Raw genomic sequence first — 137,991 nt, 5'->3', positions numbered from 1 at the left:
TGGGGACTCACTGGGCTCAGCAGCTCAGGCACAAGCTGCTTTCATCTCCAGACGAGGTGCCAGTGCCTGAGCTTGGGCTGGAGCTGCCCCTGAAAAGCATCTGCAAGAGCTGGAGAAAGCAGCTGGGGTGGGGAGATGTGTTTGCAGAGAGAGGTGGGAGAGAGCAGCGGAGGGTGAGTGATGGGGGAAGGACGTGGGGAATGCGGCTCCTGAGCTCGGGGCTGGGCTGGGATGTGGGATCCTGGCTCTGAGGGGAACGTTGCGGGGTCTGTGGGGGTCCAGGGACCTCCAGCCACCCCCAGATGGGTGTTTGCAGAGCAGCTGCAGAGTTTTGGCCCCGACTCATTCAGGTTTTCTCCCGCTCTGACGGTCTCTTGGGTCTGGATGTGGATCCAAGGAGCAGGATCCTCCAAGCTGGCAGGGAAATGATGATGGAGAAGGAGCTGAAGTGGGAGAAAGAGCAAAAACGTCCCCAAGTCGGTGCCATCAAGTCAGTGTCAAAATGATGGATGACTGAAAGGAATCAGTGCAAGCAAGCCCCGAGGAAAGGAAAGGGATGGGCAAAGGAATGAATGAAGTGTCAGCGAAGGGCAAGGAGCAGAAGGCACGAAATGTGCGGGCAAGGGAAGGAACGGGTGCAGAAAGGGCTGGTGCAGGCAAGAGAGAAACGCGAGGGCAGCGGCGGCAAAAGCGAGAGGTGCCCGAGGTGGTTTCGAACCCTTGACCTCGAGCGTTTGAGTCGGGTGCTCTGCCGGCTGCGCTAGCCGGGAGGCGCTCGGCTGCCCTCTGCCGGCCGCACAAGGCCTCGATCGCACGACGCCCCGCCTTCGCTTTGGCACCTTTTGCTGCCTTTTCACCCCTTTTTGCTTCCTTTTCACCCCTCTTTGATTCCTTTTCACCCCTTTTTGCTTCGTTTTGCACCTTTTTGGTTCCTTTTCACCCCTTTTTGCTTCATTTCTGCACCTTTTTGCTGCCTTTTCTCTCATTTTTTGTTCGTTTTTTGCAGATTTGGTTCCTTTTCATCCCTTTTTGCTTCATTTCTGCACCTTTTTGCTTCCTTTTCACCCCTCTTTGATTCCTTTTCACCCCTTTTTTCTTCGTTTTTGCACCTTTTTGGTTCCTTTTCACCCCTTTTTGCTTCATTTCTGCACCTTTTTGCTTCCTTTTCACCCCTTTTTGGTTCGTTTTTGCACCTTTTTGGCTCCTTTTCACCCCTTTTTGGTTCCTTTTTACTGCTTTTTGGTTCGTTTTGGACCTTTTTGCCTCCTTTTTACCCATTTCTGGTTCATTTTTGCACCTTTTTGGTTCCTTTTCACCCCTTTTTGGTTCGTTTTTGCACCTTTTTGGTTCCTTTTCAGCCCTTTTTTCTTCGTTTTTGCAGCTTTTTGGTTCCTTTTCACCCCTTTTTAGGTTCGTTTTTGCAGCTTTTTGGTTCCTTTTCAGCCCTTTTTGGCAAAGTGCCCCTTTGCAGGCACGGGCACAGACACGTCTGTGATGGACACACGGCCCTGCCCTGGGCCATGGCGGAGCAGCACAGGGAGCCCGGGGCACGGAGGGGACCCTGCGTGGCCGTCCCTGGGCTGGGCTGGGGCGGGAGCTCAGAGGCAGCCAGGAACAGTCTGTGCCCCGGGCCCTGGGCTCCCGTCACAGACCCGAGCAGACGGCTCCGGCGTCCTCTTTGTGCCCGCAGTCGTGCCGCCCCCAGGGCCCGGCCGGGCGGTCCCAGAGAGCGGCTTCGGCCCCTTTTACCCTGGCAAACCACCCCCACGGCCTCGGCCATGCCTCGGCGCGGCCTCAGCCGGGGAGGCGCTGCAGAGGCTCAGCTGGGCCTCGTGCCCCTGGCACCGCAGCCCTCGCAGCCCCACGGGGCCCGGCCCTCGCTCGGCCGTGGCCGGGTTGGAGGCCGTCTCTGCCTCTCCGCACCGCAGCTGCCGACACGCCACACGGGCCTCCGCCACGGCCCACTGCTCAGACAGGACTCTGCCCCACGGCTCCTGATGGAAGAGCTCCGCTCGCCCGGCGCACCGGCTCCCTCCCCCCACCAGCCGCAGGGACCCGGAGCCGGCGGGGCCTGGGCAGTCGTGGAATCACCCAGCATGGACTCACACAACCCTTTGGGCTGGCGCCAAAAGCCCCTCAAGCTGCTGCTGGGCTTGGCAGGGTGAGGGCAGGGCTGGGACTGCACCAGCTTCAAGGCCTTTTCCAGCCTAAGCCGCTGGTTCTCTGCTGGAGATGGGCCCTGGCAGCCAGTGTCCCTGGCAGGGAGCAGAGCTGACGAGTCACTTTGGGTTTTTTTCTCCCCAAAAAAGCCAATTTAGGGGGGTTTCTCCCCAAAATTAGGTCACTTAGAGTTTTTTTCTCCCCCCAAATGAGGTCAATTTGGATTTTTCTCCCCAAAATGAGGTCGGTTTGGAGGTTTTCTCCCCAAAAAGAAGCCAGTTTAGGGGTTTTTCTCCCCAAAATGAGGTCAATCTGGATGCTCTTCCCCAAAATGAGGTTGGTTTGGGGATTGTTTTCTCCCCCAAATCAGCTCTATCGGGATTTTTCTCCCCAAAAGGATGTTGCTTTGGGGCTTTTCTCCCCAAAATGAAGCCAGTTTGTTCTTTTTCTCCCCCAAACGAGGTCAGTTTGGGGCTTTTCTCCCCAGAGCAAGGTCAGTTCATGTTTTTTCTCCCCCAAACGAGGTCACTTTGGGTTTCCCACCCCCCCTCCAGCCCCTCCCCGGCTACCTCGGAGCCTCCTCAGCGTGTCCTTCAGGATGCTGCTGCGCCAGGAGCTGGGACCCACTCGCTCTTCTGCCTCAGCTGCAGCCCCAGGCAGCTGCAAACTCACTTTCTCACACCTGGGGGAGGGGAAACCAGCCCCAAAATAACCCCAAAACAACCCTAAACAGCCTCAAAACAGCTCCAAAACAACTGATTTTTATTTCTCCCCCTTTCCTTTTCCCCCTTTTCCTTCCCCCTTTCCCTTTCCCCCTTTTCCTTCTCCCTTTCCCCCTTTCCCTTCCCCCTTTTCCTGCCCCCTTTCCCCCTTTTCCTTCTCCCTTTTCCTTCCCCCCTTTCCCTTTCCCCCCTTTCCTTTCCCCTTTTCCCCCTTTCCCTTTCCCCCTTTTCCTTTCCCTCTTTTCCCTTCCCCCCCTTTTCCCTGCAGAGGCCACATACCTGCTGACCGTGCTCCTCACATCCTGAGGGAAGGAAAGGGGAGAAAGAGGCTCATCAGGAGCTTCAGTCCTCAAACCATCATCCCCCCACGACCCACAAACACCCCCTGACCCATCCCTCTCCTGAGACCCCAGCCCAGCTGCTCCCTCTAAGCTCAGTTTTGGGCTGTTTACTCCCTTTTTTGTCCTCCAATTTGCCCTCCAAAGGCAGTGACTGGGATGAATCCACACACCAGCTGCTGGCTCTTCTCCTCTTGCCCCTCTGTCGAGGTCTCCAGGAGCTTGGTGCCATTTTTGCTCTGTCTCTTCTCAATCTCATTTCTCAGGTCTTCCAGCTGCAGAAAGGAGAGAGGGAGGGAGGCTCAGGTCCTGCTGGGAGAGCTGCCTGCTGCCCCCAGACCCTCAGCCCCAGCTCCCAGGGCTCAGCTGCTTCTGTCCTGAGGTGCCAAGGAAGGAGCAGCGAGATGGGCAACACCACGAGGAACATCTCCCCCAGGAGATCACCCACCAACCCCAATCCCTGACGGTTTTCCTCATGTTCACAGAGAAACCTGAGCCTGGGCGGGAAAGAACATCAACAAACCCAACTCAGTGGCAGAAAGCACCAGGGGTTTGGCTGGAAAGAGCCTGAGAAAAGCTCCAGAGGCCACGTGGATGTGGTTTGGGGGCAGAAAGGAGTGATATTGCTGCACTCACCAGCTCTGGAGCAGCACAAAGCAACTGAAAAGGGATCTAAATGACCCAAAAGCCAGTGCCCAGGGATGGCAGAGGTCAGAGAGGTCAGCACCTACCAGATCCTCCAGTTTTCTGCACCCCAGGGCTGGTCCTTCCCTCACAGACCTTCTCTCCCTCTCTCTCTTTCTCCCTCTCAGATATCCACCCTGGTTCCTCCCTCAGAGAACCAACAGAACCTGTTGTTTTATCCCTTTGATGGGGCCAAAACCTTCCCTTCCTGTTCCTCCCCAGCCAGGGACAGAGCTGAGCCTAGGAGGTGTCTCCTGGGCAGGGGGAGGTAGTGGCAGCTTTGCCTGGAGCAGCATCACGTTTCTCCCTTCAGCTCCTGACTTTTCCCCTTCTTTGGGGGCTCTGAATTTGCTGCTTTTTGTCCTTTATTTCCCCCCCTTTCAGGCACAAGCCATCAGCTTGGAATGGGATGCAGGACACCCGAACGTGGGTGAGAAGCTCTTGAGGGGTCTGTAAAAGACCCTCAGGGCACCAGAACGTGGGTGAGAAGCTCTTGAGGGGTCTGTAAAAGACCCTCAGGGCACCAGAACGTGGGTGAGAAGCTCGAGGGGTCTGTAAAAGACTCTCAGGGCACCTTTTTGTTCTTTTTTGACCTTGTTGTGGTTCCTAGGAGACAAGAAATGTCTTTCCCAGGGACGTGTGGCCTGAGGGGAGGGGGCTGGCAGTCCCCTGGGGACTCACTGGGCTCAGCAGCTCAGGCACAAGCTGCTTTCATCTCCAGACGAGGTGCCAGTGCCTGAGCTTGGGCTGGAGCTGCCCCTGAAAAGCATCTGCAAGAGCTGGAGAAAGCAGCTGGGGTGGGGAGATGTGTTTGCAGAGAGAGGTGGGAGAGAGCAGCGGAGGGTGAGTGATGGGGGAAGGACGTGGGGAATGCGGCTCCTGAGCTCGGGGCTGGGCTGGGATGTGGGATCCTGGCTCTGAGGGGAACGTTGCGGGGTCTGTGGGGGTCCAGGGACCTCCAGCCACCCCCAGATGGGTGTTTGCAGAGCAGCTGCAGAGTTTTGGCCCCGACTCATTCAGGTTTTCTCCCGCTCTGACGGTCTCTTGGGTCTGGATGTGGATCCAAGGAGCAGGATCCTCCAAGCTGGCAGGGAAATGATGATGGAGAAGGAGCTGAAGTGGGAGAAAGAGCAAAAACGTCCCCAAGTCGGTGCCATCAAGTCAGTGTCAAAATGATGGATGACTGAAAGGAATCAGTGCAAGCAAGCCCCGAGGAAAGGAAAGGGATGGGCAAAGGAATGAATGAAGTGTCAGCGAAGGGCAAGGAGCAGAAGGCACGAAATGTGCGGGCAAGGGAAGGAACGGGTGCAGAAAGGGCTGGTGCAGGCAAGAGAGAAACGCGAGGGCAGCGGCGGCAAAAGCGAGAGGTGCCCGAGGTGGTTTCGAACCCTTGACCTCGAGCGTTTGAGTCGGGTGCTCTGCCGGCTGCGCTAGCCGGGAGGCGCTCGGCTGCCCTCTGCCGGCCGCACAAGGCCTCGATCGCACGACGCCCCGCCTTCGCTTTGGCACCTTTTGCTGCCTTTTCACCCCTTTTTGCTTCCTTTTCACCCCTCTTTGATTCCTTTTCACCCCTTTTTGCTTCGTTTTGCACCTTTTTGGTTCCTTTTCACCCCTTTTTGCTTCATTTCTGCACCTTTTTGCTGCCTTTTCTCTCATTTTTTGTTCGTTTTTTGCAGATTTGGTTCCTTTTCATCCCTTTTTGCTTCATTTCTGCACCTTTTTGCTTCCTTTTCACCCCTCTTTGATTCCTTTTCACCCCTTTTTTCTTCGTTTTTGCACCTTTTTGGTTCCTTTTCACCCCTTTTTGCTTCATTTCTGCACCTTTTTGCTTCCTTTTCACCCCTTTTTGGTTCGTTTTTGCACCTTTTTGGCTCCTTTTCACCCCTTTTTGGTTCCTTTTTACTGCTTTTTGGTTCGTTTTGGACCTTTTTGCCTCCTTTTTACCCATTTCTGGTTCATTTTTGCACCTTTTTGGTTCCTTTTCACCCCTTTTTGGTTCGTTTTTGCACCTTTTTGGTTCCTTTTCAGCCCTTTTTTCTTCGTTTTTGCAGCTTTTTGGTTCCTTTTCACCCCTTTTTAGGTTCGTTTTTGCAGCTTTTTGGTTCCTTTTCAGCCCTTTTTGGCAAAGTGCCCCTTTGCAGGCACGGGCACAGACACGTCTGTGATGGACACACGGCCCTGCCCTGGGCCATGGCGGAGCAGCACAGGGAGCCCGGGGCACGGAGGGGACCCTGCGTGGCCGTCCCTGGGCTGGGCTGGGGCGGGAGCTCAGAGGCAGCCAGGAACAGTCTGTGCCCCGGGCCCTGGGCTCCCGTCACAGACCCGAGCAGACGGCTCCGGCGTCCTCTTTGTGCCCGCAGTCGTGCCGCCCCCAGGGCCCGGCCGGGCGGTCCCAGAGAGCGGCTTCGGCCCCTTTTACCCTGGCAAACCACCCCCACGGCCTCGGCCATGCCTCGGCGCGGCCTCAGCCGGGGAGGCGCTGCAGAGGCTCAGCTGGGCCTCGTGCCCCTGGCACCGCAGCCCTCGCAGCCCCACGGGGCCCGGCCCTCGCTCGGCCGTGGCCGGGTTGGAGGCCGTCTCTGCCTCTCCGCACCGCAGCTGCCGACACGCCACACGGGCCTCCGCCACGGCCCACTGCTCAGACAGGACTCTGCCCCACGGCTCCTGATGGAAGAGCTCCGCTCGCCCGGCGCACCGGCTCCCTCCCCCCACCAGCCGCAGGGACCCGGAGCCGGCGGGGCCTGGGCAGTCGTGGAATCACCCAGCATGGACTCACACAACCCTTTGGGCTGGCGCCAAAAGCCCCTCAAGCTGCTGCTGGGCTTGGCAGGGTGAGGGCAGGGCTGGGACTGCACCAGCTTCAAGGCCTTTTCCAGCCTAAGCCGCTGGTTCTCTGCTGGAGATGGGCCCTGGCAGCCAGTGTCCCTGGCAGGGAGCAGAGCTGACGAGTCACTTTGGGTTTTTTTCTCCCCAAAAAAGCCAATTTAGGGGGGTTTCTCCCCAAAATTAGGTCACTTAGAGTTTTTTTCTCCCCCCAAATGAGGTCAATTTGGATTTTTCTCCCCAAAATGAGGTCGGTTTGGAGGTTTTCTCCCCAAAAAGAAGCCAGTTTAGGGGTTTTTCTCCCCAAAATGAGGTCAATCTGGATGCTCTTCCCCAAAATGAGGTTGGTTTGGGGATTGTTTTCTCCCCCAAATCAGCTCTATCGGGATTTTTCTCCCCAAAAGGATGTTGCTTTGGGGCTTTTCTCCCCAAAATGAAGCCAGTTTGTTCTTTTTCTCCCCCAAACGAGGTCAGTTTGGGGCTTTTCTCCCCAGAGCAAGGTCAGTTCATGTTTTTTCTCCCCCAAACGAGGTCACTTTGGGTTTCCCACCCCCCCTCCAGCCCCTCCCCGGCTACCTCGGAGCCTCCTCAGCGTGTCCTTCAGGATGCTGCTGCGCCAGGAGCTGGGACCCACTCGCTCTTCTGCCTCAGCTGCAGCCCCAGGCAGCTGCAAACTCACTTTCTCACACCTGGGGGAGGGGAAACCAGCCCCAAAATAACCCCAAAACAACCCTAAACAGCCTCAAAACAGCTCCAAAACAACTGATTTTTATTTCTCCCCCTTTCCTTTTCCCCCTTTTCCTTCCCCCTTTCCCTTTCCCCCTTTTCCTTCTCCCTTTCCCCCTTTCCCTTCCCCCTTTTCCTGCCCCCTTTCCCCCTTTTCCTTCTCCCTTTTCCTTCCCCCCTTTCCCTTTCCCCCCTTTCCTTTCCCCTTTTCCCCCTTTCCCTTTCCCCCTTTTCCTTTCCCTCTTTTCCCTTCCCCCCCTTTTCCCTGCAGAGGCCACATACCTGCTGACCGTGCTCCTCACATCCTGAGGGAAGGAAAGGGGAGAAAGAGGCTCATCAGGAGCTTCAGTCCTCAAACCATCATCCCCCCACGACCCACAAACACCCCCTGACCCATCCCTCTCCTGAGACCCCAGCCCAGCTGCTCCCTCTAAGCTCAGTTTTGGGCTGTTTACTCCCTTTTTTGTCCTCCAATTTGCCCTCCAAAGGCAGTGACTGGGATGAATCCACACACCAGCTGCTGGCTCTTCTCCTCTTGCCCCTCTGTCGAGGTCTCCAGGAGCTTGGTGCCATTTTTGCTCTGTCTCTTCTCAATCTCATTTCTCAGGTCTTCCAGCTGCAGAAAGGAGAGAGGGAGGGAGGCTCAGGTCCTGCTGGGAGAGCTGCCTGCTGCCCCCAGACCCTCAGCCCCAGCTCCCAGGGCTCAGCTGCTTCTGTCCTGAGGTGCCAAGGAAGGAGCAGCGAGATGGGCAACACCACGAGGAACATCTCCCCCAGGAGATCACCCACCAACCCCAATCCCTGACGGTTTTCCTCATGTTCACAGAGAAACCTGAGCCTGGGCGGGAAAGAACATCAACAAACCCAACTCAGTGGCAGAAAGCACCAGGGGTTTGGCTGGAAAGAGCCTGAGAAAAGCTCCAGAGGCCACGTGGATGTGGTTTGGGGGCAGAAAGGAGTGATATTGCTGCACTCACCAGCTCTGGAGCAGCACAAAGCAACTGAAAAGGGATCTAAATGACCCAAAAGCCAGTGCCCAGGGATGGCAGAGGTCAGAGAGGTCAGCACCTACCAGATCCTCCAGTTTTCTGCACCCCAGGGCTGGTCCTTCCCTCACAGACCTTCTCTCCCTCTCTCTCTTTCTCCCTCTCAGATATCCACCCTGGTTCCTCCCTCAGAGAACCAACAGAACCTGTTGTTTTATCCCTTTGATGGGGCCAAAACCTTCCCTTCCTGTTCCTCCCCAGCCAGGGACAGAGCTGAGCCTAGGAGGTGTCTCCTGGGCAGGGGGAGGTGGTGGCAGCTTTGCCTGGAGCAGCATCACGTTTCTCCCTTCAGCTCCTGACTTTTCCCCTTCTTTGGGGGCTCTGAATTTGCTGCTTTTTGTCCTTTATTTCCCCCCCTTTCAGGCACAAGCCATCAGCTTGGAATGGGATGCAGGACACCCGAACGTGGGTGAGAAGCTCTTGAGGGGTCTGTAAAAGACCCTCAGGGCACCAGAACGTGGGTGAGAAGCTCTTGAGGGGTCTGTAAAAGACCCTCAGGGCACCAGAACGTGGGTGAGAAGCTCGAGGGGTCTGTAAAAGACTCTCAGGGCACCTTTTTGTTCTTTTTTGACCTTGTTGTGGTTCCTAGGAGACAAGAAATGTCTTTCCCAGGGACGTGTGGCCTGAGGGGAGGGGGCTGGCAGTCCCCTGGGGACTCACTGGGCTCAGCAGCTCAGGCACAAGCTGCTTTCATCTCCAGACGAGGTGCCAGTGCCTGAGCTTGGGCTGGAGCTGCCCCTGAAAAGCATCTGCAAGAGCTGGAGAAAGCAGCTGGGGTGGGGAGATGTGTTTGCAGAGAGAGGTGGGAGAGAGCAGCGGAGGGTGAGTGATGGGGGAAGGACGTGGGGAATGCGGCTCCTGAGCTCGGGGCTGGGCTGGGATGTGGGATCCTGGCTCTGAGGGGAACGTTGCGGGGTCTGTGGGGGTCCAGGGACCTCCAGCCACCCCCAGATGGGTGTTTGCAGAGCAGCTGCAGAGTTTTGGCCCCGACTCATTCAGGTTTTCTCCCGCTCTGACGGTCTCTTGGGTCTGGATGTGGATCCAAGGAGCAGGATCCTCCAAGCTGGCAGGGAAATGATGATGGAGAAGGAGCTGAAGTGGGAGAAAGAGCAAAAACGTCCCCAAGTCGGTGCCATCAAGTCAGTGTCAAAATGATGGATGACTGAAAGGAATCAGTGCAAGCAAGCCCCGAGGAAAGGAAAGGGATGGGCAAAGGAATGAATGAAGTGTCAGCGAAGGGCAAGGAGCAGAAGGCACGAAATGTGCGGGCAAGGGAAGGAACGGGTGCAGAAAGGGCTGGTGCAGGCAAGAGAGAAACGCGAGGGCAGCGGCGGCAAAAGCGAGAGGTGCCCGAGGTGGTTTCGAACCCTTGACCTCGAGCGTTTGAGTCGGGTGCTCTGCCGGCTGCGCTAGCCGGGAGGCGCTCGGCTGCCCTCTGCCGGCCGCACAAGGCCTCGATCGCACGACGCCCCGCCTTCGCTTTGGCACCTTTTGCTGCCTTTTCACCCCTTTTTGCTTCGTTTTTGCACCTTTTTGGCTCCTTTTTACCCATTTTTCGTTCAGTTTTGCAATACTTTTGCTCTTTTTCACACATTTTTTGTTCATTTTTTGCACCTTTTTGGTTCCTTTTCACCTCTTTTTGGTTCGTTTTTGCACCTTTTTGGCTCCTTTTTACCCATTTTTCGTTCATTTTTGCACTATTTTTGCTCTTTTTCACCCCTTTTTAGTTCGTTTTTGCAGCTTTTTGGTTCCTTTTCACCCCTTTTTGCTTCGTTTTTGCACCTTTTTGGTTCCTTTTCACCCCTTTTTGGTTCCTTTTCACCCCTTGCTGGTTCGTTTTTGCACCTTTTTGGCTCCTTTTTACCCCTTTCTGGTTCGTTTTTGCACCTTTTTGTCTCCTTTTCACCCCTTTTTGGTTCCTTTTTACTGCTTTTTGGTTCGTTTTGGACATTTTTGGCTCCTTTTTACCCATTTCTGGTTCATTTTTGCACCTTTTTGGTTCCTTTTCACCCCTTTTTGGTTCGTTTTTGCACCTTTTTGGCTCCTTTTCACCCCTTTTTGGTTCGTTTTTGCACCTTTTTGGCACCTTTTCACCCCTTTTTGGTTCCTTTTTACTGCTTTTTGGTTCGTTTTGGACCTTTTTGGCTCCTTTTTACCCATTTCTGGTTCATTTTTGTACTTTTTTGGTTCCTTTTCACCCCTTTTTGGTTCGTTTTTGCAGCTTTTTGGTTCCTTTTCAGCCCTTTTTTCTTCGTTTTGCACTTTTTTGGTTCTTTTTTACCCATTTTTCCTTCATTTTTACATTATTTTTGTGCTTTCTCACCCCTTTTAGTTCGTTTTGGCAGCTTTTTGGTTCCTTTTCACTCATTTTTTGTTCATTTCTTGCAGATTTGGTTCCTTTTCACCCGTTTGGTTCGTTTTTGCACCTTTTTTGTTCCTTTTCACCCCTTTATGGTTCCTTTTCACCCCTTTTTGGTTCGTTTTTGCACCTTTTTGGCTCCTTTTAACCCCTTTTTGGTTCCTTTTTACTGCTTTTTGGTTCGTTTTTGCACCTTTTTGGCTCCTTTTTACCCATTTTTGGTTCTTTTTTTCGCTATTTTTTTTCTTTTTCACCCCTTTTCAGTTCATTTTTGCAGCTTTTTGCTTCCTTTTCACTCATTTTTGGTTCGTTTTTTGCAGATTTGGTTCCTTTTCACCCCTTTTTGGTTCGTTTTTGCACCTTTTTGGTTCCTTTTCACCCCTTTTTGGTTCCTTTTCACCCTTTTTTGGTTTATTTTTGCACCTATTTGGCTCCTTTTTACCCATTTTTGGTTCATTTTTACTGCTTTTTGGTTCTCTTTCACCCCTTTTTGGCTCCTTTTTACCCATTTTTGCTTAATTTCTGCACCTTTTTGGTTCTTTTTCACCCCTTTTTGGTTCCTTTTTACTGCTTTTTGGTTTGTTTTTGCAGCTTTTTGGCTCCTTTTTACCCCTTTTTGATTCCTTTTTACCCCTTTTTGGTTCGTTTTTGCACCTTTTTGGTTCTTTTTCACCCCTTTTTGGTTCGTTTTTGCACCTTTTTTATTCCTTTTCTCTCATTTTTTGTTCGTATTTTGCAGATTTGGTTCCTTTTCACCCCTTTTTGCTTCATTTCTGCACCTTTTTGGTTCTTTTTCACTCCTTTTTGGTTCCTTTTCACCCCTTTTTGGTTCGTTTTTGCACCTTTTTGGCTCCTTTTCACCCCTTTTTGGTTTCTTTTTACTGCTTTCTGGTTCGTTTTGGACCTTTTTGGCTCCTTTTTACCCATTTCTGGTTCATTTTTGCACCTTTTTGGTTCTTTTTCACCCCTTTTTGGTTCCTTTTCACCCCTTTTTGGTTCGTTTTTGCAGCTTTTTGGTTCCTTTTCAGTCGTTTTTGGTTTGTTTTTTGCAGATTTGGCTCCTTTTCACCCCTTTTTGGTTCATTTTTGCACCTTTTTGGCTGCTTTTCACCCCTTTTTGGTTCCTTTTTACTGCTTTTTGGTTTGTTTTTGCACTTGTTTGGCTCTTTTTTACCCATTTTTCGTTCATTTTTGCACCTTGTTGGTTCCTTTTCACCCCTTTTTGGTTCGTTTTTACAGCTTTTTGGTTCCTTTTCAGCCCTTTTTGGCAAAGTGCCCCTTTGCAGGCACGGGCACAGACACGTCTGTGATGGACACACGGCCCTGCCCTGGGCCATGGCGGAGCAGCACAGGGAGCCCGGGGCACGGAGGGGACCCTGCGTGGCCGTCCCTGGGCTGGGCTGGGGCGGGAGCTCAGAGGCAGCCAGGAACAGTCTGTGCCCCGGGCCCTGGGCTCCCGTCACAGACCCGAGCAGACGGCTCCGGCGTCCTCTTTGTGCCCGCAGTCGTGCCGCCCCCAGGGCCCGGCCGGGCGGTCCCAGAGAGCGGCTTCGGCCCCTTTTACCCTGGCAAACCACCCCCACGGCCTCGGCCATGCCTCGGCGCGGCCTCAGCCGGGGAGGCGCTGCAGAGGCTCAGCTGGGCCTCGTGCCCCTGGCACCGCAGCCCTCGCAGCCCCACGGGGCCCGGCCCTCGCTCGGCCGTGGCCGGGTTGGAGGCCGTCTCTGCCTCTCCGCACCGCAGCTGCCGACACGTCACACGGGCCTCCGCCACGGCCCACTGCTCAGACAGGACTCTGCCCCACGGCTCCTGATGGAAGAGCTCCGCTCGCCCGGCGCACCGGCTCCCTCCCCCCACCAGCCGCAGGGACCCGGAGCCGGCGGGGCCTGGGCAGTCGTGGAATCACCCAGCATGGACTCACACAACCCTTTGGGCTGGCGCCAAAAGCCCCTCAAGCTGCTGCTGGGCTTGGCAGGGTGAGGGCAGGGCTGGGACTGCACCAGCTTCAAGGCCTTTTCCAGCCTAAGCCGTTGGTTCTCTGCTGGAGATGGGCCCTGGCAGCCAGTGTCCCTGGCAGGGAGCAGAGCTGACGAGTCAGCCCCAGCAGAAAGCACAGGTTTGGGGCTGGTGCTCACCAGAAGCCGCAGCCTGGCTCTGTGCCTCACCCCCTGCTCTGCTGCTGCTGCTGGGGGCAGTCAGGCATCCTGTGGGGCTGAGATCATGCCTGGGGCTATTTCTGTGTTGCTGGGACAGGGCTGTCTGCAGCCAGAGGGGTGGTTTGAGCCCCACAGCCCTGTCCCGCACCCAGCGCCCCGGGGGACATCAGAGGAGCCTGAGCCTGGAGGTGGCCCTTGGGGCTGCCCTGGGGGACAGGGACAATGTCTCTCTGCAGCCCTCAGGGCTTCTGCAGGGGGAAGTGCAGCCTGGGCCTGCCCCGTGTCCACTGCCTTGGGCTGCTGTCTCGCCAGGAGACAAAGGAGCGAATCCAGGGTTTGCCAGCCCTCACCTGAGCAGACGACAGCAGCAGCATCCTCATGGGAGCACGGGGAGGCCCCCAGTACGGTCACTGGGCACTGTCCCAGGTGGGCTTCAGTCCCACTGCAGTGGAACAAGTCTCTCCAGATGGGGCCCGTTCCTCTCCCAAAACTCCCTCCTCTGGGAAGGGACACGGCAAAGCCACAGCCCAGGCGGCCACAGAGGTCGTGGGCGTCGGAGAGGTGCCAGCGGGAGGCACAGAGGCTGCCCCAGGTCCCCTGCACGTGCAGCTCCACCCTCCCCTCGCACGTCGTGCTGCCGTTCACCAGCCTGAACCCTGCAAGCACAGAGACAGAGAACAATGGAAGGGGATGGACTTCTGCTCTGGCTCCTTCAGGAGCTGGGGAGAGGCCAAATGCAGGGTAGCTGCCATCCTCCTCCTCCACCTCTTCATCACACACAGTGCCCCACTGTCCCTCGTGTTCCACCTCCACTCTCCCAGCTCAGCGGCTGCCGCCATTCACCAGCGTCAACTCTGCAGCCCCTGAAACGCCAACACGGGGCTGGTCAGGAGAGCACCGAGCTCCAGACTACAGCTCTGGGGTCCCCCCTGCCCAGGTAGAGGTAAAGGCACCTGAGGGACAGCCCTCCCCATCCTGGGCTGTCCCTGGGGCAGTCTGGGGGTCCCTTTTCTCCCCAGCTCTGCAGAGGGTTGAGGCTGCCCAGCAGCAGACCTGCTGTACCATTCACAGCCTCACAGCCTGCAGCACATCCCCACTATTCAATCCCCCCTTTCCCATGTCTCCCCTCTCTCCTCCCCAGCACAGCAACCCCTGTATGGCTCTGTGCTCCAGCCCCACACCTCCCTCTCCCACCCACACAGGCACAGCATTCACTCCCTTGAGCACCTTCTGCCCCTCGTCCCAGCGGCACCCGTGAAGAAACCGAATTGCCAGAGGTATCCCGATGAGCACGCTGGTGCCCACTGGCCCTGGGCTGTGGGACAAGGGAGCCAGCACTTACCCCTGCACAGCTGCAGCCCGAGGAGCAGCCACAGCACCCGAGGCCACAGGAGTCCCTCCGTGCCCATCCTGAGCCTCCTGCCCCTGGGCACAGCCCTGCTGCTCCCCACTCCCCGGCACGGCTCCCACACCCTCGTGGGGCTGCTGCTGATGGGAGGGTGAGATCTCTGAGAGATGCCAACGCAGCTGCAGGAGCCAATCCAAGCAGCAGCACCTTTTGAGGTGTGATCAGGAGCTCTCTCCCCTCTGACACAGCTCAGCCCGCCAGTGAGCTTCTCCAGTGCCCTTCATGCCCATATATGAGGGACACCACGGTCCCAATGCGGGTGCCACGGCTGCTGCCATGGGGCAGAGCTATGGGCCAAGGCAGGCGCAGAGAGGAGATGGGTCTCCAGGCCCTCAACTGGGTGCACTGGGAGCACTGGGAGTGCTGAGCATCCCCAGGGCTACACTCATCAGAGAACCCACGAGGGCACTGTCCAGCAGCCCCCGAGCTGTGGGGCTGCTCTGGCTCTGTGTCGGGGTGGGCAGGGAACAGCCCCTGCCCTGCTGCAGCCCCTGTGGGACAGCCCTGGGCTGGGGGCAGAGCTGCAGCCCCGGCCTGCAGGAACATCCCTCCTGGAGAGCCTCAGGACAGGGCCCCGGCAGGAGCCGCGCTGGGACACGTCCCCAGCCCGGCAGCAGGAGAGGCCCCAGCGTGTCCCCAGCTGTCCCCGTGTCCCCCAGGGGCCGTTGTTCCCTGCAGGCAGATGCATCGGGAGCTGCAGCTGCAGCTGCACAAACCGCAGCCCCCGCGGCCTCGCAGCACTCGCTGCGCTTCCCCCACAGCGCCTGGCCAGGAAGCCTGAGGTTTCCTCCTGGCACCCAGCCCAGGCACAGCCCCGCGGGGCCCCGACACACCCCCAGCCCCACTGCTCCTGCCGGGGCTGCTCCTTCGGCCTCGCAGAGACGCCAATCGCAGCTCCTGGCCCCTGGGACGGCCTCGCTGCACACGGATGCTCCACACTGAGCCCCACAGCCATGGGGGGCACTGCAGGGATGTCACCTCACACCCACATACAGGCACCCCTGACATATTGTTCTCACTTTCTCACTCCCTTCTGCTGCAGCAACTTCTTCCCCTTCTCCAGTCCGTTCATGACAGAGGCCTTACCTCCATCACTCACTGGCCAGGCCTTGGGCAGCAGCGGGTCCATCCCAGAGCCAACTGGCCTGGCCCTGCCAGATACAGGGGAAGCTCCTGGCAGCTCTTTGTTTAAAGCAGCCACCCCTGGAGCCCCCCACTGCCAAACCTGCCCACACAAACCCACTGCATCCCGTTCCAACAGAGAGATGCTGTGAGCGAGCCAGCTCTGAGGAAGCCTCGCACTCGCTGCTCGATGGGCTGCAGCTGGGACAGAGCAGGTTCAGGCCTGAGCTGCAGGGAGAGGAACCCAAACATTTCCAGAGCAACACTGTAAGCACAGACACCACCAGCAGCAGCAGGAATGACACATATCCTGAGAAAGACAGTTTAACAGAGAAAAGCAAAGGCTGTGTGAGGCAGCAAAGGGGAACAACAACATTTCCTTCTCTCCTTCCCTTTGACTCCTGCTGCCCAGCCCCTTTGTGGGAAGAAGGGCCTCAGGATGCCCTGCAGCTGCTTTGGAAGACAAATGACTCAATGACTTCTCCTTCTTCCTCTGGGCTTGTGTTGCTGAGCAGGGCACCCCAGGGCATGGAATCCCCCTGGGGTCAGCTTGGGGCAGCTCTTCTGGCTTTGTCCCCTGCCAAGCTCTGGCCCAGCCCCAGCAGATTCCCCAGAGGCTGTGCTGCCATTCAGCGGGACCTTGACCAGCAGGAGAGTTGGGCAGAGAGGAACCTCATGAGGTTGAACAAGGACAAGTGCAGAGTCCTGCAGCTGGGGAGGAACAACCCCCTGCACCAGGACAGGCTCAGGGTGATCTGCTGGAGAGCAGCTCTACAGAGAGAGACCTGGGAGTGCTGGTTGATAAACTGAACATGAGCCAGCAACGTGCCCTCGTGGGCAAGAAGCCAATGGCAGCCTGCGGGCATCTAGAGTATGGACAGCACATTGAGGGAGGTTCTGCTCCCCCTCTCATCTGCAGGTGTCCAGCTCTGGGCTCCACAGCTCCAGAGAGACAGGGAACTGCTGAAGAGAGGCCAGTGAAGGGCCACCAAGGTGATCAGGGGACTGTAGCGTCTTCCTTACGAGGAAAGGCTGCGGGACCTGGGGCTGTTTAGTCTGGAGGAGAATGAGGGGGTGAGGGAGCCCTGGCCCAGGGAGGGTGTGGAGACTCCTTCCTTGGAGCTCTTCAGAACTCACCTGGACACTGTTCCCATGTGACCTGATCTCGGTGGGAACTGTTTCTGCAGGGGGGTTGGGCTGGATGATCTCTACAGGTCCCTTCCAACCCCACCATGCTGTGATTCTCTGATACTCATTGAATTACAGACGGTCTCATGAGCTACAAAATACATCTTTATTAAAACCAGAAACAGACTTGAATCCACAAGCAGTATCTGCCCTTCCCCCCCAGCACGCCCGGCTTCCACACACCCCCCAGCTTCTGTGCCCCCCTCTCCCCATCTGTAAAGCCAGAGGGGCACCAGGAGCCAGCCGGGGCGCTGAGAGTTCTCCCCTGTGGGCAGCGGAAGCCCAAGAGGCCACGTGCTCCATGTTCTCGGTGCAGGCGACAGTGAGCAGCACGGGCAAGGACACAGAATGGAGCTGGATGCCTGAGCCGTGAGCAGGAGCTGCAGGCCCCAGGAGAGGCGACAGATGCTGCGCTGGTTCTCCACTGGGCCGTTCCTGGAGCACACACCCAAGGCCACGAAGCCCCCGAGCAGCAGGTAGCCTGCGGGAGAGCAGAAGCATGGGGCAGGCAGCGCCCGCCGGGCTCAGCTGGGCTGACAGGAGCTGCTGAGCTGCACCCGCAGCGCTGCAGGGAAACCTGACGCCGGAGCCCACATCTCTCAGAGCACCAGGGCAGCGGCTGCGGCAGCCACGGGGGCAGCAAGCCCCGGCTGTTCCGGCAGCACCTTGCAGCTCCAGGAGGAGACACACGCAGTGCAGAAACAGCCAGTCCAAAGGGCTCGGTGCCTACCTAGGAGGTACTGCCTGTAGGCTGCAGATCTCCTGCAGCATCTTGAAGATCAGCTGCCGCAGGCTCTGTGAGAAACACCACCCTCGGAACAGCAACAAGGACCCGGCACTTTCCTGGCAGAGGAGATGGCAAGTTGAGGACAGGCAGTGGGCAGCTGTGGCTACCTGCCTCCAGCTGCTGAGCCCTTGCCCTGCAGAGCCAACAGGCATTGCCCACGCAGCCCTCCTTGTCCCCAGCTCACAGGGTGAAGGAGGTGACACCTCCTCAGCCTGTCCCCACAGAACAGCAACAGGCCAAGGAAGTAAAGCAGGAACAGCTTAGGGTCAAAGCCTGGACAGACGGTGTGTGTCCAGGCACCGAGGAACCCCGGCACAGTGCCGTCTGGGTTGAGCTCCATCCTGCCACATGGCCAGAGGGACAGGGAAGGGAGAGAACCTGCCACAAGTGCCCCAGATTCCCCTGCTTTCTATCCCGTGGGCAAACACAAGCTTCTGTGAAAAGCTGCTGCAAGTATCCCCTGTGGGCTTTAGGAGGAGCTTCCATTTAAACATAAGGAACATATTTCCCTGTTAATGTGAGGGAGCCCTGGCCCAGGCTGCCCAGGCTGGGTGTGGAGGCTCCTTCTCGGCAGGTTTCCAAACCCACCTGCACATGTTCCTGTGCCCCCAACCAAGCAGAACCTGCTTTAGCATGGGGCTGGGCTGAAAGATCTCTAAAGGTTCCTGACAAGCCCCATCATTCTGTGACTCTGTGGGGGGCAGCCAGGCCCTGCCTCCAGCTGCCACAGTCATGGCCGGACGTGGCCTTCCCTGCAGAGCCCCCACAGCCCAACACAGCCACATCACTTCACAGGCATCACACAGTCACAGGATCACTTCAGCTGGGAGAGACCTTTCAGCTATTGGAGTGCAGCCTCTGTCCCAGCCCCATCACCCACCAGCCCATTTCCCTCAGTGCAACACCCACCCGGCTCTGAAACCCCTCCAGGGACAGTGACTCCAGCAGCTCCCTGGGCAGATGTTCCAAGGCCTGACAGCCCTGTCAGCAAAGAAATTCCTCCTCACATCCAGCCTGAACCTCCCCTGGTGCAACTTGAGGCTGTTTCCTCTTGTTCTATCGCTTGTTACCAGGCAGAACAGACTGACTCCCACCTCGCTACAGCTTCAAGTAGTTGTAGAGAGCGAGAAGGTCTCCCCTGACCCTTCTTTTCTCCAGGCTAAACAGCTCCAGACCTCTCAGCCATTCCTCATCTGAGATGTGCTCCAAATCCTTTCCTGGCTTGGTAGCTGCCTCTGGATCCTCTCCAGCACCTCAGTGTCCTTCTTGTAGAGAGCGGCCCTGAACTGAGCACAGTATTGGAGGTGCAGCCTCACCAAAGCCGAGTCCAGGGCACTGATCAGCTCCCTGCTCCTGTTGACAGCACTGTTCCTGATCCAGGCCAGGATGCCCTTGGCCTTCTTGCCCATCCTGGATGACTGAACACATCCAGCTGGGAAGCTGAAGCTCATTAGTGATGCTTCAGCAGCAGGATTTGGGTTAAAATTGGGCTTTCTGGGAAGAATGAAGCATTTCTCACACCAGCCACAGCCGTGCTCTCTGTGCCCTTGCCCATTCACACCAGCTGCCCTGAAACACAACAAAGGCTGAAAAGTAAAGAATGCCTTTGGGGATGGGTCTCACCTGTTTTCATTTCTTTTTCCTTCTTGGAGATCTTGCCTGTCTCTTCCATGCATTTGAGTATCAAGGAGAGTTACTGACTCACCCACAGCCAGATCGACGCCTGCGCTTCCTCGAGTGGCTGCGGAAAGCTCGTCGAGGCAGCCGCGCTCTGGGGGTATTTCACTGTCTTGGCGCTCCCCGTCCAGGCGCTGGCTTTCGAGTTTCCCTGTATCGGAGTACCATCCTTCTGAAAATGAGAGACATTCTGATGCTTTATGACCGCATTTATCACATTTGTGACATGTACCTTCAAAACTTCCCCTTTTACATTTCAAGCATTGTTTTTTGCAGTGCCCCTTATCCCCACAGTTGAAATACCCAGATCTCATTGGTTTACGATCTCCCTTTCCTTGAATACCTATTGATTTTAATGCTATTGCCATTGCCTGTGCTTGTGTTTCTTTAGTATTTGTTATTAGTTTTGGGCTGCAGGTGGAGCTTTCATCAGAAAAATGCTTTTCCACTGTATGAAGCCCTTCTATTATAGCTTGATGTGCTTTTGCATACGCATCTCTGACCGATTTTTTACTGGATCCTTTACCGAGATGCTGCATTTGTATCAATAGCTCTCTCATAGTTTTTTTTTGATCATGAAGTTGTTTTTGTAAGTCAAGGTTATTTATGGACAGATAAAGTTGTGATGGGCCAGGTTGCACCTCCTTGTCCACATCCATGGGGAGTGGTACTTGGGCAGGATCTAGTGGTGCAGGACCCACTGGGGTAGAATAAGGTGGCAACGGAGCAGTGGGCGACACCCTAACTCCTGGCACCTTTGTTGCATTCTGCTCAGGAGTTGTTACAGGAACATCCTTTACATCAGTGGGCACCCAGGGTCCAGGCTCTATTTTCTCTCCTCCCCAGAATTCTCTTTCACTTTTACTGATTGGGTAGGAAGAGGGGGCTCTGGCAGGCCGGGGATCAGTTTTTCAGTCACTCCCTCCTTTTCTTCCCCTGCTGATCAGATAGCACATACTACAGCTGCACTTATCTGAGCTTCCCCCTGCATTTCTTCTATCATGCGTCTCACAATTTTCCATGTAGATGAAAGTTTAACACTGTCTTTGTTCCCATTTGTTACAGAGTTCCAAAGTGCATGACCAATTTGATCCCAAATTCCCAGATCATAGAGCTGGTCGGGTTTACTTAATAACTCCTTGCACCGACACCACACTAGTAGGGCTGCAAGGTCATCCTCCAGTAGCTCAGTTTCAGTCTTTTTTGCTAGCTGGAGCAGGCTGAACTGTGCAACTTTTGCAGCTGCTTTCCTGTGGCACCTACCTCCAATCCCGGGAGCTTGGCTTGCTCAACTCCCATTGAAAATACAGGTTGCAATTAGAAGTTACGCCACTGCCTCTGGGACCTTTAATAAAACAGGTATGCACACCCAACCTACAGGGATACATAGATCCCAGTGCAGTCTATCAGTCAGCACCATGCCACCGTAACAGCTGCTTTCTTGTGGGAGCTATCTCTAATCCCGCGCACTTGGACTGCTCAGCTCCCATTGAAAAAATACATGCTGGCGGTAGAAGTTATACCACTGAGTATGAGAGCTACAAGAAAGCAGGAAGGCAGACCTCAGACTAACCTGGTATGTAGGTCCCCATGTAGTCTATCAGCCAGCACTGTGTCACATTTGCAGGTGCTTTCCTGTGGGAGCTATCTCCAATCCCTCTCACTTGGACTCCTCAGCTCCCATTGAAAAAATACAGGCCCTCTGTGAAGTTGTACCACTGCATATGGGAGCTGCAGGAAGACAGGAAAGCAAACCCCACCTACAGTAGTAAGTAGGTCCCCATGTAGTCTATCAGTCAGCAGTCTGTCACATTTGCACCTGCTTGTCTTAAGGAGCTATCTCCAATCCGACTCACCTGGACTGCTCAGCTCCCATTGAAAAAATACAAGCTGTCGGTAGAAGTTATGCCACTGCATATGGGAGCTACAAGAAAGCAGGAAGGCAGACCCCAGCTACAGTATTATGTAGGTCCCAATGGAGTCTATCAGCCAGCACTGTGTCAGATTTGCAGCTGCTTTCCTGTGGGAGCTATCTGCCATCCCACTCACTTGGACTGCTCATCTCCCTTTGAAAAAAATACATATCCTCTGTTAAGTTATACCACTGCGTATGGGAGCTACAAGAAAGCATGAAGGCAGACCCCAGCTACAGTAGTAAGTAGGTCCCCATGCAGTCTATCAGCCAGCACGGTGTCACATTTGCAGCTGCGTTCCTGTGGGAGCTATCTGTAATCTCACTCACTTGGCTTCTCATCTCCCATTGAAGATACAACTGTTGGTAGAAGTTATACCACTGTGTATGGGAGCTACGAGAAAGCAGGATGGAAGACCTCAACATCTCCCCATCTTTTTTTAAATAATGTTCTTATGCTTCTTTTAATACTCTTAAGCAGAACACAGCAAACAAGTAAAACCACCACAATCACAACTAAGATGCGTAGGCTTTCTTTATTCAATACTTGGAGCCATCTAGTGGTTGTTCCAAATAAATCTGTCAACCATTTCTCAAAAAACCCTCCATCGTCTTCTTGAAGTTTGAGAACACTGTCTTTCAACTGCTGGATACTAATATATATCGACTGTGAGTGATCTGACACAGTCATACACACATGCCTTCAAAATCCTCACAACCACGACCATGAGCTAAAAGCAAAAAATCTATAGCAGCTCTATTTTGCAAAGTTGCATGTGTAATACTATCACCATCACATTAGCATTTCTGACAAAGCTTTACTAGTAGCATTAGATTGTTTTGCAAGCCAGCAGCCAAGCTTGTCCAAAAGTCCCAGTGCTTTCCCTGTTGTGATGCCTGGTGCCAACAAAGCAGCAGTAAATTTCTTTTCTACATGTCAAAATGCAAGCTTATGGTCACACTGAGGAGAAAATGCATGTATGCTACCCTTAACTCGAATTTTGTATAACAGCCTGTGCTGGAAAATCACAGACATGTTTGGAGCTAAGAGTGTAAGTCGTCCTAAACTACAAGGGCCCCCAGTAATATGTGATGGAATAGCAGGCCAAGCTCTGTCTCCACAGATAAAAATATGCCTGATGGTAATTTTAAAGGAACGTTGCTAGATTTTGACATCTTTTCTGAAGTAAAGTTACACCACACACTTGCATTTCTACATATAGGGTGCCTTGAAGTAACATCCCAGGCCTTAGACTGATTTCTTCCGGCATAATTAAATCTGACACACCAAACCATCTTTACAGATCCTAAAAGCTCAAGCTCCTGTGGTTCCAAACCTGTTGCAGGTAAATAAGGGGTCCAACCATCCCAATTATTAACGATTTCTGCCCTAGCAAACATCCCTCTGTATCTCTTAGGAACAGGCCAATTATCCACTGGCACTCCTATAAACAAGTAGAAAATGGATTTCTTAGGTCAGTAGTAGCCAGGCATATGGTATCTTGCCCAGTTACATTTGCAAGCGTGACCCAGACATTTTGTTTAGGGAGAGAAACAAAAGCAGGATCATCTGACTTCTGTCCAGCTACGATAGCCACAACCATTAACAAACTGCTGAACATCCACCAAATCCACTTGTTCATTGTCATGGTTAGTAAGCCTACAACAAAGCTAAACATCAGATTGATTAACGTGATTGTTATCACAGTTTTCTGCATCTCACCCTTTTGCGCCATCTCTTCTGTTGTCGTTCCCAATTCTCTTCTGATACCCACCATCTATGAAGTATTGCAACTACCAAACCACACTCACCTCCAGTTATTCTGTTACTATTAATGTTAAATGCTCGTGATACAGCTGGTATAATATAAGCCACTAACAAGCCTGCTCATCTAGATCCTAAATCTTCTATACACAAATAATTTTCCCAAAGCCGTTGTCATCTCAAAGTTCTTGATACTTGGCCTTGCACGGTATTTGATCTTTGGCCAAGATTAATGAACTGCATCAAAAGTGCTTTGGGATCAAAACACATAGAAGCTTGTTCACAACGTTCACACAACCAATGTTTTTCTCGATCAGTATGACTGACTGCTCTCCACCAACTATTCTTACATTTATTACACCAGACTTTTATCCACAGTTGGCATAGTCCGTTGTGATGAGGACAAATAGTCTGTAATTGATGCTGTTTTTCTGCTGTAAAATGTCCAATGTTGCTAACTGTTGCTACAAAGGCATTCACATCAGGGAGAAGGGGGATCGCCTTCTCTGCTTCTGGGCTGATTCACTTCAACCACGGAACCAGTGTCTTTACAATTCGGAATGTCTGTCTTTGTAGGGCTCCGAAGTGAAGATGTTGAAGTGCTTCAGGATCTGGTTGTAGTGGATTGATTAATGGTTTTACCCATTTAGCTGGGACCCACTTGGGTCATTCATCACCTGTAACGACACAAGCATATCCCCTTCCCCAAGTTAACAACATCATTGGTCCTTCCCAATTATTTGTAATGGGAGAAAAGACAGATACCTCTACTCTACTCTCTGTTCAGTCCTTTGAATTAGTTGCAAAATGACGGAATATGGGTTGAACCGAGCTCTCAGTTCTCAGGTTTAGCCAATGAAGTATAGAAAGTGTTTTATGAACAATGACATGGGGGACATCTCCCCCTCTTTTTGCAAAATAGCAAAATAACGTTTGAGCACTTGCTTTAGCTGCTTTTCAAGAATTACCACAAATTGGGAAACCATCTTTACCATATACAAAAATTGTGCAAGGTCCTGAATATGCAGTTTATTGATAGGCTCAAGACAGCTTTGGAGGCAGCAACAAATTTGGAACCAGATGCAAAATCAGCAATAGGAAAAGATTTAGCATTTATAAATGCTAATATAAAATGTCAACAAAACATTGCCACATTACCTGCTGGATCTTCACTCAGTCAGATGGCAGAGGCCTGCTCCTGAATCCCGAAAATTATGGAAGAAGAAGAAAAGGCAAAGATGTATGCACAAACACAAGCACAGGCAATGGCAACAGCATTAAAATCAATAGGTATTCAAGGAAAGGGAGATTTTAAACCGATGAGATCTGGGTATTTCAACTGTGGGGATAAGGGGCACTGCAAAAAACAATGCTCAAAATGTAAAAGGGGAAGTTTTGAAGGTACATGTCACAAATGTGATAAATATGGTCATAAAGCATCAGAATGTCTCTCGTTTTCAGAAGGATGATACTCCGATACAGGGAAACTCGAAAGCCAGCGCCTGGACGGGGAGCACCAAGACAGTGAAATACCCCCAGAGAGCGGCTGCCTCGACGAGCTTTCCGCAGCCACTCGAGGAAGCGCAGGCGTCGATCTGGCTGTGGGTGAGTCAGTAACTCTCCTTGATACTAAAGTACACACAATTCCATCTACCTGCACTGGGCCTCTCAGCCATGGACTGTCAGCGCTCCTCCTGAGGCGCTCATCCATGTCTAAACAAGAACTATTTGTTGTTCCAGGAGTCATTGATGCAGACTATCAGGGTACCATTGGTATCATAGTGTATACTTTAACTCCTCCAACAACCATCACTCAAGGAAGCTGTATAGCTCAATTGGTTCCATTTAAGGCTCAAGTACCTCGATCAATTAACAAAGAGTGAGGTACTCAGGGATTCGGATCCACAGGCTTTCCTATGGTAGCCTTTGCACAATCTATGACTAAAGAAAAACCTCTTTGAGAGGTTAGCATTCACAGACCTGGTGCTCATGTTTTGCGACACTAAAAGATGTTACTTGATTCTGGATCTGATGTCACTATTGTCCCTCGTAAAGAATGGCCATCACACTGGTTTGTGAAACAATCACAGGCATTGGGGGAGCATCTCCCACCCAGATCAGTACTGAGTTTGTGACAATCAGAGACTGTAAAGAGAACCTGCAAGCACACGTAAAACCACATGTGCTTAACACTACTATCTGGATTTGAGGACGAGATGTCCTTGCACAATGGGGCTGCCGACTTATAACACCTTTTTAGCAGCAGCCATTGATGTAAGCTTCTCCCGACCCACTTTAAAATTAACTTTGCTCACTACCCAACCAGTGTGGGTGGATCAGTGGCCGTTACCTCAAGAGAAGCTTGCCCATCTGAAACCCTTGTCGCAGAACAAGTTACAGCAGGACATTTAGGACCATCTAACAGTCCATGGAATAGTCCTGTATTTACCATTCAGAAAAAATCTGGAAAATGGCGTTTGCTACGGGATTTGCGAGCAGTAAATGCAGTTATGCAGGACATGGGAAGTCTTCAACCAGGAATCCCAACTCCAACAATGCTACCCACAGAATGGGATGTTTTGATCATTGATTTGAAAGACTGGTTTTTTACTATTCCATTACATCCTGCAGATTACGAGAGATTTGCTTTCACTGTGCCATCTGTTAATCAACAAACTCCTGCAAAAAGGTATCAATGGGTTGTTTTGCCACAGGGCATGAAAAGTTCACCTACAATCTGTCAATGGTATGCAGACCTGGCCCTTGAACCATGGCAAAAGAGCCACCCTAATGTGATTTTGTATCACTATATGGATTATGTATTGATATGTCAGAAAGAATCCATAACAGAGAATTTAATAATTCTTTGATTAAACAACTGCAACTATGGGGCCTGGTGATTGCACCTGAAAAAGTTCAGGGACAAGCCCCCTGGAAATATTTGGGCATGACTATTACTAGTTCCTGCATCTATCCTCAAAAGCTTGCTCTCACAGAGACTGTCAATACACTCAGAGATGTACAAAAATTAGTGGGAGATATTCAATGGATAAGAAACACCTGTGGAATTACCAATGAGGATATGAAACCACTTTTTGAACTGCTTCACAGAGGAACGGGACCAAATGATTCTCGGTCTTTAACACCCCAGGCAAAAGTAGCACTTTCTCAGATTGCTGATAAAATTGCTTGTAATGTATGTTACCGAATAGACCCGCAACTGCCAGCTAATATTTATGTCTATAACACTGACAAAGAAGTCAGTGGTATTATTACTCAGTGGGATTCTCATGCAAGGGACTCATTACGCATTTTAGAATGGGTCTTTCTTTCAAGTAACCCAAAAGTCACAGTTTTGCCCAAACATGAAGCTATAGCCTCATTACTAATAAAGGCACAAGAGCGATTGTATCTGGAAAAGGGGCTGACACAATTATTTTGCCAATTAATCTTGATATCATTCAACATTGGTGTCAAATCAGTATTTCTTTTGCATTAGCCACACACGGAATGATATTAGTTAATCATTATCTGAAACATCCGTTATTTAAAACTCGTTTGCAATTGGAACCACAACCTGTATTAACAAACACGCCAGTAGATGGCGGGACAGTCTTTACTGATGCAAGCAGCAAAACCAGGAAAGCAGGCTATGCCTGGCGAGACAATGGGGAATGGCATCACGAAACCTTTAAATTAGAAGGTTCAGTGCAAGTTCTCGAATTAAAAGGAGTTGTTATGGGCTTACAGTATTGGAATAATGAACCAATTACTTTGGTCTGTGATTCATTACATGTAGTAGGTGTCGTGCAGCGTATTCATAGATCTTTGCTGGGTCATGTTAATAACAGCTTGTTGTTTCAGGTCATGCTAACATTATGGAATACCTTACAAAACCATCTGATGCCATTGTTTGTTACTCATATACACAGTCATACTACCCTTCCAGGACCATTGGTAGAAGGAAATGCTTATATTGATCAGGTTGTATCTGCTGTAACCACGGTTTCTCCACTCACCCCCTTACAGCAAGAGCACAGGTCTCATGCATTTTTTCATCAGTCATCGTCAGGCTTGCGAAAACAGTTTTCTATTACAAAATCAGAAGCTCGAGCCATAATTGCTGCGTGTCCACACTGTGCACCCCGAGGTCTCCAACCATGACAAGGGTGGCAATCTGATGTTACTGAATTTTCACCTTTTGGAAAATTAAAATACGTTCATGTGTCTGTTGATACCTGTTCACAAGCTGTATGGGCTACACCTTTAGCCTCTGTAACAGCAAAAGCAGTGAAACCACACTGGACTCAGGCCATTGGGGCTATGGGATGTCCTGATGAAATTAAGACAGACAATGGATTGGCATATACCAGTAAAGCTCTAGCTCAATTTTGTGAAATGTGGGGAATTAATCACTCTACTGGTATTCTCTAGAATAGCACTGGTCAAGCTATTGTTGAGTGTACTCATCAGCTGCTCAAACGTTATTTTGCTATTTTGAAAAAGAGAGGGAGATGTCCCCCCATGTCATTGTTCATAAAACACTTTCTATACTTCATTGGCTAAACCCGAGAACTGAGAGTTCGGTTCAACCCATATTCCGCCATTTTGCAACTAATTCAAAGGACTGAACAGAGAGTAGAGTAGAGGTATCTGTCTTTTCTCCCATTACAAATAATTGGGAAGGACCAATGATGTTGTTAACTTGGGGAAGGGGATATGCTTGTGTCGTTACAGGTGATGAACGACCCAAGTGGGTCCCAGCTAAATGGGTAAAACCATTAATCAATCCACTACAACCAGATCCTGAAGCACTTCAACATCTTCACTTCGGAGCCCTACAAAGACAGACATTCCGAATTGTAAAGACACTGGTTCCGTGGTTGAAGTTAATCAGCCCAGAAGCAGAGAAGGCGATCCCCCTTCTCCCTGATGTGAACGCCTTTGTAGCAAGTTAGCAACATTGGACATTTTACAGCAGAAAAACAGCATCAATTACAGACTATTTGTCCTCATCACAACGGACTATGCCAACTGTGGATAAAAGTCTGGTGTAATAAATGTAAGAATAGTTGGTGGAGAGCAGTCAGTCATACTGATCGAGAAAAACATTGGTTGTGTGAACGTTGTGAACAAGCTTCTATGTGTTTTGATCCCGAAGCACTTTTGATGCAGTTCATTAATCTTGGCCAAAGATCAAATACCGTGCAAGGCCAAGTATCAAGAACTTTGAGATGACAACGGCTTTGGGAAAATGATTTGTGTATAGAAGATTTAGGATCTAGATGAGCAGGCTTGTTAGTGGCTTATATTATACCAGCTGTATCACGAGCATTTAACATTAATAGTAACAGAATAACTGGAGGTGAGTGTGGCTTGGTAGTTGCAATACTTCATAGATGGTGGGTATCAGAAGAGAATTGGGAACGACAACAGAAGAGATGGCGCAAAAGGGTGAGATGCAGAAAACTGTGATAACAATCACGTTAATCAATCTGATGTTTAGCTTTGTTGTAGGCTTACTAACCATGACAATGAACAAGTGGATTTGGTGGATGTTCAGCAGTTTGTTAATGGTTGTGGCTATCGTAGCTGGACAGAAGTCAGATGATCCTGCTTTTGTTTCTCTCCCTAAACAAAATGTCTGGGTCACGCTTGCAAATGTAACTGGGCAAGATACCATATGCCTGGCTACTACTGACCCAAGAAATCCATTTTCTACTTGTTTATAGGAGTGCCAGTGGATAATTGGCCTGTTCCTAAGAGATACAGAGGGATGTTTGCTAGGGCAGAAATTGTTAACAATTGGGATGGTTGGACCCCTTATTTACTGTAGGCACAGATGTAGCTTGGACCAGCCAGCTTGAATAAAGATGGTAGGGATAAGCTAATGCAGCTGGCAAGCTACTTCAGAAACAGGTGCTGCAAGTTACTCAGTTGGGCCCTGGGTGATCTCATGGGTAGAAGCAGCATATAAGGAGGTAGCTAGCAAAGGAAGGGTGGCTTTGAGTCAACTCTGGTGGTTGTACTATGTTGCCCATGTATGTCTCTTCATGTGCATTACTTAGACTCTCTACGTCTTTGAGTGAATATTGCCTGCACTAGTACAACAATTTACCTACAACAGGTCTGGAACCACAACAGATTGAGCTTTTAGGATCTGTAAAGATGGTTTGGTGTGTCAGATTTAATTATGCCAGAAGAAATCAGTCTAAGGCCTGGGATGTTACTTCAAGGCACGCTATATATAGAAATGCAAGTGTGTGGTGTAACTTGGAGCTGACGCACATCAGCTTGGTGTCTGGTCATTCCCATTTCGTGCAACAAAAAAGAAGAAGAAGAACCCCTGCACAAAGAAAATGGAACCCTGAAGTGGGGTCTGCCTTCCTGCTTTCTTGTAGCTCCCATATGTGGTGGTATAACTTCTACCGACAGCATGCATTTTTTCAATGGGAGATGAGCAGTCTAAGTGAGTGGGATTGGACATAGCTCCCAAAGGAAAGCAGCTGCAAATGTGACACTGTTCTGGCTGAAAGACTACATGGGGACGTACATACCACTATAGGTGGGGTCTGCCTTCCTGCTTTCTTGTAGCTCCCATATGCGGTGTATAACTTTTGCCGGCAGATGTATTTTTTTCAGTGGGAGCTGAGCAGTCCAAGTGTGGGAGTTTGGAGATAGCTCCCACAGGAAAGCAGCTGCAAAGGTGGCACAGTGCAAGCTGATAGACTACAATGGGACCTATGTGCCACTGTAGTTGGGGTCTGCCTTCCTGCTTTCTTGTAGCTCTCAGACGCAGTGGCGTAACTTCTATTGCCAGCATGTATTTTTTCAATGGGAGCTGAGCAGTCCAAGTGAGTGGGATTGGAGATAGCTCCCACAGGAAAGCAGCTGCAATTGTTACACAGTGCTGGCTGATGGACTAAATGAGGACCTACGTACCACTGTAGTTGGGGTCAGCGTACCTGCTTTCTTGTAGTGCCCAGAAGCAGTGGCGTAACTTCTACCAGCAGCATGTACTTTTTTTGATGGGAGCTGAGCAGCACAAGTGAGTGGGATTGGAGATAGCTCCCACACACAGGAAAAAAGTGTTAAAGGTGGCACAGTGCAAGTTGAAAGACTACAATAGGACCTACGCACCACTGTAGCTGGGGTCTGCCTTCCTGCTTTCTTGTAGCTCCCATACATAGTGGTATAACTTCTACCAGCAACATGTATTTTTTCAATGAGAGCTGAGCAGTCCAAGTGAGTGGGATTGGAGATAGCTCCAAAACGAAAGCAGCTGCAAATATGACACAGTGCTGGCTGATAGACTACATAGGGAACTACGTACCACTGTAGCTGGGGTCTGCCTTCCTGCTCTGTTGTAGCTCCCATACACAGTGGTATAACTTCTACCGCCAGCATGTGTTTTTTAATGGGAGGTGAGCAGTCCAAGTGAGTGGGATTGGAGATAGCTCCCACAGGAAAGCAGCTGCAAATGTGACACAGTGCTGGCTGATAGACTACACGGGGACCTACTTACTACTGTAGTTGGGGTCTGCCTTCCTGCTTTCTTGTAGTGCCCAGACACAGTGGCATAACTTCTACCAATAGCATGTATTTTTTCAATGGGAGCTGAGCAGGCCAAGTAAATGGGATTAAAGATAGCTCCCACAGGAAAACAGTGTCAAAGATGGCACCGTGCAAGTTGATAGACTACAATGGGACCTACGTACCACTGTAGCTGGGATCTGCCTTCCTGCTTTCTTGTAGCTCCCATACGCTGTGGTATAACTTAACCGACAACATGTATTTTTTCAGTGGGAGCTGAGCAGTCCAAGTGAGTGGGATTGGAGACAGCTCCCAAAAGAAAGCAGCTGCAAAGGTGACACAGTGCTGGCTGATAGACTACAATGAGACCTATGTACCACTGTAGGTGTGTCCTGGTTTGAGCCAGGATAGAGTTAATTCCCGTGAGGAACCAGGAAAGGGCACAGCTTGAACAGCTGACGCAGGCTGGCCAGCAGGTATTCAATACCATCCTATCATCATGCCCAGTGTATAGGTGGGGGCTGGCTGGAAGAAGCTCTCTTCTGAGGTCGTGGGCTTTTGGTTGCCTGTGCAGAGTGGTTGCTTAGATTGGGTCCCAGGTGGTGAGCAACTGCCTCACTCACCAGTTTTCTTTGTAATATCCCCTTGTCTTTGTTATAGTTGTTACTCTTCAATTTTCCCCAGTAAATTTTTCTTATTTCAACTTATGTGGGCTCTTTTACTCTTTTTTCCTCCCTCTCCGATCCCCTCCGCATTCCGTCGAGAGGGGGAGGAGTCGCTGTTTTCTTCCCCTTTGCTCCAGCTGGGCAAAACCACAACATTTATTGGCCCCCAACGTGGGGCCCATGAGTTTGAAATAGGACAGAGTGGGTTTAAACAAACTCCTTGTGTACACTCCTGACACTAGCTGATTGCTGATCACAATGTTGATATGCTCGTATGGTGGTATTACATGTCCTCTTATCTGCATCATGTATGGCCTGTGACAGTGTTTCTCATCGGTGGAAGGTGTATGAAAATTCTCATGCTACTGCACTGGATGGGATTGGCTTATGGTATGATTTTGTCGTGGGTTATTAAGTTGGGTTGGAATGTGTACATGGCTTTTCTGTCTCTTCCACATTTTCTCCTAGAACTTAATAATGGCACTCAATTTATGGGAAAAGCTGATGTGTAATTCCTCCCACTATGTCACTTACCCTCACTTCTTCAAGGTGCTTCTAATGGATTCTAACAATAACACTTGGAATGTTCTAATTACCATGTCTGTATTATTTTCCCTTGTTTTCACCTCTTCTTGGATTGTAAATTTTTTTTGAGCTGTGAGGAGAGGCATACAGAATATGGGCAGGTGTCCAGGGAGCTTTTTACCTGTAAAGATTTGGAGAACACAGGAACCCATTCCTAACTCAGCTGTGCCAGAACCAGTTGCTGTTCCAACTTCAGCAGTGGATGTTGCAGTTGCAGCTGTGAACACTCATACCCAGACTGCTGATACCGTTGCTGTTACCACTGTGGACACTCATACCCAGACTGTTTGCAAATTCCCCCTCCCACCACAGCTCTGGTTTAGTTTCCTCTCATTCCCTGATCATCTCTCTGCTGCCTGCAGCTATTCCTCCTGGGAGGTGCCTTCCTGTGCCATGTCTTTGACAGTGGTCCCAGAGCCCATCCCCACCTCTGTGCACTCACCTTGGCCCTACAGAAACCTGCCTGTTGTCAGGGCACTGCCTGAGCCCACGCTCCTGTGTGCAGTGAGAAAGGGTAGCTGGGAAGAACCTGGATGGGTCCAGCATATGTGATGCTGGTGCTTGTCCGTAGGCAGAGGAGAGGCTGAAAGCACACTCAGGAGGTTTGTGGAAGACCTACTGATGACTCAAAATTATGGTTCAGGAGACTCAGTGACTTGTCAAATTAAGAACACCCTGTATCATTTATCCCTTCCCTCTCCTCACGAGTAGGAAACTGAACACAAAGCCTCACAGAATCCCAGGATGGTAGGGGCTGGAAGGGCCCTGCAGAGCTCATCCAGCCCCAGCCCCAGTTCCCTCCATCGGGGGCACAGCAACGTGTCCAAGGTGGGTTTGGAAACCTCCCAAGAAGGAGCCACCACAGCCTCCCTGGGCAGCCTGGGCCAGGGCTCCCTCACCTCAGCACCAAAGGAGTTATTCCTTATATTTAAATGGAACTTTTTGTGTTCCAGCTTCTGTGTTCCATCTGGAGACAACAGAAAAAAAGTGTGGCCCCATCTTCTTGACATGCACCTTTTAAATACCTGGAACTGTTAATGGGATCCCCCTCAGTCTCCTCTTCTCCAGGCTGAAGAGCCTCAGGTTGCACAGCCTTTCCTCATAAGGAATATGCTCCATTCCCCTCAGCATCCCCCCACTGCCAGCAGGGACAGCAACCAGCAAGGGGGCAGGGTGAGAAGAGAGAGCCTGGGCTGAGAGGGGAGGGCTGGGCTCCTGGGCTGGCCCTGCAGAGAGCCAGGGCTTGCTGGTGGCCAGGAGCTGCTGCTGGGGCACTGAAGCACAGCCCTCACATCATCCCTGCTCAGGGACAGCAGGAGCCCTGTGCCCCAGGGCAGTGTGGCCATGCCAGCCCCACGATTCTGGATGCCTTGGGTCACACAAGACACAGCAGCTTTGCCAGCAAGCTTACCAAAGCACCCTGAGATCTGCCTGAGAAGAGGCAGGACATGAGCAGGAAAGTGGATTTCTGAAGGGCATCAGGAACAGCTGTGATCAGGTCCCAAGCCCTGGGAGGACCAACCAGGGAAAAGCAGAGACACATCTGCTCCTCTCCAACAGCAAAGACATGGCTTAAGGCCATGGAAATCAGAGAGAGCTTTGGCTGTGGGGACCACAACACAGCAGGGTTCCAGATCCTGAAAGGAGAGAGGAAGGGAAGCAGCAGATCCTGAACTTCAGGAGAGCACTCAGCTTCTGCAGCACAACGGCAACAGTGATGCTGTGGGAAGCAGCTGTGAGGTGAGGAAGAGAAGCAGCCTGTCAGAGGATAGCTGTGGACAGAAGAATGAAGCCCACCATGAACTGCTCTTACTCTTTTGCTGCTGCATCAAGTCCTTGAGGTGACAAAGAGCCTGGAGAGCTGGACAGTTTGTGTCTTCCTTGGAAACCATGACAAGGAGGACACATCCTAGCATCTGTCCCAGGACAGATCTGGATGTCTCTATAGCAAACAGGGTCATAGATGTCCTTTGGAGAGCTGTGTGAGGCCTGGGTGAAGGAGGCAGGAGAGCAGAAGGGCAGAGGGCAGGCAGCTGGTACCAAAGCCCTGAGGTGAAAAGGATGCCCAGGGCTGGACCCAAGGCCAGACAGGGCTTTAAAGGTCAAAAAACCCATAAATCTCTCAATCTGGTATCATTTCCTCTATTTGGAAAGAGCTGTTTTGTTACTTCCAACTACTTCCATATACTTTTTTTCCTTCTTCCTTTTTTTTTTTTTGCCTTCTTTTCATTTTCACTGCTCACTTCTGCTCAGGTCTGTCCTACTAGTACCAACGATCCCAGAATCCAGATCATGGCATTGCATTACCTTTAGCTGCAGTGCTCTGCTTGGTTTGACTCTCCATTCCAGAGGCTGAGCTGGCTTGATCCTGCTGTAGTCAATCCACAGAGTTATGCCTTCGAATTTTTCTGCAGTGTATGTTGTGAGCAGCTTTTGGAAAGGTCCCTTTCATTTCTCTATCAGAAGCTCATCATTCCAAGCCCAAAATGTCTTCAAAAGGCAGCGATGGCCTTTCCTAAGGGAATCAAAAGCTGTTTCAATTCCGTCTCCCCTTTTACAGAAACACCCCCAGGGAACACAGGTACCTGGTAAGGCATCTACCACCTCATAGGGACTGATTTGCTTATGCAATCAGCCAGCACTGTGCCGCCTTCCCGGCAGCTTTCCTGTGGGAGCTGTCTCCAGATGTGTGTCTTGCCTACTCTGGCTCCTGTTGCTCAGAGACATGCCGCTGCATCTGGGAGCTACAAGGAAGCCCACAGGCAGATCACGCCTGCACTTTTAGGTGGGTCCCCGCGTAGCCTATGAGCCAGCACTGTGCCGCCTTCCCAGCAGCTTTCCTGCGGGAGCTGCCTCCAGATTCGTGCATTTTGCCTGCTGGGCTCCTATTGAAAACACAGGCTGCTGCTGCTGAGCGACACGCTCTGCCCCTGGGAGCTCCAGCAAAGCCCGCAGGCAGCCCTCGGCTGCACGGTGCCTGCACGGTGCCTCGCCTACAGGCTGCCGGTGTTCCCGGCCGGGGCTGGGGCAGCGCGGCGGCCGCGGGGCTGCTGCCGGAGCCGGGTTGCGGCTGCTCGCAACCGGCCGTATTGACGCTAATAGCCGCGCCGCACAGGGCAGCGAGCTGCCGGCCGGCGCCGGGGGGTTTCTGTGGCGGCTGCAGCCCTCTCCCCGGCTCTGCCCGGACAGGGGGGCACCGCTGAACCCCCGGGGCACGAATTCACTGACCGGTGCGGATTAGGGGAGGCTGGAAAGTAGTTGTGCAAAGATTCTCCCCGATCATCTTCCTGCTGTCAGAGCTTTTCTTCACTCGGATTCCCGAGTCCCAAACTCACCCAGGTTAAAAAGGGGATCTCATTTAGTCAACTATAGACTCAAAAGTAAGAATAAGAGTGAAGGGTGGTTCATCCATAATTTTGGAGAAAGTAGGAGGATTAACTAGATCATGAAAAACCCTTTTGTCAAGAAGACAGAGCTGCAGAACAGCCCAGGTGGGAGAGCAGCAGAACAGGCAAGCACTAAACTCATACTCCCCTTGTCCCTCTTAGAGATGGGCACAAATACATTGGGATGGCCAAGTGCCTTCTGACCTCCTGCACAGTAGTTTGGGGATTGTCAGGGTGCCCACTTGGCTCTTTCCCTCATAGGTAGGAGGGGAAGAGGCAACGTGGGGCAGGAACAGGCTGCTCATGGCCCTGCAGAGATCCCAGTGCTGCTGACCCGGGCTTTCAAGTTTGGTGTGTGCAAAACAAACACACTGTGCAAAGCTGGAAGCCCTAAGGGCTCAGGGACTCAGGCTACCATCCCAATTACATCCCCACGCAGGATTTTAACAGAGGGAAGCAGGGCTCCAGCCACAGCCACCCTTCTCCAGCAGAGAGTGATTTTCCTGCCATAGAGGGTTACAGCAAATCCCTCACTTTACACCTGCTTCAAACCCAGCTACAGGCTGCCTGGGGGTGCTTTCTTGTTTAATTAAACTGAAGCTTGGAGCTCCCCTCTGCAGAGATCACATCTACTCCCAGAGATGCAATTCACCCCCTGTGCACAGAAATGCTCCTCACAGCACTAGGAACAAGGTGAACCTGCAGAATGGTGCCATTGGGGCTGGCAGCACTCATCACAGAGAAACTGCTGCCCCAGGGTGAAAAGTCCTCAACACCCCTGATCCCACACAGCTCTGGGAGGATTCAGGCTCCCTGCTCTCCCCCTCCCATGCTTTCAGGAAGGTGCAAGCACCCCAGCAAGGCAACACTCATCAAACACAGCCCTAAAACTCCTATATAGCCCAAACTGCTTCCCTGCCCTCCAGTCCCAGGCTTCAGAGACCTCAAGCCCCACTGCTGAGCCCCTCAAGCCTAAGCCCCCAGCCAGGAAGAACAGGAGTACTGGGAACATATCCAACACCACCTGCTCATCTCAGATAACCCCCAGAGCTACTTTACCAGTTGTACATGAGCAGAGCTGGCACCTGAGGTATTTGCTAGAGGTAAATATTGACACGAGGTACCTCAGATAAGCACAGCTGGGCAGCTGAAGTAGCAAGCTGAGGGGTTTTTTTTAATCCTCTTCTGCTCCCCCACACAGTCCTGCTGAAGTGCAGCTTTTCTCTGCTGCAACTCTGTCCTTTTATTGAAAACCTATTCTGCTTGTCCAGCTGAGATTAGTTTGCTGCTGCTGGAGCTCAGGTGGCTTCTGCCTGTCCCTGGTGTGGGCAGACCCCATGGCCAGAGCCACAGGGATTAGTGTTGTGCAGCAAGCAATACATTCCTGAGATGTGTGAGATTCGTTTGAGGATTAAAGTTGTGGAGGCAAATCACAGATTTGTTTAGGTTGGAAAAGACCTTGAAGATCGTTGAGTCCAGCCATTAGAGCAACACATACACATGTAGCTTTAGGTGTTCAAGAAATAATGCTTAAGAAATAGGATGAGAAAAAATCCCAGCATGGTGGGGGCTGGAAAGGCCCTGCAGAGCTCATCCAGCCCCTGCTCAAGCAGGTTCCTCTCCATCAGGGGCACAGCAACGTGTCCAGGTGGGGTTGGAAACGTCCTGAGAAGGAGCCTCCACACCCTCCCTGGGCAGCCTGGGCCAGGGCTCCCTCACCTCAGCACCAAAGGACTTGCTCCTTGTGTTTAAGTGGAACTCTTTTTGTTCCAGGTTTTGTCCATTAGCTCTTGTCCTGTCACTGGACACTACAGAACAAATGTCACCTCATCCTCTTGACCTTTTAAATGCTTGTAAGTGTTGCTGAGATCCTCTCTCAGCCCTCTCTTCCCCAGGCTGAACAGCCCCAGGGCCCACAGCCTTTCCCCCTCAGCATCTTGGTGGCCCTGCACTGGCCTCTCTGCAGCAGTTCCCTGTCCCTCTGGAGCTGGGGAGCCCAGAACTGGACACAGGACTCCAGATGAGGCCTCAGCAGGGCAGAGCAGAGGGGAAGGAGAACCTCCCTTGACCTGCTGCCCACACTCTGCTGGATGCCCCCAGGCTGCCATTGGCTTCTTGGCCATGAGGGCACGTTGCTGCTCACGTTTCTTTGCTGCCCACCAGCACTGCCAGGTCTCTCTCCTGGAGCTGCTCTCCAGCAGGCCACCCCCAGCCTGTGCTGGTGCAGGGGGTTGTTCTTTCCCAGCTGCAGGACTCTGCCCTTGTCCTGGTTGAACCTCAGCAGGTTCCTCTGTGCCCAACTCTGTCTGCCCAGCTCTCACTGAATGGCAGCACAGCCTCTGGGGAATCAGCCAGTGCTCCCAGTTTGGTGCCAGCAGGGAACTTGCTGAGGGTCCCTCTGTCCCCTCATCCAGGTGGTTGATGAAGTTGTTGAACAAGACTGGCCCCAGAACCCATCCCTGTGGAACTCCACTGGCCACAGGCCTCCAACTCCATTCTGTGCCATTGATCCCCACCCTCTGGGCTCTGTCATTCAGCCAGGGCCTCACATTGTGCCAGGGGAGGTTTAGATTACATATTAGGAAAAAATTCTTCACCAAAACAGTTGTCAAACCTTGGAACAGGCTGCCCAGTGAGTCAGGTAGAGTCCCCATCCCTGGAGGGATCCCCAAGCCATGGGGTGAGGGACGTGGTTTAGCAGTGGACATGGCAGTGCTGGGGGAACTGTTGGACAAACTGAATGTTTTCCTGGTTCAGCCTGTCCTGGGATACAGAAAAACCTGGGAAGGATGAAGACACACTGTGAACAGACATGGAGCTGAAGTGCTGGACCTGGGAGGTTCGCACTGAGGAGAACTGGATGCAATGGGAAGTGCACTGGTTTTCCACTGGCCACAGGCTTTCAGACCCCACCTTTGTGGCAGCACCAATAGGTGTGGGGGGTCTCAGCCTGGGCTTTGTGGTGCTGACTCCCTTTCTATGCCCTCCTCCCTCCATCCCTCACACTGAAGCCATTTTCCAAAGCTGATGCCCAAGTCCCACCTCGGATACGAGCTCCCCCCCCCCACTCCTGAGCTTTGCTTCAGCCCTGCTGGCTTAGAGTAAAGCTGTTACTCCGAGGCAATTAATCTCATCCTAATGCAATTTTCCCCCATCAGCAGCCCAAAGCCTCTGGGAGTGCTCTGCTCACCCCAGGCCTCTGCCATGCAGGAGGAAGGAGGTGTGAAAACAGCTGTGAAGTGTCATGATCTCTCCCCCTTTCCCCTCTGCCAGCACAGGGCTGAAACAGCCCCAGCAGCCCTTCCCTGCAGAGCCCAGGCCACCTAATGACTAAGCTGGGAGTATTTTTGGTTGCTCTTAATAATGCAGCAGTACTCACTGCATCAGAGTCTGGCTGTAATTATAGGGCAAGTGTCATTTGTCATCACTGTCATCTCTGGGATGCAGCTCCACAGCAGCTGATGCTAAAGCCCCTTTCACATTCCTAGGGGGGCATTTCTGGGGTTTGCTGTGGGATCCCTCAAGAAAATCCAATTTTACACAGAGTCCCAGCATGGCGGGGGTGGGAAGGGCCCTGCAGAGCTCATCCAGCCCCTGTTAAAGCAGGTTCCCCTCCATCAGGGGCACAGCAACGTGTCCAGGTGGGGTTGGAAACCTCTCGAGAAGGAGCCTCCACACCCTCCCTGGGCAGCCTGGGCCAGGGCTCTCTCACAACAAAGTTTGTCCTTTTACACCTCTGATCAACTCACAGCTGCCCCAGCGTGGGAGAGGCACAGTTTGATTTGTCTCAGTAATAAAAAGTGTGTTTTGTTTGGTACCAGAGCTTCTTCCAGTGCAATGCAGGCAGGGCAATGGAGCAGGTCCCCCTCACCCACCCACCATCCTCATGCCATGAGCCTGTGTGTCTCATCTGAGGTCCTTGGCTGAGACATGCCATGGTGAGTACTCCATGGAGATGGGTGGCATCAGCATACTCTGGTCTCAGCTCCTGGTGATTGACCTGGCAGCCTGGGCATGGAGCAGGGCCTTGGGCTTGAAGATATGTATGAGCTCACCCTTGGAAGGTTCAGCACTGGAGAAGCATTGGGCCCATCCTTCATCTGCATGTCACAGTCAAGCCAAGCAGACTGGAGAGAGGCCAGTGCAGGGCTCCCAGGACACTGAGGGGATGGAACATGTGTGTGAGGAGGAAAGGCTGCAGCCCTGGGGCTGTTCAGCCTGGAGAAGAGAAGCCTGAGAGGGGCCCTTATCAACATGGGTGTGGAGAGGATGGGGCCAGTGTTTGTTGTGTGGTGGCCAGTGCCAGGACAAGGGGTCACAGGCACAGGCTGGAGCACAGGAAGCTCCAGTGGCACAGGAGGAGCAAGTCCTTTGGTGCTGAGGTGAGGGAGCCCTGGCCCAGGCTGCCCAGGGAGGGTGTGGAGGCTCCTTCTCAGGAGGTTTCCAACCCCACCTGGACACGTTGCTGTGCCCCTGATGGAGGGAACCTGCTTGAGCAGGGGCTGGATGAGCTCTGCAGGGCCCTTCCCACCCCCATCACTCTGGGATTCTGAGATTTTTCCAGTTAGTGAGGTGGGAATCCCAGCAGCAATGGCAACAAGTTGCTATGAAAATCGTTTCAAGGATGTAAAATATCTGGGGTTTACTAAACAGCTGCAGAGCCTGGAAACCTCCCCATGCTGCTCTTCACCCTTCCTGCAATAATTATGGAGAGGAGAAAATAAGTACCCCCTCCTTCTCCTCTACCACCTTGCAAACACAGCACACCCTTATCCAGGTCATGCCTCTCCTTTGCTCCCTTTGTGTGTGTATTTACATCTATAAAGCTCATTAGAATATGCTGATTCCAAGAAAGGGAAAAAATAGCACTTGCCATTGGCATGGCTGAGTGGGATGTGCACATCCTCCTGAGTACAGGGAGGGGAGATGCACCCCAGGAGCTGGGCTGCTGACATGGCACTGGCCTGGGTCCCTGCACATGGGATGGACCAAATCTCTGCAGAGGAGGAGGCTGAGGGGAGACATCATCACTCTCTGCAACTCCCTGTAAAAGAGGTTGTAGTGAGGTGGGGGTCAGTCTCCACTCCAACAATGAATGATAGGGCAAGAGGAATCAGCCTCAAGTTGCCCCAGGGAAGGTTGAGGTTGAGGTTGGAGCTGAGGCAGAACTGTTTCCCTGAGAGGGGTGTCAGCCCCTGTGCCAGGCTGCCCAGGGAGCTGGGGGAGTGCCCAGCCCTGGAGGGATCCCAAAGCCCTGGAGCCAAGGTGCTGAGGGCCCTGGGTCAGTGGTGGGCTGGGCAGGGTGAGGGGAGGGCTGGGACTCCATGGGCTTAAAGGGCTTTTCCAGTTAAAATGCTTTTCTGGTTCCTCCTCTGTGTTCCTGTAACAGGTAACAGGGCCCAGGCTCTGTGCCCAGGACTCCCTGCCCTTGCCCCTCTCACTGTGCCCTGCACACCCCTGTGACTCCCCTGTACAGCCATGGGATGGGGACAGGGGGCTCTGGCCCCTGCATCAGCCAGAGTCCCTCCCCCAGGGGATTTAACCCTTGGCATCTGTGTCACTGCCAGCCACAGGTGAGCAGGAAGAGATTCCTGCAGAGTGGCAGCAGGAGGGAGCCCTGTGGCAGCCAGACCCTCACTCACTGCCCATCCGAACCAGGGCAGCTCCAGGGCCATCTGCAGCACAGTGGGATGGGCACTGAGCAGATGGCCGGTGGAGCAGAGATGCCAGGCAGCATGGCCAAGTCCAGGCAGGCCTGAGGAAGAGGAGATGTGGCACAGTTGCCCAGGCACAGCATCCCAGAGAAGCCCTGCTGCTCAGGAACTTGCTCCTTCGTTGCTCCTTAGTGCACAAATGTTTATTTACACTTGCACAGGACTAAACCAGAGATCTGAGAGTCTGGTGCCTCCTGGGATCTGGGGAATCCTACAGAGGATGGAGGTTGTGCTCCAGCAGCAGCTGGGCCAGGATGGAGCAGGTGGTGGTCAGTAGCCAAATGCCAAGGGATGGGATCCAACTGTGAGCTCTCAGGCCACCTCCCCTGCTCCTCAGCTCCCTTTCCTCCTGTTTCCCTGCTGCAGGGATTGCACAGGCACTGCTTCCATCATACCCTTCCTTATCTCTGCCTCCTGGGACAGAAAACAGGGAAACATGATAAAGCTCTTTCACAGGGGAGCTTATCAGGCTCTGGAAAGAATATCAGCATCATGTCTGCTGGGAGAGAGCAGCCTTGGCCTGTGTCATCAGCACAGTGGGGGCTGCTCCTGGCACAGCCCCCCCTCCATGTAGCCCCAGCACAGCACCCACTGGGGTCTGAGAAGAGGCACAGGAGGGTGACATTTGCTTGTGATGTGTTTTTGTGTTGCACCTGCAGGAAGGACCAATGGGCTGGTGCCTGGTTCACTTCAGGGCTGTTCACTATCATATGGTTTCCCACTAAAATGAGTTGCTCTGATGCTAATTAGCTTTGACCCATCTGGGCTGACACTCTCTGATCTTTGAGGTTCAATGGCACTGAGATTGTAGGGGGGTAGGTGAGTGGGGCAGCTGTGAGGCAAGAGAGCTAAAGCCCAAAGCAAGCTGGAGTGGTCAGTTTGCCCTTGTTGGCACCAGTGTGTTGGTGGAGACAAGAACAACCCACGCTGGCATGGTGTTTGGAACTGCCTTGGGGCCAGGAGAAGGTGGGAACCATTGACATGTCCTATGGGGTTGTGTCTGTGAGTGTTGCCTTTCCTGTTCCAGTGGAAGGATGCAAACGATCTCTCCAGCAGCACCTCGAAACATCACATGGTGAGAACCACAGCTCTGAATCATGCAGCTCTCCAGGCTTCTTCAAAGGAGACAAAATTCCCACTCCCAGACACCCCATAAACTGTCCCCTTTTGCCATCCCACAGTAACAGTGCAACTAAGAGTTGAAAAGCAGTGAGAAGCGCTGAGCCTGCAGCAGGTGGTGCCAGGGGAGATGCCAGGATCCCTGACTGCAAAGTGTCCCTGAATGCCAAGACAGGCTGTGCCCTGTGTGTAGCACAGCAGGGTAAAGGCAACCCTGGGTGCAGCCCCCTACTCCTGTGGGCACCATCAGAGGCTTTAAGCTGCTGAAGAAGTACTCAGGGATGGCTGGGCAGAGCTGGAGCTGCTGCTGGGGCTGCTCCTGCTGTGCCCCAGCCTGGTCAGGGACCTCAGCTGCCTTCCCCTCTGTCACAGCCTGCAGCACCCAATCTCAGCCCTCCTGGTAAAACAGCTAAGCTTAGTGGCAGATGCTTGTGGGAGCTCTGGAGCCTCCTCCTCACTGCTGGTGTCAGGGCATCCCAGCACAGACCCTCCTTTAACACTCCCCACCCATGAGCCCAGGAATGGGGATATTCCCCTGGTAGTTCAGCACTGGGGGGTCTCTGCATGACCTGCCCAGTCACAGGGATTGACAGACCCAAACCTCATCCCTAGGGTGCCACAAACTCCCCTGGTCTTGGACAGGCTGGGCTGGGGGAGGCTGGGCTGGGCTGGCACCTCTGGGGCAGCCCTGCAGCAGGTGAGTGCAGGAGCTGTGTTGTAGGGCTGGGGAAGCAGGTGGCACAAAGCAGGGCTGGGGCTGGGGTCAAGCCCAGGGCAGTGGTGGGCAGTGTCCTTCCCAGCCACATTACTCCCCCTTTGTCACCTCCTGGAAGTCCAGGGAGGCTCAGTCACTCCATGTGCCCATCATGGCTCCTCAGGGCTTTACATCAGCCAAGTGCACCCTCATTCTTCCCTAAACAGCTGATGTGGTGGGCCTTGTGTCTTAGACCCCCAGCAGGACCCAGAAGCTTCCTCAGCTCCTTCCTCAGGACCATTATTCTTACAGATCATGAGAAAACCAAACCATCCTGGCACTGTCCTCAGGTGGCACTGAGCAGAGGGCGGGGAGAGGGCCAAGTGCTACCCCCTCCTGCCCTGGGCAGCTTTTGCTCTCTGAGAGCACAACATTCTTGGCTTTTTTCATTAAGTGAGCATCGATTTGGGTTTTTTTCCCCTGGGTTTTCAGATGGAGCATGGATGGGGCTTGATCTATGGGGCTTTTCTGTAGGAATTGCACCTCAGGTGCCCAGCAGCCCCAGCACTCCTCCATGTGCCTGCCCTCTGCATATCGTGGCTTTGGGGGGGGAGGGGTGTTTCCTTCTTTTTAACCAAAATAGCAGCTGCAGCATCCCATTGTCTTATTTTAGGGGACAATTCACAGCACACCGCGAAGCTCATGGGAAGTGCTGACTGCCAGCAAACACCGCGGGGCTGCCAGGGAGCAGATGCCCCACGGGCATCCCTGCCCCACGGACATCCCTGCCCCACGGACACCCCTGTCCCACGGGCATCCCTGCCCCACGGACATCCCTGTCCCACGGACACCCATGTCCCACGGGCACCCCTGTCCCACGGGTATCCCTGCCCCACGGACACCCCTGTCCCATGGACACCCATGTCCCACGGACACCTCTGTCCCACGGGCATCCCTGTCCCACTGACACCCCTGTCCCACGGACACCCCTGTCCCACGGACACTCCTGCCCCACGGGCATCCCTGTCCCACTGACACCCCTGTCCCACGGACACCCCTGTCCCATGGACACCTCTGTCCCATGGGCATCCCTGTCCCACGGGCACCCCTGTCCCACGGACACCCCTGTCCCAAGGACATCCCTGCCCCAAGGGCATCCCTGTCCCACGGACACCCCTGTCCCACGGACACCCCTGTCCCACGGGCATCCCTGTCCCACTGACACCCCTGTCCCACGGGCATCCCTGCCCCACGGGCACCCCTGTCCCACGGGCATCCCTGTCCCACGGGCATCCCTGCCCCACGGACACCCCTGCCCCACTGACACCCCTGCCCCACGGGCATCCCTGTCCCACTGACACCCCTGTCCCACGGGCATCCCTGCCCCACGGGCACCCCTGTCCCACGGGCATCCCTGTCCCACGGGCACCCCTGTCCCACTGACACCCCTGTCCCATGGGCATCCCTGTCCCACGGGCACCCCTGTCCCACGGACACCCCTGTCCCACTGACACCCCTGTCCCACGGGCATCCCTGCCCCACGGGCACCCCTGTCCCACGGGCATCCCTGCCCCACGGACACCCCTGCCCCACGGACACCCCTGTCCCACGGGCACCACTGTCACACCGACATCCCTGTCCCACGGGCACCCCTGTCCCACGGGCATCCCTACCCCACGGGCACCCATGTCCCACGGACACCCCTGTCCCAGGGACATCCCTGTCCCACGGACACGCCTGTCCCACGGACACCCCTGTCCCACGGGCATCCCTGCCCTGTCCCGCCGGTACCGACTCCGGCCGCGCTGCCCGGGGCTGCGAGCGGGCTCCTGCCGGGCTCATCCGGCGCGGCACAGGGGTGCGCAGCAACGAGATGCTGTTGGAACCTGACACGGCTCCGAGCGCCTCAAACCCCCGGGGCGCCGGAAAGCAGAGAGGGGAGGTGTCTGGGGGGATGTCAGGGCATGCCAGGGGGTGCTGGAGGGATGCTGGGGGCTTGCCCGGTGGATGATGGAGGGGTCCGGGGAGGGATGCCAGGGGGTGCCAAGTGACGCCAGGGGATACTGAGGGGTTACTGGGGCCGTGCCGAGGCGATGTCGGGGGGATGCCGAGGGATGCCAGGGGATGCCGGAGGGATGCTGAGGCCGTGTCAGGGATGCCAAGGGATGCCAGGTGGCACCGGGGCGTGCCAGAGGGATGCCGAGGAGCGCCGGGACCACGCCGAGGGATGCTGAGGGATGCCGGGGAAGGCCGGAGAAGATACCCGGCGCCGGGCCCGCTCCAAGCTCCCCCTGCCCGGCGGGCGGCCTCGGACTACATTTCCCATGGCCGCCGCGGCCGGGGGCGGTGCGGGGCGGCGCGGGGCGGCGCGGAGCGGGGCGGGGGGCGCGGAGCGCGGCGGGGCCCCGCGCAGGCGGAGGCGCGGAGCCGCGCAAGGGCGGCGGGCCCGGCTCGGCCCGGCTCGGCTCGGCTCGGCGCGTCCCGGGAGGGGCTGCGGGAGGGGCGGCCCGGGCCACCGGCACCCCCGGCCCCCGCTGCCCGCCCGCCCTTCCCGGGGGCGACCGCGCCGCCGCCACCATGAAGAAGCAATTCAACCGCATGCGCCAGCTCGCCAACCAGACCGTGGGCAGGTAGGGATGGGCACGGGCCCTGCCCGCCCCCAGCACCATCCAGCACCTTCTCAGCATCCTGCCCGCCCCGCAGCCCCGATCCTGCATCCTGCCCCCCAGCCTGCCCCACCGCCCCAGCCCACTCCCTGCCTGCCCCACACCGTGTGGGCTCGCTTGCCTGAGCCCTGCTTGCCCCACTACCCCAATCCCACACCTTGCCCGTGCCCTGCCTATTCCCTGCCACCCCACTGCCCCCGACGGCTCCCTGCTCCCCTACCTGCCCCACTGCTCCTGATCCTATACCTTGCCTGCACCCTGCTTGCCCCACTGCCGCTGCCCCCTGCCATCCCCTGCCCACTACGTGGCTGCTTCCCACTAGTCCGTCTGCTCCTTCCTCCTGCCCCTGCCCGTGCCCACATGCTGCCCACCCTGCTGCCTCTGCTCCCCAGCTCGCCACCTGCCTGCCCCACTGCCTGTGCTCCCAGGCCCCCTCCTCCCTGTGTGCCCCTGCCCCACTGCCTTCACCCTGCCTGCTCCATGCCTTCACCCTGCCCACTCCCTGCCCCACTGCCCACTGCCCACACCTCCCTCCCATCGCTTCCCATCCCCACCTGTACCTGCCCCTTAACCCCTGCCTGCCCCCTGCCCTCACTCTGCCCCACTGCCCCTGCCAGTTCCTCATGCCCCAGGGCTGGGACACGCAGACACCCGCTCTCCAGGCTCTCCAGCCCTGATGCTGTGCCTGATACTGTGGGATGCCCCACGGACTTGCTCCCCCCAGCACCCAGGGGTGGCCCAGGCTAGCTGTGGGGCAGGGGCAGGCAGGGTGCAGAGGGGCACATGGGGTTGCAGGGATGCAGTCGAGGCACAGGCAGGCCCAGGGCTTGGTGGTGGCTGTTGTGTAATTCCTGGAGATTTTGCAGTTGGGGGGGGGGGGTGGGAGGGGATTTATTTCTTTCCTCTTCCCAGTGCTGCTCTGGGGCACTGGCACGGGCATGGCTGTGACATCGGGCTCAGCATCCCCTCCTGGAGCTGAGGCCTTGGCCTTCCCTTGGCATCCCCCATGGCCCCCTCGCTGTGTGTCCTGGGAGGATGGGGGTCACTCCCTGGCTCTGGGCCCTCTGCCAGCGTGGGGATGGTCGGTGGCTTCAGCCCAGGGGATGTGTGGACCAGGACAGAGGCTGAGGTGGCTGCAGGGCCTGGCCTGGGGCTGTGGTGGCAATGGGAGCATGGAGTGGGGATGTGGTGTGGGAACATGATGAGGGATCAGGGTGAGGGAGCCCAGAGAGGGAACATGGAGCAGGAGCACAGGGCAGCAACATAGAGCAGGAAAGCAGTGTGGGAATCTGCTGAGGGACTGTGGTGCAGGTGCACTGAACAGGATCATGGTGTGGGGATGCTGTGGGACTGGGAGTGGGCTGCAGGGATGTGGTGTGGGATCACTGAACAGGATCATGGTGTGGGGATGCTGTGGGACTGGGAGTGGGCTGCAGGGATGTGGTGTGGGATCACTGAACAGGATCATGGTGTGGGGATGCTGTGGGACTGGGAGTGGGCTGCAGGGATGTGGTGTGGGATCACTGAACAGGATCATGGTGTGGGGATGCTGTGGGACTGGGAGTGGGCTGCAGGGATGTGGTGTGGGATCACTGAACAGGATCATGGTGTGGGGATGCTGTGGGACTGGGAGTGGGCTGCAGGGATGTGGTGTGGGATCACTGAACAGGATCATGGTGTGGGGATGCTGTGGGACTGGGAGTGGGCTGCAGGGATGTGGTGTGGGATCACTGAACAGGATCATGGTGTGGGGATGCTGTGGGACTGGGAGTGGGCTGCAGGGATGTGGTGTGGGATCACTGAACAGGATCATGGTGTGGGGATGCTGTGGGACTGGGAGTGGGCTGCAGGGATGTGGTGTGGGATCACTGAGCAGGATCATGGTGTGGGGATGCTGTGGGACTGGGAGTGGGCTGCAGGGATGTGGTGTGGGATCACTGAGCAGGATCATGGTGTGGGGATGCTGTGGGACTGGGAGTGGGCTGCAGGGATGTGGTGTGGGATCACTGAACAGGATCATGGTGTGGGGATGCTGTGGGACTGGGAGTGGGCTGCAGGGATGTGGTGTGGGATCACTGAGCAGGATCATGGTGTGGGGATGCTGTGGGACTGGGAGTGGGCTGCAGGGATGTGGTGTGGGATCACTGAGCAGGATCATGGTGTGGGGATGCTGTGGGACTGGGAGTGGGCTGCAGGGATGTGGTGTGGGATCATTGAGCAGGATCATGGTGTGGGGATGCTGTGGGACTGGGAGTGGGCTGCAGGGATGTGGTGTGGGATCACTGAACAGGATCATGGTGTGGGGATGCTGTGGGACTGGGAGTGGGCTGCAGGGATGTGGTGTGGGATCACTGAACAGGATCATGGTGTGGGGATGCTGTGGGACTGGGAGTGGGCTGCAGGGATGTGGTGTGGGATCACTGAACAGGATCATGGTGTGGGGATGCTGTGGGACTGGGAGTGGGCTGCAGGGATGTGGTGTGGGATCACTGAACAGGATCATGGTGTGGGGATGCTGTGGGACTGGGAGTGGGCTGCAGGGATGTGGTGTGGGATCACTGAACAGGATCATGGTGTGGGGATGCTGTGGGACTGGGAGTGGGCTGCAGGGATGTGGTGTGGGATCATTGAGCAGGATCATGGTGTGGGGATGCTGTGGGACTGGGAGTGGGCTGCAGGGATGTGGTGTGGGATCACTGAACAGGATCATGGTGTGGGGATGCTGTGGGACTGGGAGTGGGCTGCAGGGATGTGATGTGGGATCACTGAGCAGGATCATGGTGTGGGAATGCTGTGGGACTGGGAGTGGGCTGCAGGGATGTGGTGTGGGATCACTGAACAGGATCATGGTGTGGGGATGCTGTGGGACTGGGAGTGGGCTGCAGGGATGTGGTGTGGGATCACTGAACAGGATCATGGTGTGGGGATGCTGTGGGACTGGGAGTGGGCTGCAGGGATGTGGTGTGGGATCACTGAACAGGATCATGGTGTGGGGATGCTGTGGGACTGGGAGTGGGCTGCAGGGATGTGGTGTGGGATCACTGAACAGGATCATGGTGTGGGGATGCTGTGGGACTGGGAGTGGGCTGCAGGGATGTGGTGTGGGATCACTGAACAGGATCATGGTGTGGGGATGCTGTGGGACTGGGAGTGGGCTGCAGGGATGTGATGTGGGATCACTGAGCAGGATCATGGTGTGGGAATGCTGTGGGACTGGGAGTGGGCTGCAGGGATGTGGTGTGGGATCACTGGACAGGATCATGGTGTGGGAATGCTGTGGGACTGGGAGTGGGCTGCAGGGATGTGGTGTGGGATCACTGAACAGGATCATGGTGTGGGGATGCTGTGGGACTGGGAGTGGGCTGCAGGGATGTGGTGTGGGATCATTGAGCAGGATCATGGTGTGGGGATGCTGTGGGACTGGGAGTGGGCTGCAGGGATGTGGTGTGGGATCACTGAACAGGATCATGGTGTGGGAATGCTGTGGGACTGGGAGTGGGCTGCAGGAATGTGGTGTGGGATCATTGAGCAGGATCATGGTGTGGGAATGCTATGGGACTGGGAGTGGGCTGCAGGGGGTTGCTGCTGGAGCACGATGTGGGGCTGTGTTGGGGGAGCGAGCACAGTATGGGGAGACAGTGCAGGAGTGGTGTGTGGGGGCTCTGGCAGGAACATGCTGTGGGAAGGAGGAACAGGAATCCCATCCAGGAGTGCAGTGTGGGGATGTGCTGTGGGAACCCGGTGCAGGACTGTGGTACAGGAATGTGGTGCAAGAACGTGGGAGTGTGGGACAGGAGAGAGGTGCAGGAACATGGTGAGGGAACAGAGTGTGGGACAGGAGTGAGGTGTGGGAGCACAGTGTGGGAATGACAGGAATGCAGTGTGGGAACATGGTGCAGGAGCACTGGGAGCTTCCCTCTGGGCAGCAGCAGGAGGTTGTTTTGGCAGCAGAGCCTTTGATTTTCCCCTCACATGTGTGCTGAGCTGTGTTTGCTCCCCAGCTGCATTGAGGGGGTTTGTCACATCTCCCACCCATGGCTGCAGGATGCAGGGGGATGGATGTCCCCAGGCCCTGGGACCACCTGTGTATGGGAGATGTGAGTTGAGCACCACACACAACCCCACCTGCAGAATGGTGCTGGGACATGGGGAGCATCCCCCTCCCTACACCCACAGAGCGGGGCCATGCAGGGCTCCTTACAGTGCCAGACACAGGTGGGGGCAATGGGATGGCAGCCATGGGCCCAAAGCCACAGAGCCCCTAATTCTCTTGGGACCTCAGGGCTCTGCTGGTACCCACAGAACTGCCCATGCTGCCAGGCTCCTCAGAATGGGGTTACTGGGGGGGGCATGGCCCCTCTTTGCCAAGTGCTGGGATGGGGCTGAAGCCACTGCAGGGCTCAGCGGGAGCTCAGTGACCCTTCTCTTCCTTGGGCCAGCCATGTTGGTCCCCATCTTGAGCAGGGGCTGATGTTTTATCCCTCTTCCTCATTGCCCAGCCCTGAGCACTCTCTCAGGAATGAGGACTGGGAGACCCCTGAGGACCGAGACCCTTGTGGGAATGAGGACTGAGGTGGCAATGGGGAACAAGAGATGGAAACAGGGAATAAGAGGTGGAAATAGGAAATAGTACAAGGAAATGGGGAAGAGTAAGTAGAAATAAAGAATAAGAGATGGAAACAGGGAACAATAAAGGGAAATAGGGAAGAATAGATGGAAATAAGGAATAATTAATAGCAATGAGGAATAATTAATGGAAATAAGGAATAATAATAGAAACTTGATGTTCTGTGTGCCTGAGAAGAGGCTCACTGGGGTATGTGGTCCAAAACCCTTCAGGATCTGAGGATTGTCCTCTCCTGCTCATCACCAAACCCCCATGAACCACCATCACCCTGTAGTGCCAGCACCCCTGGGCCCAGGGCTGGATGCTGCCCCACGGAGGTTGTCCCTTCAGGGTAGATGAAGACAGTTGACTTGTGGCAGTGGCAGTGGTGTCACCCAGCAGGACCTGTCCCAGAAGACCTACTGCTGCAGAGTGGCTGTGCTCCCCCCTCCCTCTGACTGTGGGGCTGGGATGGGGGGACATGACAGATGACAGCAGTGACATGTCCCCAGTCACCCTGAGGGATGAGGGAGGGAGGCACAAGGGGGGTCCCAGCCCTGAGTGGCTTTTCCTGCTTTTGGAAGTGTTCTTGGCTTAAAGAAAGGAAGAAAAAGTGCAGCTGAAGGGAAAAAGACATCTGTGGGTCTGTCAGCAGTACCAGGACAAGGGCAGGGACAGGCAGGGACAAGGACAGGAACAGCTCCTTAACCCTGTGAGGTGGCCACATCTGGCAGTCAAGCAGGGGAGCAAGTGGCCATCTGCAGGGACAGGACTCTGCACAGAGAGTGGGGATGCTGGGATCAGGGTCAGGGTAAGGATCATGGTCAGGGTCAGGTGAGGATGCTGAGTGCATTTCCTAATCTTTCCAAATCAAGTCTTCTGCTCCATTTCCCAGGGGCTGTCATGCCCTGAGCACGGGATTGGTTTGGTTTGGTTTGGTTTGGTTTGGTTTGGTTTGGTTGCTTACTTCAGTCTGCTTTGGCTTGGTTTGGTTTGGTTCTACTTGTTTCTATTTGGTTTGATGTGGTTTGGTTCTGTTGGTTTGCTTTGCCTTGCTTTGCTTTGGTTCTGTTTGGTTTGGTTTGGTTCTGTTTTGGTTTATATTGTTTTACTTGATGTATTTTACTGAGGTCATTTCACTAGATAGAAGGAACTGGGCAAATTGCAGCCAAACAGCAAACATTTGGCATTAAAATAGATAGCCCTTATGTAGCCTCTAGTAATACATGTTAAGCATTTCTCTTGAACTTCAGGATAATGACAGGGGAGGATGAACACACTAACAATGTCAGAAAGGCTTAGGAGTCAGCATCCAAGCAATTTCTAGTAATGCTACTGTACTTTTCAGGCTCTAAGCAGCACAGAATTTCTGCTCATCCCACAGTTGATACCTGACCTTCAGGAGAATCCCTGTGCCCAGTCTGCAAGGGGCCATAATATTCCTCTCCATGGGGTAGAAAAAGAAAAGAGGAGCCAATAAGTGTCTGTAAAACATATTGAGGGTGTTAAATTTGCAGTTGTTTAGCCCTTTGCTTGGTGACTGAGCCAGTGGAACCTTGTGCCCTCACTTTGAGGACATGAGATGATGGGCACAAGTGTCTGGATTTTCCAGAATCATCTCAAAATGGGGTTTTTTTTTCCATCGGGGATAAATCAGGTGCTGCAGCCGTGCAGAGCAGCCTGGCAGGCGCTGGGGCACACGGGGAGGATGGCATCAGCTTAAAAGGAGGGGTCCGCTTGTGTCCTTCTGGTCCTTTCCGAGCACCCCGAGGTGCATCCCTTATCCCTGAGCTGGACATCACTTCCATAGCTCTTCTTTCCCAAGCACCAGGACGTCTGCACCGAAACACAAACCCTTGAAACCCCGAGATTTTCCTCTCTGGGCAGCAAGAATGTGCTGCAAGGTTGCGGGGGGGGGAGGAGAGAGATTTACTCTGCATGTAGGAAACAAGGGCGGAGGGAATACAGGCACCACCTGGGATTTTTCCCGACGGCATTTGCAGGAGGCAACAACAAGCTTTAAATAGCCGAGTTCCTCCTCTGCACTCCGGGGTGCTGGTGGTTGGCCACCAGCAGCCCCCTGCCCCCCCTTTCACTCCCGGCTGCTGCCGGCAGCTCCCCCCGCAGCCCGCCGGTATTTTTATCCTCCTCCTGGCTCAGCAGCAGCTCTGACAACCTGAAATATCGATGGAGAGAGCTGAAGACTTCGTCCCCGTGGCAAACAGCCTCAGGAGCCTGAGCTTTGCAGGGTCTGCTCCGTGATTTTCAGGTCGGGACCGAGCCAGGGCAGGATGCGGCCCCGGGGTGCATTTCCCTCTGTGCCGATGCAGAGAGCTCGCAGCCGGGGAAGGGGCTGGAGATGAGGAGAAGAGGCTTTTCTGCCTCTGAAATCTGTCCCCCATTTTGCTTTGATCCCTTTGTTTTTCCCAGCGGTGAGCAGAAGGATGGAGGAAAGCAGGGACCAGCCTTCCCTTCCCCCATGTCACCTCTTTTTTTCCAGCCTGGCACGGGGCCGGCTGGGTGGGCAGCGCTGGGCTTGGGGCACGGGGAGGGTCTGTCCGCAGCCCCCCGGGGCAGGACCAGCCTGGGATGCGCTGGAGGAGGCGCCGGCGGGGCCGTCGCGCCGCGTCTCGCTGGATGTTGCAGCTCGGACTCGTCTCCCCGGGGGGGTTTCAGCAGCGCTTTGAACATCTAAATATTTGATGTTTCTCTTCTTGACCGCTAAAGAGGCACCGGGAGGAGTGGGGAGCTCCGTTTGGCCTCGGCTGGTTCGTGGGTACGAGTCCCCGGGCTGGGCTCTTGGGGGCTTCCCCCTTCCCTCTGGCACACAGGATCGGTGCTCAGCTCCTTCCCCGAGTTGGGTGGTTGGAGCTCACCTCACCAACATCACCCCTGAGCTCTGGGGGCTCCGGGACCTCAAATCTCCCCGCGGGTACCAGCGCCCAGGGGAGGGATGCGGCACCAGGGGAGGGATGCGGCAGGACCGGGATGGGGCCGGGCACCGACCCCGAGGCCGCCCGGGATGGCGAGACAGACCCGTCCGTGGGAGTTAACGGCCTCGGACGGGTTTTTCGTCCCTCCCTCTGCCTGCGCTCAGCGCTGAGGCTATTTTTAGGCTGGAGCGAAGAGAAATCAAGAGAGCCGCCGGCGTCGGTAATGAGACAGTGCTGAAACATTTCGAGGCGTGCTGCAGCGAGGATGTGGCTGGAAGGGGCGTTTGGGGCAGGAGGTGTGGCCAAGGAGCTGCCGGGGGCATCACGGACACGCTCTGCCTCCGGAGACGCGTCCTCGCCCCTGCCCGGTGCGCCGGGAGCAGCGCTGCCGGCAGCGATGGCTTCTCCCTTCAGAGAGAACTGCCCCGAAATCCCTGCCCTGCTCTCGGTTTTGTCATCTCAGGGTCAAATTCAAGGCCATAGGCTCCTTGTCGTGGGTGATTTGAGCGTCGGAGCAGGGCGGGGATGCGGGATGGGCGTGGGGAGGGAGGATCCAGCCCCATGGAGATGTCAGGAGATGCTCCAGGGAAGCACCGGCTTTGCTCCCGGGGTCGAGGCGCTGCAAGCTCATGTAGTATTTATTCGGTAATCCACTTCATCTGTTTGATTGGTGTCGATTTCTGCTGGCAGCATTTAGTTTTTGCTGAAGTGAGGATTTCCCAGGGTGGAAATCTGGAGGGGAAGGGAATGAGTGGGCGTTGATTTACCAAGAGGGGTGTGAGCCCCTGTGCCAGGCTGCCCAGGGAGCTGGGGGAGTGCCCAGCCCTGCAGGGATCCCAAAGCCCTGGAGCTGAGGTGCTGAGGGCTGTGGGTCAGTGCTGGGCTCAGCAGGGTGAGGGCAGGGCTGGGACTGCAGCAGCATCAAGGGCTTTTCCAATCATAATGATTTGCCTAAAGGAAAGACAAAGCACTGAGAGCCACAGGGTGTGGGCAGGTTTTAAGGCACAAAGTGTTGGGGGACTAGGAACTAACTAGGGAAATTGGGTGTCCCTGCCCTCCTCTTTTGGGTGCTGTTGGTTGCTTGAGGTCACTTTGCATGGGTGACAACCACCATCTCTGGCTCCCCAGGGGAGACACAGGGATGGAAATACCCATGTGAAAATGAAGGGGTGAAAAGAATTGCCCAAAGCTGATATGGCTGAAACTGGTGCAGGGAGGAGATGCTTTGGTGATGCCACCAGTTGCCTGTTCTGATGGTGGGGCCATGGGGTGCTGCAGTTGTTCCTGGGTGTGATGTTGGTGCCTGTGTGATGTTCACCCACATACCTCCCACCTCTGGTTCCTCCAGGATGCTGAACACACCCTGAGCCAGGGCAGGGGAGCAGGGAGGGGCCCTTCTGTCCGTGCCCATGGACATTTGCTGCTCCCTTCCCCAGCTGTGCTAATCCTGCAGCATTTCCAACCCTGTCCACAAACAACAGAAGCGAGTGGCAGAGGCAGAGAGAAGCTGAGCATCACCACCCTTCACAGCCATGACATTGTCTTAGGGGCATTTCTTTCTTTCTTTTAAACAAAAACAAATAGGCTTGGGGAAATTTTAATGTCCTTTTTAAGACTGACTTAAATCAGACACTGAGACAACTTTGATACCAGATTTAATGCAGTGAATTCACACTATTAAAACGTGGACTCTCTCAAGTCCAGCTCTGCCAGTGCTTATTTCCTCCTTTCTTCTTTATTTCCCCTCTTCATCTTTCCTCTTTATTTCCTTAGTTTCTCTTTTCCTCCTTTCCTCTTTGTTTCCCTTTTCTTCTTTCTTCTTGATTTCCTTATTTCCTCTTTTTCAACGCTTCACTCAGTCTCTCAGTGCTGAGAAAGCAGCTTTGGAAGCAGAAAGCAGCCAGGCTTTAAAGCCTGAGGCTATAAAGGTACTTTTTTTTCTAAGGATGAGAACACTGGGCTTTCCTTTACTTGTTAATGAACCTTTAGCAACTAATTAGCTAAGCCACAGCTCTGCCCAAGCGCCTTGTGACAGAGGTTGTTTTCCAAAGAGAGACGATGTGCTCAAGTGGTTAAAAAAGCCACCCTGAGAAAGTGAATAAATGATGCAGAGTGTGATGGTTTAAATAAGGCTGAGCAGCTCGGAGTGGGTTTGTGGGCAGAGCTGCTGTGGGGCTGGGATTCCAGCTGTGGGTTTGTGTCTCTGCGGGAGCAGAGAGGGAGGATGCCGCGGGCTCCGGGGATGACGATGCCCCGGGGGCTCAGTTGTGCTGCTGGGCTGTGTCCTTGAAGTCTGCAGCGCTGAGGGTCTGCAACTGCTTTGACACCTCCCTGTGTGGCTCTGCCGGCATCCTGAGGGGGATGCAGCTTGTCTTGCTGGGGAGAAGGGCTAAATAAGGGGGAGGTCAGGGCAGGATGCTCTGTCCTTTGCTCCATTCTCCTAAAGGAGATGAGGCAATAAGAAGAGTGTGGGCAGCAAATCGAGGGAGATTCTCCTTCCACTCTGCTCTGCCCTGCTGAGGCCTCATCTGGAGTCCTGTGTCCAGTTCTGGGCTCCCCAGCTCCAGAGGGACAGGGAACTGCTGCAGAGAGGCCAGTGCAGGGCCACCAAGATGATCAGGGGGCTGGAGCATCTTCCTTCTAAGCAAAGGCTGTGGGACCTGGGGCTGTTCAGTCTGGAGGAGACTGAGGGGGGAGCTCATTAACAGTTACAAATATCTCAGTGGTGGGTGTCAGGAGGTTGGGGCATCCTAGCAACAGGAAGCATCAGGTAATGGGATGAAACTGGAATACAAAAAACCCATTTAAACATGAGAAAAAATTGTGTCAGTATTGGAGTGAGGGAGCCCTGGGCCAGGCTGCCCAGGGAGGGTGTGGAGGCTCCTTCCTTGGAGCTCTTCAAGACCCACCTGGACACGTTCCTGTGTGACCTGATCTAGGTGGGAGCTGCTTCTGCAGGGGGTTGGGCTGGATGAGCTCTAAAGGTCCCTTCCAACCCCACCATTCTGTGATTCTGTGATTCTAATTGGTGGGAGCAGAGAGCCTGAGATCACTCTCTGCATCCTAGTGGCAAAGCAGGTTTGGCTGGGCCTGGTACTGTGGGGTGCAGCCCTGGCACTGCCACCTCTGTCAAACCCTTCAGTAACACTTCATGCTCTTTCTTGTCTTACAGGGCTGAGAAGACAGAGGTTTTGAGTGAAGATCTCCTGCAGGTGAGGTCTTCTGCAGCTGGGCCCATGGGTGCCTGTGGATACCCACACAACCACCTGTGGGTGCTGGATGCCCGGCTGCTCCGTGCTGGTGTCCTGTGGCAGCTGTGAGGAGGAGGAAGAGGGGGTTGGGAGCATGGGAAGCATCATTATCTCCCTCTCAGCTTGTTCCCAGCCTGGTTTCCAGGTCAGCTGGAATTGGATCCGACCTCACCTCCCAAGGGACAGAGACCTGATACAGCTGGACAGATTGCGGGCGCCGCATCGCCCCTCTCTGCTGTGAAACCTGCCCTGGGCATGGGCCATGTGCCAGCAGGGCACAGCCCCAGAGCTGAGGGGCTGGTCATGGGCCATGTGCCAGCAGGGCACAGCCCCAGAGCTGAGGGGCTGGCCATGGGCCGTGTGCCAGCAGGGCACAGCCCCAGAGCTGAGGGGCTGGCCATGGGCCGTGTGCCAGCAGGGCACAGCCCCAGAGCTGAGGGGCTGGCCATGAGCCATGTGCCAGCAGGGCACAGCCCCAGAGCTGAGGGGCTGGCCATGGGCCGTGTGCCAGCAGGGCACAGCCCCAGAGCTGAAGGGCTGGCCATGGGCCGTGTGCCAGCAGGGCACAGCCCCAGAGCTGAAGGGCTGGCCATGGGCCGTGTGCCAGCAGGGCACAGCCCCAGAGCTGAGGGGCTGGCCATGGGCCGTGTGCCAGCAGGGCACAGCCCCAGAGCTGAAGGGCTGGCCATGGGCCGTGTGCCAGCAGGGCACAGCCCCAGAGCTGAGGGGCTGGCCAAAAAACCTCCCATGGTTCCTCAGAGAGTCAGCTGCGATGCTCAGGTCACGGTCTCTCAGGGACATCTCCTCTGGGGGCCTGTTGCTTCTGGAGCAGGGAGTCCTGCACATCCTGGCTTAGGAGGATGTGCCTTCACAAATCCATCACTGAATTCATGAGGTTTCTAACTGACACATTCTCTGAACCTGTGGCTCAGGTGCCAATGGGTGAAGCAGCTGCTCAGCTGCCAGGGCGATGCTCAGCTGCCAGGGAAGTGCTCAGCCACAGCCTCCACCACAGCCTGGGTATCCTCTGCCATCCTTGGCTGCTGCTGGAGCTGCTTCAAACCCTGGTTTGGGGGAAAGCTGATGAATTTACACCTTCCAGCTCAGAGGTTTTGTCTGTGCCAGGTAGTGGATTTTGCAGAAGCAGCCAGAGAACCACCGTGTGAGGGTGCTGGTGGCAGGAGGCAGTGACTTGCAGGTGACAGTGGCTTCAGAGGGACTTTTGGCTCTTTCTGGCTGTGTCCTGCCTTCCTGTGCCTCTTGTTTGGCCCTAATGGCTCTGCTGCCCTGTGGCAGGGACATGGCCCAGTGGAACAGAGCACAGGGGAGTGAGCACTCCCAGCCACCAACTGCCAGAGGGAACATCAGCAATGAACCTTTATTCTTTCTGTTTTCATTTATAGCATTTATTAACAGTCAGAAGTACCCAAAGGGTCAGTGTCAGGAGGATGGGGATACTGTTTTCTGTGGTGGCCAGTGCCAGGACAAGGGGTCACAGGCACAGGCTGGAGCACACAAAGCTCCAGTGGCACAGAGGAGCAAGTCCTTTGGTGCTGAGGTGAGGGAGCCCTGGCCCAGGCTGCCCAGGGAGGGTGTGGAGGCTCCTGCTCAGGAGGTTTCCACCCCCACCTGGACACGTTGCTGTGCCCCTGATGGAGGGAACCTGCTTGAGCAGGTGCTGGATGAGCTCTGCAGGGCCCTTCCACCCCCACCACTCTGGGTTTCTGCCCTGCTTAAAGGTCAGGATGGGGCAGCATCACCCTGAAGAAACTCCCTCCCAAGTGAAGCAACACTGCCCTGGCCCTGGGTTGGGTGCTGGGAGGTTTCAACCCATAGAGCAGCACAGGCAAGATGTCCCAGTGATGGGCAGCACTGCACCTGCAGGTGGAGAAGCGCCTGGAGCTGGTGAAGCAGGTCTCCCACAGCACCCACAAGAAGCTGACAGCATGTCTGCAGGGCCAGCAGGGCCTGGACGCCGACAAGCGCTCGGTGAGGCCCAGGCAGGGCTCTGGGGGGGGTGCTGGGGGAGCTGTGGGGCAGCACCAGGGACAACTGTCCCTTCCTCTGCAGAAGAAGCTGCCGCTGACGACGCTGGCACAGTGCCTGATGGAGGGCTCAGCCGTGCTGGGCGACGACTCCCTGCTGGGGTAAGGAGGGGCAGGGGCTCCTCAGGCTGCTGGGAACTGCTGCAGCCCCTGAGCTGTGAGGCCTGAGAAGGGGGTGGGGGGCTGCAGTGGTGATGCTGCGATGTTCCTGTGCTCTCAGTAGTGCAGGGGGTTCATTTATCCTCCTCCTTGTGATGACTTGGGGTGCTTTAGTCATGCAGAACACACTGGCAGCCAGAGATCTCTCTGTTAAAAAGGTCTGTTCAATTTCAGATGTCACTGGTAGTACAGGGAATTAGATTTTCCTGACAGCTGCCATCCTCCCACCAGCTCTCTGCCAAGGAAGGGATGCCCTGCACCACTGCCAAGAGCCCCAGGGCTCTATGTGCCCATTGCTCATCCCTGGGGCTCTATGTGCCCATCACCCACCTCTGGGGTTCTGTGTGCTCATTGCTCATCCCTGGGGCTCTATGTGCCCATCACCCACCCCTGGGGCTCTATGTGCTCATTGCTCATCCCTGGGGCTCTGTGTGCCCATCACCCACCCCTGGGGCTCTATGTGCCCATTGCTCATCCCTGGGGCTCTATGTGCCCATCACCCACCCCTGGGGCTCTATGTGCCCATTGCTCATCCCTGGGGCTCTATGTGCCCATCACCCACCCCTGGGGCTCTGTGTGCCCATTGCTCATCCCTGGGGCTCTATGTGCCCATTGCTCACCCCTGGGGCTCTGTGTGCCCATTGCTCATCCCTGGGGCTCTAAGTGCCCATTGCTCAACCCAAGGGGTCTATGTGCCCATCACCCACCCCTGGGGCTCTCTGTGCCCATTGCTCATCCCTGGGGCATTATGTGCCCATCACTCAGCCCCTGGGGCTCTATGTGCCCATTGCTCAACCCAAGGGGTCTATGTGCCCATCACCCAGCCCCAGGGACTGTAAGTGCCCATCACCCATCCCTGTGAGGCAGGTGGTTGGTCATCCTGCCTCAGCCCTGTAGTGCCCAGCATTATTGTACCCTTGCAGGAAGATGCTGTGGCTGTGTGGGGAGGCAGAGGACAAACTGGCACAGGAGCTGATCCACTTCGAGCTGCAGGTGGAGAGGGATGTGATCGAGCCCCTGTTTGTGCTGGCTGAGGTGAGTGATGGGCAGGGATGGTGTGGGCTCAGGGGGCTCCTTGAGGTGTTACCAGGCTGGGGAGGGGCAGGATTCCACCATCTCCTTAGTGCCACATCTGGTTCCTGACCCCTGCAAGGGACCTTTCCCCGTGGAGCTGCCTTCACTGCTCTCCTTCCTGAAGGCAGAGGCATTAACACATATTTCTGACCCATTTTCCCAGCCCCAAACCCATAAAGCCCACACCATCATTGTTCAGGGAGCATTTTTTCCCTCCTCCTCTTCCCTCCTGCTGCCAGCTTTGTTCTTCAGTTTAACCCAGTGGCTTTCCCCCCTCCCCCTCCCATCATTTTTACATCCAGAGACACATCCTGGGCTTGGCTCTGATTTCATTTTCCTCAGCAGAAACAAGATGTGGATCAGTGGTGAGCCTGGCAGTGGGAGGTTAGTGGTTGGGCTTGATGGCCTTAAAGGTCTCTTCCAACCAAAATGAGTCTGTGGTGCTGAGCTTTATGCCCTGCCCGTGGCTGAGGCTCTCAGCCATTACTAAACCCTTTGGCAAATGGTGCCAGGGTGTGGGAGCTTCACACCACTGTCCCCAAAAGCCCTTTCCCTGCCTCCCAGCAGCTCCCCAGGGCAGGAAGCTTTGGATGCTCCTGTGGGGGCTGGCAGGGGTTGACACTGCCCAGGAGGCACGGGGGGGAGGGCTGAGCTGTGCCATCTCCCTGCTGATGTTAAACAAAGGAGCTGCAGCCTTTCCCACCTGGCTTGTGCCAGCCCAGGCTGATGGTGCCATGGCCAAGCATGAGCTGCCCCCACACTTGGCTGAGGGGGTTCAACCTCCTGCCCTCCCCCTGTGCTGCTACAGGTGGAGATCCCAAATATCCAGAAGCAGAGGAAGCACTTGGCAAAGCTGGTGCTGGACATGGACTCCTCCAGGACACGGTAGGGAACGGCTTCAGAGGCACTGGGTGAAAAACAAAACCTCCCAAGTGATGGGCAGTGCTGAGGGAGAGGAGGGGGCACATCCCTGAGCCCTGGCACCGTGGCTGCTGGGGGAGAGGAGGGGGCACATCCCTGAGCCCTGGCACCATGGCTGCTGAGGGAGAGGAGGGGGCACATCCCTGAGCCCTGGCACCATGGCTGCTGGGGGAGAGGAGGGGGCACATCCCTGAGCCCTGGCACCATGGCTGCTGGGGGAGAGGAGGGGGCACATCCCTGAGCCGTGGCACCGTGGCTGCTGGAGAAGGGGAGGGGGCACATCCCTGAGCTCTGGCACCATGGCTGCTGGGGAAGGGGAAGGGGCACATCCCTGAGCCCTGGCACCATGGCTGCTGGGGGAGAGGAGGGGGCACATCCCTGAGCCCTGGCACCGTGGCTGCTGGAGAAGGGGAAGGGGCACATCCCTGAGCCCTGGCACCATGGCTGCTGGAGAGGAGGAGGGGGCACATCCCTGAGCCCTGGCACCATGGCTGCTGTAGAAGGGGAGGGGGCACATCCCTGAGCTCTGGCACCATGGCTGCTGGAGAGGAGGAGGGGGCACATCCCTGAGCTCTGGCACCGTGGCTGCTGGAGAGGAGGAGGGGGCACATCCCTGAGCCCTGGCACCATGGCTGCTGGGGAAGGGGAAGGGGCACATCCCTGAGCCCTGGCACCATGGCTGCTGGGGGAGAGGAGGGGGCACATCCCTGAGCCCTGGCACCATGGCTGCTGGGGAAGGGGCACATCCCTGAGCCCTGGCACCATGGCTGCTGGGGGAGAGGAGGGGGCACATCCCTGAGCCCTGGCACCATGGCTGCTGGGGGAGAGGAGGGGGCACATCCCTGAGCCGTGGCACCATGGCTGCTGGAGAAGGGGAGGGGGCACATCCCTGAGCCCTGGCACCATGGCTGCTGGGGAAGGGGAAGGGGCACATCCCTGAGCCCTGGCACCGTGGCTGCTGGGGGAGAGGAGGGGGCACATCCCTGAGCCCTGGCACCATGGCTGCTGGGGGAGAGGAGGGGGCACATCCCTGAGCCCTGGCACCATGGCTGCTGGGGGAGAGGAGGGGGCACATCCCTGAGCCGTGGCACCATGGCTGCTGGAGAAGGGGAAGGGGCACATCCCTGAGCCGTGGCACCATGGCTGCTGGAGAAGGGGAGGGGGCACATCCCTGACCTCTGGCACCATGGCTGCTGGGGAAGGGGAAGGGGCACATCCCTGAGCCCTGGCACCATGGCTGCTGGGGGAGAGGAGGGGGCACATCCCTGAGCCCTGGCACCGTGGCTGCTGGAGAAGGGGAAGGGGCACATCCCTGAGCCCTGGCACCATGGCTGCTGGAGAGGAGGAGGGGGCACATCCCTGAGCCCTGGCACCATGGCTGCTGGAGAAGGGGAGGGGGCACATCCCTGAGCCCTGGCACCATGGCTGCTGGAGAAGGGGAAGGGGCACATCCCTGAGCCCTGGCACCATGTCTGCTGGAGAAGGGGAGGGGGCACATCCCTGAGCCCTGGCACCATGGCTGCTGTAGAAGGGGAGGGGGCACATCCCTGAGCTCTGGCACCATGGCTGCTGGAGAGGAGGAGGGGGCACATCCCTGAGCCCTGGCACCATGGCTGCTGGAGAGGAGGAGGGGGCACATCCCTGAGCTCTGGCACCATGGCTGCTGGAGAGGAGGAGGGGGCACATCCCTGAGCTCTGGCACCATGGCTGCTGGAGAGGAGGAGGGGGCACATCCCTGAGCTCTGGCACCGTGGCTGCTGGAGAGGAGGAGGGGGCACATCCCTGAGCCCTGGCACCATGGCTGCTGGGGAAGGGGAAGGGGCACATCCCTGAGCCCTGGCACCATGGCTGCTGGGGGAGAGGAGGGGGCACATCCCTGAGCCCTGGCACCATGGCTGCTGGGGGAGAGGAGGGGGCACATCCCTGAGCCCTGGCACCATGGCTGCTGGGGGAGAGGAGGGGGCACATCCCTGAGCCCTGGCACCATGGCTGCTGGGGAAGGGGCACATCCCTGAGCCCTGGCACCATGGCTGCTGGGGGAGAGGAGGGGGCACATCCCTGAGCCCTGGCACCATGGCTGCTGGAGATGAGAAGTCTTGACTGTGTCACCATGTGCCTTGAGGTCAAGCTCTGCAAGGAGCTGTCTGCTCCTGTCTGCAGAAGCCACGAGTCCCTTTCCCTTGCCCAGCCTCTGCAGACAAGAGTGGGTTTTACTGTCACAAATATCGAGGTTTTTTCCCCCTTTTCCCTGTCTGGGTGTGTTGTGGTGAGTGCTGGCAGAGCCTGGTGCTGCTGCTGCTGTGGGGTAGCACCGGGCTGTGGCTGCAGGACGTCCCTGGGGATCCTCCTGTGTCCCACACGTTGCACTTTGGCTGTTCCCTGGGGCTGCTGAGTTGGCCAAGTCCTGCCCATCCCCAGTGCCCTGGGGAGGGGTTTGGGATGTGTCTGCAGTCCCCAGTGTCACCCATCACCTTCCTCTCTCCTCCCACTGGGATGAGGCTCATTCTGCTGCTGCAAACAGCGGTTTCATTGGAGCCCAGCGCGTGCAGCCCCCGCGCAGCCTGGGCATGTTCAGGATTGGGCCTGACCCGTGGTGCTCAGCCCTGGGGGCTGTGGTAGGCCTGGCTGAGGGGAGTCCCTGGCACCCAGTCACTGCTCTGTGTGGGTGCCGTGTCCCCTTGCCAGCTCTGGGCTCTCTCCACAGGTGGCAGCAGGCGGTGAAGTCCTCGGGTCTGGCTGGCAACCTGCAGCCCTCCGGCGCCAAGGCTGACGCGCTGCGGGAGGAGATGGAGGAGGCAGCCAACAGAGTGGAGATCTGCAGGGTACCTGGGCATCACTCCCTGCTGGGGGGGTACTTTGGCATCCTGGGCACCATGGAGAACCTGCAGCCCCTCCTCTTACCCCATTCTTCACCTTCTTCTTCTTCTTACCCCGTTGCCCATGATAGACGCCCCTCCGCTTGCCCCCCGTGCCCAAAGGCAGCCCAGAGGCAGAGGGTGATGCAGGATGTCCCCAGTTCCTCTGTTCCCATCCTCCCTATGCCACTGGAGCCTGAGAGCATCCCCATCCCAGGGGCCTCATCCTGGCAGGAGCTGGTGAGCTCAGCACTGGGGGCACCCAGCCCTGGGACAGAGGCTGCAGGAAGCGCCAGCACTGCCAAGCCCATGTGTGCCACACAGCCACTTCAGCCAAAACCACCCCAGGGGGGCACAACCCACCCTGCTGGGAGCGTGGGATGGGGTTGTAACAGCTCCACAGGTCCTGAGAGAAGAGGCAACTGAGAGGAGATATCATCACTCTCTATAACTACCTGAAAGGGGGTTGTGATGAGGTGGGAGTTGTTCTCTTCTCTCCAATAATGAATGACAGAACAGGAGAAAACGGGCTCCAGTTGCCCCAGGGGAGGTTGAGGCTGGAGCTGAAGCAGAACTGTTTCCCTGAGAGGGGTGTCAGCCCCTGTGCCAGGCTGCCCAGGGAGCTGGGGGAGTGCCCAGCCCTGGAGGGATCCCAAAGCCGTGGGGCTGAGGTGCTGAGGGATGTGGGTCAGTGCTGGGCTGGGACTTGGACCATGATTCTGGTGGTGCCTCTGGGTAAGGGAGGGACACTGCTGCCAGAGCTTCATCACAGGTTTCAGTCATGAAACTCATGGCTTTAAATTCCTCCAGGCAGAGGGTACAAAGGGCTGGGTGAAGCTCGTGCTGTAGGTTTTAGATATGAGCTGGGGGTGTGTCTCAAATCCTGACTCTTTTCTCCAGGGGCACAACTGGAACCCATGTAGCCTCTGAAATCCAGTCCCAAACTCATGTCATCTCCCCCCATGTCAGAGTATTGCAGCCCCACATGCCCAGTGGGCCCGAGTACCCACCGTACTGGTGGTGGATGTTGCAACTGGGACATGCTCACAGTGGTTTAAAGCCCTGCTGCTGCTTTCCCCTGCCTGGCTTTTCCAAGGGGATTCTCAGGAGCAGTCTGGGAAGCATCACACTCCATATTGTGAGTGTGAGAACAGAGACACATGTCCCAGTGCTGAGAGGCTCGCTGGAATTCAGAGCCAGAAGCTCCCAATGCCCCATGGGGCTGCTCTGGGCCAAGCAGTGGGGATGCTGCTATGTGTGGCAATTAGCCCTTTGGTTAATGAGGCACCTGCAGGCAAGCCCAGAGTTCCCTTTGTCCTGATTTGTGTGCTCCAGCCAGCTGGGATTTGCAGCTTTGGGCTGACAGGTTCTTTCCAAGTAAATCCCCCTCCTGAGAGTTGGTTGTGAGGCGCTGGGTAACTGTGGGCTCTGGAAGGAGGAGAGTGAACACAATCCCCTGCCATGCTGAGGGTGTCCAACACCTCCAGCACATCCCCAGAGGGTCCTGCAATGTGCCACGCTGCAGGCTGCCTCCTGGGGTGGCCCCTCTGAGGGGCCCATCACCGTGGCATCACGGTGGCACGAATGGGCTGGCAACTGATTCTCTGCTCCCCACAGGACCAGCTCTCAGCTGACATGTACAGCTTTGTGGCCAAAGAAGTAGACTATGCAAACTATTTTCAAACTGTAAGTGCTCCCCCATCCCTTTGGGACCCCTCCAGTGTCAGCCCCAGTGAGGGGTGGCAGCGATGCCATCTCTCTCTCCACCCCTCGCTCCCTGCAGCTGATCGAGGTGCAGGCAGAGTACCATCGCAAGTCCTTGGCCCTTCTGCAGAACGTGCTGCCTCAGATCAAAGCCCAGCAGGGTAAGTGCCCAAAGGCTATGTGCCACTGGGGGCTCTGCCTCAAGCCACAGCTGTGTGGGGCTTGTGGGAGTGAGGGAGCCCTGGACCAGGCTGCCCAGGGAGGGTGTGGAGGCTCCTTCTCTGGAGGTTTCCAACCCCAGCTGGACACGTTGCTGTGCCCCCGATGGAGGGGAACCTGCTTGAGCAGGGGGTTGGGCTGGGTCAGCTCTGCAGGGCCCTTCCCACCCCCACCACTCTGGGGTTCCATGGGGCTTTGCCATGGCATGGCCTGGGTGTGGGTTTGTGGCTCAGCACCTCCCCTGCTCACCCCATCCACATCTCACCAGCCCTGGCACTGGGGAGAGCATCACATCCCCATCCCTCTCCGTGGCAGTGGCAGGATCTGGGGGAGAATCCACCTGAATATCCCCACTGGGAGCTTGGAACCCAACGCCAGGGAGGGTCTTGGGCCATCTCTCCACATCCATCAGCCTCTGCAGGAGCTGGGCTGGAGCCCAAGGCTGGAGCATGCCCTGTGCCATGGCCCCAGAACACTGCCCTCCCTGGGGCAGGCCTGGGGCTGCTGCCCTCACTGCAGCCAGTCCAGGCTGTCATCTCTACCTCATTGTTTTTCCCTCTATCCCACAAAACATTCCTGCCTCAAACCATGATGGAAGGAGGAGGAATTCATTGCAATGGTTTGCCTGGGATTGCTCCCCTGGGGAAACATCACCTGGCTCCTTTGAAATGCCCTGTGTGATGCTTGGAAAACCTTTTGGTTTGGATTTCACCTTTAAAAAGCACTTCCCAGGCCACCCAGGACAGAGCTGCAGGGTCCCATTCCCACCCAGAGGGAATGTTTTACTGCCAGCACCCTGTGCTCCGGGGGCTGGTTGGGGCAGGGCTGGGACAGACCTGGCACCGTGCCCACCCCCTCCCCTCAGCCCTCTGCCCCTCACAGAGGCCTGGATGGAGAAGCCGTCCTTTGGGAAGCCCCTGGAGGAGCACTTGGCTGTCAGCGGGCGGGAGATCGCCTTCCCCCTGGAGGCCTGTGTGACCATGCTGCTGGAGTGTGGCATGCAGGAGGAGGTGGGTCCCACATCCCACCACCCACCGCTGGGCACGGGGGAAGATCCTTCAGCAACATCCCAACCAACTGCAGAGCTGGGCACAGAGGAACCTGCTGGGGGGCACCAAGGCAAGGGCAGAGTCCTGCAGCTGGGGAGGAACAAGCCCCTGCAGCAGCACAGGCTGGGGTGGCCTGCTGGAGAGCAGCTCCAGGAGAGAGACCTGGCAGTGCTGGTGGGCAGCAAAGAAACGTGAGCAGCAACATGCCCTCGTGGGCAAGAGCCAATGGCAGCCTGGGGGCATCCAGCAGAGTGTGGGCAGCAGGTCGAGGGAGGTTCTGCTCCCCCTCTGCTCTGCCCTGCTGAGGCCTCATCTGGAGTCCTGTGTCCAGTTCTGGGCTCCCCAGCTCCAGAGGGAGAGGGAACTGCTGGAGAGAGGCCAGTGCAGGGACACCAAGATGATCAGGGTACTGGAGCATCTTCCTTCTGAGGAAAGGCTACGGGACCTGGGGCTGTTCAGCCTGGAGGAGGGAAGGCTGAGAGGGGCCCTTATCAATGCTGACCAATCCCTAAAGGGTGGGTGTCAGGAGGATGGGGCCAGTGTTTGTTGTGTGGTGGCCAGTGCCAGGACAAGGGGTCACAGGCACAAGCTGGAGCACACAAAGCTCCAGTGGCACAGAGGAGCAAGTCCTTTGGTGCTGAGGTGAGGGAGCCCTGGCCCAGGCTGCCCAGGGAGGGTGTGGAGGCTCCTTCTCAGGAGGTTTCCAACCCCAGCTGGACACGTTGCTGTGCCCCTGATGGAGGAACCTGCTTGAGCAGGGGCTTGGGCTGGATGGGATCTGCAGGGCCCTTCCAGCCCCCACTGCTCAGGGATTCTGTGATTCCATGACCCTATAAAGGAGTCCTGTGTGCCCCTGAGGCAGGGACAAGGCCCCAACGCTTGTCCAACACTTTCTATGTCCTCTGTGAAGGGTCTCTTCCGAGTGGCTCCCTCAGCCTCCAAGCTGAAGAAGCTGAAGGCAGCCCTGGACTGCTGTGTGGTGGATGTGCAGGAATACTCAGCTGACCCACACGCCATCGCAGGTACAGGCTGCAGGGCACAGGGTGCTGGGGCACAGGGTGGCCTGTCAGTGCCAGCCATGGGCACCCAGAGGTGTCATCTGTGGTGTGAAGGCTGATTGGAGGTCAGTGGTGTGGCCCATGTCCCCTCTGTGCTGCAGGAGCCCTCAAGTCCTACCTGCGAGAGCTGCCCGAGCCCCTCATGACCTTTGAGCTGTATGAGGAGTGGATTCAGGCCTCCAAGTGAGTCTGGGGCATCCCCACCTGGCAGGGGCAGTGGCATGGGAAGAACTGTTTCCCTGAGAGGGGTGTGAGCCCCTGTGCCAGGCTGCCCAGGGAGCTGGGGCAGTGCCCAGCCCTGCAGGGATCCCAAAGCCGTGGAGCTGAGGTGCTGAGGGCTGTGGGTCAGTGCTGGGCTGGGCAGGGCGAGGGCAGGGCTGGCACTGCAGCAGCTTCAAGGGCTTTTCCAACCAAAACGATTCTCTGAGGCACCTGAGGGAGGAGGCTGCAGTTTGGAAAGGGCTGTTTGCTGTTATTTCGCTCTCAAAGCAAACACATCCCTGGAACACAAACCTCAGGGTGCTGCACAGAGGTGGGAGAGAAGCAGCAACCCCCTGCTGCTGAAAGGTTTCCTTCTCGTTGTTTGGGGGACTCATCTACTTACATAATATATCATCAGCAGCCCAAGGGCCTGGTGGGGTTCCCAAGAGCAGGGCTGATGGGGTCAGCAGCCCTGGGGTGGGCTTGGGATGTGGGTGACCCTCTGACCCTCCTCCCTGCAGCATCCCGGAGCAGGAGAAGCGGCTTCAGGCTCTCTGGGGTGCCTGCGAGAAGCTGCCCAAAGCCAACTACAACAACATCAGGTGAGGCTGAGGCCCACAGGGCCATGGAGGGACAGGGAGGCCATGGCACCTACCCAGCCTGGGCTCTGCTTTTCAGGTACCTGATTAAATTCCTGGCCAAGCTGACCGAGTACCAGGACACCAACAAAATGACACCAAGCAACGTGGCCATCGTGCTGGGGCCCAACCTCTTGTGGCCACAGGCAGATGGGTGAGGCAGCGGGGTGAAGGCTGGGGATGGTAACTGGAGGAGGTGGGAAGGAGGTCCAGAGCCAAAATCCTGCAAGGAATAAGATTGGGCTGCCCTGGGGTTGCTGAGCTGCTGCCCGACACCTTGCAGGAACATGACGGAGATGATGACGACCGTCTCGCTGCAGATCGTGGGCATCATCGAGCCGCTCATCCAGCACGCAGACTGGTTCTTCCCTGGAGGTAGGCTGTGTCCTGCCCTACCCTGGGGGCTTCCTGGACCCTCCTTGGGGAGAAGATGCTGAGCTCTCCCATTTCTACTTGGGGCTTGGGCAAGCTTCATGACAGCAGTGAGCCCACCCTAGCCACCCTGCACACTGCTGCCCTACCAACACCCCCCGTCCCACCCCTCACTGAGGACACGCATCCTGACATACACCCCCCTCTAATCCTTCTCCTCCCACTGCCCACCCCAGATATTGAATTCAACGTGACAGGCAACTATGGCAGCCCCATGCACATCAACCACAATGCCAACTACAGCTCCATGCCCTCCCCTGACATGGAGCAGGGCGAGCGGCGGCAGCATGACCCGGCGCGGCGGCCCCTCAGCGTGGCCACTGACAACATGATGCTGGAGTTCTACAAGAAGGATGGGTAAGGTCTTGGCCTTGCCAGGGTTTGGGGAGAGGGAAGTGGTGGCATTGCCACTGCCCTGCTGGGGGTGGGGATGGAGGTTGGGTGGTCCTGGAGGGGTGGGGGAATCCCCAGCTCTCCGTGCTGGAGGTGCTCAGGGGTTCAACCCTTGCCCTCAGCTCGCTGGAGATGGGAGTGGGGTGGCCCTTGGCAGGGCAGGGGTCCAGTGCCCTGGTGTCACCAGGGTCTGTGGGTTCTGCTCCAGGGGGAAGCTCCCTGTTCCCAGCCTGTGCATCCCCCCTGTGCCACCTTACAGGGAGAGCAGCCAGTCAGAGTGGCTACAGCAATATCACCCCTCCCCCCATCATCTCCAAAACTCAACCAAAGGGCTCTGTCTGTCTCCAAAAAACAACCCCAGGGCTTTTCCTGTCTCCAAAAAACATCTCAAGTTCTCCCCATCACTGGCATAGTCTGGTCCCCACCATGCCCCTGCTGCCCCCTCTCCCACAGCCCCCTGAGCTCACAGTCCCCCTCCCAAGCAGAGGGCTGTCCCCCTGGGCACTGGAGAGTTTTAGAGAGGTTCTGCACTAATAATCACGTGTTTCTGCCCAATGCAGCCTTAGGAAAATCCAAAGGTACCGTGTCCTTGTCAGGGAGGGTGCTGGGTGGGTGCTGCTGCTTGGGGAGGGAGAGGTGGTCGGTGGGTGACCCGAGTGTGTCCCACTGCCACCCCTGTCCTGCTGCCACGGACCTTCATTCCCAGCAGCTGCCTGGTGGAAGAGGCGTTTTTGGGGCCCGGGTCCCCTCCTGCCGGAGGGTGCTGAGTGTCTGTCTGTGTCCCCCCCAGCATGGGCGTCAGGGTGATGGACACCTCGTGGGTGGCTCGCCGAGGCACCTCGGGGCCGCGCAAAGCCGCGTCCGCCCCGCCTCCCGCGCTGCCCCCCGAGCTCCCCGTCACCCCCCACTCGCCCATTCCCGAGCAGTCGCCGGATATTTCAGCCACCCCTTCCCCACCTCCACCCACCTTCGGCTTCCCCCCGGCAGCTGAACGGACAAGGTAAGGCCACCGCACTCCCCCGCTCCGTGTCCCTGTCCCGGGGGTACCACCGGGTGCGGATCCCGCAGCGGAGCGGCCGCGGGGGGCAGCCGGAGCGGATGCTCGGCATCCCGGGGGTAACGGCAGCGGCCCCGGGGGACAGCGGGAGGGGATGCTCGGCATCCCGGGGGTAACGGCAGCGGCCCCGGGGGACAGGAGGGGGATGCTCAGCATCCCGGGGGTAACGGCAGCAGCCCCGGGGGACAGCGGGAGGGGATGCTCGGCATCCCGGGGGTAACGGCAGCAGCCCCGGGGGACAGCGGGAGGGGATGCTCAGCATCCCGGGGGTAGTGGGAGCGGCCCCGGGGGGCAGCAGGAGGGGATGCTCAGCATCCCGGGGGTAACGGCAGCAGCCCCGGGGGACAGGAGGGGATGCTCAGCATCCCGGGGGTAACGGCAGCGGCCCCGGGGGACAGGAGGGGATGCTCAGCATCCCGGGGGTAACGGCAGCGGCCCCGGGGGGCAGCGGGAGGGGATGCTCGGCATCCTGGGGTTAACGGCAGCGGCCCCGGGGGACAGGAGGGGATGCTCGGCATCCCGGGGGTAACGGCAGCGGCCCCGGGGGGCAGCGGGAGGGGATGCCCAGCATCCCGGCGGTAGTGGGAGCGTCCCCGGGGGGCAGCGGGAGCGGATGCTCGGCATGCCGGGGGTAGTGGGAGCGGCCCCGGGGGGCAGCAGGAGGGGATGCTCGGCATCCCGGGGGTAACGGCAGCAGCCCCGGGGGACAGGAGGGGATGCTCAGCATCCCGGGGGTAACGGCAGCGGCCCTGGGGGGCAGCGGGAGGGGATGCTCAGCATCCCCGGGGGTAACGGCAGCGGCCCCGGGGGGCAGAGGAAGCACCCACCACGGGGTCCCTGATCTGCGGGGAAGGGTCCCTGCCTGTCTGGAGCGAGTTTGGGGCTGGAGGTGGGAGGAGAAGCCGGACCCCGCGTCCCCCGGACCCTTCCTCTGCCCCAGGGCTGCGGATCGGTTCAATTTGCACGGGATAAATGGGAAAAAGGACCAAAATTCCCCTTCTGTGTCCCGGGCTATAGCCATGGGGAGCGGGCAGCCCCCGGTGGGTCGGATCATTATGCGGTGGGACGAAATGGGGGGAGGTGAGCTCAGCGGGGACTCCAGGGCCGCTGCCCCGCCACCCCTCCCCAGCGCTTCTGCTCTTCGATCATTTTTCCCTCGGGTTTGGGTTTTTTCCCCTGTTTCTGGGCGCTGTGCAGAGGGGGGACGTGGCCGCTGCCCACTCGAACAGCGGCTCGGGACCCCACCGGCTCCTGCCTCCGGCCCCATCGCCGGGCTGCAGCCGGAGCCTTTCCCCGCACCCATCCTTCTCCTCGCCGCTCACCCTGGCGCCGAGCCTCGCTCCCTCCGCCGCTCCCTCACCCCGCCACTGCCCCCCTCAACTCCCTCCACCCCGCTCCTCCCCGGGGCGGCCGCGGGGACACGGCCCGGGGGGCGGGAAAGGGGGGCTGCAGCCTCGCACCCACTGCCCCGGCGGGTCCCGCGGAGCGGCTGGGACTGAGGGGCGGCTGCCGGGGCGGGGAGGGGTCACTCTGGGACGTTCCCGGACCCCGGCCCAGCCAGGGAGCTGCGACCCGCCGCGCCTGGCGGGTGCGGGAGGGGGTGCTGGTGCGGAATGACCCGAGGGCTCTGCCTTCCTCTGCCCTCGGCTTCTTGTTTTAATGATCCGCTTTATTTTTCTTCTATTTAATGATTTCCTTGGTTATTAAATGTTTGTTTTATTTTTGTGTTTTCCCGTACTTTCGTTTGATTTTTGTCTTTTTTGCCGATTTCCTACTCTGTTTTTCATTTGCGTTTATTATTTGGTTTCTGTTTAAAACCATTTTCTCTTCCCTTATATTATTTGTATTTTTTATTTGGACGTTCCCATCATTCTGATTTTATTTCTTTGTAACATTTCTCATCCTTTTCATTTGCTTCCATTCTTACTTTTCCTTTCTCACCCGGTTTGGTTTTGGTTCTCCTCTCCCTTTTATTTTGGGCTCATTTCTTTCCCCCTTTCCCTCCTCCTCCCACCTCACCAGCACTTTAAAGCCCAAGGAGCCCCCCCCCGGTCCGCCCGCCACCCCCGCCGAGCAGAGCCCGCACGCCCCGCGCAAAGGTAGGAGCGGTGCGGAGGCTGGTGGGGGGTGGGGGTCCCGCTCGCGGTGACCCCCCCGCGCCCTGACCTCCCTCCCTCCCCGCCTCCCTCCCCCCCCCTCCCCCCCGTCTCTCTCGCAGTGGCCAAGAAGCTGGCGCCCATCTCTCCGCGGGCGGCCGCGGGGGAGCCGGGGGGAGGGCAGCCGTCCCCCGCCAGCCTCTCCCCCACGCCCCCCAGCACTCCCTCCCCGTACGGCCCCGCCGCCCCCCCGGGGCCCGGCCCGCCCGCCGCCCAGACCCCCCCCGCGCCTCCGCCGCCGCCCCCTTTCCTGCCGTCCCCCGCCAGCGCCGCCCCCAAGGGCCGCCCCCCCGCCAAGGGCCGGCCGCGGCCCGCGCTGCCACCCCCCCCGCAGCCGCCCCTGGCCGCCCCCGGCCTCCCCCCGCCCCCCGAGCTGCCCCGCCGGGACGCCGCGGGCCCCGGGGACAGAACGCCGACAGGTAACGGTGGGCGGGGAGGGGGGCTCGGGGAAGGGGGCGGGGGCTCGGCTGGTGTGTCCCTGGGCTTGGTGGTGGCCCCGGGAAGGTGGGGACATCCGTGAGCTGGTGGCGCTGGCCCCGGGAGGGTGACGATGTCCCAGGAAGGTGGTGGTATTCCCAGGAGGGTGACAATGTCCTTGGGAAGGTGGAACTGTCACTAGGGAGGTGTCGGTGTCCCTTGCAGGGAGATGGTGTCCCCAGGAAGGTGTTGGTGTCCCCAGGAAGGTGTTGGTGTCCCTGGGAGGGAGGTGGTGTCCCCAGGAAGGTGACAGTGTGTGTAGGAAGGTGACAATCTCCCTGGGAGGTGGAACTGTCACTGGGGAGGTGTCAGTGTCCCTTGCAGGGAGATGGTGTCCCCAGGAAGGTGACAGAGTACTCAAGAAGGTGGTAGTGACCCTGGGAAGGTGGAACTGTCACTGGGGAGGTGGCAGAGTCCTCGGGGAGAGGGTGATGTCCCCATGAGGGTGACAGTCCCTGCGAGCACCACGAGCCTGTGCTCTGCTTCCTGCGGCTCTGACCTCCCGCTCTCGAGCTGCTGTCGGGGTTGCGGTGTGTCCCGCGCCCGTGGCTGCAGCAGTGCGGGCTGCGCTGGCCGAGAGGCTCAGCCGGGGGCTGCGCTGGCCGAGAGGCTCAGTCGGGGGCTGCGCTGCCGCTGGAGACACCGGGGGCCGCAGAGGCCGGGGCCGGGCGGGGGTGAGCCCCCCACGCTGCCTGCGGGGAGCGGGGGATGCGGAGCAGGGGGGGCAGCGCGGGCGGCAGCGAGCCCCTGGGCACTCTGTGGAGCCGGGACTCGGCCGTCCCCGGGCGAGCAACCTGGCACGGCACCCTGCACGGCACATGGCACCGCGTGGCACTGCCGCGCCCGTGGCTCCGCGCCCCGTCCCGGTGCAGCCGCTGCCGCGGGGACTCGGTGTCACGGGCTGGGGCGGTGGCACAGGGCAGGGAGCGGCTCCCGCTGCCCCCGTCCCCATCTCCGTGCCCTCCCGCAGGTCTGCTCCGTTTTGAGGTCCCTCCCCTCCACGTCCCCCCAGACGCCGCCCTGGGCCGGGACGTGCAGGCGGCACCGCAGAGACTCCCGGGCGCCCGGCCGGAGGAGGAGGAGGAGGATTCGGAGAGCACGGCGCTATGACGGTGTCCCCCGTCCCGCAGCTCGCCCTCGCGGCCCCCGGGGCCAGCGGCACGGCGGGCCCCGCACCCCGGGTTGGGTGGCAAAGTGCCCGCTCTGGGGCCAGTCGCTCTTCTTTCTTTCGTTTTTTTTTCGCCTTATCCAGACTTTGCCTTTCAACCGGGTGCTGCGGCCCCTCCCCGCAGCCCCTCACCCTCCCGCTGCACCCACAGCCCCGGGACAACGTCGCCCCCTGCTCCGTGCCCCAGCGCTGGGTGCCACCGGTTACGGCCGCGGGGCCGCGGGCTCGCCGGCGCTTCGCAGCGGGGTTTCCAGCCTTTGGCTTTCTTCCCCCCTCCGCTTGTTGGCCGGAGCGGGACGGGGCCGGACCAGCAATAACCCGGGGCCGTGGCCAAGCCGCGTGTCCCTCGGCCCCGTTGTCCCCGGAGCGGGGGGGGTGTGGGGATGGGGGGGTGGGGGTGGCTTTGGTCGTGCATGCGAAGACAAATTAACCTTTTATCATTCCCAGAGAGACGAGAGAGAGAGATATATATATATATCGGCAGATATATATATGATATATTTGTATATATAGAGAGACACTATAGAGAGATTCGTTTTATCGGAGCCGTTCCCGCCCTCCCGTGTGCGGGGGCGGGGGGCTGGGGGCTGCGGCAATGGCAGCGCTTCGTCCCTGCTCCCGCCGAGCCCCCCGCCCCAGGCGGGTGTGGGGGTCCCGGCACCCCGAAGGATCAATAAACCCTCTGCCACCGCTGGGAAGACGCGGGGTCGGTCACTGCCCGCCGGCAGCGGCGGGGGGGCGAGCAGGGGGAGTGGCGAGGGATGGGAGGGGGGCTGATCCCTCGGGAGGGGGCGGGGAGGACACAATCCCAGACTCCCGACCTGCATTTGGTGGATCCCAGCCCACGTAGGTGCCGGCTGGTGGATCCGGGACAAGGGGCTGTGGGAGGGCGCTTGGCTGCAGGAGATGGGCTTTGATGAGGGTTGCGGGTGATAAAAGGAGGGGGGGCTGTTTTCTGCGGGCTGTGATGTCCCCAGGAGGGTGACAGTCCCCAGGGACAGTCCCCACGAGCCTGTGCTGCCGTTCCTGTTGCTCTGACCTCCCGATCTCGGGGTGCTGTTGGGGTTGTGGTGTCCCCCCCGCCCCCGTGGCTGCAGCAGTGGGATCAGTCGGGGGCTGCTTTGGCACTGGAGACACCGGGTCGTGGCCCCGTGAGATGGGGCAGCGTCACGCGTGAGGGAATCCCAGCCTGGATTCTGGGCTGGTTTGGGGGGGGGATCCCAGCCCGAGCTGGTGCCACGGATGGGTTCAGGACCGGGGATCCCGGAGGGCTCTTAGCAGCAAGAAACGGGGTGATGGGGGGTCATATCGAGAGTCGGGAGCTGTTCCACGGGGGCCGTCGCGGTCTCACGGGCGTGGGGGGCTCCAGCCCCGGGGTGGGCAGCACCCGAGCAGCGTGTGTACAGAAGGGCTGCGTGGCACCCAGGGCTCCCCACAGCCGGGACCTCACAGGGCAGGGCATGGAGAGGTATGTCCGGGGAGCGTGGGGGGCTCCGGGCTGTCCCGCCTGCGGCAGGGGCGGGTGCTGGGGGGGGGGGGGGGGTCTCACCCCCTCCCAGCTGCAGCTGGGGGGCGCAGAGCCGCGGTGGCAGCACTCACGGGAGCTGTGGGGAACCTGCCATGCCCACGGCTGCTGCTCGCCTGGGTGGCACACGACACTCACGTTTGTCCCCGGCTGCAAAGTGAAGTCACCGCCAGGGCCTTTGCCTGGAGCGGCCCTGCAGCAAGAGATTGGCTCCTCCACCTCCATCTCCACTTCAACACAAACCTACTTCTGTCTCCTCCACTTCTACCTTCCTCCCTGTCTCCTCGATCCCGTCCACCTCCCCTCATCCATCCTGTCTCCTCCCCTCTGATCCCACCTCTATCTCTGGATCTACCTCCACCACCCTCTTCCACTCCTCCACCTTCACCCTCACCCCTCCTCCCGCTGCGGCTGCCCCGTTTCTCCAGCCATCTCCTTCTCCTGCCCAGTGGGCACAGCCCCCCATACCACGACTCTCGGTGCTGTGTTCCCCCCGACCCCTCCAGCCCCGCGCCACTGCCAGCCCGATCCCCTGACCCCCACCTGCCCCTTCCCCATGCCCTGCGAGACCAGCGCTGCTGGGACACGAAGCTCTCCCCGCCCCCCACGCACCGCACCGGGCTCCTTTCACGTCTTTAATAGAAACCGACGGAGGGGGGTGGGCAGTGAGGGGGGGCTGCAGGCCCCGCGTACAAAAGCTGGCTGGAGGAACCGCGTATTGCATAGACCGGGGGTGGGGACCCCGCCCCCTGAACAGTCGCCTTTTAGCAAACAAAAAGCGTCTCTGAATAAAACTCTCCTGGTTCAATAAATACTCTGGCTCTGTAGAGCTGGTGGAGCCGGGGAGAGGGGATCACACCTGCCCCCCACCCCTGGGAGAGGGCCTGGGGGGTGAGTAGGATCTCACCCAGCGGGTTGGCATGACCCCGGGTTGGGGTGTCCCTGTTTGGAAGCCCCCAAGTCAGGATCTGTTTGGGGGTCTCCAGCTCACAATGCCCCTTTTGAGGACCCTTTTGGGAGCCTCCGGTTCAGGACACCCCCGCCCCTCCCATTTGGGAGCCTCTCATCGGGGTACCCTGCTTTGAGATCCCTCTGGGTTGAGGAGCCCTGATTTGGGAGGACCCAGTTTGGGCTGCCTCGTGCTTGGGGGTACCTGAATGTCTGCAGTGGGGGGCTGCCCCGGCTGAGACCCCAGGTCGGGATGCTCCCGGTGCAGGATAATCCTGTTTTGCTCCCTCTGTGTTCGGGATACCTGGTTGAGGAGTCCTTTAGGCTGAGACCCCTGTCCCGGAGCCGCTGGTGGGAGCCGCCCAGGGGGTGCAGCCCACGAGCCGTGGCTCAGAAGCTGGACTCGGGCACGGCCCTGGGGACCAGCGAGCCCCCGGGCTGCCGGCCCCGCTGCAAGGTGGCCACGGACGGACCCCGGGCGAATATTAAGGGAGGGCCCCCCACGCCCCTGCCCAGGGAGGCCGAGCGCCGCAGGGCCGCGGGGGGTCGCAGGCAGCCCGGAGCAGGGGAGGGCCGTGCTGCCGGGACCCCCGCGTCCCGCTCCGGCGCCGCCCCGCTGCGGCCAGGGCTGCTCTGGCTTCTGGGGGGCGGCCGCAGGGAGCCGTCGGCGCCGGCGCTGGCCGCTCGCCGCAGCGCGGGCAGGCGCGGGGGGTGGCGGGGGGCTCCCGGCCCCTCCTGGGGACTCGCCGGGGCAGGGTCGGCGCCGCTCTCCCCGCCCGTGCCGAGCGGCAGCGGGGCCCGGCGAGTGCCGCGGGGCCGGAGCCCCGACTCCGGGGGGGGTCCTGGCTCACCCCGCTCCCGGCCCGCGACGGACCCACGCGGGGACGCGTCCCGAGGGGATCCCGCGACGGGCGACACCTCGACGCTGCGGCCCCGGAGTCCCCGCACGGTGGGACGGGCCTCGAACCCACCTGCGGCAGAGAACGGAGCCGTGGCGGGGCAGGGACCGCAGCCTCAGCGCGGGGGGACACGAGGGAGGGTCAGTGTCACCTTTCTCCGGAGCGTCGTCAGGGCCGTCGGAGCGGGGAGAAACCGTGGCCCTTGTGCCCAGCAGGGACAGCCAGTGGGGCGGGGGCGCGGCGGGGTCTGCGGGGGAGGGGAAACGGGCGGGGTGAGGGGCGGCTGCGGTCGGGGGGGACACCCCGAGTGCCGGGGGTCTCACCGCCGGGGGAGCGCCGGCGCTGGTAGAAGAGGATGTAGGCGCTGGCGGTGCCGACCGCAGCCTCCCGCAGCCCCCGCACGCGGCTGTCGTCGTAGCTGTACCAGCGGCCGTCCAGCGCGTTGCAGCAGTAGGCTGCGGGGGCGGTGAGAGGGGGCCGGGCTCTGCCCTGCCCGCCCCCTACAGCCCCCGCTGCTGCTGGGGGGCACGTCCCGGGGCCAGGCTGCTCTGCCTGTCCCGCACCCCCCAGCAAATCCCCCCCACCCCTGCATTCTGACCCATAGCATATCCCCCCGCAGTGCCCCTCAACCCCATATGGTGTCCCCCACGCCATGCCCCATAGCACATCTCTCTGTGTCCCCCTCACCCCACACTTTGCCCGTATCATCCCACACACCTTGTGCCATGGCACACCCCTGCAGTGCCTCCAACCGCATGTCCCGCCTCTCAACCATTCCCCGTGGCACACCCTTGTAGTGCCCACAATCCCATATTGTGCCCCTCAACCCCATACCATGCCCCATGGCACACCCCATATTGTGCCCCCCAACCCCACATCATGCCCCATGGCACCCCCCCCTGCCCTCACCGGTGTAGTGTCCGCCCTGCATGCTGCCGTGGTGGTTGCAGACGGCGTACAGGTCGTACAGGCAGTCTTGGGGGCAGCTTGGGGGTGGGCAGGGGGGAGGCTGCCCGGTTGCCCATTGCTCCCCTAGCTGCCCCCCGGCCCGGCCCCGCTGTGCCACGTGAGGGGCCATGTCCAGCCCCCGCAGTGGGAACCTGACCAGCGTGGTGAGTTTGTGCCGCTGCTCAGCCACCTGCCGGAAGCGCTTGAGGTGGATGATGAGGATGTCGGGCAGCGTCCAGAGGCTGAGCTTCACCGTGCCCTGCTGTGGCACCTCGCAGTGCGGGCAGCGCCAGGCATCGTCTGGGGCCAGCTGCAGACACCATGTGCCTCGGCCACCTCCCTCCCCAGCACTCCCCTGCCACCCCCAACCCCCTCCCCACCCCGTCATCGCCCACTCTGCCACGGGGAGAGCTGGGCCCTGGCATCAGCTCTGTGGGGTGAGGTGGGCAGGGTGCCTGGTACCTGCTCCTCCTTGGTGTAGAGCTGGAAGCAGTCGTCCAGCGTGCAGCTGTGCTGCTGCCCGTGTGCTTCCTGCTGCAGCCGCACGCTCTCGGCATCCTGCACCAGCTCCTCCTGCAGGCTGCCGAAAAGGCTGCAGATGGGGGGCAGGGAGGGTGACCTAGGTGTTATCCTCCCCACCCTGTGCCCCCTCAGCTGCCTCAGGGTGTGAAGGACTCACTGTTCTTTGGTGCTCAGGTCCCACTCCACTGTCAGCTTGACGTGGGGAGGGCCGCCCGCCCCGCTCAGCTGCAGAGCCCTGTGGGAGGATGAGGCGAGATCTGAGACCACAGAGTCACAGAATCATTCTGGTTGGAAAAGCCCTTGAAGCTCCTGGAGTCCCAACCCTGCCCTCACCCTGCCAAGCCCAGCTCCACGGCTTTGAGATTCCTTCAGGGCTGAGGACTCTCCCAGCTCCCTGGGCAGCCTGGCACAGGGGCTGACACCCCTCTCAGGGAAACAGTTCTTCATTTTTGAGATGCCCCCAAAGCCCCTGTCCCTGTGGGCCACCCCCCTGCCAGTCTGTGGTGGGGACAGCCAAGTGCTCAGGGAGTAGGGTGGCCACCCACAGTGGCATCACTGGCCAAGGGCCACCTTTGGCTACCCAAAGAGACACCACAGTCACACACAGGGACAGCACAGTCAGCACAGGGACAGTGTGAGCAGCCGTGGGGGCAGCCCTGGTGAGAAGGGGACACCCTGGGGACAACGCTGTGCCTGCAGCCCCCTTACCTGTCAACGGCAGGGTGGCACAGGGGGTGAGGGTCCTGTGGGCACAGGTAGGTGCTGGGGCCTGAGCCCCCAGCCAGGCAGATGCGGAAGAGGCCTCTGGTGCCCTGCAAGGGCAGAGGGGTTGCGGGGGCTTCAGGGCCAGAGGACATTATAGCCAAGCATGGGGACACTATGGCCACCCTGGGAGACACCATGGTCATCCACAGCTCCATTACAGCCACCCATGGAGACACCATGGTCACTTATCGGGACATCTTGGCCACCCATGTCTCCACCACAGCCACCCATGGGGACACCACGGCTACCTAAGGCAACACCATGACTACCTATGGAGACACCACAGCCACCCATGGGGATGCCACGGCTACCTAAGGCAACACCATGACTACCTATGGAGACACCACAGCCACCCATGGGGATGCCACGGCTACCTAAGGCAACACCATGGCCACCCACAAAGACACCAGAGCCACCCATGGGGACGCCACGGCTATCTATGGCAACACCATGACTACCTATGGGGACGCCACGGCCACCCATGGGGACAGTTCCACCGCATCCCCCCCAGTTCCCCCGCGTGTGCGGCGGCAGCAGCCCCGCGGCCGGGGCGTCGCTCACCTGCGGCGGCAGCTCGGCGCGCAGCAGGGCCCGCAGCGGGGCCAGGACGCTGCGCTGCAGCCGCTCCCAGGACGCGCCGCGCTCCTCCCGCAGCAGCAGCGGCGGCCCGAACCTGCGGGCGGGCAGGGGCTGAGGGCGGGCGCGGGGCGCGCGGCGGCGCGGGCGGCACGGCGGGTACCTGGCGAGGCGGGCGCCGGCGCGGGCGGCGTGGCACAGCAGCAGCAGCAGGCGGGCGGCCCCGCGGGGGAGGCTCTCGGACGAGCGGGCGGCGGGCGGCGGGCGCGGGCGGGGCGGCGGCAGGGGAGGCCGGCAGGCTGCGCGGGCACGGCAATGCGGGGCACGGCGCTGCGGGGCACGGCAATGCGGGGCACGGCAATGTGGGGCACGGCGCTCGGTACCCCCGCCGCAGCCCCGCAGCACACCCACCGCGGCCCGGGGTCAGTAATGGCACAGCGCGCCCGGCTCAAACCAATCGCAGCAGGGCACGCGTGCTCCCAGCCAATCACACGTGACGGAATGCAAGGCTCCCACCAATCAGAGCAGAGCATGCCAGTCTCCAACCAATCACAGCGGAGCACAAGTGCTTCCAACCAATCGTGGGGAAAGGGAAAGCAAGGCCCCACCAATCAGAGCAGAGCATGCTTGCCTCCAACCAATCAGAGCAGAGCATGCCTGTATCCAACCAATCACGGCAAAGCACACCTGCTTCGAACCAATCATGGGGAAAAGGAAAGCAAGGCCCCACCAATCAGAGCAGAGCATGCTTGTCTCCAACCAATCACAGCGGAGCACAAGTGCTTCCAACCAATCGTGGGGAAAGGGAAAGCAAGGCTCCCACCAATCAGAGCAGAGCATGCTTGCCTCCAACCAATCAGAGCAGAGCATGCCTGTCTCCAACCAATCAGAGCAGAGTATGCCTGTCTCCAACCAATCACAGCAGAGCATGCCTGTCTCCAACCAATCAGAGCAGAGTATGCCTGTCTCCAACCAATCACAGCAGAGCATGCCTGTCTCCAACCAATCAGAGCAGAGCATGCCTGTCTCCAACCAATCAGAGCAGAGTATGCCTGTCTCCAACCAATCACAGCAGAGCATGCCTGTCTCCAACCAATCAGAGCAGAGCATGCCTGTCTCCAACCAATCACAGCAAAGCATGTCTGTCTCCAACCAATCACGGCAAAGCACACCTGCTTCCAACCAATCATGGGGAAAAGGAAAGGGAAAGTAGGGCTCCCACCAATCAGAGCACAGCATGCCTGACTCCAACCAATTGCAGCAGGGCACGTCTGCCTCCAACCAATCATAGGGTGAAGGCTCCCACCAATCAGAGCACAGCACACCTGCCGCTGACCAACCTCAGTGCCAGAACATTCAGCAATCACAGCAGGGAGAACACAACTGCCACCAATCCCAGCACAGGCCTCCCGGGAGCAGCCGCCTCTGCCCAACCCCAGCTGACAAGACATTGCTTCCCAGCCAACCCTGACCAATCGGGACGGCGCAGGCGGCTGGCACCAGCCAATGGGGGGCAGGGGGCGGTACCTGTGCGGCGGGTGGGGGGCGGGGGCTGGAAAGCGTAGAGGGGACCCCCCTGTCCCGCGGCTGACAGCGCCTCGGCATCGCCCAGCGAGCGCAGCAGCCCCTGCGGGGACACTTCGGCCAGCACCACCTGTGGGCACGTGCCCTCAGTGCCCCATGAGCCACCTCCTGGCCCCACGCCCACCCCTCGGCCAGGTCCACCCATGGGCACGTGCCCTCAGTGCCCCATGAGCCACCTCCTGGCCCCATGCCCAGCCTTTGGCCAGGTCCACCCATGGGCACGTGCCCTCAGTGCCCCATGAGCCACCTCCTGGCCCCACGCCCACCCTTTGGCCAGGTCCACCCATGGGCACGTGGCCCTCAGTGCCCCCAGGTAGCCTGCTGACCCCACACCCACCCCTTGGCCAGGACCACCTGTGGGCAAGTGGCCCTCAGTGTCCCCAGGCCACGTCCCGACCCCATGCCCACCCCTTGGCCAGAACCACCCATGGGCACATGGCTCTCCGTGTCCCACAAGCCACTTGGCACCCCTCTACCCCCCGTTACCTGCTCCGGGGGGACACATCCCTCCTGCGCCACCATCGCCCGCAGCTCGGCCACGGTGCCCCGCAGCGGCACGGCCAGGCCCACGCGCAGGAACCGCCGGTGCTCGCGTTGCAGCACCAGGGTGACGTTGAGGGCCCTGGGGACACGGCGGAGGGGACACGGGCACAATCCCCTCCTCAGCCAGCCGCTGCCACCCGGCCCTGTGCCACATAGACCCGACCCCCTCCCGTGGTCAGCGGTGACCCCAAACCGCGCCGCTGCCCGGCGCTGGCGGCCGTGCCGCTCATAGTGCCCGTGGGTGCTGGCTCACCTGGTCTGGCGCAGTGGGATGGGCAGTGAGATGCACAGGAAGGGGTCGAAGGTGTTGCTCTGCTTCAGGCAGTGTGGGCACGTCAGGGAAGACCTGTGCGAAACAGCAAGGCCACATCACCAGCGTGGGGATGGCACCCTGGTGCCCACCCTGGGGATGCAGCACCCACACACTGGTACTGCACCCGGGTACTGCACCCTGGGGGCCACAGTCTGGGTGTTGCACTCCTGGTACCACATCCCAAGTACCACACGCTGGGTACCACATCCTGGGTACCACACCCTGGGTACCACACCCTGGGTGCTACATCCCAGGTACTGCATTCTGGGTGCCACGCTTTGGGTACTGCATCCTGAGACCACATCCTAGGTACCACATCCCTGGTACTGCGACTCAGGCACCACATCCCAGGTACCACAGACCCAGAGGGGCTGAACTGAGGCATGAATGGAAGGATGGATGGATGGATGGACGGATGGATGGATGGAGGAATGAATGAATGGATGAATGAATGGATGGACGGATGGAGCCTCTCTACAGGACTGAGCCCTCCCCAGCTCATCCCCTCCCTGAGCTCACAGTCTGACCAGCACTGCCTAGGGCTCACAGGAGGGCTGAGGCTGTGGCTGGGCAGGATTGGACCCCCCTGCTTACCTGTACTGTGCCTGGAAGTGGCTCTGCACAAAGCTCTGCTCACTGGGGTGCTGGGGGGGTGGCAGGGAGTTGTTGGTGCCACTGCTCTCATCCTCTCCGGGCTGAGGGGCAAGAGGCAAATGGGTGAGGAAGTGTCTTAGGGAGCTGAGTCCAGCTCTGGTGTCTCCAAGGCACAGGATGGGCTGAAGGTGATGCTGAAGCTGCCTCTCCCAGCTGTGCCCTCCAGGCTGCTCCTTGTGCCTTCTCATGGGGAAACTTTGGGATATGTCCCATCCCAGCAGCTCCAGCATCCAGAGCTTCTGGATACTGAGTTGGAGTGAAAAAGTTCTTCCTCATCTCTAATCTCAACCTCTACTGGTGCAACGAGCCCGTTTCCTCTTGTCCTATCAGTTACCTGGGAGCAGAGACTGACCCCCAGCTCCCTGCAGCCTCCTGTCAGGGAGTGTGAGAGAGTGCTGCTGGCTGCCCTCAGCCTCCTCTTCTCCAGGCTCAGCACCCCCATTCCCTAAGCCCCTCCCCAGCCCCTTGTGCTCCAGCCCCTTCCCCAGCTCTGTGCCCGGCTCTGGCCACGCTGCAGCCCCTCAGTGTCCCTGTGGCAGTGAGTGAGGGGCCCAGCACTGAGCACAGCCCTCGAGGCTCTTAACCAATGTTCATTTACCAGGGTACTCTAAAGGAACTGGTACTGCCCCCAAAGCCATGGCCCTCCCCAGGGTCCAGCACGGCTCCTGCTGCCACCCCAGTGCTGATCCCAGCCAGGATGCCCTTGGCCTTCTTTTCCCCCTGGGCATACTGCTGGCTCCTGTTCAGCTGCTGTCCATCAACACCCCCAAGGCTGTTTCTGCTGCACAGCTTTCCAGCCCCTCTCCCAGCGGCCCAGCTACCCTGCCCAGCCCCACAGCACTTGTCAGTCAGCCAAACCACATCACCTGCATCCCCATCCCATACTGGGGGCAGGGGGGCAACTCCAGCCTCTCCCTCCCTGGAGATTTCTGCTTCCCCAGTCCCAGACCTGGCCCAGCCACCCCTGGCAAGGGCCATCCCACCTCCTCAGGGACAGTGGTCTGCTGGGCAGGGGAGGGGGCACCCAGGTCCTCGTGTAAACGGTCCAGTAGCCAGAGCAGGAACTCAAGGGCATCGTGCTGAGAGTTACCCCGAAACTGTGAACTGTGCTTGGAGACGATGTTCTGGAAGAGACAGGCAAGGAGGACACTGAGCCCAAACCACCCTGAGCCCACGGCCACGCTGAGCCCACACCACCCTGAGCCCATGGCCACGCTGAGCCCACACCACCCTGAGCCCACGGCCACGCTGCCCAGCAGGGACAAAGGGCTGGTTCCTTAGAACCCATTACAAAACCCCATCCCTGCAACAGTGTCTGCCCTCGTCCTGCCTCTGCCCTGGGGATGGCAGAGAGAAGGGGCACCAGCACAGCCCAGGGACATGCATCATTGTGGTGTCCCAGCTTGCTGCAGGGCAGTGCCCTGGGTACACTGGCCCAGGCTCAGCCCCCAGTACAGTGCTGCTGGGATCAGCACAGCCCCTGCCCTCCCCATCCCCCACAGCAGCCCAGGGCCATCCCGTGCCTCAGTTTCCGCTGCCTGCCAGTGCCAGTACAGCCACCTGAGATCCTGGGAGAGCCAAGGGCTGCTCATACAGTCCTGCTCACGTATGGCCCGTGGGCAGGGGGTTGCCAGTCCCTGAGCAACCTTCCACATCCCAAATCCAGATGCTCATCCTGCTACAGCCTGGCCCTCGGAGCCCTTCCACCAACGAGGAGCCCGAGGAGGGGACCAGAGATGTCCCTGACGGAGCCCTGTGCCCCGGAGGGCAGTGCTGGAGAGGGGTTTCAGCCCAGGAATCGGGCCAGGAGCAGCCACGGAGCTGCTGAAACCCCTGTGATGCTGAAGGGGGAATCGCTGAGCCGGGCTGTGCCGTGCTGCAACAGGCACCTGGCGAAGTCGAACTGCGGGAGCAGCCGGTCGGTCACAGAACCAGGTCCCTGCTGAGCTGTCCCTGAGAGCGGGGGCTCGAAGCAGCGCCCAGTGCCCCTCATCCCGCCCCTGTGCTCAGCCCGGGTGCGTGCTCACGCCGCGCCGGCATGCGCCCGCAGGGATGCGACCCGCACACAGGGATGCGACCCGCACACAGGGATGTGACCCGCACACAGGGATGGGGCCCGAAGCCACCGAGCTGGGCTCCCAGGCCCCATCCCGCCGCGCCCCACAGCCCCGAGGAGCCGGCGGCTCCAGGCGAGGGCTGAGCGCAGGGCGGCGGGCGGGCGCTGGGAGCGGGGGGATGCTGCGGACGGGGCGGGCGGGGCTCGTACCTTGAACTCGGCGGAGAGCTGCGGGGTGTAGTCGCGGGTCCAGAGGGCTCGGACCAGCGCCGCCAGCCGGTGCGTGACCTCGGCGCGGGCCCCGCGCGCGCGGTAGCGGCCCAGCGCCAGCAGCTCGGCCAGCGGCGCCGTGTGGCTCAGGCACTGCACCACCGCGTTCATGAAGCAGCTGTTGCCGTGGTTCCGCAGCCCCTGCGCGCCCGGCGGCCGCTCCCCCGCCCCGCTCCCGCTCCCCTCCGCCGCCGCTGCCCCGGGCCGCCGCCGCTCCCCGCCGGGGCCGCCCCCTCGGAACCCGCCCTCGTCGTCCTCGGGCGCGGCGCGGCGGCCGCCTCGGCCCCCGGCCAGACGGGCCCATGTGCGGAGCAGCCGCCCGGCCAGGCCGCCCAGGGAGCGCAGCGCCCGCCGCCGCCGCCCGCCCGCCGCCCGCCGCCGCGCCGGGCTGCCCCCGCCGCCGCCGCCGCCCCGCCGCCGCCCCGCCGCGCTCATGGCCCCCGCCGCCCGCCGCCCGCCGCCGGCCCCGCCGGCCCCGGCCCCGCCGCGGCGCGCATGGCCCCGGGCGGGCGCTGAGCGCTGGCTGCCGCCGGTGCCGGTGCCGGTGCCGCTGCGGGGGCCGCAGGGGCCGGGCGGCGGGTTTTGTGCGCGGCCGGCTCCTCCCCCGGCCGGGCCGGCAGCGGGAGCGAAGGGAGCCGGGAGGAGGGGAAGGAGGAGGAGGAGGAGGAGGAGAGGGAGCGGGGCGCGGGTGGAGAGATGCTGCTGTCGCTGGCGGCACGGGCGGCCCAGCCCCGGCACCCCCAGCAGCCCCCCGGGGCTTTCTCAGGAGTCCCAGCCATCTGCCCCCCCTGCAGCATCACCCGCAGCATCACCCCAGGGATCCCTGCCCGCTGCCCTCGGAACTGCCGGGGTACCCCAGCCCACCGCCCCCTCACAGCCCCAGGGCTTTGTCCAAGCCATGTCCTCCCGGCATCTCCCCAGCCCCCAGCATCCCCCCGGCGCTTTCCCTGAGTCGCAGCCGTGCCGTGCTGGCCTCAGCATCAGTCCATGGTCAGCATCGTCATCATGGTCAGCCGCCTCCCTCCTGCCAAGTCTGGGTGCTCTTAGCTGGGACAGTCCTCAGCTGGCCACCCACCGCGCGGAGGTTTTGGGACCCAATGAGGTTCCCTTCACGCAGAGCGACAGAACAGGGGTTGCCAAACCAGTGCTGGCGGACCCCCGAGGCTTTGGACACCTCCTGCCTGCCCCACAGCTGCTGGCACCATGTGGGTGCTCAGCTGGGGTCCTGCAGAGCCACGGGGATCAGCGCCCAAGTCCCCTGCAGCTGGGGGCTGTTGGGCTCCCCATCCCTGCAAACACCTCCAAGTTCAGGGCTTTGACTCTCAGACTGTCTCTGCCTCCACAGTCAAACTCATTCCTCGGTGTCCTTCCAGCCAGAGATCTGTGAAATCCACCTTTACAAAGGCAGTTTGTCAAATGCTCTTTTTGAAGGGTATCCTTACAATCAGCTGCCTTTCCCTACATGCAGCCCAAAAGGTTCCAAGAGCTCTCTGGGGCTCCTGGCTTCTCCCTGGTGCTGCTCACGGCACAGTCCTGCTGCAGACCCCGTGCAGACCCCAAGGAGGTGGGAACTGGAACCCACTGGAGCATCTGCAGGAGGGTTGGGGGATTTTTTTTCCTCCCTTCTGAATTATTTACCACCGGCACGTTTTGCTTCCTTCAGTGAGGGAAGAACAATTTATCAAATCTGGAAAGCTCCTGGCTCCTTGAAAAGAAAAGCACTTGTTGTTTCTCTGCAGTCGGCTTTGGCTGGACACTCGAGGCCAAAACCTGAGAGGGAACCTGAGCAGGGCTTAGCACTGAGTTAAGTGGAACCAGAAATGCAAAGCAACTTGATAATGAAAGCAAGGCAAAACAGAAAGCACAACAAAGAGGGGCAGAAAGTCAGTGAGGCAGGAGCCAGCCTGAGAGAGTCTGATCAGAACCCAGCGCTTGTTGGAAGGGGGTGAGTGGAGAATGAGACCTGGTGAGCTGAGGAAACAGTCTAAAATGTGAGAGTGAAACAGCATCATGTTCACAAAGGCCAGAGCTGCCTGATTCAGACAAAACTAGACCATGGAAGTGGCTCCCCTGGGGTCCCCAGAGACCTGCAACAAGGGGCAGCAGCCAAACAGCACCAAAGGTCTCTCCGGTTCCCTGCTGCCCAGTGCACAGCACAGGGGTGGGCACAAAGGCACAGCACAGGAGTGGGCACAGTGAACAGCACAGGGGTGGGCACAAAGGCACAGCACAGGAGTGGGCACAGTGCACAGCACACATGAGCCAATAGCTATGAATTCAGGTTCTCCTCTGGCAGTGCCATCCCCAGCCCTGGGGCACTGGTGTCCGGGAGATAACGGCACCTTATCCCAATCCAAAGCAACTCCCCTACTGAATCGTGCACTAGGAGCACTCTCCCTGCTGAGCTTCCTCTCTGCAACATCCCATTTGCCATCTTCCCTCTTCTGCAAATCGTTCACCTCCTTATTCAGGCTGAATGAGCCGTCTCTGGGTGCTTTGGTGCTGGCTCGTGGCAGCATTTTCTCCCTAAAAATGCCTTTTTTTGGTACCTTGTGGCTGCCTCCAGCTTCTGCCCTTCAAGCTGCTGTGTCCTGTGTGCCAGCCTTAGACTTTGGAGCAAATTTGAGATGGGGAAAATCTAAATGTCAAGTGCAAAGAGAAGAGGAAAGCCACGTGTCACTGGCATAGAAAACTCCTTGTTGTTGTGGCACGAGGTGTGGCGGTGCCTCAGAGCCCGGCTGGCTGGGATGAGCTCAAACACACGGCTGGTTTGGGCTTGATTTGGGAGATGTGCTGGTGGGACAGTGTTAGAAACATCTCTGGCTGGGCAAGAGTCTCTGCAGCAGGGAGGCCCTTGGGTGTTAGGATGAGCACAAGAAGAAAAGATCCTGAATAGATCTGAGCTGAGCTGGTTCAGGCCCAGCAGAAATCCATTCTCATGCTGCCAAATCACAGTAATCATACAAAAAAAGAGAAATCTTTGTATGTGCTCACTGGGCTTTGCCACAGGACAATGCTTTCTTTCTTTAAGCCTCTCCCTCTGTTCTGGCCCAGGCTGGAACATCTGTGCAGCAGAGTGGAAACACGTTTCATCAGCCCCATCGCTGCCAGGGCTTGTGCCCTGTGGGCAGGTGAGGGTGGGCTGGGGGGGACAAGGTGGGTCTGGGAGAATCAGTGTGGGAAACCTGCTGCCCTCTCACTGCCCACCTCTCTGCCCATGTTACTGCCAGCCCAACTGCCCTCACTGTTATAGAACCAGAGAATCATTTCGGTTGGAAAAGCCCTTGAAGCTGCTGCAGCCCCAGCCCTGCCCTCACCCTGCCCAGCCCAGCACTGACCCACAGCCTCAGCACCTCAGCTCCAGGGCTTTGGGATCCCTCCAGGGCTGGGCACTGCCCCAGCTCCCTGGGCAGCCTGGCACAGGGGCTCACACCCCTCTCAGGGAAACAGTTCTGCCTCAGCTCCAGCCTCAACCTCCCCTGGGGCAGTCCTCCTCTAGTCCTGTCACTCACTATTTGGGAGCAGAGACTGACCCCCAGCTCACTGCAGCCTCCTGACAGGGAGCTGCAGAGAGGGCTCCTGTCTCCCCTCAGGCTCCTCTTCTCCAGGCTCAACACCCCCATTCCCTCAGCCCCTCCCCAGCCCCTTGTGCTCCAGCCCCTTCCCCAGCTCTGTGCCCGGCTCTGGCCATGCTGCAGCCCCTCAGTGTCCCTGTGGCAGTGAGTGAGGGGCCCAGCACTGAGCACAGCCCTGGAGCTGCAGCCTCCCCGGGGCCCAGCACAGGCCCCACTGCCCCCCAAGCCCTGGGCAGCTCGATGGGGTGATGTTGGTGCAGGGCTTTGCAGACTTGGCTAATGGCAAGTGCTTTCTTCCTGCAAGTGAGGGCAATGGAAACCTGCAGTGGGCTTTAAGTGCCTCTTTCAGTGTGAAGCAAAGCTGTGATGCTGCTCTGCTGGCAGAACAGGGCTGTCATCTGGCCTTGTCCCTATTGGGAGGACAGGTACAGAGGCACCAGCAATCCCTTGTCTAATGGTGGTGTTCCATTTATTGGCTGAGGGCAGAAAGAGCTTCCCCCTGCAGAAAGCACCTCTCCACTGAAATTAAACTCCAGACAGCAAACTAAGGCATGTAGTGCCCCCGTTAGAGATGGGGGCTGCCTCTTCTTGGAGTATGTTTGAGGAGGAGCAGTGCCAAGGCAGGTAAATGCAGCTTTTCCAGGGCTCTCTCATTGTGCTGATGAATAGAGATGAACACGCTCCAGTGGCTTCCAACATGAAAAGCCAGAGATGACCCTGAGCTGCAGGAGCCTCCCCAGCTTGTTTGCAGCAATTCTGCTTTGGTTTTTAATGCATATGTATGGTCCTTGGCTGCTTCACTGAGCAGGTGCCTCGGGGCTGTTTGCACCTTTTATCCCCTCTGAAGTAAGATGATGGGATCTGTGTGGTTGGTACTGAAACTGGGGGAGGGAGGGAGGGGAGAGCCAGGTCCTGACACACACCAGCTGCACACGTGTGGGGCAACAGCCTGGGGCTCTGCTGGGTGTCAGGGCCTGGTGGGGAACTCAGAGGAGTCAGAGGGTAACCAGCATCACCCCTTGGGTATCTGCAGGAAACAGAAACACAACTCACAGAGCTACAGACATGAAACTTCATGTTTGCTCAACCAGGAACTGGCCATCACAGAACAAACATTGGCCCCATCCTCTCCACACCCACCCTTTAGGGACTGATCAGCATTGAGAAGGGCCCCCTGAGCTCAACCTTCTCTTCTCCAGGCTGAACAGCCCCAGGTCCCACAGCCTTTCCTCCTCACACATGTTCCATCCCCTCAGCATCTTGGTGGCCCTGCCCTGGCCTGTCTCCAGAAGGCAGTGTAAGGGAGGTCAACCATGGTGCCATCCTGCCCTGGCCTCTTCTCCTGCTGCTGGGAATCCAGCTGGATGCAGGGGCAAAGATGTCAGTGACAGTGTGTGAATGTGCCTTCTGCCAGGGATGCCACTTTGTTTTGCCAACATGACACAGCTCCCTTTGGTCTGTCCCACTGCCAGGACAAGGGGTCACAGGCACAGGCTGGAGCACAGGAAGCTCCAGTGGCACAGAGGAGCAAGTCCTTTGGTGCTGAGGTGAGGGAGCCCTGGCCCAGGCTGCCCAGGGAGGGTGTGGAGGCTCCTTCTCAGGAGGTTTCCAACCCCAGCTGGACACGTTGCTGTGCCCCTGATGGAGGAACCTGCTGTAGCAGGGGGTTGAGCTGCATGAGCTCTGCAGGGCCCTTCCCACCCTCAGCATTCAGGGGTTCTGTGAAGTGGGGGGCACTAGAGCTCCCCAGTGCTTATGGTAACAGTGCACTCATTAGGGCTGGTGCTGTTTTCCAGGGTTACAGATCTCCATTCCTAATGGGGCTCTTCCTCATGACTGATGGCATCATGATGGACACAGTCATGCCATAAAATACAGCGTGGCTGCTGTCAGGTAAATCCAGGATGGGGAAGTCTGGGACTGTTTGCCAAACACACTCTGTTCTGGCAGGCCAGCAGCACAGGTTGCTCTGCAGCTCTGCTTCTGCCTGTTACTCATGTAGGTCACATCCATTTGTAGAGCCCCAGGGGCTCCCTGGGGACTCAGCAGTGCTGCTGAGGAGTGTGGCTGGCTCTCAGCTGTGGAAGCTGTGCAGGGAGGGCAAAGCCGTGCAGGGAAGCAGCCCATGGGCACAGCTGGGCACTGCTGGGAAAGCGGAGGAGCTGCTGGCACTTGGCACAGCCACAGGGCCCATCGGCCACATGCACCCACAGACTGAGTCACCCAGTGCCTGCAGCCACAGCTGCTGCTGTGACCAGCTCCATGTCCCACATGGCACTGGGCAGTGCCACATCACCTCCCCACAGCAGCAGCCATGGATGGCACAGCTCAGAGTGGGCACCACGGCAGGGGCTAAGGCAGCAAATCCTGCAGGCTGTGCCACAGACAGGGAGAGGCTGTGCCATGGACAGGGAGATGCTGTGCCAGGGATCAGGGAGAGGTTGTGACATGGACAGGGAGAGGTTTTGCCATAGACAGAGAGAGGCTGTGCCAGGGACAGGGAGATGCTGTGATATGGACGGGGAGATGCTGTGCCAGGGAGATGCTGTGCCATAGACAGGGACATGCTGTGCCAGGGACAGGGAGAGGCTGTGCCATAAACAGGGAGAGGCTGTGCCATAGACAGGGAGATGCTGCGCCAGGGACAGGGAGATGCTGTGCCAGGGAGAGGGAGAGGCTGTGCCATAGACGGGGACATGCTGTGCCATAGACAGGGAGAGGCTGTGCCAGGGACAGGGAGATGGTGTGATATGGACAGGGAGATGCTGTGCCAGGGAGATGCTGTGCCATAGACACAGAGATGCTGTGCCATAGACAGGGAGAGGCTGTGCCAGGGACAGGGAGATGGTGTGATATGGACAGGGAGATGCTGTGCCAGGGAGATGCTGTGCCATAGACACAGAGATGCTGTGCCATAGACAGGGAGAGGCTGTGACAGGGAGAGGGTGTGCCATAGACAGGGAGAGGCTGTGCCAGGGAGAGGGTGTGCCATAGACAGGGAGAGGCTGTGCCATGGACAGGGAGATGGTGTGATATGGACAGGGAGATGCTGTGCCAGGGAGATGCTGTGCCAGGGACAGGGAGATGCTGTGCCATAGATAGGGACATGCTGTGCCATAGACAGGGAGAGGCTGTGCCATAGACAGGGAGATGCTGTGTTGCTGCTACACCACCCAGTACCTTGGCAGTGCCCTACAGCATCAGGGCTTTGCTGGAGCAAGGGAGCTCTGCCCTGTCCATGCTTACAATTTGGGCTGGTTTCAACAACATGCTGCTGCTTCCCACTGAAAACAAAGATGGGCAGGATGAGACTTCTGCCAAGAAGTCTCAGTTTTCAAGTCTGTGTCTGCAGACACAGGGCCTGGGCAATTGTCAAACCTGCTGGAGAGTTTCTTGCTGCTTAGCATCAGGCCTTGCCTCCAAAGAGAAAGAGCAAGGAATGACTTAATTCCTTTGCTAAAGACTATGAATAAGAGCAGAACTCTTTCAGCCAGACAAATATGACTTGCATAGTGTTCAATGGGCAACAGAGGTGCAGACACCCTCTGAGCCAATTCCAAAGGGTCTGCCCTTGCTGTGCTACGAGCACTAAACACTTCCAGCGGCATATAAAGAGTACTGAGCTGTCAGACATTAAATCCCTGTCCTCCATTTGCCTGCCAGAACAGCTAATGCTATCACTGCAGGTGTGACAGCACCCATCTGACCCTGCCTTTAGCTCATCATCTTAACTACAACATCTCTAAGTCTTAACATGAAGGAATGCAATGTTCTGTAACCATTTAATTCTTGACAGAACCCTCACAGCCCTTTAGTGCCTGCACAAGAAAGATTCCCTTCAGTGGCAGCACTTTGTGGCTGGCTGCCTACACTCCTCTTCAAACCAACAGCATCTGGAGAGTTCCTGGTTTTAATCCTGGAGATAGATCAGGGGCCACAGAGCCAGACTAGATACACATTTCATGCCCATTTGGAGGCTGTTTGAAACAAAAGGCAACTGCCCAGGAGTTTGAGTGTGTCCAGCTGGAAACAGCCAGGCAGGTTGAGAAATGACTGCACTCTCTCTCTTGAAAACCAGGCTCCTGAGGAGTTTTAAATTGGACACTGCAAATGAAGGAGCCCTGACATCCTTGTGTTCCTTTGAGAGCACAGATTGAGGAGCTTGACTCCAAGGCACTTCCCAGTTACATGTTTGAGTGGAAGCTGAGGGTTTTTTCCTTAACCAGGACCACACAAATGAAAATGAACACAGAATACTGGATGAACACAATAAGTTATTAATAAATATATACCTGAGAACACAAAAAGAGCAACTCCTCTGACAGTACAAGAGTTTGGAAACAACCTCAGCTATAAAGGAAAAGGTCAGGAAGGGCTGGGGAGTGAAGCAGCAGCTGTTAGTGCAGGGCTGGGTATCCCCAGATCAGGATGGCACCATCTTCACTCACGCTGACAATGAATTTGTTGCCAGGGCAGATCTTGAGGCGGGTGATGCTGCCACCGTGGCCCTGCCCAATGTGAGTCACCATCCCCTCGGTGTAGTTCCAGAGCTTCACCAGTTGGTCATCACCACCTGCACAGGGCACAAGGGGGAGCAGAGGAGGATGTGGAGCTCTGTGGCTGGTGGTGCTGCATCAGAGCTGGGGAGTGCTTGGGTGTTCCCTTCATCGGGGAAGGGTGGGACATTATGGCAAAAATGGCTTCTGTTCAGCTGAAGGAGAGCCAGTGTCCAGAGAGTGCTCAGGCCCTGCAGCAGCAGCTCACAGGGAGCTATGGCAGCAATGGGTCCCAGCAGCAGACAGGGCCTTTGTTTGAAAAGCCCTTTAAGCCATGGTGGTTACTGGGGACCACTGGGCATGTGGGGCTGCCATGCTCTGCCATGGGACTGGATTTCAGAGGCTACATGGGTTCTAGTTGTGCCCCTGGAGAAAAGAGCCAGGATTGAGACACCCCAGCTCCAGCTCATATCTAAAACCTACAGCACGAGCTTCACCCAGCCCTTTGCACCCTCTGCCTGGAGGAATTTAAAGCCACGAGTTTCATGACTGAAACCTGTGATGAAGCTCTGGCAGCAGTGTCCCTCCCTTACCCAGAGGCACCACCAGAATCATCAAATCACTGAATCATTTTGGTTGGAAAAGCCCTTGAAGCTGCTGCAGTCCCAGCCCTGCCCTCACCCTGCCCAGCCCAGCACTGACCCACAGCCCTCAGCACCTCAGCTCCATGGCTTTGGGATCCCTCCAGGGCTGGGCACTGCCCCAGCTCCCTGGGCAGCCTGGCACAGGGGCTCACACCCCTCTCAGGGAAACAGTTCTGCCCCAGCTCCAGCCTCAACCTCCCCTGGGGCAGCTTGGGCCCATTTCCTCTTGTCCTGTCACTTGTTACCTGGGAGCAGAGACTGACCCCCAGCTCCCTGCAGCCTCCTGTCAGGGAGTGTCAGAGAGGGCTCCTGAGGCTCAACACCCCCATTCCCTCAGCCCCTCCCCAAGCTCTGTGCCCGGCTCTGGCCACGCTGCAGCCCCTCAGTGTCCCTGTGGCAGTGAGTGAGGGGCCCAGCACTGAACACAGCCCTCGAGGCTCTTAACCAGTGTTCATTTACCAGGGTACTCTAAAGGAACTGGTACTGCCCCCAAAGCCATGGCTTTTAACCACAGCTGACAAATGCAGCACCATGGCTCCTCTGTGCTCACACTGGGCTCCCAGAAGGGATGTCATGATGGTGTGGAACATGTGAGCCTGAGGCTGGATGGAGCCCAGAGTCATTCCTGCTTGGAAATCAAGAGTCCCAGGCTGCTGGAGCAGGGCACTTGAACAAATCATGCAAGTGCATGTGAACACCACTGAACTACAGCAGGAGCAGGGCAAGGTGAAAGCCTGTACTCCCTTGGAGACAAGGAAACCTGCTCTTCACCTTTACATCTTGCAAGACTGAGCTGTAGTATCTTGAAGTCTGAACCACAAGCTTTTTCCAAGTACTCTTCCTCAGTGATGCATTTCATCTTCCCCTTTAGTTGACTTCTCCTTTTAGTTTTTTCTCTCTTTACTGAGATCTTTGGTTCATTGCCTTGTTTTTCCCAGTTTTACTGGGACCTCCTCTGTTCTAGTTTCTCCCCCACTCACCTGTGGCAAAGTGTGTCCCATCTGATGTGATGTCCATCCCGTTGATGGAACCTGATGTGGACCCTTCCACTTCTCTGATGACAGAGCCATCAAACACTTCCCAGTAGCCAATCTAGAGAGAGCAGAGAGGAGGGCTCAGTCCTACATGGAGAGCACACAGATTCCAGCACTGCCCTGTAGCACAAACTTCTGTGGAGGTTCAAGAGCTTCATCACCTAACAAGCTCCTGCAGCTTTGCTTACCTTTGCAGCTTTTCTGTCTGTCCCACTGGTGATTATCTGGAACTCTTCTGGATGGTAACACACACATTTGAAGATGGCATTGCCCCGAAACATTTGTTTACTTACATAACGCCTGCAAAACGTCCCCAAAAGAGAACAGAGCAACAGGGTCAGAAGCCACATTTGTCAGCCTGAACTTCCCCTGCCTGGGCTATGCATCACATCTCCCTTTCTAACTGGATGTTTTCAGGTCTTGGTCTGAGTTCAGGGCTTCATGAAGCTTGTTAGGGTCAGCAGCTCTGCTCCCCATCACAGCTGCCTTGTAGGACTTTTGCTCTGCTGTCATATGAAATGAACTCTTTCAGTCCTGAACGCTTCCCGAGTGCTGTTCACTATGCAAAGCTTCCCTTACCCTTACCTGCAGATCTGCAACAGCTCAGCAAGAGTCACAAACTGCTGGAAAATGGAGCCAGTGGGAAACTTAGGAAATCACCTGCTCCACCCCCTTGGCCAAGAGAACCACCTGAGACAAATGTTTGTCTAAACTGCTCTGTAAAGTTTCTAGCATTGGACTAGAAACTAGGACTAGAAGCTCCATTCCCTGATCTGATTGTTCATTCTAGTGTGTTTGTATGTATATTTTCATTTCTTAATGCTCCTTTCCCCCTCCTCCTCACTATGTGGTGTCCTAGACAGGGCACAGTGACCCACAGACATCACCAGCACCTCAAGTGCCTGGCATTACTTCTCTATGTCCTCACACAATATCCCAGACGATGCAGCTTCCATCAAGGCTGGCTGTGACACACTCCTGGTCATCCTTCTTGATCTTAATGCAGGACACAGTAGCTCTGTGCACCTTCAGAACTTCCCTCAGCTTCTGAGTCTTCTCATTGATCTCCCAGACTCTCATCTGAAAATCAGCAACAAACATCTGCTCTTGAACCACATGATCCTGACTTTTCTTAGGAGGATGCCTAAGGCCTTCCCAAACTCTTCCCTGGTAACACATCCAGAGACTGAGCCTCCATGGGCTGTCTCCGTTTTCTTGGGGGTCATTCATGCAGCTGACTCCTACAACTGTGAGCTCTTGAGAGTGTAATTGACTTGGTTCAGGAATTCCTGGCCATTAAGCCCAGTCCTTGTTTCTGCCACGTTCCCAGTCTCCCATCTTTCAGTTGATTCAGCTCTCAATCAAAAAACAAGCATCTAGTCTATGACACCTTTCCAGTGGTGTTTAAAGATCAAAGACAGGGCTTCTGAAATGGAATCTAAAAAAGCTACCTGCTATTTGTGCTACACAGAGTGCCAGGAAGTAAATACAAACCTGCTCTTTAGATCTTTGTTGTGAACTATGTGCCTGAAAGCACCTCTTTCCCAATGGTGGTAACAGCAAAAACCTTTCAGCTTTGAGGACCTGATCCTTCATATTTGCCTTTACTGTCCCACCTGGGCCAAACCTCATGGTATCTGTTAGTTTTGCCATTCTGCCAAGGTCAAATCTTAGTGAAACTGTAGAAATGGACACATGGGCATCAAAACCAGAGAGCTGTGGTTCCAGCTGCCACAACACCGAGTCACCTACAGGGTCTGCAGGGCCAGCTCTCACTTGCTAAATGATCAGAGCATCCAGATCCTTCAGCAGCCCTGACAGCCCCAGCTCTCAGATGATTGATTTGGAGAGAACCATTAGTGTTTCTGAACACTTTTTTGTGTGTTCCAAATGAATACTGGGAGTGCTCCCCTGCAGTTCTCCTTCCTGCCTAACCAACCTTTAGCTTTAATTCTGTCTCAGCTGCCTTTTCCAATTCAGAGATCAGCTAACCAGAGCCTGTGCCATTCTGTGTCTGTTAACACAGGACCTAGGTCCTGTCTTCTGCATTCTCTAGTGTGAATCATCCAAGGTACTTAATTGTCCTTTTATCAGTGAAGGGTTGAAGGCAGCTCATCAGCTATGAGGTCTTTGTGCAGTGAGACAAGGCAGTGCTGGCTGTGCCTGCTCTACAGCACAGCTGAGGTTTGGAGAGTTTCAGAGAGATGAGGACATTGGCCTGAGACTTGGGGTAGTGATCAGTGGTGCCGAGTCAAGCTGGAGGCCTGTGGCCAGTTTGGTTTCACAGGGGTTGGTTCTGGGGCAAATCTGATTAAATATCTTCATCAACCACTGGATGAGGGGACAGAGGGACCCCCAGAAAGTTCCCTGATTACACCAAACTGGGAGCACTGGCTGATTCACCAGAGGCTGTGCTGCCAGTCAGTGAGATCTGGACAGTGTGGGAGTTGGGCACGGAGGAACCTCCTGAGGTTCACCAAGGCAAGGGCAGAGTCCTGCACCTGGGGAGGAACAACCCCCTGCAGCAGCACAGGCTGGGGGTGACCTGCTGGAGAGCAGCTCCAGGAGAGAGACCTGGCAGTGCTGGTGGGCAGCAAAGAAACGTGAGCAGCAACGTGCCCTCGTGGGCAAGAAGCCAATAGCAGCCTGGGGGCATCAAGAAGAGTGTGGGCAGCAGGTCAAGGGAGGTTCTCCTTCCCCTGTGCTCTGCCCTGCTGAGGCCTCATCTGGAGTCCTGTGTCCAGTTCTGGGCTCCCCAGCTCCAGAGGGACAGGGAACTGCTGCAGAGAGGCCAGTGCAGGGCCACCAAGATGATCAGGGGATGGAACATGTGTGTGAGGAGGAAAAGCTGTGAGACCTGGGGGTGTTCAGCCTGGAGAAGAGAAGCCTGAGAGGGGCCCTTATCAACATGGGTGTGGAGAGGATGGGGCCAGTGTTTGTTGTGTGGTGACCAGTGCCAGGACAAGGGGTAACAGGCACAGGCTGGAGCACAGGAAGCTCCAGTGGCACAGAGGAGCAAGTCCTTTGGTGCTGAGGTGAGGGAGCCCTGGCCCAGGCTGCCCAGGGAGGGTGTGGAGGCTCCTTCTCAGGAGGTTTCCAACCCCACCTGGACATGTTGCTGTGCCCCTGATGGAGGGGAACCTGCTTGAGCAGGGGGTTGGGCTGGATGAGCTCTGCAGGGCCCTTCTCACACCCAGCATTCTGGGACTTGGAAGCCCCAAGTTCAATTCCTCAGTCTTCAAGACTCCCCATGCCATCTCCAGCACAGCACACTGAACACTGTGCACGAAGCAAGCACAAAGAGGTTACATCACAGTCAGCAAGCCACATACAATCCAAAGTGTGGTTCTGAGTGCTTGCCAGAAAAGGAAGTCTAAAGCAAGGTAGCTAACTTTCCTGCATTTAAATTATTTAAGCATGAAGTGAGGACTGTCACTCTTACAGAAAAGAGCCACTGCTCTGTGAAGTGCATGGAGCAGACAAAGTACATGGCACTGGTTTCCTGTGGTGGGAAAAAAATCTTGAACTGCACAGGTATGATGCCTATAACATGTGTCCATGATTGTATTAGGAACCGAGCTATTTCTAGGGTCTTTTATTAACATCATAACCTAAAGCTGACAGTATCATCCCAGAAAATTAGGAAGACACCCCATAGCCACTGTAGTGATCAAAAGGGAGTTTGGGCAGGACTGGGACTTCTAGAGCAATGCCAGAAAGATAATCGTACAGAGCAGTTAGATGGAGGCTTGCAAACAATGACTCGTGCAGATAAGCCAAATACAGGGCAGAGACAAATGAACACAAAGGATTATGAACACATTTGGTGTTAGGAGGATTTCCAACACTCTCATGCTGGAAGAAATCTGAGCATTGTTTTACATGATGCCCTCTGAGAGCAAGAGGTTTGCACATCTCCATAGCTAATAGCTTCAAGCCCCGTCCTTTGCTTAGGAGAAAGCGAGGAATAGCTCACTTCCTGCCCAGGCACTGGCAGAGGATTCTCTGCAGGCTGTGTGATGAGAGCAGGGAGCTGTCCTGGGCTGTGCAGCAGCACTTACCTGCCCCTCTTCCCCTCCGCTGAGGAGGCGGCGGCCGTCGGCGGTGGCAGCGATGGCCGTCACCCCCCTGCTGTGTGCGTTCTCCACCACGAACATGGGCTTCCCGTCCTCGGGCAGGAAGGCACGAATCCTCCCGTCACTCCACGCTGGGGGCAGAAACCAACACATTACCCAGGTGCACACACCTGCCTCCTGCTGTTGGCTCTCTCTCCTTTCCGAATGAACTCCTTGTTTGAACGGGGTTCCTGTCACATCTCCAGTTGACCAGGGTTTGTGTGGAGCTGAGGAAGGGGCTGTAATGGAAGCTCCTGGAAGTTGTTCACACTTTCCCCATCTCTAAGTCAAACCCACCTCTGGGACTGAGCCAATTGGGCACCTTTGATATCACCTTTTAAAAGAAGCCATAGGAGAAGAGTCATCCTTTCTTTCTGGGAAGGTGGTGGGATGACAGAGAAGCAACCATGCAGACCCCAAGGTCAGTGAGGGAAGGGAGGAGGAGGAGGTTTGCAGGAGGTTTTGCAGACCCCCTGCATCCTGTGGTGAGATGGGGGCTGTCCCTCTAAAACCCACAGAGGGTGATGAAGCTGAGCTACTCTGGCAGTTCATAGAGGACCCCAGGCCTGGGGTGGTGACTGTGCCCCAAGGGGCTGTGACTCTGTGAGGGGACAGCATTGCAGCAGAAGGTGGTGGCCTCCATCCACAAGCTTCTTAGTGATCTTTTCTCCTCCCATCCTATGGAGGGGGGTGTGGGGAGGTGAGTGGTTGTGTGGGGGCTTTGTTGCCCAGTGGGCTTAAACTATGACACCAATGTACACATCAAAACCACTGTTCTGCAGACAAGCTCACAGAGCTCTAGTCCCCAGTAAACAGCAGAACTTAATCCCAATTCTGCCTGTGGGCAAATCAGTTTGGTAACAATGGGGGGACTGTGTTGCTCCTCTGTAAGCAACTTGCATCTGGTGCTGGGCAGCAGAGTTCTGCCCAAGATGCTCTACATACAACACAGATTAAGCTGTTGCATACAAGAAGGTTAATATTTTAGAACTGGGTCTTTTGAATACGACTGAAGCACATTCTGAATGGCTGGAATTCACATCCAAAGTGAGGTTTCCAAACTTGGCTTTCCACCTCACCAGAACTCCAGCACCAGCTGACTAGTGGCTGTGAGCAAAGTTCATTGGACCAGCTGCAAGCAAAGAGGCCTTTGGGTCAAGCAATGAACTGAATTTAAACCCATTCCCAATCTAATCCTCTCTTCATTCTGTCATATTGATGTTTATTGAACTTGGTAAGACTTGAAGCAGGTCTTTGGAACGACCATTACCTGAAATAATGCTGCTGCCATCCCTCGTCACCTCTATGGCATGGCAGGTCACATTGGGGACAACGATTTTTAGGAGCTCCCTGTTTTCTGGGGTGTGCCACACTCGAATGTCATTTTTGCTGCAGGTGACAAACAAGTCAGAAGTTCCCCTGGAGAATTCAGAGAGGGATAATGAGGAAGGGCATGCAGAAAATGCTTCTTTCTTAGTCAGTACTTTAATTCTCCTCTGAAGCTTTGCTGTCTCTAACGTGCAACTGTCATCTTCCCAACAGGGATCCCCATGGCCAAGACAAAAGCCTTTTTCATAGCATCACCTTTCTCACATAAAACCCCCCTGGCCTGGTTTCTACCTAAAGATTCATTTTAAGGAGTGTTGAAAGCAAAACTCAAGGGATTATTTCTGCTATTTGGAAGTTGTGACATTTCTTTCCCATATCCAACCTCCAAACACCTTCAGGTGTTGTATATAGCAGACACAGCAGCGGGTGCAGAGGTGCTGATTGCCCAGGTTTAACAGCAGGGACTGACAGCAGCCTCCCATTGGAAAGAGGTCATTTCTTATCTCACTTGCCGGATGATTCCTATTCAACGTCCCTAACGGCAACAGAAACAAAGGCAGAAGCCGCTTTGGAACATCCTTGTTGTCCACGTTTGAATAAAAACTGAGACCTGCAGCATTTCAGCAGCTGTGGGACTGAATGCTTTGAAATAAGCTCTGAGCCATACCTCCTGGGGACAGCACAGAAAGGGAAATCTAGAAAGGTACCACAAGCTTTTGTCCAACATCACCATCAATGCCCGGAAAGATGAACCTGGACAGAGGAAACTGGCACAGCAAATGTGTGGCCCCTTTCAAGCCCAGCTTGGGCAGGTGATTTATAAAGCAGGGTAACAGCAGCAATTGAAGTGCTCTGAAATGATACAGAACAGGGAAATTGAGCCTGTATTTCCCAATTGGTGATATATTCTGTTCAGGGCAGTTAGCTGAAAAGTTCACACATATATGTGAGGATGGAGCTCAGTTGTCCTTACAACCACCACTAACTCCAGCCCATCCAGACAGCTCAGGGCCACACACGTGCCAGTCAGGTGTATCAGCACCATAAAGCTCCAAATGATTTGCTTATTATATTAGAAAGGATGTGGATTTCTCAGGCTGGTGACAAACAGGGAGGAAGGCACCTTGCACTGGGCACTGCTGTATCCTGATGAGATTTGACCCTCTGTGTCAGGAAGCAATGCAACAGTGATATGCCAAAAATACAAACTTTCCTTGGGATCCAGCTCCCATTCTCTCTTTGAAGAGGAAACAACCGATCCATTGTGGGAACTTAAATAGCATCATGATCCTGCTATAGAGGAACCTCCTTGTTTGCTGTCTGTTCACAAGACAAAAGCAGCCAGAAGATGCTTCAGTACAATTATAGCATCATTCTGTTTGGAAAAGCCCTTGAAGCTGCTGCAGTCCCAGCCCTGCCCTCACCCTGCCCAGCCCAGCACTAACCCAGGGCCCTCATAACCTCAGCTCCATGGCTTTGGGATCCCTGCAGGGCTGGGCACTGCCCCAGCTCCCTGGGCAGCCTGGCACAGGGGCTCACACCCCTCTCAGGGAAACAGTTCTGCCTCAGCTCCAATCTCAGCCTCCCTGGGTTGAGGTGGTTTCCTCTTGTCCTATCACTCACTATTTGGGAGCAGCTCACTGCAGTTAGGGAGTGTGAGAGAGGGCTCCCATCTGCCCTCAGGCTCCTCTTCTCCAGGCTGAATCCCCCGATTCCCTCAGCCCCTCCCCAGCCCCTTGTGCTCCAGCCCCTTCCCCAGCTCTGTGCCCGGCTCTGGCCACGCTGCAGCCCCTCAGTGTCCCTGTGGCAGTGAGTGAGGGGCCCAGCACTGACACAGCCCTGGAGCTGCAGCCTCCCCAGGGCCCTGCACAGGGGACAGTCCCTGCCCTGCTCCTGCTGCCACCCCACTGCTGATCCCAGCCAGGCTGCCCTTTGCCTTCCTGCCCCCCTGGGCACGCTGCTGGCTCCTGTTCAGCCACTGGCACCATCCCCCCCAGGCCCTTTCCCTGCAGCAGTTTCCAGCCCCTCTGCCCCAGCCTGGAGCGGGGCCTGGGCTTGGGGTGGTCCAAAGGCAGGACCCAGCACTTGCCCTTGTTAAACCTCACCCCACTACCCTCAGCCCATGGCTCCAGCCTGGCCAGGGCCCTCTGCAGACCCTTCCTGCCCTCAAGTTGATCTACATTCCCACACAGCTTTGTGTCATCAGCAAACTGAGGTGCACTCAATCCCCTCACCCAGATCATTGATGAAGATGTTAAACACACCAGGCCTGAACACTGAGCTCTGGGGAACAACTGGATTTAGCTCCATTCCCAGGCCCAGGCATCCAGCATCACAACCCAAGAATTTAATATAACCTCCCATATTGTCAAACTTGCAGTTGTAAGTGAGGCTGAGAGACCCAAAAAGCCTCTTTGAACAGACCAATTGGGTTTCAGGTGACGTTCCAGGCAGGCAGAGAAGCAGATACTTCTACAATCTCTGACTGCCTCAGGGCAGACTAAAGCCAGAGTTCCCATCTCTGGCAGCCTAAGAGGCCCAAGTGCCACAGCACCAGCCCTAGGAGTTGTCATCACTGCTGTTATCCAAACAGAAACCACTTCTTTGGAATTGTCTCTGCAGATTGATGACTTTTTCCAGTTCTCAAACTGAACTGCTGCCCTCTGCTTTCAGCAGCAGCTCGCTCTCAGCCCTGCCTTTCACTGGCAGTAGAAATCATCCCACAGGGATGTTACCAGGCATTAGGTTCCTGTTGGTTAAAAGGTGTTTACCCAGGTATCACCACTTCTACTGGCAGCTCACTCAACCTTTAGCAACCAAAAGCATCCCAGGCAGCCCTACTCACGAAGGGAAAACGATGTCGTGGACAGCTTCGCTGTGGCTGGTGCTGAGCAGCTCCTCTGTGAACTCAGCAAAGTCAACTTGATAAATCTGGCACTTGTTTGTCCCTACAAAGAACTGGTGGCCCTGACCTCTACATGTCAAGGAAGTGACAGCACCTTCAACTTGCATTTTCCTGGTAAGAGAAAGCAGAGGTTTGGCCTGACAGTCACCTCAATGTATGTATTCCCCAGCTTCCCTTTCCCAACGATTTTACAGCCGTGACTTTCCCTGCTTCCTCAAAAAGCTCCACACTAGGCTGTGACAATAAGCAAGAACGTGGCTGGGACTAACACTTCATTCCCAGGAGCAGGTTAATTCTTCACCTTGCTGGTCCCACCTGCCAGGCCTTGCAAAGGCAGTGCTTTGGAGCCTTTGTTTTCTGGAGCAGGGCTGAGGTAACGGCATCTTTGCTGATCTTCTTCCTCAAGGGCACCTCAATAGTTGAGAATACTTCCAGCCACTTTAGATGGTCTGGGAATAATTTAAACTGTACAAAGCTAAGCTTGCAGAACTGTGTGCTTAATCTGGCTACTTAAGCAATGTAAAATGAATAGCTGCAAGCCCAGATTTCAAATCACAGACAGGGAAGCCATGCTTGTGGCTTTCTGTTTTGTACACAGACAAAAGCTTTGCACCTGCTCCAGCACTTCTAGGCACTGACACAGAAAACTAGCAGTGCCCTCTTTTACAGCCCCCTGTCCTCCTATAAACACATTTTTGGATGGCAAATACTACTGTTTCTCAGCTGGCCCAGATAAGCATAAGTTTACTGACTTCAATAGACCTGTCTCGCCAGGCAGCAGTTTAGGTTTTGACTCCTAATGCCACCAAGGAAACAAAAGCCACTTAAAATGAACAATGAGCTGGGCAATTCAGTGCTGTGCAGAGCCTGCAGTAGCTTCAGTACTGGAACCACACTGCAGGATTGAAAACCTCAGCTTTCTTTGGGTTATGCCTTCAGGTAGAGCTGATTGCTTCTCATCAGGTGACACTTGGGGGAGGTGTCACCTCTGCCCTCCCCATTCTCCCATCTACAAACTCACTTCATTACTTTGTAGCTGGAGCTTTTACAGAGAGCTACGATCCCTTCTCCAGTGCCAACTATCACCTCTCCTGACTTCAGCAAAAGCAAAGCTGTGACTCCCTAGGAGACAATGGGATTAAAACACAATTGGATGGCAGCAGAGACTCTTTATTGCTGCACAACAGAGTCTCTGTCGTGCTTCAGTCACTCAAAGATGGATTTCTCAGTATTCTTTGGCTGACCTAGGCTAAAGGGGGGCTCTCTAGAGGGAGACAGGAGGAAAGAGTTATTAATTACAGGTCTAAAGGAACTCCTGCTGTGTGAGGAGCAAGTAAATAGCACCATCATGAATCCTTCAGAGCAGCTGGGATCACATGTAAGCCTACATATCCTCATCTCATCCCAGCAAGCAATACACTCACTTTGTATTAGTGCCTCCACTTTTCCTTCCACAGTTTCTTCACCTATCAGGCATGAAAAGAACAGCATAAAACTCATCCTAAGGGTCCTTTCCTACAGCTGCTTTTAGGACAGATCCTCTGTCCCCCAGGCCTCTCTCCCTGTCTGAGAGATGCAATCCCATCTCCCACCTATTAGTAATAAAAGACATTTGTCACAGAAAAGCTTTGAAATTTAGTCAGCTCATCACCACCATGAGCTTCTGCTGTTTACTAAGATGAGTAGATCAACAGGAGGTCAGCCATGAGAGAAAAGAGAAATGGTTTTCCCTAGATAAAGTACCAGACTCCAGCAAAAAACCCAACTGAAACCATCAAACAAACCTTAGCCTTGCCACAAATTGTTAACTATAAGAAAAGTCAGTCCCTGCTCCAGTTCTGCTCCCTGTGAAGGGATATTACTCTGTACACAAGGCAACAGATTCTTGACAATCTGACAGACCTGAAAATAGGCTGCAAAAGAGGTGAAACTACTTTAAATCTTGATACCCTTACTCAGAAAAACACCCTTACTAGCTTGGGGGAACACAGTGCATGAGTGAAATGGAAAGGGAAGAAAAAAGATAAAGGAGCTTTATGCCATCAGAAACTGGACTGAAAACTAAGCCCTGTCAGGAGGCAAGTGCAGATGAGAGGCACAGGCCAGCTGGTAGCAGCTCCAGACCCCTGTGGCCTGTAAGGAGGCTTGTGAGCTTAACATTTTGCAGCATTTGCCCCTACCCAGGTGAATAAGCAGCAGTGCCAACTGTTGGGATAGCACCACCAGTTTCACAACAGCAGGATTGGTTTTCTTTAGGCCTGAGGTCATAGAGCCATTATGTGAGAAGAACAATTTCTTTTGGGGGGAGGGAAAGAAAACAGCTCAAGCATTTAGTGTTCTGAAAGCATGAAGAAGTGAATTCTCAAAGAATAATAACTAAGTGGCAAGTCAAAATAATTCTGCATTTGTTCTTTGGGAAGAAATCCCTGTCAAAGGCTTGGCTTGTGGTTTTTGAACAAATACAGGTGTCAGCACTCTATGACAAAGTCTGACACCTAAGCAGCACCACCCAGCATTCCTGTTCCTTCCAAGCATTCATCTGCTCCAACCCCAGTAAATGTTCAGGATGTTAAAAGGATGAAAGCCAGAAAGTGTTGACTTTCTATATGGAAAGGACTGAAGCTCTAAGGGAGGTGAGAGAGGAACTGAAGACAGAAGAGGAAACAAAATCTGAGGTCTTTAGAGATGGGAAGGATGTTGCAAAAGCCACAGACAAGGTCTGGAAAAGTTACTTTGGTTCAATTATCCACCCAAGTAGAAGCAATTGATTGTTTTTAAAGTCTTGCTTATATTATATGAAATAAAATCCCTAAAAGAACAATGGCCATACGGGTAACTGGGCTCTCCAGTGCTGGCATTCTGAGCAGCCTCACACCCCCTGTACAGCAGCTTGAGGACTATTTAACTTCAGAATCAGATAAATGCTGATTGCAGGAAAAACACCAACATCAGTCCTGATTTCTTCATCAGTCTGTCTCCAGCAGCAGCATATCCCCAGCCTCCTGCAATATCAGGACTGATCACTGAACAACACAGCCTCCGGAGAGGGATTTGCTGCTGTGCTAACACAGCACTGCCAGGCAGCAAGCCAGGCTTCCTGCAAATATTCTCAGCAAAAGCCCAAGAACAAAGGGATTCTTTTAAATTAGAAATAGGAGCCACAAGCAGAACTGTTTCTGAACAATGTTTTGAAAAGTTTCCTATGAGGTGCTGGCAGCATTTTGTGAGTCCTCTGTTATCACAAGCCCAATGACTGTCTTTTGATCTGCTGTGTTGCCTGTTTCCCTGTAACAGGCTTCCACATCAAATGCTCCCTGGGTTTAGCATTATGGCAGTGGAGGCATTAGAAATCAAACCTAGGACTAGGTAGTTTATCTGATTACAGCTCCCTGCTACCTGCTAGTAAACTAGAGCTGTTGCAGCACTGCCAAGACTGCTTGGATTTTTGTAGGTATTCCCTTCAGTTCTTTGACTTGAGAGGGAAGGAGGGAAACAGGTATTATGAAGACAGGGAAACAAAACAACCTTAAGGTAGCCAGGCTCTTAAAATCCTCAGAGTTTGATTTGGAACTGAACTTGACAGTTGTGCTTCTGTCTTGTCCAGACTGCTGTTGAATGACCACAAGTGAACAGACAGCTTTCTAAGCCACACTTGTTATCGGTGAAGTCGAGCAGTTCACGTTCCTGATGCAATGAACCTTCCAATTTAGTGACAGACCTTTTGTAGATGAAATGCAGAGTCTGCTGTAAGAGGCTAAAAATATCACCACTCTCCATTTACTTCTTACAAAAAGAAACCACTGCTTTGAAGTATGCTTATAAATAAAAATCCAGCCTGCCATTCCCTTCCCTGCAGGGATATTTGCTCTTTCCTCCCCTGATCAGATCTCTACCAAGTGCTTGAGTGCCCTATCAACTCTGCCAGCACACCTCTTTCAAAGAGTTTTTGAGGGTGTTTTTTTTTTACAATGCAAATCTTGCCAACTATTTCTGCAGATGCATTTGCAAAGGCACATCCCACTTTGGATCCAAATGGGTGCCTTATGGCTCCTCAAGCCTAAAACAGGGATAACATGGAGTTTTGGGCTTTATTCCAATAGTTATAGATGTTACAGAAACAGTCTTCAACTTCATTTCATGTAGATGGGAAACAAGTTGCTTCAGTGAGCTTTCAGTGCCACTCCAAAACAGAAACAAAGTAATCTTCAGATCAGGTCTACATAATAAACACATTCTTATATATCTAAAGGCAAAGTTCCTTTAAGGTTGACCCAACTTATTTTCAATAAACCTTTTCACCTCCCCCACGCAGTGTCTAAACTCTTTCTGTAAAGATCCACTCTTTGTGGGGTGCCTGTGGATTCCAGGCTTGGAGTTTGGTGATCTGGCTGCCTCATAATTCCTGGTGAGCAAGGTCTGCAGAGACAATGTTGGCTCACGAATACACGTCATTTCAGGTGGAATTGCAACCAAGGGATGAAAACAGTTCCAGGGGAGGGAGGCCGGGACAGTCCCACTGCTGGAGGCTGTTGGACCAGCCTCCCTGCCAGGGGACAGGGCAGTGCCTGGGGAGGGAAGGCAGGGCATGGCCCAAAAAGGCACTGTTTGGAGCAGTGCTGTGACCTTGAGGCAGCACAGCTCGCTTCTGAAACAAGCTGTGTTGGCAGCTCTGCTTTGCAGGGCTGGAGAGGTGAGGATTCTTGTGACGAGCACCACTACAGGGTACATTTTGAAGAAAGACACAAAAGATGTCTTCTGAAACACACACACAGCTCTGCAGGGAGGAATACAAATCAGCACTTCTCCTAGGGTTAGCAGTAGGATGCACTAAATCACGTAGAAACAAGGATGCAAACACTTTTGTTTTCATAAATGCTGTGGGTTTGACTTGAAAAACATCTGCAAAATACCTCTCCTGGCGTTACAGCCTCTGCTCCAATTGGCAATCTCTGCCAGAAACCATCAGATCCTCAGCCAAGACTTGTTGACAGTCTAGTGACAAGGTATTATTTGTGTGCAGAGATGTGCAATGGGTGGGTGGGACAGGAATCACAATACGCAGCTAGGGAGAGAGAAATGGAAAGCATGAAAGTGGATCTGACAGTAGCTGGAGAGAAAAATGTCCTGGTACCTCCTCATTTACTGTGACAATACAAGTGTTCCCTGTTTTGGGGATTTGGAGACTGTACTGGGAAGAGTGAGGGAAGGGAGCAGAGAGGAGGCAAGCAAGAGGAGAAGGAGTGACACTGTTGAGCATGTATCTGACTGAAAAGCCTGTCTTAAGCAACAGGGTAAAGGAGGAGATTGGAGGGGCTACTTGTCACTCCTGCCCAGTGTGAATGTCCTTGTTCCTCTCTCTTCTCCCCAGATGCCCAGTGGAATATCTTCAGTAGCTGCCATGACATATCATGATAACAATGATTGATGACAATCAACCAAAGTTGAAGGCAGATTCATGCCCACCAACTCAGGCCTCACCCCCAAGGCTGTCAGGCAGCTGTGATGAGATCCACCTCTGGATCTCCTCTCCTTAGTGTCTTGTCAGGCTTTTGCATAGCCAAAGGCCCTGTTTTTCTTCACCTTTTCACGATCAGCAGCAATGCCAGCTGAAGCACAGGGTGCTCCAAAGGTTTCTGGCCCAAACTGAGGTTCCTATGCATCAGCCTCACAGAATCCCAGAATGGTGGGGGTTGGATTCACAGGCTGCCCAGGGAGGCTGTGGAGGCTCTTTCTCCAGAGGTTTCCAACCCCACCTGGACACGTTGCTGTGCCCCTGATGGAGGGGAACCTGCTTTAGTAGGGGTTGGGCTGGATGAGCTCTGCAGGGCCCTTCCAGCCCCCACCATTCTTAGATTCTGTGGAAGTTCATGAGGTTTGGAGAAACAAGTCCATAGAAGCTTTTTCTTTGGGGTTTACTGCTGAAGTTTTCTTGCAGTTCCTGTTAGTGTTGTGTTTACTCTCAGACAAGATCTGCTGCTTCCGAGGACACCTTCCCTGTGGCATCCCTCACAGTGCATTTGGTACTTCCATCTGCATTGCTTCTCTGGCTGCTCACTGATGTTTGTTCATCGTTGCTCATAGAATCACAAAATACATCCAATCTTCTGCACAGAAGATTTTCAGGGAACTGTTTGAATCACTTTCGTGTCATGCCCTCCCCTGGGTATAATCTGAGAAGCTAAAAGAAGCTTTTTCTATCAACAAATAAAGAGAAATCAAGAGCAAGTGCACTGGCTGGTACTGACAGTTTATCACCACACCTCCCTGTGTGCAGAGTTCCTGTAAAGGCCAAAAGCTCCTTATTCAGCAAGAGACTCCTGTCTCAAAATCCTCATACTAGGACTCACGAGTCCCAGTTATGGACAAAACAGCAAAGTTAAAAGAACTTTGGGATTATGGAGTCAAGGACTCAGACATTCAAAAGCAATTAAATCAAAGTACCCTGTGCAACCTTGTTTTGTCCCAGTTGTGCATACACAGTACAATAAACTCTGGAGTTAGATGATCCATACAACCTGTTCATTAATACCTCTGCCTCAGCAGTGGCAGAATGACAATTTCAGAAAGATGACCTCTGAAAGGAAGGGAGAGGAATGGCACATGGAACAAACACAAACAAATCAAGGGGGTTAGGGTTTTTTTAAGAGCAACTGTAGTGGTTTGAAGTTTTTCCAAAATCCTCTTCCTGTGGCAAACAGTGACCTTGAAAAACTTCAGCCCAGACAATGTAACAAATCTGTAAGATGTGAATGTAGCCCCTCACAGCAGTGTGGGAAAAGCCTCAAACAAGCACTTCCTGGAAACATCCTCTGCCTCACTCCAGCTAATATCTCCCTAAAACCCCTCCCAACTCAAGAACTACTCCATTTCTGTGCTTCTATTTAACTTTTTCTGACTCTTACCACGTTTAGTGTGAGAGGGAGCCTATGGCCTGACACATGAGGTTCAGGTAAACCTCAAATTTCGAGCCAAATGCAGCTGAATAAAGCCAATGGTCTCAGACTCAGGATCAAGACTGAGACACTCACAAAGAAGTAACAGCCCAGCAAAGGGGTGAGTCTGTGGATCAGCTTCATAGTGGTTCTCCTGGACTTTGCCCTACTTTCAGTTACTAACAGAGAGGAGGATAAGGAATAAATTCAAGTCACAGAGCTGCTACTCACTAAGATAAACTTCTTCTTCTGGGGACCAAAGTCAGTCATCATCTTGCTGTTTGTGTTCACCTTCAGGATATCACCACTTGATGTGCCAACATAAAAATAAGTGTCATCATCTGTTATCTATAGGAAAGCACAAAAAAAAGAAGAGAGATCATAGTCCAGAGAGTGAAACACTTGTGTTAGGCCTAGCACTAGGCTGTATTTCAGTCTACTGCCAAGATATTAGGGGATATAGCTGTTTTCACCCTGTTCCACCTAAAGACCCACAAAATTGCTGAAGGCCAGACATTTTCAACCAAATCTAGACAATACTTTGGAGCAAAAGTGGGATTCTCTGGGTGCTAGAGCCTGTGACCAAAATGCATGCTACTTCTCTTCAGAAGCCTTGAAAACATTCTCTCCAAGGCTAAAGAAATCATGGGAGACAGTTCTGGGCTCCCCAGCTCAAGAGGGACAGGAAACTGCTGGAGAGGGTCCAGCACAGGGCTGAGGGGATGGAACATGCCTGTGAGGAGGAAAGGCTGCAGCCCCTGGGGCTGTTCAGCCTGGAGACGGGAAGGCTGAGGGAGGATCTCATTGATAGTTACAAATATCTAAATGGTGGGTGTCAGGAGGTTGGGGCAGCACTTCTGTCTGTTGTATCCAGTGACAGGACAAGGGGTGATGGGATGAAGCAGGAACACAAACAGTTCCATTTAAACATAAGGAAAAACAGTTTCAGTGAGGGAGCCCTGGCCCAGGCTGCCCAGGGAGGGTGTGGAGGCTCCTTCTCAGGAGGTTTCCAACCCCACCTGGACACGTTCCTGTGTGACCTGATCTAGGTGAGACCTGCTTTGGCAGGGAGGTTGGACTGGATGATCTCTAAAGGTCCCTTCCAACCCCCACCATTCTGTGATTCTGTGAGACCTTCTGCCCTGAGCCAACACTTGGTAACCTCAGTGTGTTCTGCAGTTGCAGCTGGCATTTTTAGCACCATAGTAAAAGTTTGGGGGGGGGGGGGGTTCTCTAGTGTGTAGACAGTTTCCCAGTTTAGCCAACTCATTTTGGCTAAAACTCACCTTAGCACACATGGCCACTCTTCTCAGTTTCCCTGTCTGGCACTCAGCTTGGTGGATTTTCCTATTGGTCACATCCAGCTCCCATACTCGAACGGTCCCACTGAAAGAACAAATAGAGTGGGATTAAATCCATCTATGCAGAAACATCCATGTTGTTTTCACTACCATAAGGATTTAAAAGCCTTTACAAGGTTACATTATTCTGAAGTTTTAATGAAGAGGAAAAAAAAAACCCAGAGAGGACAGAAGTCTCTGCCTTTCCTGCTGTCTCTTACAGTAATTTTTTCCACATAAATAAATTCTTGAAGATTCAGCAAGAACAGAGACAAGGAGCACAGAGGATGTAACAACCTTGGCACTTCCTTTCCCAAAGAAATATGCACTGTGCAAATCCTAGCTCCTAGAATGAGAGATAAACAGGATGGGACATTTTCCAGCACAATGTCATTGGCAGCATAGGAAGCGATACAAAATCCTCATGCACAGCCACAGCATCTAACAGAGGGTTACAGTTGCAAAGACCAGCACTCCTCACTGCTACTGCAGCCAAGAGCATCCAAAGCCTTCCCCAGTTTGAAGGAAGGTGCAGATCCTCAACACACTGAAATGTCAAGAGAGCTGCCTCAAATTGGTGCAAAATGTGACTTTTGGTACCAACTTTTGTTAGGAGATAGTGAACAACTGTACACCAGGTGTGGTGAGGATAGGAGATGATCCAATGGCCTGCGAGATATCATTGTTTCCACATTAATTTACCCATTGTTCAGAGCCACTCATTGACTGCTTTTCTTGTGTAAACACTGGCAACTTGATGTTTTAAAGGCTGTATGGGGAATGCTGAGTACAAACCACTGCTATTAGGGGCAGAACTGACCCATGTGGGTCCCCGGGTGCTGCTTTGAAAGCATCTTGTTTCATATAGATCAAGTAAAAATGCCTTAAAGGGACAAACTGACGAGTACTGATGGGCCCATTCCAGTACTGATGGGCCCATTCCGAGTGAAAAGAAAAACCACTAGCACATGGTTGCTTGAGTTTCTTTGTATCTAAGTAAAGGCTCTTTATTAAAGGAAATAGGTCTGTGGGTTCTTTCCCTCCTTTCTTTTCATAGAATCAGGAATAACAGAATGGTGGGAGTAGGAAGGGACTTTTAGAGATCATCCAGTCCAATCCCTCTGCCAAAGCAGGTCCCACCTAGATCAGGTCACACAGGACCAGGTGGGTTTGGAAACCTCTTGAGAAGGAGCCTCCACACCCTCTCTGGGCAGCCTGGGCCAGGGCTCCCTCACTGAAACACTGACACAGTTTGTCCTTATGTTTAAACGGAACTTTTTGTGTTCCAGCTTCATCCCATTACCCTGTTGCTGGATACAACAGAAAAAGGTGCTGCCCCAATCTCCTGACACCCACCGTTTATATACTTATAAATATTAAGGAGCTACCCCCTCAGTCTCCTCTTCTCCAGACTAAACAGCCCCAGGTCCCGCAGCCTTTCCTCAGAATGAAGATGCTCCAGTCCCCTGATCATCTTGGTGTCCCTGCACTGGCCTCTCTCCAGCAGTTCCCTGTCCCTCTGGAGCTGGGGAGCCCAGAACTGGACACAGGACTCCAGATGAGGCCTCAGCAGGGCAGAGCAGAGAGGGAGCAGAACCTCCCTCGACCTGCTGCCCACACTCTGCTGGATGCCCCCAGGCTGCCATTGGCCTTATTGCCCACGAGGGCACATTGCTGCTCTCGTTCAGTTTATTATCAATCAGGTTTTTCTTTAGGCAAACCTTACTTTCCAGCAGTGACAAAGAGCTGGTCACTGCAGCTGGAGCTCAGCAGGATGGTGGTGCTGCCTGTGCTGCATGGTGAGGCTGGGCTCCCACAGATAGCCTCTCTCATGCCAACGTCCCACACAACCAGCCTGCCGGAAAAGGAGAGGCTTGAGACAGCGTGGCTTTTGGACATTGCTTAAGAACAAATGACTGAAAACCAAAAGAAAGAGGGAACCTATTTTCCATCATTCTGTTCCCACCAGGATCTGCAAGAGCAGTCACTCTGTGGAGGTTTCAGCCTCATCACAGTGATGTGGAACTGCAGCTTCTGTGCCCTGCTCCTAAGGCAGGAGATGTGTTTGTTAGATTCCTTCTGCCAGGCAAGACACAAAGATCTTGGCACCCTCATAAAATCTGATTGAAAATGACTTCTTATTTCACTCTTACTTGTCTGTGTGTCAAAGCAAGCCCTAAGTGACATTTGTACTTCCTCAGGGCAGTGCATGAAAGCAGCCAATTGTGCAGGCTTCACAAGGCTCCTGGGCAATAACACCAGCTTAAGAATCAGCTGCTCCTTTCATTTTTCCCCATTCCCCTCTGCCCACAGTACCTGCCCAGCTTCCCAAGGACAGAGCTGGGCCACGGAAGTGAGGTACTAAGCAGGGGAGAGTCAGACTGCCACAGGAGGGAAGAGGGAGCACTTCTCAAGAAGCAGAAACCCTTACCTGCCATCATCCTGCCCTCCCAGTGATGCCAGATAAAGGTTGGTTGGAGAAAAAGCTAGTCCTTCAATTTTGCCTCTATGAAGTGCCAGCCGGGCAAGTAACTCCTTGCTCTGGAAATCCCACAGAATGATGGCTGCCTGAGAAGCAAAGCAGAGGGGTCAAAGCCAGAGCATCAGATGGAACATGCAGGATTAGCTATGAAATATTTCTCTGGCAGGAAAGCTGTCAGAGCCCAGCCCAAGGTCAGCTTCTATCCAGCCCAGGGCTCACCTGACACAAGACCACTTCAGATTAGGTGCTGTAAGAAGCATTATTCCAGTTCAGCTGTTGGGTGGCTTCATTTCAGAGTCAGAATTTACTCTGAGACACTGGGTATTTGGCTTAGATTGGAAAATACTGAAAATGTCAATCCTCAGTCCCTTCCAGGTGTCTCAGGGTCTTTTCAATTAGGCAAAATTTAAACAATAAAGAACTTCAGAGGTCTGAAAATGCAAGTAGGTACCTGTCAAGGGCTTTTGAAAGCTCTGGAACTCAGCTACCATTTTGAATACCACATCATTTATTAATTAACATCTAATGAGATTTAGGCTGCCATATGTGCACAGCAGGTTGGATAAAAAGGAGCAACAGACCCTTCAATCTAGTTATCCCAATCCTAGAGGGAAAGCTTAATACCTTACAAATACATAAAGGCATGTCCAGCAATGGACCAGCCACCATTTCCCATTTCTGCAGCATCCCCCTCCCTTGCAGGCATTTATTCTCCATCAAAAGAAAACATGACCTAAATAAAGGTGTTCCCACTGCTGGCAAGCCAACCCCAGCTTCTTTGGTGAATATTATGCAGTTAAACATGGAGCACTATCCACCTTGGAGCTCATGGAAGTGACTTGTCCAGAGGCAACATACACCCCGTCCCTGGAGATGACGACGCAGGAGACGTTGTTGGTGTGGCCATGCAAGAAACTCCGTCTCTTACTATCCAGCTCTTGAATAACCACGGTACATCCCAGGGCATAGAGAATATGCTTCGTATCAGGGTGGCACATGAGGCCACAGGGAATATGCCCTGTAAGAAAAGGGAGCAAAAGATCTGCTGGCTGTTAACACTTCTGGGGGCTATGGGCAAGTTGTCCTCCCCAGCCTGAAGCACAGTGCCCAAAGCAGGCTGAGCTCTCCCCAACACCTCCACGCCAGTAGCCTCTCCAAGAGTAATGTGCTTCTTCCCCAAGGTTTGGCTCATGAGAAGGGCAGCTTGCGAGTTCTCCCAAAGAGTTGTTCAGCAGAACAACCTCCTGCAAAACTCTAGGGCCACCTTTACATATTTCAGACCACGCTGTGTCCTACAGCTACTGGGAGATTAAACTGAGCCCATCAGCACAGAGAGCTCCCCAGGAGCACCGACAGATTTGTAGAGGCCATGTCACTCATCCATGTGGCCATCACTTGCCTCAAAATAGCTGCAAAGCCACAAATCACCTGAGAAGGCAGTGGGCACCTAGCCCCCGTCCCTGGGTCACAGGGGTGTTTGTGACAGTATTTTGTGCAGCCTGAGTTGGGTTTATATTGAAATGAAACATCTCTCATTCTAGTGAGCTGGGTGACTAGAAACCAAAAAATAAATATCTGCCTATTCCATCAAACTTTTCCTGCTCTTAACTTTGCATCTCTCAGGATGTCAGGCATGGGGAGCACAAGGAGGCAGCAAGGGGGGCAGGGAGGGATCCCACACACCCACTGCCCTGGGCCCACAGCACCACGACTCCAGCTGAGACCCACAGCTTCCCCTCACCTGCTCCCCTTCCCTCAACCTGTCTGTTGGAAACCTGTGCCCCATAGCTGCCCCATAGTGCCCCCATACCCCACTGCTATCCCTCCATGGTGCTCCATACCTCCTCAGCTGCCCCCATGGTGGCCTATATATCCTCAGCTGCCCCTCACAGTGCCCTATATCCTCTCAGGTGCCCCTCATAGTGCCCTACACCCCTTCAGTTGCCCCACACAGTGCCCCATACCCCTTCAGTTGGCCCATACCCCATCAGCTGTGACACATGGAGCTCCAGACCCCCTCAGCTTCTCCCCACAGTGCCCCAGACCTCCCCAGCTGCCCCAACCGTGCCTGTACACCCTCAGTTGCCTCTCATGGTGCCCTACACTCCTTCTGTTGCCCCCTACGGTGCCCCATACCCCCACAGTTGCCCCTCATGTTGCCCTATACCCCCTCAGTTGTGGCCCATGGCACTCCAGACCCCCTCATGTTCTCCCCACAGTGCCCCAGACCTCCCCAGCTGTCCCCGTTGTGTCCTATACACCCTCAAGGTGCCTCGAACAGTGCACTACACCCACTCGACTGCCCCTCACAGTGCCCCACACTCTCTCAGCTGCCCCCATGGCGCTCCAGATACCCTCAGCTGCCCCCCACAATGCCCCACACTCCCTCAGCTGCCCCCATGGTGTCCTACATCCCCTCAGCTGCTCCCCACAGTGCCCCACACTCCCTCAGCTGCCCCCATGGCGCTCCAGATCCCCTCAGCTTCCCCCATGGTGCCCTACATCCCCTCAGCTTCCCCCCACAGTGCCCCGCACTCCCACAGCTGCCCCCATGGTGCCCTACATCCCCTCAGCTTCCCCCCACAGTGCCCCACACTCCCACAGCTGCCCCCATGGTGCCCTACATCCCCTCAGCTGCTCCCCACAGTGCCCCACACTCCCTCAGCTGCCCCCATGGTGCCCTACATCCCCTCAGCTTCCCCCCACAGTGCCCCGCACTCCCTCAGCTGCCCCCATGGCGCTCCAGATCCCCTCAGCTGCTCCCCACAGTGCCCCGCACTCCCTCAGCTGCCCCCATGGCGCTCCAGATCCCCTCAGCTGCCCCCCACAGTGCCGCACACTCTCTCAGCTGCCCCCATGGTGCCCTACCTCCCCTCAGCTGCTCCCCACAGTGCCCCACACTCCCTCAGCTGCCCCCATGGTGCCCTACATCCCCTCAGCTGCTCCCCACAGTGCCCCGCACGCCCCTACTTCTGCCCTTCCCCCGCGCTCTACCGTTGAAGCCGATGGCAGCCCGCAGTTGGAGCCGTCCCACACCGTCCCCAGCCGCCGTGGCCCGGTCCCCAGTCTCCGCCATGGCCCGGTCCCCAGTCTCCGCCATGACACCGTCCCCAGTCTCCGCCATGGCCCGGTCCCCAGTCTCCGCCATGACACCGTCCCCAGTCGCCGCCATGGCCCGGTCCCCAGCCTCCGCCATGACACCGCCCCCAGTCGCCGCCATGTCCCGGCCCCGCGGCAGGGCCGCCGTGGCAACCGCGCCTGCGCGCCCGGCCCGTGCCTGTGCCTGCCCCGCGGCCTGAGGCAGGAGCCAGGGCTGCGGCTGGTGCGGGATGGGCGATCTGCCCTCGGCTCGGCTGGGGCGGGATGCTCGGCCCCGGGGCACAGCCACAAACAGCCTGGCTGCTGCTGCCTCTCTCCCCGTGCCTGGCCCGCTTTCCCTCGGGCTGCTGAGAGCCCTCAGGGAGCAGCAGCTCTCTCCCTGCTGACCCCGCTTGCTGTCCAGGCGTGGCACAGCACGCATCAGAGGACATGGAGGTGCTGGAGAGGATCCAGAGCCGGGCTACCAAGCTAGGAAAGGATTTAGAGCGCGTCTCAGATGAGGAAGGGCTGAGGGATCTGGGGGTGTTCAGCCTGGAGCAAAGAAGGCTCAGAGGAGACCTTCTCACTCTCTACAACTACCTGAAAGCAAGCTGTAGCGAGGCGGGGGTTGCTCTGGTCTCCCCAGTAACAGCAATAGAACAAGAGAAAACGGCCTCATGTTGCACCAGGGGAGGTTGAGGCTGGATGTGAGGAGGAATTTCTTTGCTGCCAGGGCTGTCAGTCATTGGAAGGGGCTGCCCAGGGAGCTGCTGGAGTCACAATCCCTGGAGGGGTTTCAGAGCCAGGTGGATGCAGCACTGAGGGCAATGGGCTGGTGGGTGATAGGGCTGGGACAGAGGCTGCACTCCAGGAGCTTAAAGGGCTCTTCCAGCTGAAACTATTCTATGATTCCATGACTCTATACCCCACTACACCTCCCCTCGCACTCCGGCCCCTCTCCTTTCCCTGCGGGGTTTCAGGGCTTTTTCAGTCTCCACGAATGTGGAGCTTTATTCAGGAATGGAACCAAACATAGGAAGAAAGGAGCACAGCGTCCCTTTCTGAACTGGCAAAGGTGCCCATCAGATGCCAGGCAGTGAATGCAATAAGTGCCCTGACATCCATTGTGATTTATGGCTCTAATTGTGGGTACACGGCATGTGCAGCCTCCAAGGGGCTCTCAGGCCTTGCCCCACGGCATAGACAGCCCCAGCCTGTGCCATATGGCCCCAGCCTCTGCAATTGTGATACATTAGATGAGTTCTACACAGCCTTGACAAGGAAATAGTCTCATAACTGCTGAGAGGAGGTCAGGCTGGGTTGATAATGAAGGGCTTTGCATTTCCAGCATCTCATTTGTCCTGTACATCTCAGGGGGAGAGGAGAAGGCTGAAGGGAGACATGAGCACTCTCTGACACTCCCTGACAGGAGGCTGCAGTGAGCTGGGGTCGGGCTCTGCTCCCAAGTGACAGGACAAGAGAAAACATTCTCAAGTTGCCCCAGGGAAGGTTTAACTGGAAACTGAGGAAGAACATTTTCCCTGAGAGGGGTGTGAGCCCCTGTGCCAGGCTGCCCAGGGAGCTGGGGGAGTGCCCAGCCATGGATGGATCCCAAAGCTGTGGAGCTGAGGTGCTGAGCGCCAGGGGTTAGTGCTGGGCTGGGCAGGGTGAGGGGAGGGCTGGGACTCCATGGGCTTCAAGAGCTTTTCCAACTGAAATGCATCTATGATTCTATGAAATAGCCTTTTGGAGAGGGACTCCCATGGAAAACATTCATCTGGACAGAGAGGCCACCAAAAGAAAGAAATACTAAAGACATGCTAGCAGAGCTTTTTAATTGAAAGGAAAGTAACTCCTCAGTGTTCTTCCATATGAGCTCTGTGGGTGAAGGCTGGGCATGGGAGTGTGGAGGTCTCACCTCCTCATCTTACCTGGATACCCTTGGAAGGCTAAAGGTCTGCTGCATGATGGGTGCTGTGGGAGCCTGTGGCCATGTCCCGCTCCTGCCATCGCTGTGAGCAAGGCACCATGGCAATGGCAGCTCCTGCTTGGAAGAGCTCCAGAAGTGGAACATATGACAGATGAAATCAGCAGCGGAAAGTGTATTTGGACGCGGGAGACATGCTCATCCTGCAGCAGAGTGAGATCTCTGTGGCTCACAGCCCTCCTGCCAGGGTTGCCTCATCTGAGTCACACACACACATGTTCACATTTCATGGCTTCAAATGGCATGTGTCTCCTCATCCTGACCCCAGACACAGGCCACGCTGCTTAAGGTTTGTATTCACCGCTCGCAGAATCACGTCAGCCCTTTGCTGGGAGCACACGTCTTCAGTTTAATACAAAAATGACAAGGCAGGGACAGAGACAGCAGGTACCACGTTCATACCAGCTACAGACACTGGGTAGGACTTTGCTAATCACTCACCAGTTTCAACCACGGAGAGAAAAATTCTCTGGCTTGTGTGGAGTGGTGAGCAGTGCGGGATCCCGGGCGAGTCCTGCTCACCCACCAAATTCTGTGTGTGGCTTGAATGGTGGTGCTGGGCTTGGGACACAGGGAGGCAAGGGCTGAGGGTATTCCTGGTGAGCTTGTACTTCAGTGCTGGGTTTTGCCTAGGCTCAAAATTCCTCTAAACTCTGCCTATGCTGTGGTCCCAGTGGTTGGCTGTTGAACCCTGAGCCTCAAACAGGCTGGGGAGCTGTGAGAAACACTGGCTTGGCTCACTCACTCCCCAGCATCCTGTACTGGGGCAGGCTGGATCAAAACTGCAAGGCAGGACCTCAAATGTCCCTGAAGGCTACAGCCCTGGCACGACTTTGCCCTGGCTCCACACCACGAGGGCTGAACGTGGAGGAGAGATTGGTGAGCGGAGGTGGCTGTGGTGCTGCCAGTGGGGATGCAGTGGGTGGCCAGGGGTCCCCATCTCCATGGGCAGTGCAGTGAGGGGCTGTCCTCCCCGGGATTTAGGTGTTTTGAAAGCCCCACACTTCCAAGAGCTGCACCTTGAAGTCCTCCTGGCAGAGCGGAGGATTGTCAAAGGTCTCGCAGTGCTCTGTGTGCCCCCAGAGCAGGTTGGCATCGAGGGACAGAGCTTGGCCACCTCCTCCACCTGCCAAAGCAAGCAAGACAGTCAGGAGCTGCTGTCCCCTCCTCACCTCCCAGGCAGGGGCACTGGCCCAGCCAACGAGGTCTGTCAGGATTGTGCCCAGCTCTCTGCTTTCTGTGTTTTGACCACAGCACAGAGCTGGAGTGGAGCCCTGAGCTGAGAAGGCATGCCAGAGCTCTCTGCAGGGCAGCCAGTGCCAGAGGTTGCCCTGGTAGCACAAGCTGAATTATTAAACTGCTTGCAGAGCTGGAGAACAAGGACAGCTCTTTGCATACCCGCAGCCAGGCTTGCCCTGATCCTGCTCCCGAGGGCTGGAAGGGCAGCAGAGGCAGCTGTCGGAGCTGCGAGCATTTGTGATTTGCTGTAGCTCTCTGCTGAACCCACCCTACAGTGCTGGGGCAAAAAGATTCAACCCTCATGCTCAAACTTGACCCAGCAGATGCAGTGTGGGCAGGCAGCTGGCCTGTCTGCTCCAGGGGACCATGCCTGGCCCTTCCTTGGGCTGATCCCCCATCAACATCTCCTGTCCTGAGCTGAGAGAAGGGCTGCGACAGGAGTTGCCAGCTCTATGAGTGCAAACCTTGCCAGGAGGTTTGGGCCATGGTGGTCCCCCTCAGCTGGCAGAGCCCCTCTGGGATGTTCCAAAGGAGCATCCTTCCCCTTGTGCAGCTTTGCACTCTCCTGTTCATTTGAGGAAGGGGAGGCTGACTTCATCTCCCCTGACGGTAAACTGATATCCTAAACCAGGACATCCTAAACCAGGAGATCCTTTGCCTCTACAGACAGATCAGACTTCTGTGTGTCCAGAGATGGGCAATGAAGCTGGGGAAGGGGCTGGAGCACAAGGGTGCTGGGGAGGGGCTGAGGGAATGGGGGTGTTGAGCCTGAGGGCAGACAGGAGCCTTCTCTGACACTCCCTGACAGGAGGCTGCAGTGAGCTGGGGGTCAATCTCTGCTCCGAAATAGTGAGTGACAGGACTAGAGGAAACAGGCCCAAGCTGCCCCAGGGGAGGCTGAGATTGGAGCTGAGGCAGAACTGTTTCCCTGAGAGGGGTGTCAGCCCCTGTGCCAGGCTGCCCAGGGAGCTGGGGCAGTGCCCAGCCCTGGAGGGATCCCAAAGCCGTGGGGCTGAGGTGCTGAGGGCCAGGGGTTAGTGCTGGGTTGGACAGGGTGAGGAGAGAGCTGGGACTGCAGCAGCTTCAAGGGCTTTTCTGACCCAAATGACTTTTACTCTGGACTGGAGCGTTCTCAGCCAAAGCAGTGGGGTGTGGGTGGGTGGGTGGGTGCCCACTGTTCAGTACCTACCAATAACGATCCCTTCCCGAGACCCAGACATGAACATGGAGGCTGTTTTAGAAGGCAGAAGGAAATGCCTGATGGCCAGGAACGGGGAGAGACGGCCCTTCCTCTGTGGCGTGGGCACGGTGAGATGGTTGGAGCTGGTGCTGTGGCTGTCTGGGGAGGAGCTGAGGACTGCAGGAGACGGCGACCGCGAGCGCTGGCGCGAGCGTGGCACAGTCTTGGCCAGCTCTGGCTTCTTGATGAACACCCACTCATACCTCTCTGCCTCAGGGTGCACCTGGAAAGCAGATCCATGGTGAGCCCTGTCCTTGAGGGCATCTCTCCATTGATGGGGAAGACTGTTCTGCCTGGTCAGCTGGGTCAGTGACCAAATGCTGTGAGCCAGGCCTGGCCCTGGGACAGGGAAGGGACATGGTGTCCTGGCAGTGCCAGGGCTGCTCTGGAGGTTGCTGTGGCTGTGAAGTTGGTTTTGCCTTTGCCAGGCTCAGCCAGAGATGGGAAAGCCTGCAGTGCCCCACTGCTGAGTGGCTGCTGGCTGGACACAGGTGGGAATCTGGACATTGCTCCCAGGGTCCCATGGACCATCTCAGCTTGTTCCTTCCACCAGGACGCTGGGGCTGATTTGGGAATGCTCCATCCAAGAGCTACCCTGAGCAAAGAGGGCAGAATCCCACCGTGCCCACGTTCTGCCCCACTCACATCCCAGGGGACACTCCTTGTCCCCCTGGGCTTATGACACATTGCCCCAGGGGCTGGAGGCAAGCGGCTCAGCCAAGGCAGGAGCTCATTTGCTGTTTGCTCTGCTCCAGCACAGCAATTTCTGTCTTTGCTGCCTCCTGCCAGAGCTCAGGGGCAGCAGCAGGGCCATGGTAAGGCAGTAGCTTGGTGTCACCATGCCCTGAGTTGTCCAAGGGGTAAAGGACAAAATAACAGGCAAACCTATAAGCATAAACCCAGAGGAAAACGTGACTTACAGTGAACACAAAACACTCTCCTGTCCCAAAAAAGCCCGACGTTGCCCCGCTCTTTTTCCTTTCGCTCCAGTCAGAGGAGAGAAATGCCCCACACACCTTTGGGAGAGAGCAGAGGGAGTGTCAGCAGGGAGATGGCTGGGAGCAGAGCCAGACCCAAACCACAGCCATCATACGGGCATGTGGCAGGGCAGGGCATCTGTGGGCTCCCCAGGGAGACAAATCCTGCCCCACCAGTTAAATCCTGCCCTGGCTTTTTCTGTAGTGTCCAGGGACAAGACAAGGGGTAATGCACAGAAGCTGGAACACAAGAGGTTCCACTTAAACACAGGGAGAAAGTCCTTTGGTGCTGAGGTGAGGGAGCCCTGGCCCAGGCTGCCCAGGGAGGGTGTGGAGGCTCCTTCTCAGGAGGTTTCCAACCCCATCTGGACACATTGCTGTGCCCCTGATGGAGGGGAACCTGCTTGAGCAGGGGGTTGGGCTGGATGAGCTCTGCAGGGCCCTTCTAACCCCCACCATTCTCTGATTCTATGATTCTTGCAAGTCACCATTGCTCTGGGAGCGAGCTCACTGAGCTTCAGTGCCCATGCTGGGGCTCTGGGCAATTTGGGGGTTGCTCTCTTGCAGCAGATGAGCTGACTGAGCACAGCCAGGCTTGGGGACAGGAGCTGTGTCTCACACCGTGGGATCAGTCCAGCTTCTGGCAATGGAAAGGAATAACTGTGGGTCTGAATGGGTTGTGTGATTGGTATTGCAACATCTGGATGGGGGACTGGGAGTTGTAGAAACACAGAATGGTGGGAGTTGGAAGGGGCCTCCTGAGCTCATACAGCCAAACCCCCTGCTAAAGCAGGTTCTCCTGCTTTAGAGTGGAGAGATAAGATACAGGCTTGTGAGTCACTCTCAGAATCCCTGGGAAGAGGCCTGGCTCAGGGATTTTTTTGTGCAGTTATTTGATGATTTTCTAATATTGTACAAGCTGTCCTCATTTCCCCTCCATTTCCCCTGTCTGGCTGCTCTTGCAGTCAGGGAGAGATCCTTGTATTTGATGCATTGAAAGCAATCTCTGGCTCAGGCAGAGCATCTACTGTCCAGAGAAGTCTGCTCAGCAAGGGCTATTTTTGCAGTAAGAGTATTGCTCATAGCCTCTCTCCATGTCATTGACTCCTCCTCTGTTTCCCCCCAGCCCCTGTCTGAGGTGGCCCATGATGCCAAGAGGTGCAGTTCTCTCTTGGCAGCTGGGATAGACCTTGGGGCAGGGAGAGAGAGGGACCACACAGCCCTGTGCCTGCCTGCTCTGGAGAGCTCAGTCCCACTGTCCTCCACCAGCACAGCCCCCTTCTCATCTTGGGAAGGACTTACCTCGCCCTCAGTTGTTTTGATGAGCAGCACTGTTGGTTCATAGCCTTCACAGCACGTGTAAAACCTGCAGAGATCATAGAATTGTTTTGGTTGGCAAAGCCCTTGGAGCTGCTGCAGTCCCAGCTCTCCCCTCACCCTGCCCAGCCCACCACTACCCCATGGCCCTCAGCACCTCAGCTCCACGGCTTTGGGATCGCTGCAGGGCTGGGCACTCCCCCAGCTCCCTGGGCAGCCTGGCACAGGGGCTGACACTCCTCTCAAGGAAAATGTTCTTCCTTGATTCTTCTTGAGTCAGTCCCCAGGAGACCTCAGATGTACCACACAGACACTACATGTTGCTTCTTTCCCCATCCCCATCCTCTACCCAGTTTTACACCTGGCCCATCTGACCTGACCTGCCTGTGCAAATGCTGCTTTACCTCTGCAGGCTGCACCCATCTTCTGAGTTGGAGAAGAGCAGCAGTGGGGGGAAGAGGGAGAAGCGCTCGGGGATCCAGGACCAGACGATGCGCATCTCCTGAGGTGTCACAATGCTGGAGCTGAAGCTCTGCATGTCCACAGCCAGGTGGAAGGACTGCCTGTGTGAGGGAGCACGTCTGTTACTGCCAAGCTGGGGTGCCCATCTGCTTTTAGTGGTACAGCCCCCATGCATCAGGGTTTCTCCTGCTTTTTGCATCGTGAGCTCTCTGTTAACACCACTGGCTCTAACTCTGCTGTGCCTCCTAACAGGGTCCCCCCTGCTGAGGGGCTGTGAGGCACAAAGCTGCAGGAGATACCTGAAGCACCTTCCATGTTGTATCTCCACTGCAATTCATCTTTTGCCTGCATAACCCTAAGAGCTGGCAAAGAGAGAGGCATCCTTACCTGCTCTGCACCATGCTTATGCCCCTCTCCATCAGTGCCTTCCTGTTGGCCATCTGGAGCAGCCAGATCTCCTTGCGGGAGAACAGCCGGATGCCAAAGGCTCTCTCTAGGAGTTTGTCGACAGTCACGTGCCTGGCAATGTTCTGCACAAAAGCCTGCAGGTCTGCCTTGATGTCAGTGCCCTCCAGCTCGCTGGGAGTGACTGAGAGCCTGTACTGCTTCAGCAGGGCCAGGCCGATGCGGTACAGCACCTTCTGCCCCTCCAGCAGGAAGGTGTCGAAGATGCGGATGGCGTAACTGAACGGCAGGTCATGGAAGAGCCACGACAACCATTCGGAGTAGACCTCAAAGACATTCTCAGAGGTGCTGGCTATAAGCCTGTGAGCTGCTGGGCAGTGCTTGTTGGCCAGATCCCCAAAAGTCATGCAGGAGGCCTGGTGAGCCACGAAGGACTGGTCGATGTAGCTGGTGTGGGGAGTGTTGCTGGCGATGAGGCGAGAGATGTTCTCGAAGCACTGAGCTTCGTCTTGGCTGTAGTGCAGCAGCAGAGCCACGAGGGAAGGCAGCACCGGGCTGTAGGTTATGTCAGGGAAAAGGTTGCCAATGCAGATGAGGATCTTCTTCAAGGCAGTGACTCCTTCCAGGTTGAGGCAGTAGGTGGGCATGGAGCATCCTTCCAGGAACTCGGGCAAAGGGTGGGAGCTCACGCTCAGCTTCCCAAAGAGCCGACCCGCCACGTCTCTGTAGACGTGAGCATCTGGGGTGACGAGGCGGCAGGAGACCTGCTGGATGAGCTGGTGGTACACCTGAGCTCTCAGATCTCGGCTGGTTGCCCAGTAGCCCTCCCTTGCCAGCTTCTTCAGCTCCTTTGGGGACCTGCTGAGGATGTCTTCAGGGATATCCACCTGCTGCTCCAGTTCTGGCATCCTGTCCCAGTCCACGAACTGTCCACAGCCCAGACAAGAGGTGTTGATGTCCCAAGTGTCATCCTCAGACGTGATCACGACGGTGACTGGAGATGAGCCAAATATCTCTGTAGGACAAAGAGCTTTTATTCAACAAGCTTCACCACCCCAGCTGGCAGCATCTCACCCTGGCTGATGGTGCTTTGAAGTCTCACAGAAACATCTTGTATTTCAGTACTTATGCTCCCCCTGCAAAGGGAAGGTTTTCAGGAGACTTTGCCTGGCTGGAGCTGCTCGCTTTGCCCTCGCTCACATCAGCTCAGGCCCTTGGTGAAATCTCTATGCAGGGCCTCAGGGAAGTCTGGGGCCTGGCACAACCTGTGGCTCAGGGTTGCTTCTCCATACCACGAAGGGCTTTGCACCCCTCAAAAAGCTCTTGACTTCCCAGGCTGTGACCAGCTGGGAATGAGGTGTAGAGGGCAGGGACACTGTCCCTGTCCCCGGGGGATGGCAGCTGTGCTACACCATTGAGGATGAGGAGGGACCTCATGGGTAACAGGGTTATGCTGAGGCCAAGAGGGACCATCTGCATCACGTACCCTCCCAAGAGGCCATGTCCTGTCTGGGTCTGGCAGCCCAGGACCAGGCTGCTGTGAGCCCAGATGGAACAGGCAAAGCTGGCCTCAGGTGTTTGTCCTCCCTCTTGCTGCCTCCTGCCAAAGTCCCCTGCAAAAGTCTCCCAATCTGTCCAACCATTCAAGTTCCAGAGAGAAGGTGAGAGGAGAAGGTGCTGCAGTGAGAGGGTCTCACCAAGGGTGCAGGGATGGTCTGTGGGGTGCCAAAGGGTCCCCATTTCCTACATATCCCCATGCACCTGGAGAGGCTCTGTCCAGGGGGTGGCATGCAGGGGCTGCCCAGCATCTGGGAAGCCCCTCGAAGACAGAAGGTCCCTGGGGGACCCTCGAGGTAGGTTCCCTCCGCCCCAGCACAGTGGCAGGGCCGTGCCAGCCTCCGTCCCTGTACTGAGAAGAGCAGAGTTTGAGCTCCTCCTAGAGAGAAGTGAGCGGCATTTTCCCTGGGGCTGCAGGAGAGCTCGGCTGCAAGTGCTGTGTGAGAAGCTGTCTCCACGTAGCTGAGTTCTGCTGGGTGCTGATTAATCGGCCAGGATAAAGTTGATTAGCATACACATTAATTCTGTGATCTATTTATCCTGGATGTGCTCAGTCAGGTTGGGCAGTCTAGAGTGGATTTGCACCGAGCCAGACCTGTCTGCTCCGGCCCCAGAGGTTCACAGGGGGACTGCTTGTGGCACATTGAGGGGATCTGGGCTGCTGCCAGGATGGGTCCAGCTCTGGCTCCTGTCCTCACGTCCACTTTGGCCCCTGTTCAAGTTCAGCAAAGCCAGCAGCTCTGGTTCAGTTCTGGGGAGGGAAAGGGCAGCAGCTACTGCCATGTGCTGACTCCCTGTGCTGAGGGCAGACTCAGACCCCGAGTGTGACCACATGGGCTTTGAGCCATAGAAACTGGGCTAAAACGAGCACCAGCATTGAAAGGGGGGTGATTCCACTGCCATAGTCCCCAACTTGTCCTCACAGTGGAGCACATCACGAGAGTATGCCCTGCCCCAAGTACAGAGGAGCATCACCCTGAGCCCACCTGATCACCCATGCCCCTGGGTGCTGGTGGGAGGCTCCAGCTCTGCCTGCCCCAGGACACACTGGCGCTGGTGGGAAATGGAAGGTGGGTCTGCTCCAGTCCCTCTCCTCCTCTGCATGCATCCCCAGCAGGAGCAGGGCCAGCGAGAGCCTCCTGCACCTTTCCCCAGCTCCCTCCTTCCCTCACTCACCTTTCCCAGCGCCGTGATCGTCGCCCTGGGCCGGCTCAGCCATGGGGGAGTTGGCGGCCACCCCTGTGGGGCTCTGGGGCAGCTCGAGCCCCACCTGCAGCATCTGCCTGTCCCCTGCACCCACCCACACTCCCCCTGGTCTCTGCCACCTGCCCTGACTTTTAAGGCGAGTGCTGACCCGCTGGCACAGGAGCTTTGTTTGGTGTAAACAGGGAGAGGGTAGAGCAGCTCCCACGCTGTGTCAGCCCTTTCCTGCCACAATTCCAACCAGGGCCGGGGAGGGGGATGTAAACAGCCCGTGGGGTGAGATAACCATCAAAGCAGCAACTCCAGCATCAAACTGAATCATTTCTTTTTGCCAAGGATAACCGTCATTTTCACACTCTGGGGTTCACTCCCTTTGTCACGGGGCAGGGAGGGTGCTGGGGGAGGGGAGGGGAGGGGGGGGGGGTGAGGTGAGGGAGGGCTGTGGCTGCCAAATTGCCCCACTGCTGCAATTGCCCGTCCTTGAACGAGGGAAACATCAACACAGCCCATGGGTTTGCAACCGCTTCCCGCTGGATGGACCCGGGAGAGCTGGAAAGAGAAACATGTGAGCAGCAAGGGCCAGAAACCAGCTGACGAGGGAGAGACTGAGGCCACGAGGACAACGTGGCAACGCCTCGAGTACGCCTTTCAGGGTGGGTGTGCTGGGTGAGTTTGTGGTGCTTCTGTCTGGCAAAAACACCAAGGGAAATGTGGGGTGGTGCTGAGGTGCAGCTCTGGGGCTTTAGCATTTCCAGCCTGTCTCCCCTTTGAAATGGTTGTTGTTGCTCGACCTTTACCTCGAGATGCTTTGAAGAATTACAGACCTTACATTGAACTTAGAGGCAAAGAGCTGAGTTGAACCTGACAGGAGGCTGCAGTCAGCTGGGGGTCAGTCTCTACTCCCAAGTGACAGGACAAGAAACAGCCTGAGGTTGCCCCAGGGGAGGTTGAGGTCAGAAGTGAGGCAGAACTGTTTCCCTGAGAGGGGTGTCAGCCCCTGTGCCAGGCTGCCCAGGGAGGTGGGGGAGTGCCCAGCCCTGGAGGGATCCCAAAGCCGTGGAGCTGAGGTGCTGAGGGACATTTCTCCTGGCCATGAGGCCATTTCCTCTGATCCTATCATTCAGTACTGGAGAGAGGAGACAAGCCCCCACCTTGCTACAACCCCCTGCCAGTTAGTTGTGGAGTCCTGCTGCCTCTCCCCAGCACCTCATGATGTGCCTTCTCCTCATGTGCTTTTTCTAGGGCAGTGGATGCCTGTCCCTGACAGACTGAGCTCTGAAGCCTCCTGCAGCCCCTGTGCACACTGAGAAGAGAGGAGGGAGTGAATTAGGGAGAGTGTGAAATGGATCATCACCTCATGTGTTTTTAATGGAGAGAAAATGAAATATGTAGAGGCTCTGGATGAGCCACGTAGCTGAAGGCCATAAATGTTTCATGCTAACTGCCTGCCAGAGGAGCCAGCCCGACGTGGATGTGCAAAGAGGGCTGGTAAGAAGAGCTTCACACTGGGATGGAGCCCACACTGGGGGCTGACAGTGCCCATGGGCCCCCTGAGCTGCCCCACGCTGCTTCATGGGGCCTTCATGTCTCCAGCAGCCCAGCCTCTCCTGCAGCAGGAGTGGGAGGTGTTACAAGGCAGTAAAACATCTCCATCAGTGCCTTGCTGCTGCTGCTCAGGCACCCATCCTGATGTTCTGTCTGTGTTGATTTGTGTCATCAATCACACCCAAAAGAAGAAAGGAGGAGAGGCCAAGTCCTGGTGGGCCAGGTGTGGGAAAGGCTCCCTGGGCTTGGATGGAGGCTGCTGCAAAAGTGAGAGCCTGTGCTTGCTGGCCCATTAGCACAGAGCCCTTCCAGCCACAACATTGACAGTGTCAACACAGCACAGTGTCACTGCAGCTTCCAGGCAGCCCAGCTGGAGGGGGATGAGGGGCATGGGGATGTCAGCACAGGGGGATAGGGGAGGGGTGGAGGTTGGGGGAAGGGAAAGGGCAGCTGCCTTAGGGAAGGAAAAAGCCTCAGGGAGCCTGTGGGGATGGGACTGTCCTGCCCAAGGGGACAGCCAGGCCTGAGGTGGATGTGTTAAAATGACCCTTGAACATCAGGAGCCACAGCCCAGGGTGTAAGGGGACAGTGTAACCTGCTGAAGGAAAGAGGGAAGGGAGGAAAGCAAAAGGAGGGAAAAAGAGGAAAGGAAGGACAAAGGAGGGAGGGAGGAGGAAAGGAGGAAGGCAGATGAGGGATGAAGTGTCTCAGAGGTCAATCCCAGCAGTGCCCCTGCAGGGTGACCAGGCTCCTCATCCTTTTCTGTTCCACTCGTGTTTAACCCTGGTGCAAAAACTCCGAAAAAAAATAAGCCACTTTTCCCATAAAGGAGTCCACTCCTTTAACTTACAAACATCTGTAGTGGCTCCTGGCAAGCAGCAGCACAGGGATAACACTGCTGGGGTGCAGAGCATCCATTCCTGCTTCCCAGCACTTGCCTGCTCCAGGCTTCAGTGCTCACAACCAACCTGCTCTGACACCCAGGGCTGTTATTTCACAGCATTACAGAGGCTGGGAAGCTGCCCAAGCACTGAGCAGCTGCTCCTTCCCTTGGGCTGGATCTCTTGTGCCTTCCTCTGTGTTTTACGTTTCTCTGCAAGATGAAAAAGGGCTCCTGGAAAATAAGGAAGAAGCAACGGGCTGGGACGTAGTTTTGCTCCTGACCCAAGCATCCTTCTGCCGTTCCCTGGTGCGGGGATACCCGGCCCCTCATGCTGTCTGTGTGTGCTGCTGCCCGTGTCCCCTCGTGCTGCCCGTGTCCCCGCGCTTCCTCTGGTCCCGCTTTGCTCTGTCCCCGTTATCCCGCAGCCCGCTGTACTAAAGCTCTCCTGGGACGCTTTGGGTTGCAGCTGCCGTGCGTAGCGCTGCACGCCCAGCTCCTCCGCAGCGCGCCCTGCAGCCCCGCACCGCTGCCCGCTCTGTGCCCCGCCCCGTGCCCGTCCCGCACCGCTGCCCGCTCTGTGTCCCGTGCCCGCCCTGCAGCCCCGCACCGCTGCCCGCTCTGTGCCCCGCCCCGTGCCCGCCCTGCAGCCCCGCACCGCTGCCCGCTCTGTGCCCCGTGCCTGCTCTGCAGCCCCGCACCGCTGCCCGCTCTGTGTCCCGTGCCCGCCCTGCAGCCCCGCACCGCTGCCCGCTCTGTGCCCCGCCCCGTGCCCGCCCTGCAGCCCCGCACCGCTGCCCGCTCTGTGTCCCGTGCCTGCTCTGCAGCCCCGCACCACTGCCCGCTCTGTGTCCCGTGCCCGCCCTGCAGCCCCGCACCGCTGCCCGCTCTGTGCCCCGCCCCGTGCCCGTCCCGCACCGCTGCCCGCTCTGTGCCCCGTGCCCGCCCTGCAGCCCCGCACCGCTGCCCGCTCTGTACCCCGCCCCGTGCCCGTCCCGCACCGCTGCCCGCTCTGTACCCCGCCCCGTGCCCGTCCCGCACCGCTGCCCGCTCTGTACCCCGCCCCATACCCGCCCCGTGCCCGTCCCGCACCCCGCCTCGCGCGCTCCCGCGTTGCGCCCCGCCGCCGTTTGGGCCTCGGCGGCCGCCGTCATCACATGATGCGACCGGAAGCGGGCGGCTGTGGCGGGCGGCGGCGATGGCTCCGGATCGCTGGTGAGCGCCGGCTCGGGCGGCTCCGCTCGCGGCTCCTGGGGTCGCTCCCCCGCTCGGGCTGCGGGGCCGCCCGCGGGCGCTGCGAGCCGGGACACGGCCTCTGCAGGCCCAGGGCCGCGGGGCGGGGGCAGCAGCGCCCGGCGGCGGCCGCTGAGGAGCGCTCGGCCGAGCGGCTGCGAGAGCGCTGGCCCCGCGGGCCGCCCTGTGCGGGGTGGGGGGGCGCGGCCGCCCTGTGCCTCCGGAGTACCTTTTTACCCTAAAAAAAAGACTTTTAGGTCAATGTAAGGGGCAGCTGGGCTTTGGCGCGGGCTGTGGGAAGGCGCAGGCGGTTTCCCAGCACAGGGGCCTCTCGTCCGCAGGCTCCCGCTGTACGAGGCCACTTGCCAGGTCGCCCAGGAGATCGCGGAGAAAATCCAGGAGCGCAACCGGTACCAGAGGAACGGGGAGAGTTCAGCCAAGGTACTCCTCTGCTCGCCGTGCCGGCTGTTGCCAACGTGGGCGTTTATAGCTCGGATTAGCTCCCAGCCGCTCTGAACACTGGTTAAGCTGTGCGGGAGTCGGCAGTGCCGAGGGAGCTGTTGCCCTGAGCGGCCTGTCCTGCCTTTCCCCCGCAGTGGGAGCCATGGTGTGTCTGGAGCACTGCGGGGAAGGGTGCAGTGCCACGGTCTGTGCCAGGCATCTCCACGCCAGCCACGGATCCACAGCTCTGAAGTCATGTTAAACGGCAGAAAGTCATGTGCAATGACAGAATCCTCATAGAAACTACTTGCTCTTTAAGATTGAGGCCTCATCTGGAGTCCTGTGTCCAGTTCTGGGCTCCTCAGCTCAAGAGGGACAGGGAACTGCTGGAGAGAGGCCGGGGCAGGGCCACCAAGATGATCAGGAGCATCTTCCTTATGAGGAAAGGCTGCAGGGCTGTTTAGTCTGGAGAAGAAGAAGCTGAGGGGGGATCTCATTAATAGTTACAAATATCTCACTGGTGGGTGTCAGGAGGTTGGGGCAGCACTTTTCTCTGTTGTATCCAGCAACAGGACAAGGGGTGATGGGATGAAGCTGGAACACAAAAAGTTCCATTTAAATATAAGGGAAAACTGTTTCAGTGTTTGAGTGAGGGAGCCCTGGCCCAGGCTGCCCAGGGAGGGTGTGGAGGCTCCTTCCTTGGAGGGCTTCAAGACCCACGTGGACACGTTGCTGTGCCCCTGATGGAGAGGAACCTGCTTTAGCAGGGGGTTGGGCTGGATGAGCTCTGCAGGGCCCTTCCCACTCCCAGCATTCAGGGATTATATGATTTCTGAAGAAGCCCCTAGAATCTGTTTTCTAAGTGAGCAGCAGCTTTTCAACATCATAAAATAAACTGGGGTGTAACAATAATGCCTCTTTTCTGCACACAGGAAGGCTGGTTGTACCAAAAGAGGGAAGGGGAAGCTGTGGAGTGTTGGGCACATGCTGCTGACTGCCCAGGGCTTTGTCTGCCAGGAGCAGGGCTGTGTTCAGACATCTAAGAGATGCTGAGCTGTGTGTCAGCTTTTGTGCACTCCTTTCTCTGTAAATATTGCATAGCTGGTTTTTTTCCCCCACAAGGCTGTTTTGTTGCTGTAGATCTCAGATGAAAGATGAATTTTGCAGCCTTTTAAAATCTCCATTTCTACATTCAGAGTTAAACATGAATGAGAAGAAGTTGGAGCTTACCCAGGAATATTGCTTTCTCTGCCTTTTCTTGCTTCCTCTTTAAAAAATAAACCAAGAAGGTCCTCAGAAGACTTCTTTCTCAGGGCTAAAAGCTCATGCTTCCCTCAAGAGCCTGATTGACTTCTCCATTGACTGTGTTAAGGTCAAAATGTGTGCAAGCCCTTGAGTTAGCCTTTTATAATCCTCTGCATAATGAAACCCCCACTGATGTAGTTTGTAGGTTCTACCCCTCTTTAGAGCAGGGCCATGATGTGCAGTCACTGGCTCTTCTCTGCCAGTCTCTGTGCCAATGGCTTCCCAAATAAAATGTCACTTTTTGGAACGTTTCCCTTGAAGGAATGTTGAAGAAAAGTGTGTAGGCTTTGTGCAGTAATCAGTGCTTTTTAGTGCCTGACTCCAGCTTGGCAGGAATTCAAGAGAGGCTTCAGAGGGATAAGTGAGATTGGAGAGAAATACATTTCTCTGGCTGTAGAAGTGAGGGGAAGGTGTGGAGGTGGTGATGGGCCTCCCTGCTTTCTGGAGGGTGAAGTAGGAGAGGTTGTACAGATCCACTCAAGCAACAGAAAGCTAATAAAATGATTGCTGTTTAATCCAGCTGTATTTATAGAGGACAAAGGTCTCCATTTGCATCACTACAATCAGTGACGTGTCCTGAAAACCCCCAACAAAACTTTGTGTCAGTGTTGTGTGAAGCTCTTCTGGTACCATAACTCTCCTGGGCTGTGTTTTGTGGAAACATTACACAGTTGACTTATTTCTTCATAAAATCATTTGTTCCATGCCCCATGTTTTCCAAGCACTGATTCCCTTTAATCCATTAACAGTTAAAGATGAATATTTGGCAGTGTTTGATTTGACTATAAACAAGTTTCCAACAAGGAGGGAGTTGTTTTCATAACACAAATGCCTGTTGAGAAATCCACAGCTTGAGCAGTCATAATATTCTGTGACTCTTGAATGCTTTAAAAGAGGAAAAAGTCTTTGTACAGCGTTTGCCTGGTAGGGAGAAGGTAAACAAGTTTTTATTTGTACAGTATTTGGTTATTGGTGTGGCTAAAAAAAACCCCTTACTGCTGAGCACAAAATAGAATGGAAACTGGAAAAGGGAAAAAAGAACTCAAAGCCAGAAGGGAGAGATTTCAAGGCAGCACTTACCACCTGTGAGCTCTGCTCTAGTTGAGCTCTGGAGTGTTGTGTCTAGTTCTGGGCCCCTCAGTTGCAGAAGGACAGGGAGCTGCTGGAGAGAGTTCAGTGCAGGGCCACAGAGATGCTGGAGTGGAGCATCTCCCTTGTGATGAAAGGCTGAGGGAGCTGGGGCTCTGCAGCTTGGAGAAGAGGAGCCTGAGGGATGACCTCATTCATGGTTACAGATACATAAAGGGTGGGTGTGAGGAGGCTGGAGCCAGGCTGTGCTCAGTGCTGGCCAATGATAGGACAAGGGGCAGTGGGAACAAGCTGGAACAGAAGAGGTTCCAAAGAAACACAAGAACGAATTTGTTCCCTGTTGAGGTGAGGGAGCACTGGCAGGGGCTGCCCAGATGGGCTGTGGAGGCTCCTTCTCTGGAGACATTCCAGCCCAGCTGGATGAGTTCCTGTGTGCCCTACTCTAGGTGGTGCTGCTCTGGCAGGGGGGTTGCACTGGATGAGCTTTTGAGGTCCCTTCCAGCCCTTAAGATTCTGTGGTTCTGTGAGCTGAGCTTTAAACTTCTCTTTTGCTGTAATGGAAGTGGAGTCTTTGTCAGGCTGCAGTTCCTGGCCAGGGGAGCTGAGCGTGGCCCTGTGTTAGGTGACTCTCGTGTGTGTGTACCTTTATGTTACTGGGCTGATGAAATGCAGCATTCCTTACCTGGACAGGTGCAATGAGAAGGTCTTTTATTCCCTGATTGCAGAGCTACAGGGTGTGCAGCAGCTCGAGTACCCCCAAAAGCATTTATACCCCAGCCACAGCGTTGGGCTGCCTCAGCTGTGGAGGGGGATCTTGGCTGCGTGCTCTCGAGGTCACCTCAGCATGGCTGCATCAGCTTTCCACCAACTGTATTTGGTGGGGTTTGAGGACAGGTCTGGCTGAGTCAGAGGGATTGAAACTTGTGGGGCTCTCAGGGGCTTTTTGGGGCTCTCCTGCTCTGTTCCTGTGGGGATGCCATGTGCAGTTTCACTGGAGGCAGGATCCCTGCTGCACGGCAAGATGCTGGTGTCTGGCTGCCTCCTGTCTTCAGGAATGCAGGAATGATAGTCAAAGCAAATATTCCTTCTCTGTGCCCAGTTCCTCACACAGAGATTCTGAGGCTGATAACTGTTAAAACCCACAGCAGGGCTAATAGCTTGTAAAAAAGAAGTGCATGAAGTCTTAATTAGGATGACTCACATAGTTAATTGCAGTTACAGTGAGGTTTTTTCCTAGTATGTTCTGCATAACTGGGATGAAAAGAAATAGCATTTAAGGAGGAAAGATGCAGAGGTTAATGTCAGCCAAACTTGGGAAGGGGTGGGGAGTGGGGAGGAGGATTCCCAGGAAGCAGCCCCTGCTAAACCCTGGGCAGGGCAGTTGGGAGAAGAGGTCAGGAATCTTGGGTGCTGCTGAGGAGGGACATCTGCATCTCTTCAGGATCTCAAGTTTCAAGGCTGGAGGAGTACAGTAAACCTGTAAGCAGCCTTCCCTCTCTGATCCTGGGAGCTGGGAAAGAAACCTGGTGGCAGAAGAAACCCAGTGTCTGGATTTGTATTAAAGAGCAGAGGAAAGAACTGGAAACCTAACTGGAAAGTCTTAAAATGTGCTGAAATATTTTGCCCATATATAGGAATGTGTTTATAAAGACTTGCAAGGCAGCTTTCAATATTAAACAGCAATTAATGCTCTAGAATTGTGCTTGTAAAACTAGCACTACTTATTATTTTGTAAGCAACCCAAGGCTGTTACCTGCATCCTTCCCTCTGTGTGGTTCTGAGACAGGCTTTCATGCTTCAGCCTGGAGTCCTTCCCACCAGGATGGCTGCAGTTAAACAGATTGTCACCTGCATGTAGTGATATTGAATTCTCTGTGACTAGAACTCAGATTGAAAACCAACCCCTCTCTTTCTTCTCCTCCAGCTCAATGTGATTATCAGATCGTCGCTGCAGAATCTCAGGGAGAAGATTGATCAGCTGAAGGACTTACTGCTTCGGGCTGTAGCAACACACCAGATGTATCTGTGTAAACATCAACTCACTGACCTTTCTATTGTGGGAGAGAGTGGAAAAATAGGCTATAATTGCTCTGCCATGCAGTTAGGGTTATTCCCTTGATCCATTTTTAGAAGTGCTGCTTGTTTAGTGTTTTTCTTGCAGCTGTAGTGCAGGAAGAATGAGAGCATGGGCATCTCTGGTGTGGTGGGCATGAGGCTGCCTTGGTGTGAGAAGCTTTACAGGATAGTGGGGATCATCTGAGAGCTGCTGCTGTCTCAGCTGTGCTGCTCCTGCTGATGGAGTGGCTGGTTTGGGAGCTCAGGTCACTCATCCAGCCCGAGTTGCTCGTTGATCAGTTGTTTTCTCTTGGCTCAGTTGCTGGCTGCAGGAGTGGCAGTGCTGCAAAGAGGAAGGCTGGAGCCTTGTTCAGGGTGTGGGCAGGGATGTGGCAGGGTCCTGACTTGGACTGACTTAAGGAGCAATGGAGCTACTTCTTCAGAATCATGTCAAACTGCTTTAAAACATGTCTTAGAAGAAAACCTGTGACTTCTATCTAGGAATGTTACCCTGTGACCTGGTAAATCTGCTCATTCCATGTGCTGGGGTAGTCAGACTTAAGAAGTCAAAGAAATACATCTGTCTCCCTGAAGATATCCATCAGCAATCTGAATTACTGAATGCATGTTTAATTTCAAACTTTCTGTAGCAGAAATCCCTCTGAGCACTAGCCTGTATGCTGTGCTGATGGCAGGGGTAAGACTTTCCTGTCCAGTGAGTGCTTGAGAGCAGACAAATGCTACTGCTGTGGCAAAAATGAGCCACAGATGGGTTCAGCCATTGCATCATCTACTGAGCAGTGCTTGGGAGAGGGTTAGTAGTCCTTCCAAGCATCACTGAGATGAATTAAAGAAACCAAACACATCTCCTGTTGAAGCTGCAGCACTTCAGGGCATCTTGTCTTTCAGAGCCATGGCATGAATTGGTTTTCTGCTGCCTCAGTGGTGATGGGGGTGTTCAGATGCTGAATTGCAAGTGGGAACAGATGCTCTAAGTAAATTTCTGGTTGTTTGCTGGTCTCATGGCTGGGAGCTGCTCACCTGGTCTGTGTGATGAGCCTCCAGTGAGATAAGGTGTGAAGTACCCTGGTAATTTTAAAAGCACTATTTTGTTTGGGCTTGCCCTGTGTGTATCATAACAGATACACAAAAGAGTTGGAACTCTTTAGAGAAGATTTGTCCTTCCCTGAACTTTACCCATGCAGTGCTGTTGTACATTGTCAATGTTACAGAAGAGACCAACTGCTTCAAACTCCTGAGTAATGAAAGAAGAATTAGGTAGGATTTGGGGGAGGGGAAATACTCTTCTTAATACTTACACTAATTTGACAGTAAATAACCTGGTTCTGCTTTTTACTTTGAGATGATGACCTGAAGATCACTCTGTAGTCAACTGTAGGAAACTTATCTTTGAGATATGAAGCACATTCAGGATAACAGCAGGTTTCATTCAGAAAACCAACCTATCCTTCTATCCTGTGACTTATCCTGTGACCCACATTGCAGCCTTTTCTTGAGTTAAAGTGTTATTCTACTTAACTTTGATGATCAGAAGGTCTGGTTTATTGTAAGAACGTGTAACAGATAGTATTTGATACAATAAAATTGAAAAGCTTTCAGTGTTTTTAAGTTTGGTCCTTAACCAAGTACCATCAGCACCCAGCTGGAGGGAGACAGGAGGCAGAATCTGGTGGATGACCTTCTCACACGGCAGAAGCGACTTCAAGCATCTTATAAGAATGAAGGCACAGAACCAGATGTGTCAAGGTATGGCATTGTCACCTCAAATGAACAGTGTGCTTTGTGCTCTGAGTGTGTCTGCAGACAGTGTTAAATGCATCCACTGAACTGATTTACCTCTGTGTGTAGCAAACTGCAGCTTCACTTGCTTA

The 137,991-nt window shown here is 56.0% G+C and overlaps 5 protein-coding genes and 1 long non-coding RNA gene across 7 annotated transcripts in view; 2 read left to right on the top strand and 4 right to left on the bottom strand.

Annotated features, from left to right (window-relative positions):
- Positions 1-16,840: 16,840 nt before the first annotated feature.
- Positions 16,841-19,190, bottom strand: LOC133627204 (uncharacterized). Its single transcript, XR_009820018.1, has 3 exons — positions 19,143-19,190; positions 17,463-17,575; positions 16,841-17,213 (listed from the first exon to the last, which is right to left on the bottom strand). It is a non-coding gene; the product is annotated as an uncharacterized LOC133627204 (long non-coding RNA).
- Positions 19,191-45,132: 25,942 nt separating this feature from the next.
- Positions 45,133-73,573, top strand: ARHGAP44 (Rho GTPase activating protein 44). Its single transcript, XM_062010881.1, has 21 exons — positions 45,133-45,199; positions 55,947-55,986; positions 57,910-58,014; positions 58,096-58,172; positions 59,153-59,264; positions 60,112-60,188; positions 62,929-63,046; positions 64,697-64,765; positions 64,863-64,944; positions 65,885-66,012; positions 66,962-67,073; positions 67,211-67,292; positions 67,832-67,912; positions 67,989-68,102; positions 68,232-68,323; positions 68,557-68,737; positions 69,334-69,351; positions 69,564-69,773; positions 71,853-71,929; positions 72,049-72,405; positions 73,434-73,573. The coding sequence occupies exons 1-21, from the start codon at positions 45,147-45,149 to the stop codon at positions 73,571-73,573; spliced, it is 2,325 nt and encodes a 774-aa protein (XP_061866865.1). The 5' UTR covers positions 45,133-45,146.
- Positions 73,574-76,494: 2,921 nt separating this feature from the next.
- Positions 76,495-85,414, bottom strand: USP43 (ubiquitin specific peptidase 43; the record flags this gene model as incomplete). Its single annotated transcript, XM_062011188.1, has 15 exons — positions 76,495-77,075; positions 77,155-77,250; positions 77,327-77,458; positions 77,913-78,261; positions 78,414-78,543; positions 78,631-78,708; positions 79,182-79,285; positions 79,800-79,911; positions 79,978-80,113; positions 81,342-81,468; positions 81,885-82,020; positions 82,195-82,287; positions 82,849-82,934; positions 83,892-84,032; positions 85,175-85,414. Coding segments are annotated over 15 exons (2,541 nt in total), but the record flags the coding sequence as incomplete, so codon positions are not given.
- Positions 85,415-93,078: 7,664 nt separating this feature from the next.
- CFAP52 (cilia and flagella associated protein 52) lies at positions 93,079-117,310 on the bottom strand. Its single transcript, XM_062010792.1, has 14 exons — positions 117,081-117,310; positions 114,905-115,104; positions 114,036-114,172; positions 113,331-113,459; positions 111,551-111,650; positions 110,496-110,612; positions 104,354-104,454; positions 103,273-103,443; positions 100,369-100,517; positions 99,045-99,190; positions 95,912-96,063; positions 95,172-95,283; positions 94,930-95,041; positions 93,079-93,382 (listed from the first exon to the last, which is right to left on the bottom strand). The coding sequence occupies exons 1-14, from the start codon at positions 117,304-117,306 to the stop codon at positions 93,207-93,209; spliced, it is 2,028 nt and encodes a 675-aa protein (XP_061866776.1). The 5' UTR covers positions 117,307-117,310; the 3' UTR covers positions 93,079-93,206.
- Positions 117,311-120,131: 2,821 nt separating this feature from the next.
- Positions 120,132-127,627, bottom strand: LOC104551423 (TBC1 domain family member 24). Its single transcript, XM_062010916.1, has 7 exons — positions 127,525-127,627; positions 124,774-125,806; positions 124,329-124,487; positions 123,910-123,973; positions 122,551-122,646; positions 121,580-121,853; positions 120,132-120,277 (listed from the first exon to the last, which is right to left on the bottom strand). Exons 1-7 carry the CDS (start codon positions 127,625-127,627, stop codon positions 120,132-120,134), a joined length of 1,875 nt encoding a protein of 624 aa, XP_061866900.1.
- Positions 127,628-131,091: 3,464 nt separating this feature from the next.
- STX8 (syntaxin 8) overlaps positions 131,092-137,991 on the top strand; it is a 119,729-nt gene continuing 112,829 nt past the window's right edge. The window contains exons 1-4 of one of the 2 annotated variants that reach the window (XM_062010795.1): positions 131,092-131,191; positions 131,551-131,650; positions 135,969-136,063; positions 137,756-137,866. In XM_062010795.1, the coding sequence (XP_061866779.1) occupies positions 131,175-131,191; positions 131,551-131,650; positions 135,969-136,063; positions 137,756-137,866 (323 nt within the window). In that variant the 5' untranslated portion in view covers positions 131,092-131,174. The remainder of the gene's footprint in view (positions 131,192-131,550; positions 131,651-135,968; positions 136,064-137,755; positions 137,867-137,991) is intronic. The other variant, XM_062010794.1, reaches the window with a different exon arrangement.

The sequence above is a fragment of the Colius striatus genome, chromosome 18 (assembly GCF_028858725.1).
Source record: "Colius striatus isolate bColStr4 chromosome 18, bColStr4.1.hap1, whole genome shotgun sequence".
NCBI lineage: Eukaryota > Metazoa > Chordata > Aves > Coliiformes > Coliidae > Colius > Colius striatus.
This window is presented reverse-complemented; position numbering and strand designations above follow the sequence as displayed.

What these genes read in the sequence shown, in the direction of transcription:
- LOC104551423 (XM_062010916.1), bottom strand. Translation starts at nt 127,627, where the DNA reads ATGCTGCAGGTGGGGCTCGAGCTGCCCCAGAGCCCCACAGGGGTGGCC. An exon ending in GATGGGTGCAGCCTGCAGAG is followed by an intron (nt 123,974 to 124,328) that starts GTAAAGCAGCAT and finishes TGATCTCTGCAG; the next exon opens with GTTTTACACGTGCTGTGAAG. An exon ending in GAGAGTGTTTTGTGTTCACT is followed by an intron (nt 121,854 to 122,550) that starts GTAAGTCACGTT and finishes TCTGCTTTCCAG; the next exon opens with GTGCACCCTGAGGCAGAGAG.
- ARHGAP44 (XM_062010881.1), top strand. Translation starts at nt 45,147, where the DNA reads ATGAAGAAGCAATTCAACCGCATGCGCCAGCTCGCCAACCAGACCGTG. An exon ending in CCCTGTTTGTGCTGGCTGAG is followed by an intron (nt 59,265 to 60,111) that starts GTGAGTGATGGG and finishes GTGCTGCTACAG; the next exon opens with GTGGAGATCCCAAATATCCA. An exon ending in CCGGCAGCTGAACGGACAAG is followed by an intron (nt 69,774 to 71,852) that starts GTAAGGCCACCG and finishes CCACCTCACCAG; the next exon opens with CACTTTAAAGCCCAAGGAGC.
- CFAP52 (XM_062010792.1), bottom strand. Translation starts at nt 117,306, where the DNA reads ATGGCGGCGACTGGGGGCGGTGTCATGGCGGAGGCTGGGGACCGGGCC. An exon ending in TCACTTCCATGAGCTCCAAG is followed by an intron (nt 114,173 to 114,904) that starts GTGGATAGTGCT and finishes TTTGCTTCTCAG; the next exon opens with GCAGCCATCATTCTGTGGGA. An exon ending in GAGTGGCCATGTGTGCTAAG is followed by an intron (nt 110,613 to 111,550) that starts GTGAGTTTTAGC and finishes GCTTTCCTATAG; the next exon opens with ATAACAGATGATGACACTTA.